Genomic DNA, 123,170 nt, shown 5'->3' with positions numbered 1-123,170 from the left:
TAGGTCATTTTTCACAGTGCATTCTCCAAACTACCACCTTTTGGCAATCGAATTCTGTCGTGTTTTTCTACTTCGCGGCACCGGTTCGAGCCCCCTGGGCCAAAACAAAGCCGAAAGGTTGCAGGCAACGTGTTCGAGAAACCAGTGATGCTCGGCCACTGTTGGCTTGAAAAGCGCGAGTGCTGGATATTGCACTCTAAATACTCTGGGAAGCAGGTGATTTAGGCCACTTTGATCAAGTTGTTGCCATGAAACTGCAGAAGAGAACTTAGTTCGTTTAAAATGATCATAGTTGTTCACTAAGCGACATACCTTACAAATAGACGAGCATTTTACTTGGCAGAAGCTCGCCGCATAGCCAGATGTTCGATGGCCAAGGTGCCATCGCTAGTCCCTGACCCGTTCAAGCGGTTTGTTGTTGTGCGCCCTCGCGCGGGGTTCGACGCAACCTCCTACGCGTGCGCAGCGGCCGGCGCAACAGTTCGACTGCCGCTGTGCACGGGCACGTCGGATGGAACACGCTCGCTGCGGCAGAAAACCATGTTAAGTTAACATTCGGTCTTGGCCACAGCCAGTAATTGCTGGCCAACGCCAAATGAATGTCGAAAACAAATAGTTCAGTACATATGAAATGGGTATTTGTGCATATCTGTGAGGCACGACCTGAACAACAGGTGTGCGAGATGGACGGCGGACATTAATTCGTATATTCCGTTTTATTATCACAATCCAACACAAGAGTTAAACGAGTATTACTACAAGAGCGTTCAGAATAACGAACGCTGGTAATAAAACACATGTTATCTTAAACACAAAGATATTATTTAAGATCAAACAGTGAATATGTATTTACAATACCTTATTTTCTATATCTGCAAGGTATACTGGCTTCGGCTTGTATCGTTTTCCCCGTTTCTTCGCCTTTTGCACTTGACTTTGAGCCTCTACGCGTACTCGTTTCCATAAATGTTGCGTAATTAAGCGCGCAATGCATCCCAATTGGCGTTTCAATTTGAATGCGGCTGAAACGAAGCTACAACGCTATGTGCCGACCTTCGGGGGGAGGCCCCTAGCCAGCAGCCCCAGCCCCCGCCAAGGTCGAGGTCACCGGCCGAAGTCCAAAAATGGTTAGCTCAGTTTCGTTTGGCGCTTTGCGTTCTTTACTTTATATTGGTTTGACCTGCTCTTCACTTTAGACACTTCGGTGTGTGAAGTTCGTGAAGTGTGTTTTCGGGTGTCATCTAGGCAAAGAGCACAATTTGTATTTCTGGGGTCTCGCGAATATGTCTGTACATCTACTGTTTTGCCAAAACCCTCTGAAACTTACTACTACCCATCACACAACGTCGAAGACCCAAGGATCCTTTGGCTTCCTTGTGTTAATTCTGGCCCTTTCTTTGTCGTCATGCTACACTCACCTCAGATATTAAGGAAAAGAAACACGGTTTCAAATATTACAAGGTTGTGTAGATAGATACACATAACCCGAAACAGAAAAGTCAGCAAGTCCAAGTAAAAACGTCAAGAACATCCCCACAAAGGAATAAAACAAAACTCTATAGTCGAGTGCCTCGACTATCAGATACCCGTTACTCAGCTTGAGGGAGAAAAATAAAAATGGAGGTACATAAGCAGCAAAGAGGTATTCTAAAGCGCCACCTACCGGCTATTTTGGTATATGTTAGTGGGCGGCAGACAGTTTTCAGCGTTTTAGCCGTTCGACCATTCTCGTACGGTTTTCAAGAACTCACGCCTTAATTTGTAAAATCCTTCTTCAGAACTTAAACCGATTTGGAAAATATTATGTACACTTTTCACCTATGCTAGTGACCACTGTGCGCGTAGCAAATCATGTTAATCACTCAACGAGTGCCGAAACGCCAAGCAAGTGCAGCGAGGCGTGGCAGGGGCGTTGGGAAAAGGGGCTAGAGAAAAGCGGCGGAGGGGGAGAGGAAAAGCACCGGCCACTGTCTGGATTTCCCCCGTCGAAGCGAGAAAACTAAAGGGGCAGAAGAAAGCGAGTGTTCATTGTTTGGACTTTTGCTTTCGGCGCCTAGGAAAAAGGGAAAGCCACCCCTTAGAATTGGTTCTCCGTTTTTGGCAAGGTGCAAATTTGGGGAGATCATTAATCTGCCAATTACCTTTATGACGCTGGCTGCGGCTCTCCCTCTCAATGCTGCCTGCGAATTCTTATCTGCACTTTGCAAGCCTTTCATTGACAGTTATAATTACTTTAATGATGATTTCAGCCTCAGTTGACTTGCGGTGGGAAATGAGGGGAAATGAGAGGAAAATCGCGTGGAAATTCGAGGGATCGGAAGGGGTTTGGGTGCGTTGCCTTTGCCTTTGTTTGTGAGCGCTTAAAATGCAATTATGCATTTCAGGACGAGAAGTGGCAGCAGGACTTTCGCTGGCTGGTCGAAAATAAATTTAATTGCAATGCGTTGGCAAATCGAATTAAGCAGTGGAAAAAGAACAACAAGTGAGCACCCAAAACAAAAAACCAAAAAAGGAGAAAAACAAAAGCGACGTTTCAGAAACACCAAGCTTCTCCCCTGCGGCCGCGCCATCCAATTGAATATATTAATGCAAATTAACCCATTAATGTCTGCCAATTTCAGGCAGCGGGGACTTAATCCGAAAAGAGGTGGAAGAAACAAACTGACAATTATCCCAAGGGAATGTGCGCTGAGGAAATTAAAGCTGTCCCGGATGCAGCATACAGTTGTATTCCATTTCAGAAAGCTCATTTAAGTGCGGCACATTGAATTTCAGGGATTAGTGACGGCTAAACCCGCGGTTTTTCTTCTATTTTTCCGGGACATAATCCGCTTCCATACAGCTCAGTAATTGGCCTTGCAAATTGAGTTATTTATTATTTAATCCAGTTCGTAGGATGCATCCCTACGTGGACTGCACAGCCCTGGTAAGCAGGGAACGGCAGTCGAAAGTTAACGCCTTTCTCCACCAAAACCCTTGGCCACATGCCTACAATTATTCAATTAGAAAATCACCGCCCACTGGCGCCACCCACAACTTTCGGCCAAGAAAATCCAGAGGCGAGTGTGGCGGGGGAGACACGAGTGGGTGTGGCTGACAACAATGTTGGCAGCTGCATGGAAACTTGGAAAACTTTTTAAGTGACTTCTAATAGCGAATTATGATGCAGCCGGCGGAGGGGGTGGGACAAGGGATAAGGGGCCCGAGGAAAGTGGGGGCTGGAAGGAGGACGGTTTTCAATGCGCTGTGGGCGGTGAAAAGGGGCGGGAAAATAAAGGAGCTGCGGCGAAAAGTTCACGCTTAAAACTTGACAACGATAACTTCATTGAGGAGTGCAAAAAGCGGGGTGGTGGCAAGTGAGGCAAAGGCTGGGCAAAGGCAGGGTAAAGCGGGGATATGGCAGCGCCACACATGCCTAAGCGGCAAAGGGCGCGGAGGGGATGGATATGCACTTGCCTAAGACCGGAAGTGAGAGAGAAATTTTAACAAAGTTAGTTAGTTTCTTCCTTCCTTCCTGACATCCTTCCGGCTCCTCTTGGTTCCGAGATACACTTAAGGAAACCCCACTCAATATAGATAACTACATCGAGCAAGAAATTCGGGAGATTATTATATTTTATCTGTTGCTTTCAAGTAAAATCTTGTCAGATATTATCTGATCTGTTTACTAATTACCTTGCTAATCATGGCCTCCAATTTTGGAAAACCGATCAGTTCCACTTAAACTCCTTTTCTAGTGCACAAGTTTCGATGCGTGGATGTGCGGTCTTATATGATGACACAGTGCACTCTGACGTTGTCATCATCATCAGTGAAGGCATGTCGCCGTCGCCTGCAACCCCTTCTTACGCCCCCGACCCTTTCCTGGCCCCTCCTTCGCAGACCCCAAAAAGTTGCTCGTTTTAATGAATTATGCGTACATTGATAATAATTTCCTGGTTAGCTTCTGCCTCGACTGCCGTGCTCTGGCTGCCTTCGCCAAGAAGTTATGGCTTTTTCGGCAACATAACCTGAAGAGCAACTAGGTCCGCCCACCTGAAAACCTGGGGCGGAGCTGCGTGTTGCTGTCTGCACTAATATAAAAGTTTCGCGCACTTTTAATAAGGCTGCGTTTATGACGAGAGCGCCAGAAACAACAAGAATGAAAAACTGCAAGGATGGGGCGAGGAGTGGGCGGAAAATTCAGTGGGCGGTGGGTGGTATTTTGCGTTTCTTGCATCAACTGCATATGACGACAAGTGTCAAAAAGTCGACAGCAGCGAGAAAAACTTTTTTGGGGCGAAATAAAAAGAGCACGAAAGCTAAAAGGAATCCGAAAGTGGGTAAAACTGCGAGCAAAGCGAAATTAAGGCTTGGCTGCAAATTAAGACAGTGGGAAGTTTATGGAAAGCTGGCCGTAATATAGAGCACAGCATATTTCTTTAGTTGAATTTACAGTGATAAACTGACCATGACTTTGACTAGTTCACTCATCCATAAGTTAAATAATTTGAAAAATGTAAGTAACACATCCTCCTGGGGAAAGTGCTCCCCCTGTTCCTGCCGCCTCTGCGCCTCTGCCGCTCCTGCACTCCTGCCCTGGCAGCCATTGCGCTTCTAATTGAGTTGTTTGCTCTGGTTGTTGCATTTAATCGCATTAAACTTGCCTCAAAGGCCACCGGACGTCGGTGGACAGAGGTCCCTGTACAGTGGAGCCTGCTGCCTGTGGACGGATGTGGTTGACACACACGGAATGCCAATGCCACTTAAAGCCGAGCCCGAAGTGGAGTCAGTCAATGGTATTTTAATAGAGCCTAATGGGCATTTTAATTGCTGGGCAAGGCCGCAAAGTGGGTGGCGCAAGGTGGAGGGATGGGGGTGGCTGCAGAGGGGGGTGGCAATAAAAGTGACACGTTGGAGGAGAGAGTGAGACAGTGAGCCAGGGGCGCAGAGTGAGACAGGGAAGGAGCAAAGACGGGAAGCTAGCTTTATCTTCATGAATATCGCGACACTTTATGAAGGCCCCCGAAACGACATCGGCGATAAAAACAGTGAAACGTGTCCAGCGGAAAAAGGAGAAAATGGTGCGGGCGTGTCACGTATCCGACAGATACGACACAACGGCAGTCAGACAGATAGAGATACACACATAACGTACGCAGCCACATGACTGGGCTCCATTCAGCTCTCATCTTGTGCTTCCATTCGTAGATCCGAGTCTCATTTTGGTAATCTGGGTCGAATGCCTTTCTCTGTCCCATCTTATCCCCCCGCTTTGTCACCTCTTTTGTCCGATCTTCTGTTCTCGTTCTCGAGCGCGCGTTTCTCCTCCGCTCAATCTTAATTGATTGGATTGGGTGACCGCGAGGCGATTAGTAAAAGTTTGACACACTTAACACGCGGTGATTGATGGCTCTGTCCGTGGTAATGCTTGCTAAGAGTCTATATACGGACGTATTCCGGTCCCCTAGCTAAGGCTGGGTTTTATGTTCGAAAAGTGCGCCTAATGTATGGCCGTGGGTCCTGCCTTGGCTCTGCGATCCGTCCTTCAGCCCCGCCCCCTTTTGTTATACAACTTAATAGCCAACAGTGGCTGCAGTTGGGATGTCATCATCGTCACCTTTAACTGCAACTGCAACTGCAAGCGAAAAGCAGCAGAGGCAACGCAAGCTGCCCCATGATCAGCGGCCACTATTGCCCAACAACTGAAGGCAGGGGCGTCGAAAAGGAGAAGCGAAGCAGTTGAGACCTCTTTTAAATTCTACAAGGACAATTTTCGAACCTCCTAGCTATACATTATACAAAAAGAGGCACAAATCTGAGAATACGCGATTTGTATTTTTTAATTTTACAATTTATATGATGAATACGGCTTAAAGAACCAACAAAAGAATATCTATTTGAAAAATATTGGCGTAGACTGACGAAATGAAAAGCCAAGTATCAATTCCTTCTAAGCATCCGATTTCTTGACAGCTGTCCCTACAATTTTCTAAGCACCCGCGTAGATCCCCTGTCGTTTTTCGGTGGCCACCTCTGGCACTCGAAACTGGCACTTCAAAAAAGCACCACCTTACGGTAGCCATCGGTAGCAAAGTGGCGAGTGGCAAGTATGGGTTAAATAAGTGGGACTCCGAAGTCGAGGCTGCGGCGCTGAAGATGATAATGAGGATCCCAGAGTCGAAAGGTGGTTTCGACGGTGACGCAACCTGTTTCCTGATTTCGCCACTGCCTCCGAATTCCCGTCTTCTAACAATGATTTTCGCTTAATTATAGATATTCGCTGTTCAGTGACAAGAAGATTTGTCTTTTTTGCCCTTTTCCCATGATTACATATGCCATTGGCTTCTGCTCAACTCCGAAAGGAAAATGACAAAACCTTCTGGGGGAGGAACAGCGTGCAACTTTGGAGTTCACTTTTGTCGTGGAGTGTTAATGGGAAATTGAAAACCCATTTGCTGATTAATTTCTCTCAAAAAAAGGAAAAAATATAACCCAAAACCAAAACGAAGCAGTAGCACAAGAAAAACATTTACGTAAATGAACTTTTCCTTCTGTTTGAATGCTGCTGCTACTGCTGCTGTTGTTGTTGCGCGCTGCAAAAGTTTTCCATTTTCCGTTTTCAGTTTTCAACCGAGTTCGTTGTTTGTTTGCTGTTTGTCGCTTCGCTTTTGTCGCTTTGCTTGACAAAAAAAGTTAGTAAAATGTTTTTGCATTCGTTCGCTAGTTTTCTAGTTTTATTTATGCCCTCCATTCATCCTGTCACCTCTCTTCCACGGCAAGGACCAGAGCTTACGGCTCTTAAAGCCGCGATGGGATTAGAGGAATTATCGAGGAAGCGCCGAACTGATCCGTCCTGGAAAAGTGGATTTGTTGGAGCCGTTCCCAAACTTACAGCTTATGCCCTATGGCTTATTTCTTTCGTTTTAGGACCAGAGGATCATTTATTTCCTTCATCAGTGGTGATTCAAAACCTAGGTGTTTCAACAGGCAAGCTTTGAAGAAGGTTTTTATTTTTGTTTATTATTCAAATTAAATAATGGTATTTGTATTTTACTTTTAATTTGGGAATATAACTACAGGGCATTTAAAAACTGACAGAAGAACTCGTGGCAACCCTTTGCTCCTCGCTCTGGTGACACAAAACTTTTCTGTCTGCCTAATCAACCGTCGAAATCGGTGGAGGGCCTCCCTATCCATCCTGCCTCTAGAATATGCATTATTCAAGAGGACCTGCAGTTGGAACGGGGATTCCGAATCCGGATTCAGGAGGCAGCTTGCAGGAACGCACGATTCCCACGGATTGGTCTGCCTGTCCGTCAAGCTGTCCGTTTGTCCGTTTGTCCGCCAATCTGTCCGGTTGTCTCTATGTCCCTCTGTCTTCGGCTCTACTTCACTGGGCTTTGCTGCGCCTTGCACCTTCTGTGACAGCGATGTCTCTAAAAACTTGGATTTGTTTTTACCCAAATGTGGAATGTGGAGAAGCAAAGAAGTAAAAAAGAAAGGAATATAGCAACAAATTCGGGAACTTGTACTGTGAATCGTTCGCATATCTGCGAAATGTCCCCATCGCCGTGCTCTCATCCTCTTTATGCAAAATGCAAAAGTTTGGCCAGTAAATCTTTGCAAGTGGCACATAAACTTTGCCAAAGAAACTTTTTTCGCTTCAAAGTTCCCCCAGTGCAGAGATCTAGAAAAAAATGATACAGTGCCAAGAAGTGAACGTGGGGAAGGGGCCGAAGGAAGGCAGAGTGCCAAGGAAAGTTTCACGGAAGGCAAAGAGCATTGCCAAAAGCGGCTCATAGGCCACGAATTGTGATTTATGACCCGGCATTTATGTGGCGGGGGGTGGTGTGAGGGGGATGCGTACCTTAGGTTATCCAGGAGACTTCTTATCAGCGTTCGCTAAACACTCCTGGACAGCAGGGATATCCGCTTCATAATGAGATGTAATGGAGGTTGTCTACGTATGAGTTACTTTCTTGGGTCAAACTTCAGTGTGAAATATTTATTTAAATATTTTTAAAACATGTAACTATAACACGTATATTATTATCTTAAACTTTTAATGCGGTCTATCCATAATAATGGGTCTTCTATCAGATGTCTGTTTAAAACTCAGTAAATGATATTAAGACATCAAACGAACAAATCTGAACATAAGTTTATGCCATCTGATAGTAATTTACAAAGCACATGTGATAATCTGTAATAATTCGAAACGAAAGGGAAATCAACCTTCCGAATTGAGCAATCTGCCCACCGATGGCAATTGGAATTACAGTCGAAATCGCGATGGCTTCTCAGCCCCTTAACCCCTCCTGTCAAACGTTGGCAGCTGCAGTTTTGGCGGCACCTTTCGGGTCCCGAAAATCGGTGTTGTAATTAAGCCAGAGCTAGAGCTCTTGAGCCTCAAGTGGCGACCCGAAGCGCCCAAGTCGTCGGTTGCGCCACCACGTCCGCACCGCTGAGGTGCCACGACTGGCACCTCCAACCACCAAGGTCTGTCGGCTGTCTGTCATTAAGTCGCCCTGTCAGACCCTCGACAAATGAATGAAATGAATGCCCAACTAGTGACGAGCGGCAGTCGAAAAAAGTCTAGCAGGGGTGTCATATGAAGTTTAAAAAACCCCAGCCAAAATATATACTGTTTTTCCCAGTTTTAAGTATCAACATAATATTATCATATCATTTCAAGGTATTTCTACTGCATTTATGGGAACGACAAGAACGACTAAAGGAACATATTTTAGGTTATCTTTGGCAGCTATGGTACGTGTCAAAATTAACAAACACGACCGACAATTAAATTGTCGGAATAGGACATATTAAAACAGGATAGGTCTGCTTAACTAAAAAAAGCCAATTTGGCAGCCCTGGTCAGCAGGGCAAAAGTGCATGGCTCTCATTGGGTTTCAATCTCAATCTCAAATAGGTGACCCCGACACCGACATACAATTGCAAAAGATCATCTTCAGTGTCATCATCATTAAGGTCTACGCACAATCGGCGGGTCGGTTGGTCGTTGGATAAGGCCGAGAGGGGGCTTAGGCTTATCGCCGCTTGCCCATCAGCGGTTTGAACTAATTGTCGAATCCGATTTCAGCTTGCAGCTCTTTTTTCGGTCAAGGAGGGGGAGCAACAGGGTGTTGATGTCAGACCCGATTAGGTCGCGGTCGAAATAATTGCGGAAGGGGGCGCCGGTGGGTTAAGCACTGATTGGGATCTGCTAGTTGAGGCTTCTTGATTTGATTAATCGTTCTGTCTGTCAGTTTGGAAGTCGTCGTTCGTTACTGCGATTGCGGAACGGCCGATTGAAAATTAAATTGGGCTTTATAACTCACCCGATTTGCGCCTCACAGTAATGCATGTTTTTCAAAGGTTCCCAAACGTGTTTAGTAGCAGAAAAGTATATATTTTAAAGCATTGCGTTATCAGATATCTCCCCTTCCTAATGGATATATCCACGGTTGTTATAATTTCAGTCGCATTATTTATAAGTGTGTGGTAAACACCATACTTCTTCCCTTTTCAGATGCACCCTTAGCCCCTGGCTTGCCCTCTTTCCCTGCCCTTTTTATGCCCCAAAATAAAGCATAAATCGCTTTGGCGCTTTCGCATAATTTTCAATATCGCGCCAATAAAAAATCTGCCAAGAGGAATGATGAAAGGGGAAGTGGGGGAGGATTGACAGAAATTACATTGAAAATGGAAAAAATAACTCTGTGTGCGGGACACAACTGCTCCTTTTGGTCCTGCACACACACTACAGATTGCCATTAGCACCTTGCTTACCTGTACTCCCCCGCATATTCTACAGCCCCTTTTTGCTCAGGTGCAAGATTTATGTGCCATGTGTTGAGTTTTTTTTTGTGCGAAAAAGGAGAGCGGGCGGGGTTTTAGGGCCTGGCAATATGCTAAAAATGTGCTTTTGCATTGCAATTTTTTCCCGCTTTTCCAACATTTTCCTCGCTGCATGGCTTATGATCATATTTTCCCCGTTTGCCATTTTTTCTGTTGTTGCTAAAAGCAATCAAAACTTTTTCATTTACAGACTCTGAGGGCATGCAAGGCGGCATTCATTTACCATATATTTTCTAAATACGGTCTCAGTGTTTGGAGTCAAGGTGAAAATGGATTGACATAAACGAAGGTGGCAAACCATTTTCAGTCTAAGGAAATTGATTGAAAAAATTACGAAAGAATTGCAGTAAGAGGCTGAAAAATAAACGACCCAGAAGGCCGAAACCTGGGAGGGTTTTCCACCATCATTTTCACCATCCGTTAAAAATCAATAAACTTATTTCAAAATTCAAAAAGTATACAAAATTCAAAAGTACTGCAAAGAGAAGAAACCTCGAAGACTGATCCTGGATCCCTCTTGAGTTTAATGTTGGCAATCGAACAGAGACCGAGTCTCTTAGTCAAAGCTGTTCAATGATTTCTACACTAAGCCCCTTTGGGGAACATGGCAATTTTTTTGGCCACCCTTTTCTCAATATTTCAACCCCTTAAAATGCATTGTTTTGCTTTTGCTCTTTTGGATACCAGTCTATTTGCAATACATAAACGTGGCTGCGATTTATGCGCCCAGGCCGACAGTTGTGCAACCGCAGAGCACCGCCCCCATAGAGGTGACCCACAATCCCCCCACAATCGGCACCCTTGTCGTAAAGCTGCAGTAGAGCAGCTGCCAAACAAACTTCAAACTCGCAGTATAAACACATAAATCCTGGCCACTGATACACACTGATTCCGTTGCAAGGAGCTTCTCCAATATTCCGCGGTATTGGTTTAGGGGGTCTGTCCAACTTTTGCGTACCGGCAACCAGCAACAACAACTTGGTTAGACGCCTCTGCTCTATTTTTCCCATTTTTACAGTGGCTCCGGTAGGGATAGCATTCCAATTTTAACTTTCCTTTTTCTACCAAAATGGGTTTAAATAAGTTTACCTTTAATAGAAATAAAATATCAACTTAAAAATAAACGTCTTATTATTTGTTTTTACTTTAATGAACTACAATTTGATTACTACTACTTAAAACACAAAATAAAACAAATGTTTTTGTTTTACTAAATCCTACGAGCCAATGGTAAAATGATTGTGTCCCTGCCCCTTTCGAGCACCTGCCCACCCTTCATTTTCGAAAGTACCCGTTCATCAAATTACTGGACCTTCCGTCGCCCGGCAAAAAAAGTTACACCTTTTGGCCATTTTTGGCTGTAACAAAAGTTGAATTATTGCGAGCAAGGAAGGGTCAAAAGGGGGCCAACAGGGATCGGAAGGGGCGCTGCACATGTACTATGGATTCCCCAAACGGCTACGATAAGAAGACAACAAGATGTTTGCACTTAGAAGGCTTAAGGTCGCAATCAGAGAAAAAAGGGTAAGCGCAGTTACAATTCCCCGAAGGGAAAAGAGCGTAGAAAGACCATCGAAGGGGACGTAGGTGCACCCTACACCCATGATTGAGGGCGAATAAATCCAGTTGCTAATGCTGAAAGATGTATGATGAGCCCTGGTAGAGTGGAATGCAGCCAAGTTGCCTTTAGTTCATGAAACGCTTTGGCAAAGTTATCAAATGAAGTGATCACTGGTTTACTCGGTTATAGAGGATGCACGCACTTGAGCTAATGATAAATGGTTCAGCGTGGAATAAGCTTATTTAGCAAACGCAAAAATAAAAGTGGGGATAACCTGACTTTGAAGGTTGGGAGATTGAACGTTAGGCCAGCCCTAAATACAGAGGATTGAACACAGGAAAGAAATATTTATAATCGGTAAATGACAATGATTATAAATATTTCGTGTCTCTATTGCATTGGAGCTTATTCAGGGCTGAATCTGTTACACATAAAATGTAAATCCATATATTAGACCCCACAGATTTCTAACAATGGCCAATCGATCGCCTTGAAAACTATTTGTATCTGATAGACCAGTTTATATAAAAGATTTATTGCGATCTGGGATGGATGTTGTTAACTCTCTTAATCACTTAGCCCCTCTCGGTCTTGTAATACGCCGCAAAACCTATCGAACTCAGGGTTAATGATAGGGTCTCTCCAGCACCTGAAGCCCTTCCCCACTACAACTAAGCCCTCGTCTCGTCTGCCCTGCAGCCCTTGATGGCGCGACTACCATTAGCCAGGCTTAGCCAGGGGTCAAGTTTCCTCCACCCGGTTTCCTAACTTCTCGGCCCTCTTTTACCCCTTACGCTCCTCTTGGGAAAAGCTGCAGCCAGAGACATAATAACTATATCGATGTGCATTTGGTGACTCGTCCACGGGCCCAACCAAACCGAACGTCTGTCGGTGGCAGCACTAAATCAATGTTGGGATTGTGAATCGCTTGACGGGGGAATGGAGTTAGGTTTTGTTGGGCTCGGATTTCCCAAAAGTCACGAGGCACTTTTCCCGGGGGCCAAAGCCAAGTGGCGGATTCGCAATGCAATACCCAACAGAACATCAAACGAAAATGTATACGACGCGCTCTGCTTAGGAGGCTAGCAATGCTGGAAAGTATCAAAAGAGTTTTACCCAATTTCATTTTGCTTCCCACTTTAAACTGGATGTTTTATACCAATCCAGTTGGCAACTCAATGTCACGTCACACGTTGGACGTGTAGAATATTAAAATACAAAGAGTGCAGAATGGGTGTAACATTTTAAATGTAGAATATAAGATAATTAAAGTCCAAATTCATTGAGGTATCGCACGTCGAAATCGGGATACAATAACATTAGTCATAGAACCTAGAAGTGCTGTTTTGGGCTCACATACTGAACCCCATAGGAAATACCGAAAATTCGGACATGAAAATGGTCGAAAATCTTGACCATCGTTTAAAAGTAAAATTTCACTGTAGACTATAAGATAATTAAATTCCAAATTCATAGAGGTATCGCACGTCGAAATCGGGATACAATAACATTAGTTATGGAACCTAGAAGTGCAGTTTTGGGCTCACATACTGAACCCCATGGGAAATACCGAAAATTCGGACATGAAAATGGTCCAAAGTTTTGACCATCGTTTAAAAGTAAAATTTCACTGTAAACTATAAGATAATTCAATTCCAAGTTCATAGAGGTATCGCACGTCGAAATCGGGATACAATAACATTAGTTATGGAACCTAGAAGTGCAGTTTTGGGCTCACATACTGAACCCCATGGGAAATACCGAAAATTCGGACATGAAAATGGTCGAAAATCTTGACCATCGTTTAAAAGTAAAATTTCACTGTAGACTATAAGATAATTAAATTCCAAATTCATAGAGGTATCGCACGTCGAAATCGGGATACAATAACATTAGTTATGGAACCTAGAAGTGCAGTTTTGGGCTCACATACTGAACCCCATGGGAAATACCGAAAATTCGGACATGAAAATGGTCCAAAATTTTGACCATCGTGTAACAGTAATATTTTATTGTAGACTATAAGATAATTAAATTCCAAATTCATAGAGGTATCGCACGTCGAAATCGGGATACAATAACATTAGTTATGGAACCTAGAAGTGCTCCCATAGTGAGCCCCACAGGGAATACGAAAAATTCGGACATGAAAATGGTCCAAAATTTTGATCATCGCTTAAAAGTAATATTTTACTGTAGACTTTAAGATAATTCAATTTCAAATTCATAGAGGTATCGCACGGCGAAATCGGAATACAATAACATTAGTTATGGAACCTAGAACAACAGAATTTAATAACAATTTTATAGAGGAATCACGTACCACGTCTAAATCGGGATAAAATAATATTATTTATGTTATCTAAAAGTGTCGTTTTGTGTTCTCGTTTAGACTCCATTGCAAGAACAATTTTACAAATTTTAAATTATTTTAACGTAAGTGAATACAGTAGAGCCTACAGAAATATCTAAAATTTTACTGTTGAACGTCGAACACGAAATGTAAAATTAAATAAATTAAAGTATCTTTAAAATGGAATAACAGTCTTCTACTGTGGAAAGGTTTAACAACGAATACCTTTCCCAACACTGACGTTTAGATGAAGGAGGAGGGTCTTTGCCAGTGAATAACTCACCCCATCATAACTTTAAATGTTGATTTTCGGTTTTATGGCTTCGCTTTTTGGTCCGCCTGCAACCCGGCAGTATTTACTAATGCTGCAGTGTCGCTGTGTTTCATTGTTGCATGTTGCAAATGGTTAAAGTGTCAAGGGTGCAACTGAAAAGGTCGTGCCCGGGTAAAATTCCGACCGAAAACAACTGAAGCGGTAAAAAGTGGGGCGTTCTGAATCGGGTAATTGGACAACGAAACCATAACCGGTCACTCTGATTTTGCAGTATGATGATGGCGCCGGTTTCAGCTGAAATCAGGGAAATAGAATGGGTTAGGAAATCCATAAGATCAATATTACAAATAATAAATAATGAAAAAAAGTATTAGAATGTAAAGGCTCACTAAAAAAAATGTATGCAGGTTTTACAGAATACATTTAAGTACTTTTATAAATACTTAAACTCTGCAATTAGATGACATCGAACTCCATGTGGAGCATTGGAAAAGGGTCACCTGGTGAAGTCAGCGGGGTGTCAGGGGTCATTTTGCGCTCCCTTAATTCCTTCAGCGCTCACAAAGGCAGAGCAGTCGAAACGGAAATAGAGAAAAAACCCCTACGATTGAAAAGGATCTCCGACCAACCCAGTCCCAGTCCCTCTTTTCGTTCTAGGGCTTATTTAATGCTTCAGTGCTGATGATGATGCACTGTCCCAGAAATAAAGAAAGAGGGGAAGCTGAAAAGGCGAGCAAAGCAAAGGGTCACGTATTTAAAAATGCACATAATTAAAATTTATGAGCGGGCCTTAAATAAAGACCTAGCCCACGAACTGCCCAGCCTCTATTTGCCGCAACAGGGGGAGAATGCAGAACAATCAAATTAAATACCTGTAAAACGTGCAACGGAGTGGGGCAGTTCACTAAGCAGGGGTCTTGAACCGAACTGAACTCAAATGAAATAAAATTGTAATGGCAATTTGCCGGCGAAAAATAAAACAAAATGAAAGGGAAAGAAAGAAAACACTAGGAGAAACCCAAAACGCTGATATGAATAGAAGAGAAATAACTAATTTAACACGGCCACAATGGATGAAAAGGGACGATTACGTTTAAAAATGTATGGACAAGTTTTTGAAAAGAACATTCATACGAAGGTTGTTACTTAAATTAACGAATCCTTCATTTTATTCGACAGACTTGAATATCTGTAGCGAATTTTGGAGTATTCCTTGAGAGCCTTTCATGCATAAGCATAACAATATTGAATGACTTATTTAAACAGTCTCTTTTAAGGGATTTGTTTTCAAGTCAAATGTTTATAATATCTGCTGGACATGCTGGAAAACCTGCTGTTTTAGCCCATTGTACCGAGTCGTCCTGACCATCCTCTTGACTCTCAGCCACCTCCAATTTTCCAGGACATCGCTGCACGCCGCACAAGGTCAAAGTAATTACAAGTAAACAAAGTTAGGGGAACGCCAAGGCTCTTGTTGTCCTCCGCCTGTCGGATGGCACGAAAAAAGGCAGAAAAAGAAACGAAGGAGAAGAAAAACAGTTTGACCAAGGAAAACTCTGAACCAAATGGATGTGGACGGAAAACCTTATTAAGACGTGTATTAAGTGTCGGACAGCTGACAGCCGGAAGGGAAAAGCAAAACGAGAGTGGAAGACGACGGTGCAGGATGGCTATGGATGAAACACCTATTCTGCGGCCTGCTCCCAGAGACCGTCCAGCCACAGTTGCTCCATCAATCGCCTGCCACTCCGATGCTGAATTCAAGCAGGATTTGACTAAGGATCGGATTATCTGGTGATCTACGTCCTTTTGATGGCAATATGCTTCCAATATCTCGGCTTTTTGACGAATACCTAATCTTGCCGCACCCTTTCTTCGGAGTAATCGATGGTATAACCCTCTGGAATCGGTAAGCATTGCAATGGCAAGGCCTAGCGGTAAAACTCCACCTTGAGCTACTCCGCGGACTTGTCCTTTCTTTCCTTCTAGGGATGACGGATGATTATAAAGTTTATATTGCATATGATTTTAGTTTCTTATGTATCTTACCTCTTGTTCCTTGACAAAGAAGCTCTTGAACCACTGCAACACGACCTCCATCAATGAAGAAGTGTAGATGGCAAATTGTGTATTCTACTCGAATATGATGGTATCCTAAGCCCCTCAGGGTCCTTCTATCACTCGGTAGTTTCGATGCTGTCAGGCCAATGGAACCGGCCTCCAGCAGGCGGCACCAGACAATACTGCTGCGCAGATCCTTCAGAGAAGGAAAGTCGCTCTCAATGAGGGCATTCATCTAGTTCACCAGGTTGCTGAGCTCAGTAGGCGGGCGTGCCGACCTCAGCAAAGGGTTCATTTCTGAGGAGAAAAAGATGGTAACTTCGCGGCCCACAGGTAATTTTAACGATACGCTTTATTAATATTAGTACTTGTTTGTTTTCTATTGTTATATTTTGAACAGGAGTTGATAATTTTGTTTAAGTGAACTGTTCTGAGTACTTTAACGATTTAATGCATATAGACTTGAAACCACAGGAAAGCTGAAAAACCAGGCCCGCTTTTAAAGGAACTCTTTTGAATAAAATGCGAACTCGAAGCAATTAATGATTGGGGTCCAATCAAAAAGGCGTAAGCTCAGAGAAGAGTGGTGTAAGGACTTTCAATGTAAAGGAAAATAATCAGCGATGGAGGGGCCAGCTGTCATCCCGTTTGCGGCAGGGATCCGTGATCAATCGAGGAGAATTTTCCATTTCCCGCCCATTGCCCCCGCTCCTGCCATAAATAACTTGAGCTTTAAGCATTATAAACCGCATCTGCATCTGCATTGGGACAATTTCGTCTGAGACCTGCCATTGCATTTCATTGCATTTTTAAGCCTGCGAAATCACTTAAATTGTCTACCTTCTTTTTTTGGTTAATTTCGTATGGCTTTTTTGTCCGTTGTTCGTTGGCTCTCGGCGAAAATAAACTTCGAATCAATTTATGCATACGAGTGAGTTTTGCAGTGCGGAAATTTTTTGCAGTTGCCACTGCCGCAAGTTGAGCCATTTCCAGTGCCAGAGAAATGGAGATAAATGGAGAAAGGAGCGGGTGTAGGTGGCAAAAAACGGGGAAACTGCAAACAATGGAATGCATTGAAAATTGAAAATCAATGAACTGTTATAATAACTTGCCGCAGAGTCAGAAGCGAGCATCCCACACATATCTATCCGCTGCACATATATATTCATATGTGGTGCACAAGCACTGAATGCATTACCAGCCATAAGCAGGATTCAACTGTAGCAACTCCACAGAACAAAACTAAAAAGAACTGCATTTATTTTAGCCCTAAGTACCTGTAATTGTTAATTTGTATATCACCTAGAGTTTCTATTTATGTATATATTTGTGCCGGAAGTATGGACCGTTTAGTATCGGGGTTCTCTCAAATCTTAATTCTGGCGGAATGAAGTGTATATTATTGAAATTTAATCGATTGTTTTGTAGATCTAGCTTAAACCAAATATTAAGTTGTGAACTCGCCTTCCAGGACATTGTTCCTCGATTTTCTCCGCCTGTAAAATGTCCTTCCCTTGAAAACCCGTGCAATTCAGGTCCTGCGCTCGAGCAACTCGTGCGTGCGGTTCTCTCTCTTCATTAAACATATGTAACGCGCTGGGTTAACAATTGGGTAGGAAGGCAAAAGGTGGAAGGATGTGGATGTGGACGACAACGAGGACCGGGAGGAGTGGGTGAGGATCTGGGACAACGTCAACTTCGAGTCGGATGCAGCGATTAAAAATTAAATGCCTTCGTATTAACAAACAAGCAGTCTGCCATTGCCGACATTCGTCGTTTCAATTTTTGTTTTTTGGGGCAGGAACCAAAAACCAAAAAGAAAAGGGGAGACAACAGAAATGAAAATGTGTAAAAAACTGAGCAGCCACACGGACAATGGCGATGGCGATGGAGTTGGAGAATGATTCTGGCGGGACGGCGGAGAGTGGGACTGGAAATCCTTTGGTGCATGTAAAATGCATGAATCGCTGGGCGCCACGTGTGAAATTTATGCACATATGTTGACAGCATTTAAGGGGCAGGGCGACATCAGGGAGAGCGGCTTGAGTGGTTCTACTCACGCTGCTCCTCGGTTTTTTTTTTCCTTTTTGGTTTTCAACCGAAATTCTGGCCGAGATTTTTCTCCTCGGGCAGGTGAATATTTTTCCAAAATTATTTCCTTTTTGTTTAACCATCTTAAAGTAAAAAACGGAGGACCTACGAAAAAGAAATACAAAAAGAGACTGCCCATTAGGTACACTTCTAAACTTCCTACATGTTTAAAGGCTTTTGCCAGACTTCAGTTTACAACTTGGAGCTCACCAAGATTCTTACCAAAGCAATTAATTAGCCAACGTCATACGATCACCCTGACCCAAAGGGCCTGCCAAGTGCTCGACCATTGAACGATGACTGGACTTTTGGTGCTCATTAGTCCGATCCTCCGCAGAAATGAACACTCACTGACAGCCAGCTAAACAGCCACAAAAGCCAAATAATAATGAATAATCAAGCAGTCGAGGACAGATGACTATGTGGGTCAATAGAAAATGTGGCCAGCATTTTCCCCGCCCATTGCTGATTGCCATGGGCAGCTTGCTGCTTTTTTCGAGCCACTCAGGGATGGGAGATGGATGGATAGATAGACGATGTTGTCATCATCGTTTCCACTTAACAAGCATTTCATTAGCCTAATTCCGATGGCTCCTCGTATGTTGATTGTTTGGACAGTGGCACAAGGAGCCGTGCTCCCTGAATCCCCATTTTCCACCTCCCCTGATTGATGTTTGCTTTTTGGGAGCGGGGGAATAAATTTCCTCGGCCGTCACATGCGGCGGTTGGGTGATATTAATGAATCCACTTTGGCAGGACCGAAAATGAGATCAATGCTTTTTGGACAGAGTTTATGCGTTGATTCTCTGTGGCATGGGCAGTGCGTAGCTGCAGCTTTAGAGAGGGTGTTGTTCAAAAGCAATGTTCCTGTCCTTGGTGGCGTATGAGTAATTACATGAATGATGGAATGTCGCAAAATTCCGAGGACTATAAAGCAATCTGCTTTACTCCACTTTTCCTTCCTTGCTTAACGCCTGTGCTGATTTGGCAATCGAAAACTGTTAGCCCATCGAAGTGGTAACAAGTAAGACCCAGTTTCATTAACTCGCACAGGGGACTTTTGGCATTTCATCTGTCTCAATTAGCGGTACCGATTTGCCCATCCAACAGTCTGCTAATTGGCTTCCCTCGGTTGGAAATACTGGGCTTTAACCTATGGTAGATACTACTACACTTCAGTCCTTTATTTTGATTAATGCCTTGGCTTCACTTAGTTAATAAGCTTAAAGTATACTCCAGTCAAAGTTAACTTTTTTTCAGAAAAATAAAAATAAATCTTGTAATATATTCAAGGGCATTCGGGACTTCGGCATCTCGGAAAAGCGCTTTGACTCTTATTGCCAATTGCAATCGCTTTGAATCAATCACGAACGATTGCCTGGAATCAGGTTCAGAAGTGAGTGGAAGGTATTCCTCCTCACCTGGTTGAAATCCCAGGTGGGAAAGCTGCCTCGGCAGGATCCTTTGTATTCTGCTTTGCATTTCCTGTGGCAAAGTCTGCGGTCAGCTGTCCCTCTTGCATACAAATGTGCACCCCTGTCCCCTTCATTTCCCATTTTCCATTTTCCGCCTGCTGCAGATGGCTCGCTTCCTTGTTCGCGCAAATAAAATGCAAACAATGCTTGTTTCATTTGCGTAATAAAATATTTATACAGGTATTTAGTTTGCCACAAAGCAGCAGCGAAAAATTAAGCGAGGCACCACAAAAAAAAGGCCAGAAAAAAGAAAGGTGAAATGGGGGAGCACAGTTGGCCAAAATTTAAGTCAGGTTCCTTTAATGAGCCCCCACTAGGCGCTGTAAAAAAAGTAGAAAAAGCAGATCGAAAAACGGAGAACAAAAAACGTCTAGACGCCATTTCTCAGTGGGGTTTTCCCACCGGTTTCCCCATTTCTTCTTTTCTCCACTTTTTCCTTCCTCCCACCTCCAGAACCTGTTAGATAAATCTGCTCGCGTATTTTAGCAGCGATTTGCCATAGCTCATACAGAGAGATAGATGGAGAAACAAAGGAAAACTGAGAGACCCGGAACAAGAGAGCAAGAGAAATTGCCTTCATTTATCATGCGGTGGGTCAGCCAACCAGATACCCTGTGAAGTCGGATAGGAAACACAGAAGTATGCCACATTAAAGTATTCTAACCGTTTATAAAAAGGTTTCAGCTGAATGTGAGATAAGCAAATACCTTGGAGGGTTAAGTTAAGCTGAAAAAACTATGGTGTATCTCAACTAATCGGTATCCGTCAGTCGAATCCCTGCCAGTGTGCAACAAAGACAATTGGCAGCTGACACTTTGCGGTTTATTGGCTGCAACTGACCACAGAATTTAGTGCACGGACACTCCGGCCAAACTTGGGAGGCACACATTTGCTATTACTTACCATTAGCTTTTTGCCGTAGATATATTCAAAGAGCACCCAACCAAATTAAGTGTGAAGCCTGAAAAACTAATCAAAATACATTGCTGTCCCATTAAAACATGTAAATTTATTGTTAATGCAATTGAAAAGCAAACTGTTCACAATAAAATTGTTATTGGGCATAAGTACTTTGAGGGCACATAAATCCCTTTAGTTTCATCTCTCCAGGTATTGTGAATCACTTAAAATCTGCAACAATTATAGTGACTTTATTTTACCATGACTTTCAAAAGGAAATTTCTTCTTTAGAACTAAAAATCCAGCCTTGATTTAACTTCAAAATCATTCCATCAGTTTAGGTCCGGCAATTTCCGGTCTGACTTAACCTTTTTTTATGCAACTTTTCACCCTCCTGAATCCCCTGAATGCCACACTCCCAATTTTCTCCACAAATTTTCCCTTTTTAAGTTGCTCACGTTGCGGTTGCATCTGCGACGTGCTTTATCGCAGTCAGACGCTAATTAATCTGCAACGCCGGCTCATTGCATTGTTGTGGCTGCTGGATCTTCGTGACCCCCAACCTCCAAACTCTGACCCCCGCCGCTTAACCATTATAACCATCTCTATCCGCTGGAACCCCAAGAGATCTAGCCCGTTTGACACGATTTCTCGCCCAGTGAAACGGAAATTCTTTGGCCAAAAAGTGAGTTATTGCAAAATGAGATGGGCGCTTAACTGGCTAAACGTAAACAAAAATCCTAACTAGCCGTGGCACACAAAAAGCGCATTTTAATGTGCGGTCAAACAGTCAGGCAATGTCTAAATTCGAAATGTCAGCGTTGTCAACTGCGAACAACGAACACTGAATGCTGAACAAAAACACAAACACAACCAACCACATCTGTTGTTGACAACAATTAGAGTTGCACACACAAATAATACATAATAATAATTACGAAAAGCTTTCAACTACTTTGTCATTCGCCGCATTTGGGCATTTTCCTACTGAAAACGCAATACAATCAGTTGAATTTCTGAATGATTTGTAGCTCCGCGGCCAATTCTGAAGCCGCATCGCCATGACCCGAGACCCTGGTTCCGCGAATTGAACTCCAATCCGCGGGCAAGTCAAGAAGGCTTTTTGCGGCATGAATAGGCTCAAACTACATATATATGTAATATCTGTGCTTGTGTGGCCCAAAGGGCCCGAAGTCAGCGACAGATACATATAAGTAGAGATACAGCCACACTTGGCGAATCGTGACTGGGCAAAGCTATTCGGAATTCACCTTGACCCACCAACTAATGAGGGATCTGTTTTTAGTGGCCACAACTTCTAAATGGATTTGATGAGGCAGCGAATTCGGTTGGCAAATCAAAAGACACTAATCTGAAAATAACATTAGGGAAAAACAATCAAGTGGTGACTAATGCTTTTCACCAGGGAGGTGAAAGGGGTTTTTAGAAATTAAAATAGCCGTACTTCTTTAGACTTAGTTGTTGGTTAAGACTTGGATATAGAACATTTATTGGGATTATAAAAAATTCTATTTTAGCTCTTATAGTTTCCGAGATCTCAGCGTTCATACGGACGGACGGACGGACAGACAGACGGACATGGCTAGTGATCCTATACTTTATGGGGTCGGAAAGGCTTCCTTTTACTTGTTACATACTTTCTTTTGACGAATTTAGTATACTCTTTTACTCTACGAGTAACGGGTATAAAAATCTAGCAAACGGTTAGATAAACATTTATACTTTAGTTAAGGCTACCAAGAGATACCCATAACCTAAGAACACACTAAATTCACAAGGGGAATTCAACTGAGATAAAGCATTTCGTCTCCGAAGTTCCGACCGAATTAAAGCTTAAGGAAACGGAGGATATCTGAGCTATGCAGCTAAACACGAAAAATTGTCAACGCGAATTACTGGCACATTTTCGCGAAAGGGGAAATGGTGGTGCAAAAAAATGCAAGACAAAAATATGGGAGCATTGATAGTAATTGTGAGCAGCATGCACAATTGCAGCTTCTCGCTGGCAGCTTACGAGAAACGAGACGCGTAATAAATCCATAATCCAAGGCGACAATTTGAATCATTGCGCTGTAAATGCGTTGCGCTTCCCGGGGGTGGTGCTAGGGTGGTCATGGGATGGTAATAGGTCGCTTCCAGGGCGGAGCTGTGGGTTCAGGGGTCACAGCTGCAGGCATTCGAGCAGCAATGGCAAGACAAGACAGTTGCAGGGATGCCACTCCTTTGCTCGGCTGCTTCCTTGCTGGCCTTTGTTTTATTGCATTTCACTTTGTCTGGCTTTGGCTCGAAAGCTCGACGCCAAACCCATTTTCGTTCTTCGCCCTCCGCCCCTCTCGTCCCTCGGAAAATTGCATTTTATGCTCCTTCGCCCCCTCACGAGCTCCCCACCCAGCACTCGCACCACCCCGCCTGAGAAAACCCTCTGTGTGTTTGTCTTTGCCTTAGCAGTTAAAATAATCATAATAAAAACAAAATCCAAGCGCACAAGCGAGCTGAAATCCCCAAGAAGAAATGTCAACATTTGCCAGCCAAGTGCACTTGCTTCAGCTCCAGCTCAGCTCCAGCTTCAACTTCAACTTCAATTCCAGCTTCGGCAGAGAAGGGAGTGGAAGACTGTCTCCCGGGACTCGTCTGTCGGCTTAGTTGCCAGTTATCTTGATCACAGCTAAACAATCGATTTAATTTGAACTTAATAGAGTCCTGGCCTGAACGAAGCGCCCGCAGGTCAGACAGAATGGAGACGTGGGTGCAAATTACTCAAAGTACCCTGGACATTCCCTCGATTAAAGTCAGGAGAGACGAGCACTGATGATTACAGACAAGGTTACCCTCACTCTGCTTTTATAATAGGGTGTTTATATTCTTGATAACATTCATACAGCTTCCCCAGAATAACTTCCTGGAACGATCACATTAATGAAAAGTATGAGAAACAATTCATATTTCAAAGGTCCTGTTTGTATGCAGGACTGAAAATTATTTCAGATCATAACTTCTGTGCAAAGGGAAAACAAAATGTGCCTGTGCGGCAGTGCCTCTCCCAAAGTACCCATGATCCAATTAGGTATCGTGTTTTCCTGTGCTGCATGTTTCTGCAATGCATGCTTTCGATCTCGGCCTGCGGAGATTGACGGGACAACACTAATGAGGTGCCTTGGGCTTGATCCAATATGCACTGGATTATTGGGAGCCACATTTACATATCGAATGTTAGCCGTGCGCCTCGTGCGTGGCCGCATTTAATTAATGCAGCTACAAATTCGTTGCAACAATTTGGCAAACACATTTCCTCCTGCTGTTTGGCCGGCGTATTTCCCGTTTCCCGTCCCTATAAGTGGGGGCCAACGACTGATTGACATATCGTGCAATTGGCCATTGAACCCCCGACCGACCAGAGGTAATCACACCAGCGATATGACTTATTCAGGGCCCAGAGCCCAGTAGGCAGTGTCCAGTACTAGGAGCCCGGGACCCACACACAATGTTCCGGCATTAGCCATGGCCGTATAATTAGCACAATTTCGGGCCAGCGGAGAGCCCCTACACTGAGAAAAGGTCAATGACTACACATCATTTCTAGAACAGCCAATGGCATTATATATTATTCAAAGAAAAGAAAAATTTACTTGGGACTAGCGAAAACCTAACAATGGAAGCGTCGACTGGGATTGTCTATCACTCCATATCCCAAACATCTCAAAATTCCAGTCGGGGTGCTGCTTTTCTGCCTCTGTATGTGGCCTGGGGACCCGCTCGAGTATTTCCATATGACATGTTCGCCTCTCGTGCGGATCCGGAACATAAATGTCCTGTCTTGTCCTGGAAAAGCGGGGAGAAAAGAGAGGGTGGCTGGGTGCCTTTATGGATTATGGATTGTGTATCGGAACAAGTGTCAGAAGGGGGCACCTATTTGTCCTGGGCCGACAAAACGAGGGGCCTGTTTTCAGTTGGATGGCCTGTGCTGAGGATAGGGGCCCTTTAACTCGAGCGATTTCTGGTTTCTTGTGCGCTTCCTATCGATATTCGAATTAACCCTTAAACTAAGGAGCCTTTTTCCCAAAAACTTAATAAATCAAACTGCACTTCTGTGCATTTGTTCACCTACGAAATCCCCCATGAGGGCTCAGATTGAGATCATCCGGGACTTAAGATGAGTTGGAACTCTGGCGTGCTTTTCATCCTCGCAGGCTTGCCGTACCTTAACAGCTTTAAGGACCAAAGGAGCGTTGGCTAAAGCTCTCGGTAACCTCTTGCCAGAGCTCCCTGATATCTTCTGGATTTCTTTCGGCTGTGTGCGTGTGCTAACCAAAATCAAGCCACAGCCGACTATTTTGCATACGCAAATAAAAGTAAATAAATTGAAATTCGTCAGCGCCTTGCTTCCTTTTCCCCAATGTATGTATACGTATATATGTTCGTATTTTCTCCTGTGCATACAACACGCATGTAAATCGACGCTTTACAACACAAATGCCACCTGTGGGGCGGCCCTCTTGGGGCCCTGTAGTTTGGGGTAGTTGGCAGCTTAAAGGTAAATTTGCTTTCCTATCTTTTTCGGGGCGGATTGGAGGGGTTTATTGGCTGCACCGGGTCGTATGCAACGTTCGTAAGTCAACTTTTTTGGCATCGCATCCAACTAAACTGGTTTAAATGTCGGGTATTGATGGAGACTTGTGTCAAAGTAAATACTTGAACATCAAGTGAATTTTTCCCGTAGCTTTGCATGATATATGTAGTTTGCATATGTGTAGTTTCTTCGAATTGGCTGCCTAAAAGAGTGCTGCGCAAAAATATTTTACTGACGTTAACTTGTTTTATATTTACTGTTAATTCACTTGAATCAAGAAACCGAGAGTACGCAATAGTCAGGCACGCTTTTCTACACTTTTCTTTATGGAGAAGAGGAGTGCCGTAGACTTTTTGGCAATTGTTATCCGTAAAATGTGCGGCACGGTTCCCCGGCTCTTTTCACTCAGCATATTTACAGATTTTGCGTTTTCTTTTATTGCCAATTCCATTGTTAAACATCGAGCTCATCCGCTAATCCCCTCAGCCGTGTTCCGCCCACTTCGAGACCGTGTGCCAAATCGATTTCCGTGCTGCTTAAAGGAAAGTGCTTTCTCTTTCCCATCCTCTTTCCCACATCCATTCTCGTTCCCCAATTTTTCCTCTAATGAGTACCCACTACAGTTGGTGGCCATAAAAAATCGTTAAAGTGTTTAATCAATGGCTGCACCCTTGGCACAATGGAACGAAATTAAGTGCCATAAATCAATGGCGAAATATAGGTGAGCTCACTTTTATGGCCTGTACACGGAAAGAGCACCTGGTCCTTGACCTTTTAATGTCAAGTCACCACAACCAGAACCCCAATATTTTGTAAGTAGAAAGGCTACTCGACAAAAGGCCAGCGATCAAAGGCTCGCAAAGAGAGCTCAGGGAGAAATTAGGAGACACGAAAATAGTTACAAGGGGCAGAAAATACATTGAACACACAAAACCCAATCGGATGGAAGTATAGTGGCCAAGAGCAGCAACAACGGAATAGGAGCTCACTGCCAGGGGAATTCGCATTCCTCCACCATTATTTGGTTGCCCCCCTTTTAGCCACCCAAAGCAGTCACAATAAAATGCCAACTGCCAATAAATGTCAATAAATCAAACAATTGAGCGCGGCCAGAATGTGACAGCGTGCGCCAAATAAGTCCAATGTCCAGATGTCCAACTCCCATGTCCCATGTCCCATGTCCAATGTGGCCCCCAACAAAAAGCTGGCAGCCCACATCTGAATGCTCCAGTGGTGAGCAGAGCAGCCAGCGAATTACACAAGGAAGAACATCAAGTAGACCGACTGCCACTGTGAGATCGAGACACAATGTTGCAAGTTCTTCGATTTCGCAGTGAACCGGTCCTGGGTGAAAGGAGATGGAAGGGAACATATAGATAATATGTGGAATAAATACATTTCCACTGCTCAAGAAGAAGTTCTTCAATGCTCTTGAATTATCCCCTTTAGGGGACCTTCACCATCTCAATTTCAAGTTCTCACGATTTTCAATGGTCTAATAAAAATAAATAGTTAAAGATAAATAGAATAACACTTAATTAAGATGATTTTTTTGATGTGGTGTCGTCTGGAAAAAGACCTCCATTATTACAAAATTTGGATTCTATTAATTAAAATGTTCGCGAAGTATTCTTTACTGTATATATTTTGCAAGAGGTGCAAATTGCTTTAAGCATCTGCATGTATTTCTCCGCATCGTAGGGGAAACTTTGAAATGTACATGTCCGAACTTTAAACCTTATACGGATTTCCCTTTGAAATGCAATATTTCCAGCTGTAGTACTAAGCACTTGAATTTTTAAACCTTGTACGGTTTTTCTATAAGGACACGATGTTTTATGTAAGCAAGGTAAGACCCCAAACAAAATAAAAATGAGCCCAGCCTTGTCATGGCATCAATACTCCATTATATTTCTTCGCTTTATGAGAGCAACGTTAAAATTTATGTATGTATGTACAACGTGCACAAGGTAGACTGACTGCAGATTTGGCATCCGATCGACATCTGAAAGACGGATAGTGGATGGGTCCGAACGGAGTGTTAGTGCCTTGACAGACGGTTTCGTGTGTTCCTTCTGTTCGTGAAAAAATACCGAAAACAACTTAAATAGACCGCATGGGTCTGATGCTGGCTGCGCTGTTCGCTGCTCGATTTTTGATTTCAGGCTGCGATTCTTGTGTAATCAGGTACTGTTACTGTAGGGTAAATATTGACTTGACAGTGGATCCCTGCTTGACCATGGTGTCCTTGTGCAGTTGGTACTGCAGCACATAAGCGCTGTCCATGCGCAGACCTTCGCGCAGCTTGCGTCCGATTTCCAGAACAGCTTCTTCCTTCCCCCCGTCAGCGGTCCAAATCGAGATCTTGTTGGTCTTGCCACGAATGTTCACCACGGCGCCGCACAGTTCCGCGGCGTTGTCACAGGCCTCGCCGATCAGACAGAGCAGGGAGTCCATCCAGAAGTTGTCCAGGTCCGTCTTGGTGGTTTTGTTCAGGCTGATGACCCAGCGCCCTCCGTGGACATTGGCCTCATCCTCCCACATCGGACGAATACCCTTCTTGAAGAAGCAGTAGTCACTGCCTATCTTCAGCTCAGACGGCGGCTTGATGTGGGAGAACAGGCTCCAAAAGTTCTCCACGGTGTCGATGCTGGTAACCTCGTGCAGCATTTCCTCCCAGCTCTTGGTGCGATCGTTCTCCAGGTACCACAGAGTCCAGCAATTGTGGAGCGGATGTTGCGGCTCTTCGGGCTCCTGCGACTCGGGCTCCTGGGATTCGGGCTCTTGGGATTCGGGCTCCTGGAATTCGGGCTCCTGGGATTCGTTCTCCTCGGTCTCGAACGCCAGCTCCTCCCCGCTGACATCGCTCGGGGGCTCCATGTGCTCAGTGGAATCGGCGCGCAGTAGATCGGGAAAAGTGGACACCTTAACCGCATCCTTATCAACCTGAACATTTGCAATCGGCTGGGAAACAAATCGAGAAACTTCTTCGTCCAGTGGGCATGCGACTTCATAAATCCTGGGATCTATAATTCTATCCTTAAGCCTCTGCTGTGACAGTTTTTTTTCGACCTTCAGCTCTAACCTCTTTTGTGCGGTGAGCTTCTCCTGAGACTTCTTCTCCGAAATCTTACCGGTCGACTTTTTTCCCAAAATCGAATCGGCCGACTTATTTTCCGAAATACTATCGGTCGACTTCTTCTCTGAGATGTTTTCAGCCGACTTCTCCGAAATGGTTTTGGCTGAAATCTCTGAAATCTTATCCGCCTGCACTTTCTTTTCAGAAATCTTTTCCGGCCACTTCTTTTCCTGCACAACATGCTTTCGCTCCTGAACTTTCTTCTGTTCCTGCCCTTTCCTCTGATTCTGCCCTTTCTTCTGTTCCGACCCCTTTTCTCTGTCTTGGGCTTTCCCTTTCTGTTGGGCCATCCCTTTTTCTTGGGCCCTATTCTTCTCTTGGGCCTTGTCTTTGTCTTGGGCCTTACCTTTCTCTGGAGCCTTAGCATTCTCTTGGACCTTCACTTTTTCTGGGGCCTTCTTTTCAGGGACCTTCTCTTTCTCTTGGGTCTTCTCCTTCTCCTTCTCTTGGATCTTCTCCTTCTCTTGGGTCTTCCCTTTCTCCTGCCCCTTTGCTTTCTCCTGGACCTCCTTCTCCTTTGGATTAGCTTCCCTAGCTGGATTTTTCTTGGCAGTGGAATTTATGTGGCTTGCACTGCTCTTGCTGTTCTGACTCGGAGTGCGAAGCACATTCTTCTGATTCTTCTTGCCCTTCTTGTTCTTGTTCTTCCCCTGCTTCGGTGGCTCTGGCGGAGTCAACCTGCTCGGACCACTCTTGGCGTCCAGAATCTTCGCTGCTGTAGCTTGTGCAGTTGGCTGAGAAATTTCAGCGGGTTGAGCACCCTCACCTGAATCTGCTCCCTTCTGGGCGGACTGTGTGGGGATGTCATCGTTGCTGGAGCAGCTTTTGAACACGTTTTTCGGATTGGCAAAGTTCTTCATCTTGTGAAAATTGTTTGGAAACATGGCAGCTTAACTGGGGTCGGGAATACCTACGGAGTTAGATGGAAAGCAAGTGTGGTTAGCAACGGGGCACTTACTTCTACTCTACTCTAGTGTTTCGGATTTTGCAAAACCTCCACTGAGCTCGTGTTGTATTCCTGGCAAAGGCAAACCCTTTATGTATACAGCTCAAAGGAACTCACTCGAACATTAAACTCGACGGCAACTGTGTGTCGTTTTTTATCTAGATTTGATAACGAATCAACAAACTACAGTCCAGAGCAACTCTGGTACTCAGCCCCAACGAAATGCATTCTCCACTTACAACTAATGAGACAATCACGCGAGAATTCCCCCACTCGCACCGCAAGAAGGTGGACATGGATCCTTTGACCGGAAGTTTCCGCTTTGGAGGGGCGAAAGGAAAAGAAACGTGGTGTACAGAAGCTGCAAAGTTTAGAAACAAATATTTACACCCTCCAGTTGATTCGGGTGGGGGCGACACCAGAAAAAAGAGGAAAAACTCGGGCGTAGAGTAACACAGCACGCATTTCTTATTAGCCCGCAGTTGGCAAGAGAGTTTTCTCCGTTCGTTGAAGACATATTACGGTTCGACCAACCGGAAGCACAACCCGAAACGAAACCAAAAATTGGGTGCCAAAAGGGGAGGCGCCCATCGGCACCGAAAGGGCATATACGTGTGTAGAAATACTGCAAATCATAGGGAAAACGCAACATCTCTCCACTCACATCTCATGCCTTAAACTTATGAACAGAAATCCCAGTACATATAGGCCACTTAGTGTACCCCAGAACTTTACTAAAAGCTACATTTTTGTTTGCTCGTGCCCAATGTTATTGGGCCGAAGGGAAAAACCAAACCCGAGCAAGAGAGCAAACATTCATTTGGCTCTGGCTGTCATAAGTATAAATGGGGCCAAAAGGCAGGGCACTCGATTCCAATCGAGTCGCTCGAATGAATGAATGAAAAATATCACAGTGGGGGAGCTGGAATCAGAATCAAAAACGGGGCAAATACTTGAGCGGGCCTGGACCTTTGACAGGCGTTTGGCCAAGGAATTTATGGCCATGTTCTTTGACCCGATTTTGGCTTAATGGAAAATCTGTGTGTTGGCCGATCCAGGTCCAGATTCCGCCCGCAAACACCTAACTCTTGGCGAGGGATGGGAACTATATACTATATGGGGTGAACCCGCTATAACAAATGTTAGTAGAAGAAAAGAAGCAGATTGTGCCAGATTTGCTTTTTAAAAGGCGCTCAGCGATCTCATCCTCCACATTTTCAAATGCTCTTTTAACTTAAAAGACGGTCCAGGGGGAGGAAGGGGAGGCGAAGGCAAAAGTGAAACAGTACAAGAAGCGAAAGTGCACAGAGAAAAAGGGTACGCCTCTGAGTCCTGTTTATAGTGAAGTCTTTATAAAATTATCAAGTTTAGACCGGCGGCCGGCACGTTAGTAATCTTTAAGCCGTTCTACGCTGTTCGAGTGCCGGCAGATGCCGAGCAGAGCTGCTCCCTTTGCCTGCCGCTGTCGTAAATACAGTTTGTGCCTAAGCTTGATTGTGGGCTGAAATACTTGAACGATTTACGATGATTTTCGTAATTACTTTGATTACTCTCAGTGCATTTAAGCTATTTCGCCCTTGCTAGCTCTTGGCTTAGAGAAACGCATTGCAATTTTTTACTTCGCCCGGCTCCCATCACCCGATTTGATGTAAATATTGTATTAGACGCGCCAAAGTGTTGAGTAAATTTATTGGCAGCACATAAATCCGGGGACTCGCCCTCAATGGGCTGTCGTCTGTTGAAAAATGAAATGTTCTATAGGTAACTAAGTGCACATTCCCCGAAAAGTGCCATTCATTCGGTTGAGAGTTGAAAGCCGAAGGTTTCTGCACTGCTCTTTTCCTACTTCCTGTGTGACCTATGACCTGTGCGCTTTCGTCGCCGGTCGAAATGTTCAAATGTTGGCTGCCCGAAAAGCTGATGGAAATGCAAAAATGTTGTTTCCAGCTCTTTCTCTCGCACTCCCTCCTCGGCTGCTATGCCAATTTTAATTAACAAAAACATGGCCAGCTCCCTGTTGCGTTGTGTGTGTTTTGTTTAGCTCGTTTTGCTTTGTTTTGTTTTGTTTGACTAGTTTGGACTTTGTTCCTCTGTATTCTTGCATTTCGGTTGAACAGATGGGCAGCGGTGAAAACAAGTGGGTGGGGCTTGGCCCCCAACTTCCTCCGATCCGCTCAATCGTGTGGCCCAACTTTGTGCATACTTTCGGGGGTTCCCTGAAATCGGCGGAGGCCAATGGGGTTAAAGCGATCGGCTGTCACGACCGAAAGCAGGAGGGGTAGAGCGTGGCCGAAAGAGAGGGGAGATGCCCATGCTTTACTTAAATTTCTAACTTGTAAAATCCCTGACAGGCGACAAAATGCATTATCACTTACTCAGAGCACTGCACTTATCCGAGTATCGCGTTATAGAACAAAATGTTTGCCAACAAAGAAATCTTAAGGGATTCTGTACAAAATTTGAATATAACACAATTGTTCTGAGTACGAAATCGTTGCAAATGTCAAGGCTTACTAGGAACTGGTACGGATAGGCGATAAAACTGAAGTAAACAGCTGGAATTTAATATGTCTTCATATGTCTCATTACTTGGCACTCCAAGGTCGATTGCCTTGAACTTACCACTGCGACTGCATTTTCGGTGAGTCGTGTGACGCAGCGCCATTGCCTGTCGTTTCCGGTTCCGGTTTGCTTCCGCTTGGGTTCTGGCCATTCTCCTTGTTCCTTTGTTTGCCGTTGAACCTCCCTTGGATCGGGTGCTGAAAAGTTTTGCTTAATCCCACTTCCAGCGACACTACTGCCCGCTTCTGGATTAGCGTTAAAATATTTAATTTAAAAATCGCACCAGACGAACTGGGTGCTTTTGTTTTCCTAGTCGCTCACATAATTTGCATGCCAACAACACTTTGGCCTGTTTGCTCATATCATTAATTCGCCATTTGGCCAAATAATAATGAATATTTGCATCTTGTGTCGCTTTTTGCCCTGTTCAGTGCGTGTTTTTTGCACATATTTGTTCATGGCTGCCCATTCACAGTCACATTCGAATGTTTTGCGTTTTGTGTTCTTGTGCAATGCAATTAATTAGAAGTGGATAAATGGTGCATGAGTGTGTGTGCAGTTTCAGAGCGCAAATTAAATTAAATTCTATGTGCATTTTTGCATTTTCGCATTTTCGCTAGGCAAAAGCGCATGGATAGCTTTGAAAGTCACTCGAAGCTGAAATGCAAACACGGCATTTCGAATTCATCGAGCATTATGAAAATGGATAAACTGAAATGGAACCATAAACGCAGTCGGGGGGCGGCGGGATTATCAATTAAAAATGCTAACTCATGTTAAATATTTAAAGAGTTGCTAACGGCAGCACGCACGTCAAAGGCCGAAAGAAAAAAATTCATCATAAATGCTTTAAATATATTGAGAAGTTAAAACAGAGCTTGACAGAGCCAGGGGATGAAGGCGTGGCAGCCTGCCCACTTCCAGCCCGTCCAACGGTTCGTGGCCAACTGAAGCAAGCCTCCAGGATGTCTTACAACCTGCTCCCTCGAACAACAGAAATGCCAACTTAACAGACGCAAACCAAGAAAGTTAACAGCTGCTGCTGTCAACTTACTTATCAATGGCAAAACAACTAGTTTTTTTATAAAAAATAGACAGACATTTGCATCATTGGAACATACCCGAGAATGACGTGCTTGGAAAGTCAGGAGTTGGCCTTCGTCACAAGACCAACCTCTACAAAAACCAATAAGCAAACAGCCATTTCTATGCAATACCCATTACCCATTTTTTTACCAACCTCTACAAAAACCAATAAGCAAACCGCCATTTCTACCCATGACGCGCAAGTAGTTCTACTTTTCACCTTATTTATTTGCCCAACTGCGTGCTTTGGTCTCACGAAGACTTGCGACACGCCCGCAGAAAAAAGCACGAGAGAATGCTTTGGTCGACGGTCTTGAGTATCAGATACCCATTATTGGGCTAAAGGGAGTGCGAGGATGACGGAGAGTATAAAAAGGTTAAGTGACTGTTCCCGCGATTTTTGAGGAATGGTCCGTTTTAAGCAATGTTTGACATGTTGACGGGTGTTGATAACTAACACCAAATCTTATTTACACTTTTTCAAAACATTAGCATTCTGGCCTGATACTGATCCTCGGCTAGTGATCCTAAACGGAAACATACGAATCTAATGTAACCTTTTTCTCTACGAGTAGCGGGTACACCGGAAAAATGCAACCTATAAAAGTACCAAGTAATAGTAAGTTCCAAGTAATTATAGTCTTAAGTAATAGTAAGGTGCCCAAAAAATATACCACATCAACATTTCGTATGTTACTTGTGTTTTCGTTAAGATGTTGCTAAAAGAAATTTTCAATGTCTTTTAAGTTTTGTGTGTATGTTAGCGACACTTATATATATAACCACAACTTTTATATAAACATAAGCATAAATGCGTAGTTAAACATAAAATAAAATAAAAATTTAAGATTAGGTTAAACAGCTACACCCCTCCTATGTTATATTAGTTTTGTAAACTTTACTAAAACCTTAAGTAAATGAAAAACAACAAAGAACCACAACCTTCTTTTGAGCACAAAGCCGTAATATATTATTTGCTATCTACATTTACACTTTACAGGTGAGCTGTCTATATCTGATATATATATACATTATATAGCTATAATAAATAAAAAAAAAGTAGCAAGCAGATGGCTATTTATAAAGTTCTCTTGTTGGCTTATTCGATTTAATCTTATTCGATTAAAACAAATTTTAGAAGAATTAGGCATACGGATACGAAGAATTAAGGATTCTTTGCCATGCTTTTCAACTGCATCTCCATTTGCAAGAGGAATGTAGCCACGGAAAACGATAGTAACTTGCTATCATCTGCCAGGCTGTCTATAGGACATATCCTTAGTAAATTCACACATTGGAACCCTAGGCTCTACCCACTGCCTCCTTCAATTGCAGTTCATCCAGCCTGCGACGCTTCTCCAGAGTTTCTTCCAGTTGCTGATCGCTGGGCAGGAAACCCAACCTTCGGTACCGCTCCTCCACCCTAGCCTGCAGCTGGGGCTGGAATCTCCAGATACTGGCGTCCACAATGGGATCGATCAGCAGGGACTTGGTATCCGGTTCGCGGTAGTGCTGCATTTGGGCAAACTCAATGGGCACCGACTTGGCGGCGCAGGCGGCCTCCTCGGTGTGGAAGAAGGTGAAGTGGTTGTGCAGTCCAACGGCGAATCGGGTGTCGTGCAGACACTTGGCTGCCGCCCCGCGATTGCAGTGTTCCCTCACCCGCTCCACATGCTGCAGCATGTAGAAGGAGCTGGACAGGTTCTTGTAGACCTTCGGGCGCTCCGGATACCTCGGGTAGTAGACGTTGCGGAAACAGAAGCTCACCCACTCCGTGCAGTCGGCCGGCGTGCGACTCTCGTAGTCCGGCACTATCCGTGCCAGCTTTACCAATTCCGGCCAGGTGGTGTGATTTCCGAGGGGCATTATCACCTCGTCGATATCGAAGACACCCACATAGTCGTACTTGTACATGTTCCGGTAGAAGCAGTCGTTGTACGGTATCATCTCGTTCAGGATTCGATTGAAACCATCCGCCATCATGGCGTAGTGATGAAAATGGGGTGGGACGTGCGGTTCCCCCCTGCCCAGGGACATTTTGCGCAGCTCCACAAAACCGGGACTTGTGACCAGATAGTCCTTGACCACCCTCGTCATATTCGCATGCATCTGCGCGTCATAGAGAACCACTTTCTGGGCGCCCAGCAGGCGCATCAATTCCAACCACTCGATCAAACGCCAGGATTTATCTTCATACGGGAAATCCATAGCCTTTACACATACCACAAATTTGGGATCGGTGGCTGACGCAGACGAAGAGGAGGTGGTGGTGTTCGCCAGGGGTCCTCCCGTACTTTTGGGTTCGTCAACTTCAAACACCACCCTCAGAAGATTTCTTGCCATATCGCATTTTTTGGCTACTAGGGAAACCATCTTAGGCACCTCCCTCTGATACTCTTCCTCCGGAATGGGACAACTTAAGAACGTTGGGTAGTAACGTCGGGGGGCATGGCCAAAGGGCCACATCACCTTGTGCTCCGAAACAGGAACCATCACCGGGTTGGCCCTGCCTTCGAACCAAAATTGGCAGAAGATTTCGGGGTACTTGAAGGCTTGGTCCTGGTGCTGGTTAACCATGGCCAAAAGACGAACCAGTGGAGCCTCCGGCACCGTCTCCCTTTCGTCATAGTAGGCTGCGAATAGGTAGTATGTGAGGTTGCCATTGATGGCCCTCTGCCAATAGGTGTTGTGGAAGTCAATGTTCAGCAGATCCGGGGCAGGTCCACAGGTCACCGGGGGGAAAGCCCGTTTTTCCCTGGCCAGAAGCTCTTCCAGCGGAAACGAGGGCATCTCCTCGCGAATCCACTCCAAACGCTTCTCCAAAGAGGGCTCTAAAATGGAAATGGCCGACTTAGCATCGCAGAGGACAATTGGTGTTGCTATCCCTAGATCGTATTCCCTAAATGAACTAAGAACTGTACAAAACAAATCCTTTTATCCTGCCAGCAGCAGGACTCTACTAGAAAAGGATCCACTCTTACTCTCCCTCCGATCTACCAGCAGCTCATCAAATATATCCACTTGCTGGCGCCTCCGGAATCGAGAAACACCATCGTAACTGTGCAGATATAGGGCCAAAAGAAAGAGCAACTTCAGGAAGATGATCACAAACAGGACACGGAACAGGCGCGTGTAGCTCGTCGACATTTCGGGTCTTGACTGACCCGGAACCGGGCCCCGGATTACAGATATCTGATATCAGAGCCCTAATGCAGGCCGAGAGCCGAAAATAGATCCACGAACAGCCTGCAGACTGTGCTGCGACTTCGACGAAGTCTGTTCTGCAGGTGTGTCGAAATATTTGATAAAGCTGTTTTCTTATTGCGCCGAATCGGAGCAGTGACCTTATGGATAGGAACATGTAAGGCCCCGAGCTGACTAGTGTAAACAGGTGGTAGGGGGAATTTGCGAAATAATAATTTTGATGACAACAAAACCCAGTACACCATCTGTAACCTGGCAAATAATCGAGTGAAGAGGGCCCTTATTGGTACTTTGGTTCGGTTACATCGAAGTTTTTCTGCAATTGCCATATTTGTAAGATACAATTTAAAAGGTCTTGGATTAAGCCAGACGTCGGCCAGATAAAAGCCCCCCAAAAACAGGCGACAGGAACGGAAACCAAAACCGAAACGCAGACAGCAACTGAAACACGAGCAGACACACAAAACCAGCCGAGCGGAATCAGGCGCAAGTTCTAAAAATAACAAACAAGAAGGGGGCGCCTCACGTGTGGCATCGTTGCAAGGATCCGCAGAAAGTTGCCGCAAGGTGTGCAACAGACACCGGGAATGAAAATCCAAGACCGAGCCCAAGCCCAGACCCAAAAACGAATACAACTAAGCGGGGAAGTACTGAGTGCACACGAAAACGCACCTGGGGGCAAATGAATGATGATGATGTTGCCACAACAGCCGCAGGCAAAAGCAGCAGCAGCAGCAGGTTCTTTCACAGAGTCCTGAACAGTGTCAAAAAGTGGCAAGCCGAGGATTAAAATTACAAAACCGTACGTAGTCTTGGTAGCCCTATACGACTACTCTGAAGTTATACATTTTTAGACCACTTCTATGTGATTCCCAAAAATGTATAATCGTTAATGTACCTGTACTGCAACCATTCGATACTGTGTTTCTTTTGAATAATACATACGCCCCACTGTCACCGCTTGGCTCATGTGGGGCAACCTTTCGCTTAAGCAAATTGCCATCCTGAGCAGGGCACGCCTCCACTTTGCCGCCCACCACGCCCAGACCCCGAACCAGACCTCCTGGAGCTTCTTCCTTTGTCTAGAGCTTGCGGCCAGTGAAAGTCGACTGCAACAACTCCGCGTTCGTGTCTCCGCCCTGTTGCATTTCACTTAGAATGCTTTTAACCAAAACATTAAGCAGCTGGTGTCACATTATATCAGTGAGGCGGAGGCGAAGCTTAGTTGTGCTGTGAGTAGCAGCCGCAGCAACATGCAACCAGCAACCAACAACCAGCAGCAACAGAAAATTTATGTTCCGAATTAGCCCCGCCCGAACCGGGTGTGGAACCTCACACCCTTAACATCAGAAATGCTGCGGCTGACTAAAAACAAGCCACTCAGAAGGCCGAAGTTGACTGGGAAGATGATGAGCTAAATTATTTTACGTGGGAAAAGCTCCAAGGAGTAGGTTTACGTAGCTGATTTTTAAATTTAAAATATCTCGATACCGCCCATTTATGCCAATTCTAAGGCTTTACGTTATCAGCACCCCTCTACGCGATTCTCAAAACTCCTAGGTGGTTTGTGGGTACTTTAAACAGCAAAATAGGTATTTACCTAATCGCCTCCTTGCTCCTCACAATTAATAACTATTTGTCCTCCTGTTACAAGTTTGTATTTATTACTCCTTAAAGTACTCCCACGACAAACAAGAACTGTCTTTTGTTTAGCGCAAGTATACACAAATCCCAATTACTTAGAATGCCAACAATGACTTCTCTTTATGTACACACATATGTGGCGTGGCATTAGGCTCTGGGAAAACAAGAACATAGCTCAATCTAACTGCACTAATTGAAAACCGCAAATGGAAATAATAAGGTAATTTAACCGGGCCATGGCAGGAGTAATCTTACTGGCTTTGGTCCATCCACATACAGGAGCAAACAGTCCGTCAGTCAATCAATCATTCGAACTGAAAGGCACTGCCAAACGGACATTCCATCGCAATGCATTTGGTCATTTTGACCTGGCCCCGAACAGCACGACCGTGCCAGCTGAACCTTCATTTACCCTATTTGTTTATTAAAATTAAATTTTGCATAACAAACCACACGAAAAATTGCCTCAGACTTTGTTTTGGCTGTGTTCCTGATTTTACTAGTCTGCTGCCGCCAGGCAATAATTTACTTTTACTTAGGGCAGCAGTTCGGATTTGAATAATTGATGAAGTCGTCCATGAATAGGCCATTCGTGCACTTAAAGCTGATTTACTCGGGTATTGAATTAAAATGCCTGCACACACAGAGTGCATTGACTGGCAAGGCAACTCGACTCGATCCGCCTCGCACTCCATAAATCACGGTCCCCCAGACAGGATGGCACATGCGGACCGAGAGGCCAGGACATACAAAAGTCCGAGGTGCTTGGCCAGCGAGTCAGTAAGGCCAAGGCCACCTGCGGAGTGGGCCACCTTTAAGGACTTATAATACATTATAATACACTGCAAGCAATTATATAGACTATAAGCTAGTTGCTTGATCAATTATTAAAAATTTTAATTGCTTTTCATCTTGAACACAAATACATTTCGTAACACCTAATTAGAATAAGTAACAGGATAGGTAGACGTCTAATTTTCTTTAGCCTCAAACTCAATAAATTAAATTAGGCGTATTCGCCCAGACACGCCTAAGCTGTTATTTTTATGCTGATTAATCTATTTATATGCCTCAAGTGCAGACCTTCAAGTCGGGTTCACCAGACTGAAAGAGTCCCTTGATTCCTCTTGCATTCGCAATAAAGAGCACCCCCCACCTTGACCCCCAACCCCTAGCCCACCTTTATTTTGCACTAATTTATCAGATTTGTGAAGCGTAATTCAAGCCTCAATCTTTTGCTCAAGGGATAGGAGTCGCTGTTTAGGACTTTGGGTCGAGTTCCAAATAAAAGACACGGAACAACGGGCAGTGGAATCTGTGCGTTAGTGTTGTCTAGCTGCAGCAGCATCATCAGCATGATTAATTGATGAAAATCCTTTTTGCCATGCAGGATAATAAATTACAATACCAGGCCCAACGGACGGTCGGCGGACAGGTGGCACGGTGGCCAAAAGTAAGGGGAATCACAGACGTGTAGCATGTGTTGCAAATGGCTAACACAGACAACTTTGATTTAGCACGCAGGAAGGGGTTTGCATATGCATGAGTTCGTCTTGTGTGTGTGTGCTGGCGTCCCTCTCTGCAGTGAATTAAACTCTACGGCGAGAATGAGTTCCGTCGCCGGTTCCCTCGCATTCGTTCCCTGGGCCAGGACGACGATGACGCGCTGCCAGTTTCCCAAATTAGCTTAATTTCATTTAAAAGGATATAGCGCTCAAGCGGAGATTGGTGTGCTACGTTTGATTCCGTGGCAAGGGGCCACAGGTGTGTTGCAGCAGCTAACGAAGAGGAAAGTTAACTGGTTCCGTATGGAATCTGAAATATTTAACTAGTGGGCAACAGGGCAACAGGGAGAGCTATGCATTGGCAAGTATTTACGCTGGATGGCTTTCGTTGAGCCTTTGAGAATCCCGGCGCAAAAGCTGATAAATCTAAGCCTTTCAGGCGCTTCTCATTATCCTTAGGAGCAGAACGACGATCACTCTGCGAAACATAAAAGTAGATACTACTTGCACGAGTTTGCTAGAATTAACAGACTTCAGATCTGGCAAAGGGTATTTAAAGGTCGGAAGGTTCTCTTCCTAATTTGCCACATTCTGTATTTTTGACTGGCTTTTCCACGTCCGTGTGCGGAGGCTGCTGGCCTGTGTGTGTGTTTATAATTCATTAGTTTGCTAAATGTATTTCCTAGCTTAATTGGGTAGTAAAGCACACGGACTAAGCTCATAAAGCAGCCAGCAAGGCAAACAGCCAGCTTTCCTTCCCCAGCGAGTCCTTCACGATGTCTGATTAAGGCAGTCGGAAAGAAAAGCAGCTGGCAAACAGGAAAAAGTGGGCGGAACCATTTACTAGGGTTCTTTGTACTGTGGGTGGCTGTGCAGATGCCAAGCATTGCCAGCCGGATTGGTAGAGGAACAGAATTCAGGTCAGCTCATTTGTTTGGCTTCAAAAGCAGCTCATCCGCCGATGAGTGCAACGTGCCGTACGCTGAACATTCAAAAAATGATTATGAATGTCCATTAGTGCAACTCTTCTGCCTTGTTTGCATTCGATCTGTTAACGTGCTTGCCGTTTCGTATCTGTCCTTTTTCTATCAGTCATTTATGTCTGATATCCATACCCTTATAATGCTTTGCTTACCCTTCTTGTTACAGCTTTTTGTTCGCATTCCCAAAAGTATGCATTACTTTTGTCAATTCTTTCCATCAGCGATTGTCGGGTGGTCTAAGAATACTTTAGGGACTTTTCGCTCGACTATTGGAAATGGTCCATTAACATTCTCGGCTTTTATGAGAACACACATCCAGGTTCTGATTTCGGTGCTTTCTACTTTCTCCTGGTACTTGAAAAATCATGGGATGAGCCGTCGTGCTCCAACGAATATCCACGCTTTAATTTCATTCATGATCTTAATCGCCAAGAGCTTATCGGCGTCATACGTCGCCAGTTTGCTGAACTTTGCCCACTTTGCTCGGGTAATATCGTTATGCGAACCGGTTTTATGTCCGCACTATGATAGTCAAAGTTGGATTGCCCAAGCAGCATTGAAGCAAGTGGGCAATTAAAATTAGTCTAGTCGCAAGCCCGGTCGAAGTTCGCATGGAGAATCTTCTCCAGTTCTCCAGGCTTTTGGTGGGCTTGGGAAGGCGTGGGTTTCGAAACAAGACCATATCGTTGGTGCACTCAATGTGGAATTGAGAAACAAGCCCCTTGCCCAAACAAAAAAGAGAGACGTAAACAAAGAGCCACCTGAAACCGGCGACAACTGACGAGCTAGGAGAATTCCGCAAGCGTAACCATCGATCGAGGAATTGCTTAATCTCGAGCCCCCGATCACCGCCGCTTTGTTCTTAATTTTCAGTCAGCTTGTTGTTGCCGTGCGGTGACAGATGCAGACCCAACTGGAAATTGAAGCAAGTATGCGGAGTTTTCAACTATCCGATACCTGGCATGTGGGTTCTGCGAATTCGTTATGTAATAAAAGACTAAATTAAAACAAAAGAACAACGAATCCAATTTCGAGTTTGTATGCACTGATTTATTAAGTGCACTAAAAAACAGTTAACAAAAATGTTTCTAGGGTAATAACAGAGCCATACACAATACTTGTCTTGCCTGGTATTTGCAGACACTAATGTATAAATAAACCAGGTGCTTTGGGCTGAATTCGGCAAACAACATACCCCACTCTTGCCAAATACCGGGTAAAATCCAAAAGAAACCGAGACCGCCGGCAATTGAGATAGAAGGTACATAAATATTAGCCGCATGTCGATAAGATATACCTACGAGGACGCTAGCTAAACAGCCGTGTATCGAGGCGGCAAATTTTGGCAAATTTACAATTCGGCGACATCGTCTACGGTTCTCGATTCGACCTTAACATCATGATAATGGGTACAGCCGGGGATCGGCCAACCGCCCGCTCAGAAATCATTCACGTTTATCTACGATTTGTAATTGCCGGAAAAGAAATACCGCTTCGGAAAAACTTTGTACTTTGTCCAGAGCCCGAAGTGTGAATGATGTCACTGTCGTTTGATTGAACAAAGCCGAAACGCAATCGCACAGTGATCCCACGTATATACACCAAATGCAGTTTATTCAAACAATTAACTCCATAAATACAATATAGATATGTTTCTTGAGCTTATCCATCGAATTATTTAAAATCGAATAAATCAGGATCTAATTTCAACGCATACTTTAAAAAGGTTTCAGCAGGTTCAGTCACTTCCATTGTGCGCAAGCAAGCCATCTTATATTTAAAGCTTTAAATAGTCACAAATAATTACGTAAGCCATTGCAATGGATTAAATTTGTATAGATTGACTAATCAGCTCGAAATCCATGAAAATATACATATGACTGTTCAGGGAAGCCAGCACGAAGCAAACTTAGTTTACTTACGATAAGATAGCCGCTATCTCGATTGGAAGAGATTAGCTAAGCAAAAGTGAGGTGATACCGAAGTTATTGGGTTCTTTTGTCAATTTTCGACAACTTGCCGCCCACTGTGCGGCGTCATCGCCGCTTGTCTTCGCCTTGCCCTGGAGCTTCGTGCCCGGGAGAAGCCGTTTTCATTCAGTCACGGGCACCACTCAACCACAGTCGGGTCTCTATAGACGGATCGGACGGACACCACTGCACCACCACTGCCACCACATCGACCTTCCCATCCACTGAACACATCTACCATGAACAAGTACGGCATGATGGCCATCTGCCTGCTGGCCGCCTTGGGCGCCCTGCTCCTGGAGGTTAGGGCCAGTCCGGCGGCCACCGGCTCCTCCACCACCAGGCTGGAGCCAAGCCAGCTGGGCGGTCTTACGGCCCAGTTCTTGCCGCCCGAGTATCGCAACACGAACGTCACTACGGGTGAGTACGTGTGGGTGTGACATAACCGCCAGCAAAGCGTATTCAAACCATTTTGGAATGGATTCTATGAAAAAAAAAAAAAGTAGAGCAGCCAATGTATGTTTCTTGCTGTGGTCGAAAGCCAAGTAAATTAAGAATTCTACTTTTTAAGTTCAGTTCTTCGTATTAATTCTTTATCATAAAATTGTCATTGCGTTCTGGTCTTTTGTTATAATATTTTCTCTTTGTAAGCAAATATTTTGCAAACTCATTAAATATAACATTGAGCGTCCACCACAATTAAATCGAATTGGTAATATCAAATAAGTTGAAGGGGTTGTTGAGTAGTAAACTTTTGAGCAGATAAAATATTATTACTTATAAACTTAAAACTCATCGCCCTATGCCCACGCACTTTATTGCGGGCTTTTACTTGCTCTTAAATAAGTGAATTATTCAGTTCCAGTGTGATAAATAACTCGGTGCTCCATGGCTAAGAAGGATATGTTTCTTACAGTCTAGTAGTTCATCTATAACATAGGGATTTTTCACCAGGAGTTCTTCCAGGCTGCATTTCAGCATATAATTTGTCCATCAACTAATCCCTATATCTTCCCTCCCTTTAGAGGACATTAAGCGAATGTACCGCGAGAAGTGCAAGAAGGTAAACGGAGCGGACAACGCGACCTTCTACGACGAGATCGAGAAGGCGGCGACCAAGATGAGCAGCTGCATCAGCGGAGTAGCCAATCTGACCGCCCTGCAGGAGGAGATGGATCTGGCGAAACCTAAGGGCGATTTGGACACCGTGTTCCACAAGTACTGCCTGAAGGCCCCGGAGGCGGAGGCCTGCGTCAAGGAGTTCAATGAGAAGGCCCAGCATTGTTTGACCGCCGACGAGAAGCGCCACCAGGAGACGGTGACCCGTATCGGAGCGGCTCTTCTGCAGTTCGCCTGTTCGCGTGGTGGCGACCAGATGGCCCTCTTCATTGCCGAGCAGGGGCCGGAGTGCCTGGACGCCAACAAGGAGGCCATCAACCACTGCCTTAACCAATCTTTCCACCAGTACATTCCCAAGGATGGCCAAGTTCCGGACCTGATGAGCAGCCCCGAGCTCCTCTTCTCGCCCACCCACTGCGTGGACCTGCAGCGCTTCGAGTCCTGTGTCATCCATCACTTGGAGCAGTGCACAGAGATCACACCCGCCAACATAGTTCAGTCCATTTTTCGCTTTGTGAAGAACGAGACCGACTGTCAGGCTTGGATGGATGCCCGTGCCAACGAGAAGCCCGTCCTGCTGGCGGCCTCCACTAACAACACCGCGGCTGGACTCACCTATTCCGTAGCCGGCCCTCTGTTGGGCGCCACAATGCTCCTGATGCGCCCCTGAACGCCAAAGCTTTTAAGGTCTTTTTTTTTTTGCGATAACAAACGCCTCTGTATATCACTGACTTTTTTTTGTGAGTAGAGTTGGTATTGAGTATCGGTACCATATAATTTAATGTCTCCTAAGGAATTGCTTATAATAAACGAGATTACGACGAACACACCACCTAAATGGAATGCCCGGCGGGCAAGAGCTAACGAAAAGCATATCGGCTGACCAGCCGAATTTAAGTTGATGATTATGATACATGATTTTATGATACATGATAGGGGAGATGTTTAAAACCAAAGAAAAAGGTTTGAAAATAGAAATTGACGAGAGCTCTTCGTATTCGTTTTACAGAACCCCTTACCTTCTTCTATCTATTAAAAAATGTATATTAAAAAGTCTCAAAGTTCATAAATATATTTGGACTTGCAAATATCAAGGGAAGTGATATTAGCGATAAGATATTGTGTAAATACTTGCGAATACTCGAAATTGTCAACAGAGGTGACTAAGTCAGCAGACGCAGTTCCCTGGGACTTTGATCAATGACTGTCAAGCAGATAAGGCCGAAGCTCCAGGCCTTGTCTCTTCTTCAACTGCAGCATAAGCCGCGTCCCGTGGATTGTGGCATACTCTTGGGCTAACTTGTATATCGCAAGGCCCCACTGTTTGAGTGATGCAGCACTACTCAACAGAAACACTAAAACTAGCTCTGATACGAGCAACGATAAGAAGTTTAAAAAAGAAAACAGCAACATAAACGGCGGGCTTATCAAGCGTAATGACTGGGTTTACCCGGCGAAATTGGACAATTCTACGGCCACTGTATCTGGAATATTTTTCACTGCTTCTGCCTTGAAAGGGGCACTATCGTTATCGTAGTATCTGCAATACCATCGATCTTTAATTGCTTTCGCACTGGATATGCCGAATCGTACGTCAGTGCTTGCCGAGTTTCGTTGATAAGCTTCGATTAGGCGGGCTATGTAGCAACCAAAACTCCTATATAACAGAACCGTTTGTTCTGTAGAATAATTATAAAATAATCATTGAAGTTTAAAGAGCGAATGAGCGCGAAGAGATAGGGGACTAATCACCCTTAATTATTTCCTCACTCATATCAGCCAGGTATTCACCCAAGACTATTATAATATATTTCTGTTAAATCACACAAAAAAACCCAAAAATTAGTTGGTGGCCTTTTTCCGGAATGAAATTTAACCGATAAACGACTTTTTCCGCTTGAATGATGGGTGTTAGGTAGTTAAGGTTCCCCTGCTCGAAGGGTGTGGAAAAACTATCGAACCGATTGGGGAGAGAGTGACGCGCGGATGTTACGACTTCAACTCCACTCCCCTGGAGATAAGTTTTGTTTTCCAATTGGCCCACAGTCCGGGAACATTCAATCAGTGCAAATTCCGTTCTTATCGCTGCAGCGGAACCAGGTGAACAACGACTTTCTAAACTTCACATAAATGATGGATGGATGGATAGATCTCCTGCAGTTCTAGTTCTAGTTGAGTATATTTCGCACAAGATAAAAATATAATAAATACAAAAAAAAGTAAATTAAGAGTATAATCGGTTCCTCGATTATCAATTGCCAGATATTTTCAGAGTCGGTTAATGGATAGTTAGTTACCATCAGAAAAATAATTAAATTCTGCCGAATAGATAGTAAGCAATGCCGAAAATAATACAATAAACAATCTTATTAAATTGACCCTGAAACGACCGCAGAGACGCAAAGAACCGAGCGAAGGAGCTACAACCAACCTTAACTAACTTATTCCCAGTTCAGGATACGGGTTGCGGAGGAGCCATCGGGAATTGCTGGAGGGGCTGTTGCTCCAGGTCCTCGCCCTCCTGATCCAGCGCCTCCTCCAGCTGCTCCTCGGGATCGCTGCTTTGGGACAGCACATCGTCCAGATGAAGCCACACATATTCCACAGCGGCGCGCAGTTCGCTTGCGAATCGCCAGACACTGCGGTCTTCCACCAGATCGGTCAGGTTGTACTTGGTGTCTGGCTCCCGGTAGTGCTGCATCTGAGCCACCGTGGTGTCTAGGGTGCGAGGGTTGCAGCCGCCGGGCAGCCACTTGAGGGTGAAGTGGTTGTGCAGCGTCAGCGACAGGCGGGCATTGTGGAAGCACTTGGTGGCCTTGCCCGGCAAGGAGTAGTTCCTCAACCTCTGCGTGTGCTGCAGGACGAACAGCTCGCCGGCGATGGCCTGCTCCTCGTGGTTGCTCAGCTCGGAGAGCACCTTGGTGAAGTACGAGTTGATAAAGCACAGCGCGGGAAAGCGGCCCGCACACGTGCCCCCCTTCTCAACCTCCTGGGCGTGGGCCTTTTGCACCAGCTGATGCCAGTTTCGGTTCTCGCCCAGCGGCATGATCACCTCATCCACATCGACGTTCACCAGATAGTCGTGCCGGTATAGATTTCTGTAGAAGCAATCGTTGTAGGGAATCAGCTCGTTCAGTCGCTTCTCCTGCTTCCTCTGCTGCAGCAGCATGTGCTGGTAGTGCCTCAGCCGGGGCATTCCGTTGGCCAGGGTCAGGGGTCGCAGCTCCAGGTAGCCCGTTCGCTGGTAGTAGTCCAGAACCCTCTGAACCGCCGGATGCACATCGTACATATAGGCATAGATCCGCGAGGCGCCCAGAATGCGCTGCAGCTCGAACCACTCGATCAGGCGCTCCGACAGATCCACATACGGAAAGTCGAAGCCCTTGAGGCAAACGCCAAAGTTCAAGTGTGCTTTGGAGACATTAAGGCTCTTTGTGGTGGCATTTTGGGAGGGTGAGGTCACTACTGGCTGCTCCTGATTGACGTTGACCCTCAGGGAGTTGCTGGCCTTATCGCAGCGCCGCGCAACGAGTGACACCGTTTTGGGCAGTGACCGTAGCGCTGCCGGCGGCAATTCCCTTGGAATCTGGCAACTCAGCAGGTGGGGATAGTTGAGATACCGCTTGCTGCCCCACGCCTTGACCCACACACTCAGGAACTCCGAGACGGGCACGAACACCGGCTCCCGATCGCCCTCGAACCACAGCTGGCAGTGGGTGGGCGGAAACTCGTCTCCGATTTGATTGGCAGTCACCAAAATCCTCACCGTGGGCAGCTTGACCGCCTTCCGCCTGTCAAGGTACGCGGCGTACAGGCGAAAGGTCACGTTAGCGTTGACAAAGGTCTGCCAATAGATGTTGTGTAGCTGCAGGTCCAGGGGATCGGGATAGGGTGCACATGTGGTGTTCTTCCTGTAGCTCATGGGCTTTGCCCAATGGTACCAGAAGCCGTAGTCCACCTCAGGCAGCTCCTGCTCCAGCTGGCGCACCAGCTCCTCTCTGATGGGCTCGTCCAGGTGGTGAACCGGCGGTGGCGTCACCTTCACCATCGCCCCCTCTCCTCCATTCCGCCCCAGGGTAGTGGGATTCAGCTCATCCGAGCGCTGCAGTGCGCCCAGGAGGAGGAGGATCGCGAAGAGGGCCGCCGTTACCAGAACCGTGAGCCGAACGAAGCCAGCTCTTGTTGACATTATGCTCGACTGCGTACTGAGCACTAAAGCACTGGAGTTCTCGGAGTGGATTGCCGGCACCTGTAAACGCAATCTAATCAAAGCGAGAGTGGCTGCGATGATAACCGCCCTCATGCTGAATTATCTATGACCGCGACCAGCCGGGCTTTATCAATTACCCGAATTTAGAAGGCCCAATTCGATCGCATAATAAATATAAATGAATTGGGGTCTTTTCGTTTTCGAGCAACTGATAGTTTGTAAAACGCCGTGCTTAGGGGGATAACATTTTCGTAAACCAAAACGAAAACGATAATAAAAAAAAATAACTTTTCAGGGGATTCAAGGTAAATACATTTGAGTGCAGTATTCTGCCTCGAAAAAATCAAAAAATTTTTTTTTACCATAGTATAGTTATGCAAGTAATATATTGCCTTAGAAATGTTTTTCTTATCTAATTTTCAGAAAATTATTTAAATAAAAAAATATTTAATCTAGATTGTTAGATAATCTAATGTTTAAATGTTAAATCTTATAGCCCTTGAGATTTCTCAACTTATGATATATAACACTTTCCGAGTAGCTTTCCGAGAGCTTTCCGAGTACAACTAAAGTTATTAAATGTAATAGAAGAACACGAAAATACGTTAAAATGCTGACCCAAATCCAACCAAATCCAATCCAATTACATAAGTCATGGAATCCAGACGTGCGGTCTTTGGTTCCCTTATTAGTCCTCTCATTTAAAATACGGAAAAATGGAACATGATAATAGGCTAACATTTTGACCCCCTTTGAAAAGAAAATCCTCAATGTAGAACATTACAAATTCGAACACAAATTCATAGAGGTATTCTACGTACGAATTGGGATCTAATTACAAACTACGAACCAATGAATATACGCCATTTTTAAATTGGGAACCATAACTACAGTTGTGAATTAGACATAGAAGCCTAGTTCCTTAAGCTCTTATTTGGTAACACCTAATCTCTATCCCAAGAACAAAGACATTTCCCCTTTGGGGGGAGCACAATCACATATCTCGGGATTCTACTAATGAAACGATAAAATATGCATGAGGTGAGTGTGGGTCACGAAATACCCCTGTCCTTTAGTCGGAGAAGAAAAACTTGTGAACGCTTAATTTCTGTGCAAATTGTTTTCACCAAACTATGCAACAATGATTCCGGCTTTTTTCCTCCCCTGAGCATCGTAAATGCTTTTGTTTTGTTTCCCTCCCCGCTCGCTATTATTGTCGTATTCCCCACTATTATTTTAACTTTTTGCGTTTCCTTGCGCTGCTGCTGTTATTTTTACAAGTAATTTAAAAATAATTTTATGAGGGGGTGGTGCCGCAGGGCTTTTGGCCGGGTGCGAAGTTTGCTTTATTGACATTGTCACCCCAGTTGAGCTCAGCTCGTGACAATGAACCAACCTGGAGCCCGAGAGCCAGGATGACTACGGACTACAACTACCTCGGCAACGACAGAATAATAAAATTGTGAAACAACTTTTTAATGAGAAACACTTTTTGCACATTGCAGTGGCCAGGGGATTCCCGGTAGTTGGTAGTTGGTAAATTGTTGCCCCAAACGATGATGATAGCCACATAATGATGATGAAGATGGAATAGCTTGCTAATGGCAGTCGGGATAGTTCAGGACAGTGCAGTACATGACGCTCACCTGTTGCTGTGTCACACGCACACAAGCCATAATCCGGAAACTATAAATTATAGCTATGCCTACCTTTTCGCGATCGATTCTCCGGCCGTGGAGTAGAAACTTTCGCCGGTCTATCGGGTCCACACTCAACAATGAACATTTTACGCCGCACTACAGCAAAACTGCAAACTTTCTGCCGTAATTGCCCAGAAAAGTAACACAAATGAAACGCATTGACGCTTAATTACTTTTGCTAAATGGCACGAGCCCGGCAGCCATCCACCATCCACCATCTACCATCCACCATTCTCGATTCTGCATCCCCCGTCCTCGTCTTGAATAAGTCCTTTTCGAGTGGGCGAGGAAAGCAGGAGGGGAAAATGAAAAGGGGTGGTCTAAAGCTCCATCTTCTATTTGGCATGCGGGTGTTTGGGTTCGGTCTCGCTTCTTTCTCGGCAACGCTTTGAAATTTACCAGGGTCCTAGCAATTTACGGCACTCACTAGGTGACGGAACCGCCGGAATTGTTCCTGCAAGTCTTTAATCAATCAAGTTATTCTATTCGTCCGAGTTTAATTAATATCCCCAAAGTTTAAGGAAGTTCAATTCGTTTTCTCGATACTGAAACCATTGTTATTACAGTGAATTTCCAATGGATCACCATAATAATTAGTTTTATAATGCTCCGAAGTATAAGCCTATTGGTTCTTAAAAACATAACCCACTTCTTATCGCCAAATACTAAAGAACTCTTCCACGGGATTGTGATTCAACTAGTTCACCATTTCGTAGGGTAGCTTTGTATTCGAAATCCCAAAACGTATTACCCTGATTGCAATCGTGCAGCGCAGTGAGCATGTGAGGCCTTTAGGGTGCTGCGAGTCGGCACGATTTGACTTTTGTCGACGTCACAATTTGGAGAAGTTTACCCACTTCTGGCGCCGCACAAAACTTGGCCCAAAAAGTTGCCCCGCCACTTGGCAAATGCAAGTTTTTGATTAAAAGCCACCTCCACCTCCACCTCCTGCTCCCAGTTTGGCAGTAGCAGTTCCAGCAGCCAGCAGCCAGCAAAGTTTTATGCCTGGGCTAGAGCCGGAGAAATTGTTAATTGAATGCATTTGGGGTCCTTGCAATGTTTGCCTGTGCGTGATATGGGGCACTTTGCCAAGAGGCAGCAGCAAATGAAGGGGCTGGATGGCTGGGGAATGGTGGGAGTCCGGTGGGGGAAAACGGTGCCCAGGAGCAGCTGCTTCAGTGTGTGAACTGCCTGCCTGGTCCCCCTTAGCCTAAGTGCCGCACAAATGCTTTGCCAACACTTGGCATCGACACCATGGCCTGTCCAACACCGACTGAGAAAGAGAGTGTTCTGCTCAAGCAGTGTTGATCAGGGGTATAGGGGCGATCAGTAGTTATCTAGCAGATAGATTAGATAAATAGGTATCATTAGCTTTCGAAGGCCAAGTGGTTTTCCTTCTATCAAGTTTGACTGCAGTCATGAAGAAGTGTTGCTCCTTAACATGCAAACTTGCAATGCGAATAGAATAACCCTCCCCTCAATCGCCAATGTATCCAGGTGGAAAAGTGGTCGGGTGGCGGTGGAATTAAAAATGCATTGGCCAGCTCGTTTATTGTAGTGCCCTGGCAGGGCTTTGGTTTAGTTTCGTTTAGACAAGCAGCGCACTCGGAGGGTCTGTTGCAGCTGCAAGGATTCCACTCCATTTCAGGAGACACACACTTTTCATTAGCTTGAAGGAAAGGAGGACGGAACGGAGGAGCCCTGCTCAGGTGGGGAATGGAAAGCCCTTAAAGTTAAGCGCCTAAGAGCGGAGCAAAAGTTGCCTTAAAGACTTTGCCAGTCAATAATGACAGAGAAGATGGGATGCCGTTGCCGTTGCCGTTGCCGTTGCCGTTGCCATTGCCGTACCGTGTGCGTTTGGAAATGGAAAAATGGATGCGGATGCGAATCGGGGCTGTGGCTACGCCCACTCAGTGTCTGTGGGCGTGGCAGCTGAATGCGAGGCGAGCAGCCCCCAAAAGCCCGAAAAGAAAAGCAGAAGCAAAAGCAGCTGCAGATTTTCTATAAAAGCCGAGGCTAACGAGATTTGATGAATTGCAAGTCTTTGTGAATGAAGCTACAAGAAAGCTGCAGCATGAATAGCCCCTAGGCACCACTGCCCCTTTTTCCAACCCTCTCCTTGCGCTTTTCCCTCTAAGCCAGGTCCGCATAAAAAAACCCATTAAGTGGTTTAGAGCAGTGAAAAAGCGCACACAACAAGCAACACAGCAAAAGAAAAATGCAGTTGACATGAAAGCCAGCCAACAGGGGGTGGATGAAGGGGGACGAATAGTTGGAGGGTGGTGGGTGTTGGAGACAGACAGTTGAACAACCACGAGGAGCTGAAGATGGAGCAGCAATGCTCACCCAGGAGATGAGATAAGGAACACAGCCGCTGGAGGAGGACAAAGCAGCTTGACGAATTACTTGGCAGCTGCTCCTAGTGAAAACTGCAAGGAATTCGGGGACAAGCCGGGAAAATGCCGGGAAAAGGCGAGGCGCAAGAAATTTAATTTGACCAACATTTTGATGTATCAAGTTCAGTCGGAGCCGAAGATTTATGACTTGCTGACAGAGCCAGCGGAGCAGGAACACCAGGATTGCGACGTCATGTCGTCCGAGAGCCCAGAGGAGCAAGTGCGTCCAGGGCTTATGAGATCATTTACAGCTTAGAGTTGATTCCTTGAAGTATGCCAAAGAAAAAAGCGGACACGATCGGGTTGCATTTCAGGGGGGCGTTAAAAAAAGCAATAACAGCTTTTGTGGCTTTAATTGAATGCGGGTTTTTAAAGTCGTGGAGTGAGATTATGATTATATTTAATACCAGACCTTGGGGCTTTAAATGTTATAGTAGCGTACTGTCGTTCAAGACTTATCTTACTAGGCCTTTAGGCCCGCAGATCTGGAAAAACTTTTGCTTAAGCTCAGCTGAGATCAAGTTAAAACTTCAAAAGCTTGCAGAGCAAAGCTCTCAAAGAAAAATGAAAGTTAGCTGACGGCTATTGAGCGCGTTTCCCATTTCCACTTGCTTCACGTAATCAGCCCACTGGAAATGAGGAAAACAAGGCCTTGACATCGAAGCCAGTTTGACTTGTGGCGATAATTGCCGCGGCGTCTGTGACTCCAACTGTGACGCGGACAGTGACTGTGACTACACAAGGAGAAAAACTATTTTGGAAGTGAATGGAGATTCATAAGTTAATTTGGTTCTTTAAATGTCGTTTAGAGGTGTTTCAAATATGCAGTAGACATCTTTAGAATTAAATAGAAACTCTAGAAATTTCTGTGGCCGCATCGATGAACAGTATTTCCGAAAATATATAATACATATTTGTATATCTAACACCCGTGTTTAAAAACGTACAGAGTTGTAGTGAATAAAACTTCACAAGTCAGTTGGCAACTTCAGATAAGTTTCGGAGCTCAAAAGGCTTTTGAACTGGAAAGGAAGGCTGAGATTGAGATCCCCTCGAGATGGCTCGACTTACGGCTCTGAGCATAGCGGTGGTGCTTCACTCCGTGTTGGGCATCTCGTACTACTACTACTTTCGCGGATCGCCCGGCTCCACTGCCCCTCTTCTGGGCGCCTGGCTCTTCTCGGCCTGCGTGGTGGCGCTGCTCCAGGCCACAAGGATATTCCCCAGTGCCCTGCCCACCGATCACGGGCGCTTTAGGGGCAGGCTTCATCGGGGCAATCAGACATCCTGGGCAGCGTTCCTTCTGGAAACGGGCATCTGTTGCTTGGTGCTCGATGTGACCCTGACCAAGCTGTGGCTCCGCATAGAGTCCCTATGCCAGTGCGCCATTGTGGGCGTCCTCCAGGCCTTGGCTGTCGAGGAGCAGACCTTCCTGGCCTGCGAGTACTGGACCTTGGGCCTGACCACCGGCCTGATCGGCGCCTGCCTGCTGTGGCTCACCCTCTGGGCCACCGCGCTGCCCCGGAAGATCCATTGCGGGCTGCTCGACTGGCGCCGCTCCCTGCATCGCCATTGCTCCTGGATGATCTTCGGACCGCTCGAGCCAGGCACTCCCATTCCACCCCAAATGCAGGAAAGCGCCCAGAGCTTCGCCACCTGAAACGGCAGCTAACAACCCAAGGCCCAGAACAAATTATCAATTGAACTATAACTATACCAAAATTTATGGGTTGGGCAACGCTAAAAGTGTTTTACTGGGCACAGTGATCGATCACAAAGCATAGTGGTGACCCAAAAATACAAAAATAGTTGAATAACTTTGCCAATAAAAATTCGATTTAATAACACCTTAAAAACGGTATATTTTATTCTAAATATCTCTCTAAAGTTGGCCATTTAATCTTTTGTAGATTAAACTTTGGTATTTCTAAGCTAAGGCGGTTTTATGTTGAAAACACCGAAGATATCATTTTTTTTTAATATTTTTTCCCAGATAGTTCCTATGGGAGCTATAAGATATAGTTGTCCGAACCGGCTGGTTCCGACTTATATACTACCTGCAATAGAAAGAAGACTTTTGGGGAAGTCCGATAGCTTGAAAACTGAGAGACAAGTTTGCGTAAAAACGGACCGACAGACGGACGGAAAGACAGACATGGCTAGATCGACTCGTCTAGTGACGCTGATCAAGAATATACTCGAACTTACTTTATGGGGTCGAAAACGTCTCCTTCACTGCGTTGCAAACTTCTGACTGAAAGTATTGTACCCTCTGCAAGGGTATAAAAATTGTTCCATAAAATTATAAAACCACCGTTCCGCCTAATCGAGCCAGTAAAACAAATTGCAAACGGACAACTACCGAGCACTTGTAACTGGTGGCTCGCAAAAGCTGACATCCCCACGAAAAGATGCGGAAACCTGTTTAACCATATCCATGGCCGAATGGCAATGCGGAAGAGGACGAGACGCTGCCTCCGAGCCGAGATCCAGTGGCGACACGCCCCCGAAACCGCAGATTCGGAGTCGGATTCGGAAGACTGGACCCAACGGATGCATCAAAATGAAGCAAGGCAAGTCGATCGAAAACGAAAACGTTAACGACAACGAAGCCAAAGCTGTGATGCGCGATCGATGGCTGTAAACTTGAACTTGAAGCGTGGCCAAAAGCGATGGGCACGGCGGCAACTGGCAACTGGCAACCAGCAACTTGCAACTAGCCAGCAGCAACATGCAACATGCACAAGTAGACACACGCAACAATGCCGCTGAAATGCTTTCAGAGAAGTGCCAGCCAAATGTTGTTGATGTTGTTTGTTGTTTGCTGCTGCTGGCGTGTTTTACTGGCTAAAAGAGCAGTCGCAGCTGCAGCCAGTTGCCAATTCCGTTGCTGCGGCAAATTGGCAGTCAAGCGATATATAAAAGCCAAGCTTGCAATGCAGCCGAGTAATCAAATCGCGTCGCTCGCCAGGAAAAGTGCAAGTGTTTTCCACGCTCCAAAAAAATATTGAAATCGCAGGCGAAAATCAGGCGAGGTGAAAAACCCCTTCCTTTTTTTTCCGTGTTAATACGAGATACAAAAATATGTGTTTGATAAGAGTAAAATATGAAGTGACAGTTATACAGTTCTGGAAATTGTACATACAAGATACTGTATAACTAGATGTTACTTCACGTTTAATAAATTAAAAAGAATAATAATTCACACCAATTCATCTTAATTATTTTTTACACTGAAAACCGTTCATCTTATTTATTTTTTTCACTGAAAACCGCTTATATTTACCATGCTGTGAATGTTTTTCACAGGGTCAAAATACTTTTTGAAGCACAACCTGTTAATTTCACTACTATATTTTCCCGCCACGTGTAGATGCTGTGCCACCGACACATCCACATCCACTGCCACCTCTTCCTGCTGCAGCTCCTTGTGGTACCCTTCCTGCAGGGATCCCCCGTTTCGAGTCCGGAAATATCTAATAAGGGCTCCAAGTCGCCGAACAGCGTGCAGCAGCAGCAGGTGCAGCAGCAACAGCAGCAGGAGGCCCACCTAAATTCGCTAAGTGCCTATGCCAGTGGCTATGACATGGCCCAGAACCAGGTTCAGACGCAGGTCCTGTCGCCCACGGATCCTGCGTTCAAGCCCTCGTACAAGATGCCCGAAATGGAGACCAACTTCACGCCCATGCAAACAGCGGGAACTCCAAGTGTGGCGAGTCTGCCGTCGACTCCCATGCTCATGCAATATTTGCCGGCCCAGTCGATTCAAGATGGTTCCGGAAACACCGTCCAGTACCTCCAGCTAATCCCCACCCGACCGATTATTGTGCCCATTTCGCCGTACCTTTCGGCTGCTGCTGCGGCTGCAGGATCACCGGCCATCTCCGCCGGTGGACAGCCAGACTTTGGCGGACGGACAGCTGCTGTGCTGAGTGCCCTGCCGCCGAACTACGCAGCCCTCCAGGGATACGCCGCCGGGTCCATCAACCCTGCCGCCGCCTACCGCAACACCTACAGGATCAACCGCGAGGCCAAGGACAAGCACTTCTCGCCCTCGTTTTCGCTTAACCTCAACGAGTATCTGCCGGGCTCCTCGCTGGGACTGGCTGGTGGCCATGACGCCGCCGCCAGTGGCCCACATTTGTACCTCAGGGCCAGACCTTAGAATATAAGCTATCTCCAAAGGCTTACCACGTCTTAGCCTTTAGAACTCTTGTTTTTTGCTGTTAACCATACGAATGTCCCGAATAAAGAGCAATACAATACTAGTTTTATGAAAGAAACGTCGAGGAAAGAGTTCAGTTTTACAAATTCCTCTTTTTTTAGAGGCTTATGGCTTTACAAATTACTTTTCTCAGAATTCAACACCCAATAACATTACCTTTATAATGTGAACCTAAAACATCATATAGCATATATGGCAAAACCCTAAATACACTTTGCTTTCCATTTCATTTACATAACTCCACTTTGGCTGAGTCACTGGTGTCGTTCTTCAGCGGGCTTCCACCTTTCGATTTCACACCACCGTAGTCGTAGGTGACCCAACCTAACGAGTCCCACATAAACCCAAATGGAATCCAGACGTTGCCGTATCCAGACAGTTTATTTGCACAGCAACAAAAGGGGGACGGTGAGCAAACAAAAACACCCTCAGATGGAGGAGCTTTGGAGCTACAACTAGAAAAACGAAGGTCGTCTTGGGCAGAATGCAGGGCCTTTGTTTTTGTTTCTCTTTCATTTGCGTGAAAGTGACCGAAGACCCCATTTCACGCCCGACCGGAACAGAGACGGTTGGTATCACATAGTATGTTCATGCCACAGAAACCTTGAGGTTGCGTCACATGCCGCCAGCCCTTTCATCTGTCTACTCCTAATTGTCACACTTATGACAAATTCATTTGGCAGTAACTAGCTCAAAATCGAAACAGAGCTTTTATTGCCTCCTTTCCACGTCGTGGCGTCTCTGTGGATGGGGTAAGTAAAGGGGCTGAGCCCAAAGCATCTTTCACTTGCCGCAGTAAGTGGAGCAAATGCCCAACGGCCTTTCATCTTTTGGCGGCCAAACAGTGACTAGGGGATATACCCTTTGTTTGAAAATTTCTTAATCGCGGAATATATACCATGCAAAATACCTTTGCCAATACTTGGATTTAATATCCAAATACTGAACATTTTAGAAGACCCCAGGCTATATCTCAAAAACCTATTATAGTCGTTCAAAAGAGGTCCATATAATATTTTAGAGCAATTAAATCAGAACCCGATAAGAACCCGATATAAGAATATGAAGAAGTTGAGCTTTAAAATTAGGCACTTTCTACTATGAAATATTTTACAATAATTCTTAATAAGTAATATTCTTAAGAACCTCTAATACTTTTGCAGAGTATATTTTGTTACATTTTTGGAACGAATGCTATTCACCAGCGATGAAGACATAATCCCAGCTTCGTAGTTTGCACTAAAGACTCCGCGATTTTGGACTACCCCTTCTTGAGGGTATTGAACGCAATTCGAGGGGCATTCCATGGCGCACGAGTGCCGCAATTCACTTTCAATCACCGACCATTCCACAAGTCGTCGATGCACTGGCGATGACGATGATATATCCACGATGATGTGGAGGACGCCCCGTGGCGGTGAATCCCTTGTAATGGGATTTAGATGATGGGTCGGACGGCCACTTGCCGCTGAGTTTTGGCTGCGGAAATGAGCGGTTATCGATGCTTGAACTTCGGGCTCGAATTCGTAGCTCGAACTCGATTAATGGACGTGTTTTCCTGTACATGTAGATGACTTACACAGTTGTTCGAAGGGGTGTGCGCTTCACTTGTCCGGAGTTGTTATAACACTTTAAAGCGCGTAAATTAGCCTTTGCTGTTGCTGGGCGGTGCTTGCTTTGTTGTTGCTGATTGAGTTTGAAATGATTTCAATTTGAGTTCCCGAGTGGCTGAGTGGCTGAGTGCCTGAGTGGCTGGGTTGCCGAACTATTTACTTTCCTTTTCAATTAATTGCCGCAGCCCTAAACGGCTCCAGCCGCCTCTGTGCTCCAACCGTCCGTCCATCTATCCTTCGCTCATCTGCATCTCTAGGTGGCCAATGAATGGCACCCACTTGGTTCCGATATGCGAGACTTGAGATCTCAGACTCGGGGTCCGAGATTCGAGACCAGAGGTCTCAGAGAATTAGGCGGCACACTATAAAATGTCGTGTCAGAGCTTCGCGCCACTGCAGTCGCCTCAGCGCTCGTCTAACGCTCGGTTCGGTTTTAGTTTTTGGTGTTTGGTCTTTGGTTTTAGTTCCCATTTTTCGGCTGTCGGACGTGGCTCGAGTTCGGACTTTTGCTTAAATTCTTCTTATTTTTTTGGTGCACCCAAGTGTAATCCGTGCGAACTGGTGAATGTTGTCTGTGCTGGTTCGCTCGAAGGAGTGATCATCGTCGTTCGGCCGGATCAAGGCGGTCAAGCAGCCTCATCATCATCATCTTTGACGCAAGTTATTATCATCATCAGCGGAGGCGACCATAAACGGGGTACTGTAATCATGGTGCGTATGTAACCGACCAGAAAGGAATGACATCTCAAATGGACAAATCGCGAGCAGAAAGATAATGTGATAAAATAGTATATAGTGGTCAAAGGAAAGCTCAAACTAATTAATATACCAACATGCAAAATAATGCTGAAGAAACAGAACAGAGAAAGGCACGCAGAGAAAGAAATGGAGAGAAAGCTTAAGGACCATGCAATATATGATTTACTTAACGATAAAATATGTTGAAAGCACTATGAGAAAGGGATTAAAAGATAGAAAATGCAAAGAAAAGGGAAACACCAATAGTGATATATCGATTATTACATAAGCTCATATTTAGACAGTGAAAACAGAGAAATGTTTGATTGAGTTGTTCGAAAACAAAATATCTCTAATGAGCCCGGCTGATACAATTTCATGGTCTGCCAATTGATTAATGATACAATATGTCACCAGGGGTATTACTTTGGCCGGACAAAAGAGGGAAAGTTGGGTGAGGCGGTCGGTCGGATGAAGCGAGAAGTATTAATATACAAATATGGGCGAGTCAAGTTCCTTTCGTTGGGAAACTAAGGCGGAGAGGCCGTTGAGCTCTTTGATTTGCAACGACTAAGAGAAGAAAAATGACATTGCCCTAGAACCTCGTTAGACTTGAACTGCAATTAGCCGATCTAATCGAAGTTTATTCGCTGGCCCTGTGCACAGTTCGTGTCTTGAGTCTTTTGTTTTGGTTCGATACTTTTCGTTTTTGCACTGTTTTGTCTCACACTCATGTGCTTACACTGTGTGTGGTCACTTTTTGTTTGGCCAATGATTCGAATGAGAGGCTGGCGCAAATTACGCGTGTTAACGATGAGCACTCCATTAGCTTCTGTGGGCCATCAATCAAGCTGCATTTGCATCGCACGTCTTATGTCATCTGACCTGGTTGGAATCATTAGCCGACCGGAGGCCGCCAAAATAGCCAAAATAACTTCGAAGAGCTCTGGAACTGGGGCACGCATGCGCCTCATTGCCTGTAACTAGTTTTGCAGTGTGCAGCATTTGGCTGCCAGTATTTCAACATCCACCGGAATGCTTCTTCGTCGCGTGACAAATGGTCGTAAGTTGCTCGGTCAGAGCTGGCAGTCTCGAATCGAAGATTTTTGTTTTAGAAAGGCCGCTCTGCAAGTGGCTTATCAGTTGGTGCGACCCTCGCCAGCAGGTGCAAAATCGAAGAGAGGACGGAAAGTGAAGGGGTATGGGTGGTAAGGGGATGTCCCACCCACCTGGGCTTGGCCTGCGCCGATTTCACACCGCATTTGTCTCAAACCACAATCTATTGATCTTTCCACTCGAATGCCAAATCAAAACTTGGAGAGTTCCCCTGCCCGCCCTTTTCCAATTTTGAGCCAAATTAAAAGTGGTCAAACTCAATTAAACGCATCAATGGGCGCTGGTGGGCGTGGACTGATCGCTGCTCGGCGAAAGACGCCAAAACTCAGCCTTTCACCAACCAAAAGTAAGAAAGAGACACTAAGACATTAAATCAAGTTGCGAATACACTTGCTGCTAAAATGCTTCAAGGTCAGCTTCAAAGGTGCACAAATTGAAATTAAATGTAGTGGATTGCGTGAAATTAATTACAAGTTGAAAAGATTTATGTATTTTGTGGTTGGCAGTCGACAGAGCATTGCATTAGCATATTAAGTTTAAATACTTGTAATGGAAACACCTCTTAAACAATTATACACTAAAATATAAATTGCCCTGAGTTTATTTCATCTTCACCAATTCACAAAAAAAAACTTTCTTTTACTACAGAATTACATGTCTGCTTTTCTTTCCAAAATATAATTGTAAATATAATATACGATTGGAAAGGTTAAAGTGTGGGAAACATTAACGTCTAAAGCTTTTACTATTTTATAGTTAGAATGCCCTTCTTTTTGTTCACCCATTTAGATCTTGCTTAACCTGCTCCTCCTGTCCATCGTCGTGGTAACTGGCGTCCACGGGGTCCTCTCACCACCTCCTGGCTACGATGACGACACCTCACCACTGCCACTTCGCTTAGAGGACTTGGAGCGGGAACAGGAACTTCACCAGCACCTGGATCTCAATCGACCGCCACTTCTGCCCAATCACTACGAGTGGCGACCTGATGTGGCCGCCAGTTTGCCGCCCAGCTACATCCAAGATGCCGCCCAGAGGGAGCAGGAGCTCGAGCGGCTGCAGCGGCTGGAGGAGCTGCGCCAACTTCAGCGCCAGCATCAGCAGCTCAGTTCGGGTTACGCCTTTCCCGCCCACCTGCCGGGTGTGCTGTACGTGTAAGTGTTGACTTGATTTCGGGGAGGGCTTTAAGCCAACTCTGGTGGTCTGAAACAAGCTCTGGAAAAGCTCAAGCTTTAGCTGGGACTCAATAAAAGTTTGGTCGCTATAAGCGGTGAGGTAAAAGGCTAAGACGCCAAAACTCAAAGCTCATAGCTTTTAAGTCGTAGAAATAACTTTATATAACCGAAAACTAAAAAGGCCAACTGGTTGTCTTTGTGATTAAAACATTCAAGTAATAGTTTGGGCATAATTAACATTCTGTATTTTTCGGAAAGCCAAAAACCGTAAAAAACTTAGAAAATTTCGGTGTTTTTTCCTCGTGTGTTTTTGAGAACTCCCGTTCTTGAAACAAGAAGAAAGTACGCTCGACTTTGTTGAACTCGAGAGTGATTCGTTCTCCCAACTCAAAAATATTTATTCCCAAAAAAAAGTGCATAAAAGCAATAACAGTGACTTGACTTTTCAGATTAACAATTTTCGCTTAAAGAGTTTATGTATGCAAGTTCAGTAGACTCAAGTTTGTCCTTATAAAAAATACTTGACGCATTGAAAGTCTACTTAAGCACTTAAATAAATACATAGAAATTCACATTTAACCAACAGGAGCACAGCACTGATACAACAAACACTAACGTATCTGCTAATCAATAACAATGTTCACTTAAACCTCAACCGCAGATCAGGACTGTTAACCCTTTAATGGCCCACTGATTGAGGGCTATTGGGCCGTTGATTGACGTGCAAATTGCCCCCTAGGGGTTAGGGAACAAGAAATGGAAATGCTAATCGTGTGGGCGATTGAAAGGAGCTGTGATTTGGCCAAAAACGATCGTTTTAAGCCAATTTGGGCTGGTTAAATTAGTTGGTTAGTGGCTGAAAGTGTTGAAATGGCAGCATTTCACTTACAATGGCATCGGCTTCCGACAAATAGAGCAAACGATTGCGGTAATTTCAAAAGATTAAACCGTTGGTTAATCAGCTTCTTTTACTGAATTTCAGTGGACCCACGTCAGCCACGCCCGCTCCCACGGCCTCGGCGACCACAACGGCAGTGCCCTCCTCTTCAGCACGGTTCACAAAGCCCATGGTTCCCTACGATTTGGACTTGGGCATTCAATATGTGACCAATAATGCGTTGCCCCTGCCAGTACCTCGCCCCCAAGGACAACCTCCTTTTATATACGGATTCACCCAGGGCAACAGACCCACTAGCAGCCATCTGGTGGTTCAACCTCTGGTGGTTCAGCAGTCCAAGCAGTTCGCCTACGCTCCCGCATCGCCACCACAGCGACACTATGCGAATGGACCTCGAATTCCACTTCCATACCCGCCGAGTTTTGTGAGCATTACTACCCGAAGGCCCGGATCGGGGAGGACCAGACCATTCCGGCCATCGCAGCCAGACCCCACGCCCGACTTGTTTGCCGGACGATCTTCGAAGTCGCTGCTGGACTCTTATATCCCCAGCTGGGAGGTTCTTCGCCTGGTCAGGGAACGCAGTACCCCGCACCAGCACCAAGGAGGATTCTCTCCCGTCCAGAGGCAGACGCTCGCTTACCCAGCTCCGGCGCATTTGCGACTCTATAAGCGAGATTCCCAGGAGAACCGAGGTACCAGAATCGTGAAGAAGTCGCTGGGACAGCCGGGAAAACTCAAGGAAAACTAAAGCACGTGGCTTTCTATCTCGGGGCTAGCGTAGCGATTTTAGTTTTTTGTTTTTAGAATACCTACAAATACGAATATTTATTGCAGCGAACATGGAATCTGTTTTACTTGGAAGGGGGTCGTCAACTATACTTATCTTTACTGTAGAGCACTAAAGATTATAGGTTAAGACTCAGCACTTTTCACAATGCTTCTGATTTGAAAATGATGTCTTCTTGCTTTTTAAGACCACATGTTCTTGAAAACGCTACCTAATTTAGCAGATTTATTAAAAAAACACCTTTAGTTGCGATTTTGTTAGTTTGAATACTGAGCCTGAAGTCAAAACTAACTTAAAAGCGTTGATGTTTATGATGGCTCGAGGAAGCATGGCTGGTTATGGGTTCAAGGAGTAATAAACAACGAAGAGGTGAGCCTCGTGACTTGTGGCTCCCAAAAGGAGTTGATTCCCACTGCCCCTTAAGCCGATCGGTAGGTGATCACATAACACCAACTGCAGCATGAACCATGCAGCATCTTCAGCTCTCCTTTAAAGCCAGGCCAGGCCAGGCCATCGCGGGCCAAAGCGCCGCCAAAGCCAATCGAATCAAATGCGCAATATGTGACTTTGTCAATGAGCCGGTTGAGCCCCAGAGCCACCGATTCCAGCGATTCCGTCGATTCCTTGGACTCCAATTCGGAATCGGACTTGGACGCTCCGCTTGATGCTTTGCTCACGTAATCGCGGCCATAAACCAAACAGCCAGCAATAACAAACAATTACGGGGCAATGCCACTCGGAGTGGCCACAAAATTATGATTTGTGTGGCAGTGTGCCGAGGTGCAGAGATGCGGCTTCGAAACCCAGCAGACAGAAGACTGGAAGACGGACAGGTGGAGATTTATGCAAGTAGGAAGCGAAGATGCTGCAGTTGCGAGTTGCAAGTTTTAAGATTCGAGTTGTGGCAGTTGTTTGCGTTGCCGTTTCGTTTCGTTTCGTTTCGATTCGGCCATCTCATGGCTGTTAATGATGCAGCCAGTGGCACAAAATTGCTGCATTGTTTGTCACCCATTAAATATGCAGACGCCAGACGTGAGGATGATGATGGTGATGAGCACCCTGCCCTGTTTTTAAGGGTGTGTTGGCAAATGCATTTCCTGACTGCCGTTGATTCCGGTGATGACGTGCACCACACTGAGCAAAAACTCATTAAAATTACACTTCGCAAATCCCCGTCTTCATCTGACCATAGATTGTATGAACAGAGGTCGATCCATTTTCCCTGATACAAGTTCTGTAACTTAATGATATTCGATCTAAGGGACTTTGAAATCTACGAAAAACTTGGCTAGCTACCTTCCTGTGGGGTCAAGTCTCACGTAGATCCGATCGTAAATCTGCATTCGAAGGGGTCATTCAAAAAGGTTCGCCCTTTGTGCTGCGACAATGCCCACGGTCAGCATCCGTAGGCCTCTGTCTCTAGCTGGGTCATGCCCAGCACAATAAATAAAAACAATAATAATAATAATGCCGCTCTATGACGGCTGACTAAGTGACATTGTTGCACCTTTGGACAATGAGCTAAGGTTGAGGTTTTGGCTTTGGACGCTCGATTGTGCAATGTTTGCTCAGCCGCGGCTTCGATTCGCTTCGGTCATTGTTGGCATCGAAATGGGAATCGGCATCGAACTTGGGCGGAATAGAGTGGGCTGGGAAGCCAAGAGTAAGGAGGAGCACAAAGAGAGTCGAGCTCGCGAGCTTATCGATGCACGCCCATCAAGGCAAGCCTGGAAAAAAGGCAAACTTGGAGATGAGTTGTAGGTGGTTCGAACTGGTGTTACCCCGAATGCCACTACTTCATTCATCTCCATAACTTTAATCTGTCTATTGAACAGGAAAATTTGTAGTTACACTAGGATGATATGACATGATTATTTTGATAAAAATCCCTAATTATCAATTTAACATCATTTGGTGGTAATTTATGTAAATAGCCATTAATCCTGAGAACTTCAAAAAGTTTTAATTTTATATCTGGGCAGTTGCTTAAAGCCTCACCTCGAGCCCGATCAGAAATTCTAGTTTCTATCCCCGGCGGTTCATCACTTTAGTTTCGGAGATTGTCGACGACCCTGAAATGCCCAAAGCTCCACAGCCAAGGGTATCAGGGCGAAAACACTTTCGACACTGCAACCACGTGAATGCGAATGAAGTTTTAGGTTTTTAGTTTACAGCAGTGTTCAGTTATCTGCGGCTTTTTATCGTTATCTCGCTTCGCTTAGTGTCGTGTCTGGTGTCTATTGACAAAACGGATTACCAAATCCCACCAGCGACGAGCCAAGCAACAAATCCCCACTCTGGTTATGCCATTTCTCCTTTAGCGCTGGCCCAATCCCCATCCAAAACCAAAAGGCAACTCCAAATCCCAGGCCAAACCCAAGCGAAGACAACTTAATGCGCCAATTAAAGTGCCACTACTCGCGGACCTCTGGCACTCTCTTTTTTTCTCATCTGGATGCTTCGCAATTGTTTTCATGCTAATTTCCGTTTCTGTTTCGATTGGTGTCTGGCTTTGTGCGGGGCACAGAAATACAGAAAAATATTATAATGAACCAAAAACGCATTCACTCAAAATGAAAGGCCCCGGAATCAGACCTTAGTCAAGTCAAGTCCATCCAGGCTTTTGTCACAAGCTCGAGTTACGCCAATGTTTTTATGACTTTGAACTTGAACTGGAAAAGCGGAGACAAAGGCGCCGCTCTTTTGTCCCCAAAGAAATTGGAAAGGTCTACAAGCTTCCCTCTATCTTTGGGTGGATGGGTATAGGTTGGGCCCTTTGTGAAAGGTTGCTCTCCCATGGCGAGGCAAGGTCGTTCATGTGATTCTCAGCATAGGGAATGTGGCTTAGGAAATATCTGGATAGCAAGCGAAACAATTCAGAAAAGGTATAGAATGTGGGTTCGATAATAACTCGCATAGCACATCATTTTGCATTGCACTGACCTCTAAAGGAGTATACGGTGTATATATTCCGTACGAAAAAATGCTAAAATTAAAATTCTATAGTTTTCTTGAATAATATATAATGAAATTCATACACGTTTAGCCAAAACAGACGAACTTAAAATCGTGCAAGGTTTCTTACATGAGTGAAGACCCTATTTTTACAGAAATACTTTAAAAAAAACATTATAAATTCGGAAACTAGCTATTGAACCCAATTCGCCAATTCCGCAACGCTTTTTCACTGCCTTTCCTCTTTTTACCTGCCAGGTATCTAAAGCACTTTGTTTACAGTTGGGGCAATCCCAGGCAACCTACACCTTCAGTCGCTCAACGATACAGATACAGATACAGATATACGGGTATGTGTAGAGACGTGCGGTGTCATTGGTGCTGAACTTCGGTCCGACTGGCTTCTTTTTCCCCGTCCCACGAACCGCCATCCACGATCCACCTTCGCCTTTGGCTTTAGCTGTAGCTGTAGCTGTAGCTGTAGCTTTAAAATTCAGCTTCAACTCCAACTCCGGAGCCGATATTCCAGCTTGATGCAACCCGAAGACCAAGTGGTTGCTGCTGTGGCTGCGATATAAAAACCGCAAGCATTGCCAGCGCCATCCGCAGTAAGAGGCGCGACTTTTGAACGCTAGCATCGCTCCGAATCTGAATCTGAATCCTCAACCAAAACCATATAGAAAACTAAGCCCGGGTCCGTTGGGTCGTGTCGTGTTACCCATAACATCAGAAAAACATCCATTTTTTTATCTGTGGTGCCGCTGATACGCAAGAATTTTCCGAAGTGCATATCCATATCATCAAAAGCGGATTGTGTGAAAAAGTCGCTGCGAAAGCGCATTGTTACCCGAACTCGCCATGAGACTAGCACTGATACTGGTAAGACCGACCGAGAGATTATACAATCTCCTTCAGAAAACCCGGAAATCAGACCCACCCACCAATCGAATTGTGCAATTTGTCCGGAGTAAAAGCTATTCGGCGGCTGACAAATTAATTTGCATTCATGCGGTGCAGTGGCAGCCAAGCCGGCTTGGTCAGCTGGTAGTTGGTGGTTCGAAAGTGGTTGCGGTTCAACCAACTCGACCACGCGGAGGATGCAATGAACTCCCACCGCCCGGAACATGATTTATCGCAATCTTGACCTCTTCGCCGACCACTGACTACCGACTTACTGCCCTTCTGACACTGCCCTTGTCCGGTCTGTGTCCGCATATCCATGTCCCTCGTCATCTTGTCCATCAATTAACGCGCTGAGGGAGCTGTCTGTCTTAGGTTGGCTAATCGTCCACTAATTGGACGCTAAGTTCCACGGTAGAATGCCAGCCGATTGGTCAAGTGGCCCCTAGAAATCCGTTTACGCAAAGCGGACACGGAGCGAAAACGGAGTGAGATTAATTGTTATTAGATACATTCCAAAGACTTGAATACGTTGAGTTAGAGCTTTCTCACGTTTTACAGCATCTATATTACTGCATTGCTCAAGAATTTCTTATATTTGATATTTGATATTACAATCTTTTAAGAAAAACAATTAAAAAAGTAAATAAAAAAAAAGTATTCACAAAAATTATGAAACTCAGTTAGTAAGCTTTTTGTCTCGTTTCGAGCTCTTTAAACATAAATACTTAGATTTCAACAGTTGTTGGTATGTTGATATTAATTACAATATCTCGGGTATAATTAAATTATAATGATATTTGTATGAAAATATTAGGGACAACTAGTAATATTTATTTTTAACCAATTATTAAAAATACAACTTTTAATTAACCCTCAAAAAGCAGATAAATTTACAAAATTTCACTTTGAAGCACAGAGCAGCGAATTCGCCAATTTTATATTTGCCTCTACCAGTGGTATTTTCCCAGTGCTGGAAAATCTCGAGCGGCGTAAACAGAACTCGTTTTCTGCAGTCGCCGCTTGTGTGGTTACATAAAGTTATTACACTCCATCGGAAGGGGAACGGGCAGAGGGACCGCTCAGCCACTGGCAGGATAATCTGTAGTTGTCTAATTTACATTTTATTGTTGGCTTGGCTCTGATGTTGCTGCTGCTGCTGGGGATGGGATGATGCAACAACGAAAGCGAAACAATAACCAAGACACCACACCACAAAAACTGAACAAAATCCGAGTCCGACTAATTTGCACGCGTTGCGTGACGATCGTTTGCCCCGACTTGCTGGTGCTTGTAGTTTTTAGTTAGTAGTGAGTGGATTGTGATTTGCAATGTCGGAATGGGATGGGGGAGTCTCATCCCTGCCACGGGAACAACTCACCCACAGAGCAGGCACGCAGGCACCCGGTTCGATTCGATTCTTTTTCCAGACAAGTGAAAGGCGACTCCGGAGCTCCGATGCAATTAAATTAAATTATTACAGCAAATAATTGGCAAAGATAAATCAATGCGAAAGACAGATCTAACGAGTCGCTGTTGCTCCTTCTGTTGGGGAGCTCGGCAGCTTGGGAGCCCGGGATCTTATATAAAGCTCTTTGCTTTCTGCTCTTCGGCTCCCACAGCTCAGACTCAGGCCAGCGCTTGACAAAAATGCACAGCTGTTTTGTGGCAAGTCTGCCAAAAAGCGAAAAGTCTTCCTGCTTAACGGCTAAATAAAACTGCTACATAACTACAACGACGAACGACTATTAAAATGACTTGACACACTGTCCCAGTTTCGGGTAAAATATACTTACACCATACTCACACCTACCCGGCGACTGGCTGGCGAGCTAATGGAGTGACGAATTGCAATTAAAACTTAACCAGCAGCCAGATGGACAACCGGGAGGGGCGATGTCTTCAATTGCATATCAGTGCAAATCAGTTGTATCAGCTGTAGCCCATGAAAAGGCAGATGTTCTGCCTTGTTGCCACTTTAATGGTCACTCATTTGCTATTACGTTTAGTGTGCAGGTTCCGTTTTACTAATCACCAGTCTGACATTTAAGAGTTATGGTCAGCAGAAGCAATTACCGAGAAGCCCACACTTAACTGGTTTGATTAGCATATTCTCGGACTAATTACACATAATGCGCGTGTATCAACAGCAGTTATCGACCGTAACCCATAATCGTCACCCAGATAATCGATAAAAATTGAGTCATTAGACTATCTGTCACTATCTGCGAATCAAAAGACCAAAGACATGAACTACGGACTAGCGCTGAAATCGAAAGACTCAAGACACGAACTCGGCAGCACCGAGATTCAATTACAACACCAGTTCGCTTGATGAAATGTCAAATGTGAAACCTCTTCTCAGCGTGCGTTGTACGTTGGCTTGGTTTAACGATCGATATTGAGAGCGAAATCGAGACGGTGGATGGCAGATGGTGGATGGCCCACAGCTCCAAATCCCCCTTTGTCTCCCTTCATTGTCTTCGCCCCGAAACCTTGAGCCCAAACCGAAACAAAAACCGCCGTTTTGCACAATACGAGTTGGGTTCGCAGCTAACAAAACATTGGATAAATTGCAACAATGAACTTGATGGCTAATCCAAACGGCCGGAGTGCGTGATAAATCAAGAACTATCCATTTCCTTTCTGTTAAACTATAGACATTTTATTTTCAACTAAAAGCCTACAAAACCTGTTTTTTTCATTTTCAGGGCACTCTTTGTGCTTTCCTGTGCCTGGCCAGCGGCTTGAGCCAGTCGGAGGCCAGTGGATCAAAGGGGAATGGGTTTCCCAAGAAGGTAACCACGCTGAAAAAGCGGCCGACCAAAACGCCCACCACAGCACCCATCTCCACCAGCCGAACCACTCTGAAGCCCAGCAAGCCCCGTGTGAAGATTGTTAAGTCCGCGGTCACCCGAAGCACCACCAAAGCACCGGCCTTGGCCGACACATTTGGCAATCTGCCCGCTGATGACCTGGAGTTCATCAAGGAGCTGGACAAACAGTTTAGGCTCCACGGAGACAAGATCAAGATCAAGGTGGAGAGAGACAATTCCACGAGCAGCGGTGGCAAGAACAGCAAGCGCACCATCGAGGGCGATTTGGGGTAATGGACCACCAAAAATCTTTTAAAACGTATTATCCTTATTCGAATTTTCTGTCTTATAGGTACGGCTACTCGCATCCTGGTTATGATTACACGCCCCCCAAGTTCATGTTCTATCCGTACTCGCAGCACGATATCCCCTCGGGCTTTGCCCACCCGCAGCCATTGCCGGAGGAGCAGGAGCCGGAGCCGAAGCAGGTGGAGCCGCAACAGCCGGTGGTGCACCACCACAGCCACAACCACGAGCAGGTGACCAGCGTGACCATCGAGCCCTCGTACTCCTACGAGCTGAAGCCCCAGACGAGCTATGAGACCCAGCCCCAGCACACGGCTCCCGAGCAGCCTCAGATCGATCTGCCCCAGGAGGAGGTGGAGGGTGGTGCTCATGCCTCTGCCGGCTACCAGGAGCCGGTCATCGTGTTGCGCATTCCCGGGCCCGCCAAGTACGCCGCCCACCTGCAGACCCTTCTCCAGCAGTATCTCGAGATCAGGGCGGCACAGTACCTCAGCTTGCTCCAGGAGGCGGAGCAGCAGCAACAGCAACAGCACCAGCACCAGCAGCAGCAGCAACATGCAGATCCCCCGCAGCAATATGGGCCACCAGAACCGGCCACGTACCACCAGGAAGTGAGCTATGCCCACCAACTGGCACCCACCCCGGCGGCCGTGCAATATGCACCCATTGACGATGTCTACCAGAGCTACAAGGGTCGCCACCAGCAGCAGTTGCAGCTGCAGCAGCAGCAGTACGAGCCGCAGCAGTACGAGCCGCAGCAGTACGAGCCGCAGCAGTACTACGCGCCCATGGACTACCAGCAGCCCACTCAGTTCTACTACGCCCAGCCAAAGTCTCATTTGCAGCAGCAACCTCAGCTCTACCTAATAGCAATGACCCATGCGGAACCGGAAGCGGAACCGCAGCAGAATCAGCATATCCACCAACAGCAACAGCAACAGCAACAGCACCATCATCATCAGCAGCAACAGCAACATCAGCAGCCGATCTACGTGCCAGAATCAGATCCACCCACAGCTTCTGGTGCTCCGGAACAGGAGGCGGAACCGGAGCACAACCTGCCCATTACGGAGAACAACCCGCGACCCACACACACCAAGGTCATCTTTAACCCCTATCCTTACCAGCAGCAACATGAGCAGTATCAGCAACAGCAGGCTGACATCGAGGAGCAACAGGCAGAGGGGGAAAGGCCGTTCAACTACCATGCCCATTCCCTCAAGATGCGCCAGGAAAAGAGGGCGGCCAAGCCGGAGCCTGTGGCTGGGGATGGGGGTTCAGGATCGGGGTCGGGCACTGGTGACCACAGACTGCAACAGATTAGGGAGTATGTGAGGGAGAAGCTGGGCGCTGAAATGGGTTCGGCCGTGGAATACAAGACGACGCAGCTGCTCGAGGGCTGAGGTGCGGATCCGTGTCCGCCGGGGGATGGGAGATTCGCTTGAAAGTACATTCTGCCTGGATGAATTTAGCAAAAATCTTGTGTCAAAATTTATGACGATTGAATATTGGTTATCGCAAGGCCCGCCAACATCATTTTAAATGTGTCTGAAGGTTATCCATAGAATTTCTACGTACTTCTAGGCACCTCTATAAGCGATTTCGAACCACTGACGAGTTCTGTAGGACAATTACTTATTTAAAGAACTTTGAAGTATGCCCTACAAACATTTAAAGCGTTAAAAGATATTGAATGAATTCTACTTGGGTCCAAATACTTTTTAAAATAGTACTGCATACTTTTAGGAGACTCAAACCTGGTTTATGAAAGTCTTTAGAGATTTGAAAAGTATGCTTGCCTTTTGGAACCCGAAAGCCAATCCAGCAAGAAAGTAAACTTGAAGTGAGTGCCATCCTCCCAATTAACTCGTATTGCTAACACACTTTTTGGTTGCTCCTTGTGCCTGAAATCCGTTCATTAGTATTTATTCCAAGCTAGGGGAGTAGGAAGATCCCGAGGGTGATCCTCCAGCTCCACGACCACCACTCATTCCAAACCTATCCACGATCCACAACTGGAAGGCCAAGGCATACTTTTGGGCGAAACTCGTTGGGGGTCCAAAGGTGTGCTTACTTTCTCCCCTTTTCTTCGTGGAGAGGTGCGGGTCCGGGGATTCCCTCCACACATTCGCTTTTCATTATTTTGTACGACGTTTTTTTTATGTTGTTTATATGTTGTTAACCAAGAAAATGTGCTGATCATGTGTGCAATATTTAGTCTGTAATAAAACGTGCTTCTTGAATTTACTTATATGTACTCGTATCTTTGTATTAAAAACGAAACTATGTTGAAAAAAAACCAAACCAAGAGCCTTTTTATTTTATTCGTAGTTGATCGACTCACGGAAGTCACGCACGAAACCCATAAAAATAGCATCGATACTCGCGTAACATCAGTATTAAGAGCTCAATTATTTCGCTATGAGCGTTACAAAATATTTTTGGAAAAGCTAAAGGACCGAATTGATGGCTGACATGCAAGCGAAAAGGCTATAAATTCAGGTGGGAAATCCCTGAGGAATTTGGCGCCGAAGGGGAAGTAACACTGGAGAGTTCCATGCTTAATATAAATTTTTGATTTCATTTAGCGAATAATCTGTAGAATCTGTTCATTTGTATCTGCGAAGTGGTCCATGAAATTAGGTTCGGAAAGCTTGTGGGATTGATCTTATAATATCCTCTTATATGTGTTGAAGGAAAACCAAAAGTTATATTTTTAAACACTTAAACGAGGAGAAATTTAAATTCTGCCCGTAAGTTACTTATGCAGGCACCCATGGCATTGTTTCGACGTAAGTCCCATTAACTTGTTCCCCCTGTTGCGTCCACTGCTCCAGTGATCTAATGCAACTCGCTGCAATTTGCCACCACACCCAGCGATGGCCAGCATTTTCACATGGCAGTCTCTTCCTTTTTGCCACATCGCTCGCTTGCCACACGGCGTCGTTTTTTACGTAAAGATCCGAGATACTGCGGCCAAACAATTAGCATAATCAGCTGCCGCAATGGCTGGTAAATTGTGCCAATTTCTTTAATTTTGAAATGCGGCAGCGTCTGTCGACTTTCCACTCGAATTAAAAAGTGGTCGGCGACTTCCGCACTTTCTGGGAGATTCGCATTTCCACTCGCAGTTCGCAGTTCGCAATTCGCATTCCCACTGCCATTTGCATGATCCTCCAATCGGGATGTGATCTCTTTGCCGTCCGTTTCTACGAGGAGCCCTGCCCGAAATCATTTTGCAGAGGAAATGAAATCGAAAGTGCGCCTCCTATCGTTTGCCATTGCTGTCACGGTTTTCCATCTCTGGGAAGTCTGCCAAGTTTCTTTCAGCCAACTTAATCCAAGTACGTCGGACTCTTCCCCGTCCGGAATCTTATCAATCACCCCACATTTCCATTTTTGCAGTGTTCGAATAAAAGTACCCGGTGAAAACTGTCTGCTTTATGATCTAAACTATTAGTTGGCCCCAACAATGGACCCATAAAACACCAGCTGTAACTGAAACAGCTCCGGCGGCAATGAATTAATAACTTTAGCGCTGGGCGGTGAGAAGGGGGTCTGTAGCAGCCCGATCTACAAACATAACATTTTCCAGCATTGTCGAAGCGTTGCAGCTGCCACAGTGAAGCAAAAGCAGATGGAATTTTAATGAAAATAGGTAACAAAAGTAACTTGGGCATGTTAGAGGGTTAAGAAGGAGCTTAGTCTTTTCCGGCTGATACATTACATCAGGAATTCTGAAATAAAGAACTTTATACTTGTAGAACTGACAAAATAACGCGGGTTTCAACCAGTTATTATGCCTGCATAGAATAATTTATCGTTTCGAACCACTGTGCCGGCATAGCTGTTTCTTTGGTGGCTGGTAGTGTATTTGGTGGGGTTTCTGTAGTTTCTGCAGTTTTTGGCCACATGACGGAGCATGGATATATAGCAAAATCGCTCTGGCAATCGCATTCGGCTGATGGCAAGGTTGTTGATCTTCTCATATGAACACATGTATGTGGATGGGGCCGAAACGCTTTGCCAGCTCTGTTTTGCTTTTGTTTTGGCCGCTGAAAAATTGTTTCGGTTTTATTACGGCTATTATCGTTAGTGTTAAGTGTGGCAAGTGTTTCAGTATCAGTTTCAGTTTGGTTTTTCGCTCCTCCTGCAGAATATTAAAATATAAATCATACGCCCTGTGGGCCAGCCAAAAGCCAATAGCCAATAGCCAATTGAAAATAAATCCACGGCCAGCAGCAGCAGCACGTAAGGGAAATTAATCGAATGGCCAGTCGCATTGGCAAGTCATTCCAGGGGATACTCCCACTTATCACTGGACCTGTTTATCGAAATTGAAATCTACTATGTTGGTTTTCGGCAAATAGAAACTTTTCGGAGCTCTGGCAAAATCATCATAAATCAGCAAACACTTTTATTTTCCTTTGTCTTGGCTCCTTGTTAATTACTATGCACTGAGTCAGTGACCATGAAGCCAACCACCGACTGGAGAGCTGCTACACCGCCAAAACCACCGATCTCATCTCTGGCCATGGTTTCCACTTTTCGGCCTTTAACGGGAATACTCCAAAACTGCACATCGGAGTGGTCGAGATCGGATCTCATGGGATCTTGTCTTGTGAGTTCTTCAGTTCTTAATAGTAGATCTTAAAAATATGTGAAATTTAGAAGGTGTCGATAAAACTTGTAATCCCCTAAATCTAACTTTATAAAATCCTTTCTATACTATTCGAGACCATTTTTATAATAATCAACCAAGCAAATATACTTTCAAACAAAACCAAAGTCCTTGGGCTAGGAAAACTGCCTTGGACGTGCCCGATTATTGCTTACTATACATTCATAGCTCCGCATTCCAATTGGCAACCCCTTACATGCCAATCCGATCCGATCGAATCCGATCCAATCACCCGTCGGATTCTCCTCCTGCTTTCCGGGCTACAAGTGGAGTGGGTTAATCACTGCTCCCCGTTGTCCATTATTTGTCGTTTAGCCCAATAAATGCCTTTGGTGGCAAGGATTTTAAAAGTCAAACACGGGTATTACTCCTCTATACTACGGGTGTTACACCTCTATGCTCGCCGGCAAACATTTCATTGAACTGCTCGTAGTTTGTGGTATCGGGTTTGTTTGGCTTAGCTTATGGCTTAATTGGCCATCAAAGTGGCAGCTGAAACGGAGACGGCGGCCGAAGCTGAAGCCAAGACACTAAAAACCGAAGACTGCAAGCGAGAAACCAGTTGTCCCGTTTTCCCCTCTCTTTCCCGCAGCCCAATGGCCATCTCTGTCGCACCCTATCGCGTTTATAATGGGCGAACTTATCACGCATACGCCGAGTTGTGCGTCGATGGCTTATTACGATTCGAATTGTCATCGAAAGTGAAGCGATCTTTCCCCTTCTCCCTCCCTCTCTCTCTCTCCATTGCACTTGCACTTTTCTCGCTTTTCTTTGGCGCGCACATTCGCATAAATTTTCCGCTGCAGCGGTCCGCATCATTATAAAAGCCTCGCCTCGCCAGCTGGCCGCCAACAATCCCAGCTGAGACTCCGGCGCGCCACGATGTCAGCGCCACGACCACGCTCCCACCACCTGCATCGCCATCATAATCAGGAGCACCACCCGATCCATACGATCCGAAGGGGCCACCGGAACCACCCCCTTCAAATGGGACCGAGCATCCTCAGCCGGCTGCAGTGGTGCCTCTGCCTGCTGATCGTCGTAAGTATGCCATCCGCTCACGCCCAAGGACTGGGACCCAGCGAAACCACAAGGAGTATTTTTTTTAGTGGCCAGTGATCCAAAGTGAAGTGAACATTTATAAGCAATTCCGAGGAGACCCGTCCAAAGAACGAAACATTCCCAAGGATATTTAACTTTCTTACTAAGGTTCACCAATAATTATCACCAACCATAAGTGTAGAGGAGCGAAATAACTATAGATAATTAAATACCTGATGGGAATAACATGTTCTCCGGAGATTCTATAATATTCTTTCATATAAATGCCTTCTTAAAAACAACCGTATATACATAGCTCCCTCGAAAGAAAAGATTTTTTGCACACTCCACGTTTTTAAAGTAATAAATGCGAAATTTCAATATTCGTTGGCTCCCAAATAGTCAAACATCCATTGCCCAAATTATAATCAGCCAAAAATTCTGTAAATAATGTGGCCTCTTAAATATTGACTATAGACTATTGTCTGTATCACAAGTCAAATTCCTCGGAAACACAAATTCGTTTTCCCAATATGATATTAATATTTCCAATCACTGCAATCACATACCTAAAACAGTATGTATTAACTTTCTAATAGTACACTTTATTAGAGTTTAAAGTTTTTGGTCAGAACTTAGTTCACTGAGAAAATGGTAAAAATAAAATTGAACCCGAAGTATATGCCAAAAAATATTGAAAGGTAGTACAATTCAGAACGCGTTGTATATTATTCCCAAAGGAAACGACGACTGTTGAAATCCAGCTTCCCGTAAGATTTTTGACAGAAGCTCCCAGGATCCATTGCCATTACCTTCAACAAGATCCACTTTGCGATCGGCCATTGCGTGCTGAAAGTATTCATGCCGATGTTTCATTGCCCTCTCTTCTGGCCAACTGGCCATTGAACTTGGCCAACTGAGAGCCAACTCAATCACACAGAAAATGAGCTGTCAGCCGCCGTCTTCTGCTCCTCCTTCTCTCTCTTTCGGTCTCTCGAAAGCGAAAGTGAATTGGCAGAGTTTAATTAGTTTAATTGCGAGGCGGGCACAACCAAATGGACCCAAAACGAAGTGGCCAAGTGGAGTCATGAGCGTAATTAGCATCAGTTGACAAGCCACTCCTTCTTACATCCAAAAGATATATAAATATACGAATATAATTTGTTCTCCTTACAGATGTCCACGTTCTGTAGTGCCGTTTCAGTGACCGCTGGCACATCGGGCCACGGTCGCCGTCGATCGGGAGGACCTGGAGCAGGCGCATCCTCAGTGGAGGACACTGGTGAGAAGACCATTCCCGATCAGTTGGCCTTGGCAGCCAGTCGTCGAGGGTCTGATGAACGTGGTTACCCCAGACGTGGATCGGTGATACACAGCAGATCTAAGGAGGCGCCCAGCAAAGGTGATATAACTTTCGATCATATTTATTCACATAGCAGAACTTCATCTTAGATCAATTGGTTTTTCTTGGGCTGGCAGAAAAATATTATATTTTATTTCAAATCTGTCCTTGGGACAATCACTAAATTGCATCATTAGCATTGACCCTCCACTGTCAACTAACGAATTCAACAAAAGGTTTTCTGTTATTCGCTTGAATTATGCTTGAATACAAATAAATTATGAAAGTGCCCAAGAGTATGCAACAAATCACAAATGGCAGTTTGCAGTTAACCAAAAAAATACTCCTATTTATCCCCCAGATTACAGCTACGGCCAGGTGGAACTTAATCTCGTGCGCCCGGAGCAGGATTCGCAACCGAAACTTATTCTGAGCACCACGACCGCAGCATCCGGATCGGGAGCCGCCGTCAATCTCGAGGATTCCCAATCGGCAGCTGAGTACGTGGCCAATGCCATCAAGTTGGCCTACAAACAGCCGGTGCAGATTCCGCTGAAGAATCCTAGCCAAATTCAGAATCAAAACGAGAATCCTAATCAGAACCACATCCAGGCGCATAGGGATCTGCAGGTATCGACCCAGAGGAGTTACCAGGAGCCGAGGAGGGACAGGGATAGGGAACTCGTGGAACTGCAAATGCAGAAGGAACTGCAAATGCAGAAGGAACTGCAGCAGCAGGCATTGATCCTGGCTTCGGGACCCTCGTCGTCATCTTCCTCGGGATTGGGATCGGGCTCCTCCTCCGTCTCTTCACCACCCTCGCCCGCGTTAGCACCTGCTCCTGTCTACGAAAAGGAACCCGTCACACGGAGCTACGAACTCTACCAACCCTCCACCGAGGGGGAATCCCATGCCCAGGGCCAGGACCAAGACATCGAACGCCACTACCGTCCCAAGTATAACCACAACTACAACAGCTACAACGCCCCCTATCAGCCAACGCAAGTCTACAGAAATCTCGAAGCCGAGGCGGAGGAAAAGGTCCGCGTTTCGGCCTCCACGGAAATTCCAAAATCGGAGATAATGAAGCAAATTGAAAAGAGCGTAATCAAGTACATGAAAGAGTTGGAGGCAGAGGGCAAGATCCTGAGTACTCCCCAAGAGTCGGCCACGGCTCCGCCACCTCCGCCGCCGCCCCCGATCACCAAGACCTACTACAAGTCGCAGCCACTGCTTTCATCCGGTATTCGTTCCGGATCCATTGCCTCCTCGCACTCCGAGGAGAAGCGCTACAGCAGCAGTACAGTGAGGCCCAAGTACACGGCACCACCGCCGACGAAGCAACAGCAGCTGCACCACCACCAGCACCAGGTGCACCACTTACAGCAGCAGCAGCAGCAGCAGCAACAGCAGGTGCACCACACCCACCAAATTGCGGGCAAGTTGAGGAGCTCCTCCTCGTTGACCAATTCCAAACCAATTCAGCACTTTCAGTCCGAAACGGAAACCGCCTATCAGGCACCCGACCTACCCGTCGACGAACTGAGTCCCAATGTGGAGTTCATTTACAAAATCAAGACCCGGGCGCCCCTGCAAACGGCCACGGTGAAGACCGTCTCCAAGCCCTACACTCTGCCCCTGAAGAGTGCCGAGCACTTTGACCATGGTGCGGCTCTGAAAAATATCGAAGAATTCGATCTATCTCACGTAGTACCCACTCCAGATCGTGTGGAACGAGAACGGGAGCGGGAGCGGGAACGGGAGCGAGAGCGCGAACGGGAACGCGACTCCCGGGAGGATCAGGAAAGGCTTACCAACTCGGGTAAGCCCCACAAGTTGTACTTCAATTCGGAGATCTACCACGACATCAATGCCCTGCCCTACAAAAGCAAAGAGGCCGCTCTGCAGGAGTATCGCCACAAGCTCAAGGCAACCGGTTCGTCGGGGGAACTGCATCCGGATTACAAGGGCTACTCCTCCGGATACTTTGCCGAACCGGAGGCGGACGTGGAAAATGAGTCCAAGCTGATCCTGAACGAAGAGGGTTATCCCTACCACTATGTGCTCAAGAAGGAAACCCTGCTGGATGACCATGATCCCTGGTTGGAGCAGCAGCCTCTACGCCTGACCCACGGCCACGCCCACCAGCACGCCCATGGCCACGGCCACAATAGCAACAGCAAACATCCCAGTCTGGAATACGACAGCTACAGTCCGAAATTCAATAACAATCCCGAGGGCTATGGCTATCAGCACACCTACAAGGTCAGAGGTCAGGCGGGCGGAGGCGGCGGGGGTTCGGGAGGCGTGGCCGTTTCAGGGGGCGCCGCAGGGGCGGCGGCTGGGAAGCGCGGCAAACGTGGGGGCGGTGTCCATCCCAGACAAGAAGCGATTAAGAAGCAACTGCGTGCGTCGGAGGTCAAGGATTTGGAAGCCAGTTTGGCGCTGAGACCACCTCCCAAATAGTTATCCCTCGATTTTTCGGTTACACACCAATTTCCTCCACCCTCGTAGCTGATTTTATGCCAGAGTTTCGTGCTTGGTTGATTGTATATGCTATTTTTTTTTTAGAATCTAAGATTAAGTATGACTATTTATTGTATGGCCAACTGCTGAACGAGTAGCCAACTAGAGAAGCGATAACAAATGCGCAATAAACGAATTAATAAAATAATGAAAAAAGGACAAATGTGATTTTCTAAAACACCTGCGAGAAGTTGGTAAGAACTGTGCCTACTTCTTTTCTGATAAATCATCCATTGATAGGCTTAAAGTAATCTCAATTTACAACAAAGACAATCAGAGAGTAAGTGAACTTCGATTGTCTCTAATCGAAAAAGTCGAAGAAGTAATCGATTGAAAATTTAAAAGTGCTGCCCATGCGACATTCCTTTTACATTTCTTTTTTGTTCGACCATTTGTTTTGCTTGGCGCTTCGCTCTCATTAAAAACCGGGGGATACGATTGTGTGCGTGTGGTATAATTAAATATTTTTGCGCCCAATATGAGGCGGCCGCCCACAACACCCAAAATCCAAACTGATTGAAGTAGTCAAAGCTTCAGCCTCGGGTTGTGTAAGTCAAAGTAAAAGTGCCGCCGCCTCTGATTTGCATTTCAAACACCAACTAAATACAAGTAGATCCGCTGCTTTTGGGTTCTGGTCTTAGTTTTAGTTTTATATAGGAACACTAGATATACGAGCGCGAATCTGTTGTAAATGGCACAAAAGAGTGTCAAATGTGTGGTTACGTGAGAATTTGGCGATTTATCGCCGGCCCAGTGGCAACTTTGTATCTATTTTTTGTGGCTCAAATTCGGCCCCCGCTCACGCACAGATTTTTATTCAAGATCATACTGTTTGCACAGCGTCGGCCGTCGGTGGGTATAAAAAGTATTTTCACTGGTTGTAGCCAGTCATTGCTCACTCAGCACTCAAGCCCCGAAATCATCCGCAAAAATGAAGCTCAAAGCTGTCAGCGTGAGTTCCCTAAATCCTTTTCGGTTTCCCCCGTGCTAATTGAATATTTTTTCGGTGCAGATCCTCTTGCTCTTCGCACTCTTGGGTGTTTCCTGCATCCAGGCCGTTGTGGTCGGCCCCCAACAGTTGCACAACAACAACAAGAACGGCTATCGCTATAACGGTCCCGCCCACAAGTATCTGCCATCGGAGGAGCCGCACTCGCAAGGCAGCAACTCGGATTCGGACTCGGAATCGGGCCACGGTCATCGTCAGCAGGGCTTCAATGGTCCGAATAGCTCACAGTACTACGAGGGACAGCAGCAACATGGCCAGGAACAGCAGCAACATGGCCAGGAGCAGCACCAACATGGTCAAGGACAGCAGCAATATCTCCCGGGACAGCAACAACATCGCCCTCAGCAGGAGGAGGAGGACTCTTGGCAATCGGTTTTCTCCCCGCAGCAGCACCACCATGGCTTGGGAAACAACCAGCCACATCATCAGGGTCCTGGACACCAGGCATATAGTGAGGGCTTGGGCCATGAGCAACATCGCCAACAGGCTTCCAAACAGGGCTACCAGGGCTACCAGGGCTACCAGGGCCATCAGCTCAACGAACACTCTTACGAATCACCCCACCAGCAACATCAGCAGCAGCGAAAGGAGTCCTGGAGCTCAATTCAAGGCCAGCAGTCAGAGCTATATGCACCCCAGGGAGGCGAGTCCTGGCAATCTTCGCAGGGTCATAGCTTCCAGCCACAACAACACCAACAATACAGTCAACAGCAACACCAGCAGCTCCAGCAGCATCACAATCGCTATGATCAACAGCAGCTGCCTCTGCGCGGTGACCTGTGGCAGCCCATCCGTGAACTTGACCTCGAGAAACTCCCCTCGGCCGAGGCCCAGGCCAATAGCCACAAGACGATCGCTGCTCCCGGACGAGATGTAAAACTAGTGCCGAGTTACACGCTTTCCAGCGATTTTGAGCACGATCGGTTCATTGGATTGGATGCCCAGGACACTCGTCTGCTAACCCAATCTCTGCCAGATGCCTACCGGAAGCAGCTTTTCTCCTCGCCCTCGGGTCCCTCCTCTGTGGGGCAGCGACAGCATGAGCAGCAGCTGGGTGGATACCAAGCTTTTGGTGGTTCCCAAGAAGGTGCCATTGGTGCTTCCCACGGAGGTTACCTCGGAGGTTCCCGTGGTGGGTCCTCCCCCAACTTTCTGCAAATGCAGTCCCACTCGTACCAGCTGCCTTCCACCCACAGCACACTCAGGGAATGGCCACAGGACGAGCAGCAGCAGCAGCATGGATCTCAGCAGAAGGCCACCGGCAATCGTCAGTACTCGGCTAGTGCCTATGCCGTCTCCCCACCTTATCTGCACTCCTCTGAGCCCTCCCAGCCGTCCAAAAACAGCTTGACCCATCCTAGCCGTGAGTTCCAGCCGCCCTACTACTAATTCCATTTCCATTCCATGGTGGAACCTCCACCTTAAAATCCTGGACCCTCTTCTCAAACACCCTATTCAACATTCGCCTTTCTCAGGAAAAGCATTTGGCCCGAAAAGCGAAACTATTTTTATAAGAACTGTATAGATGAATACATTTTCAATTTTTTTTATTTAATAAAGAATGCATTGATGAACATAACGTTTTGGTAGTTCATTTGGAAATAACTATTTTCTAACTGGCAGATTCGGGCTTTGCAATTTGCAGCACCCAAAGAACCAAACTACGAATGAAACTACATTTGTACAATCCGATACTCACCATTGTTACTTTTTGTATCTATAGCAATCAGAGTGGGTTGCTGGCGCTCAAGTGATATCATCCCAAATGGGAAGCAGCCACGACCTTCGCAGACGGCCAAAAGCGAGCGTGGCTAATTTGATTACGATTTTCGCAGATAATTACGAGAATTTTGTAATTTTCTCATACTTGAGTTGCTGCTTGTTTATGCGGATGTGGCTGCTGGCGAATTAGACGCCAACAAATTAGAGACGACTTGGACTCGGATTCGGAGTCGGTGTTCTCGAGCTGCTTCCGCCGACCAAGTGAAGGTAAAACAAACAGACACCGCACCTTAAAGCCCCCACAGCAACATCGCTCAGCGGCTGCAACAGTGCAACTTTCATTGCAGCAGGAAGCCAGAAGCAATAGGTAAATATTGCATTCACAGGCCGATCCGATCCGATCCGATCCGATCAGTGCTCTCTTTTTGGCACACCATTTGCTAGGTTCATGCTTCGGTTTCAATCAAGTCGAGTCGCAGAAATTGAAATGTTGCCATCGTGCGAAAGCGATGAATGGGCAGCAGCAGCGCCAAAAACTGGCAGCAGCTACGCCAACTGTCTATTTCTGAGGGCAAGCTGGTATGCGCGATTGTAGTACGGCATCACTTTCATTTTCAGTGGGCAAATTGCTATACGGAAGTCGGGAATTGCGCAAATGAAGTGTATTTAAAAACCGAAAAGGAGCTGGTCGAGTACCAATGAGTAACAATTAAGTTGAGAATCTCGTGAAGTCACTCTTGAGTCCCAGGCCAAACCACAAGTACCGCCTTCCTGAAGGGAACATATGACTACACAGAAAAAAGGGGGCATTAACATTTTCCTCTGCTGGTACTAAAGCAGAAATCACAAAAATGCCATACGTATTATTTTTCCGTGCAGCTGACAGCTAATATGGGAAACTCCTCGAGTGGAAAATGCTTCGTTCGAAGGGCGACGAAGATCAAAAGTCCCCGGCTTAGTTACATGGCTTGTTGATCGCACAAAGTACGACGGCGTCAGCAGCGGCAATTTTCGAGCCTGCAGCATTGCAACATCGTTTTCGCAATAGCCGCCAGCCAAAACATCATTTAATCAGAATGAGGTTTAATGAAAATTTTAGTTTTAATCAAATTGGGCGTGTTTTGATGCTGGGCAATTGGGGTGGTGCGCTGCGATGGAGGGCAACTGGATGCCCGGTTGCGCAACCAAGAGGCAGAGATGGAAGTGGAAGGGATCGCTTACAGCGGAACCACAGATATCGAATGACTGTGGGCCTTTTTCATATATATGCCCGAGGTGTCAGGGCCACTCCAAGCATTTGCGAAAGACATTTACCTTGGGCAGCATGTTCAGGGTTGTTCAACTGCACATCCTGATCCTGGTCAGCTCCCTGGCATTGATGAGCGCACAGCAGCAGCCGCAGAGGGTTCCAATCCATACCCCATGGCTCTACTCGATGCCCTGGCGTCCATTGATCCTGCCCACAGCGAGCCCTTTGCCGCCTCTGGCGGGTATTGCTCAACTGAGTCCTGGTTACACGGGTCCCCAGACGTTCCCTCTAGTTCCTCAGGATCAACAGCAGCAGCAGCAACAAAATCAGCTAAACACCATCCCGCAGCAGCAGCAATATCAGCCACCAAACCAACAGCCATATCAGCCCGTACTGGTGGGATTATTCACTCCTCAGCTGCAGACCCATCCCTTGGCAGCTCCTCCACAGGCTGGACACTTTGGCCTGCCCTTCAGGCCATCCCCCTTTGCCGGTTACACGGATGACGAAAATGGTGATTCGGTTCAGGGGCAGGAAAACCGCGTCCCAGAACAACAGCCGCAGCAGCAACTGGAGGAACCCCCCTTCCATGCCCGTTCCTATAGTAAGCCAGTGCAGGAGCAGCCAGCGGGTGCTGGAGGATTCGGAGGAGGTGGCTCACTAGGCTATCTATATTTCTCCCCTAGTAATGCTTACAATCTCGTAAGAGGTCAGGCCAGGTAAAGATAACTAAGATCGAACACAAGAATACATTTTTTTTTTGTCAAAACATGAGTAAGAACAGGTCTACCCGAATCTTTTAACTAATAACTATACAGTTCGTACAGCTTTCCTAATCTCTAGACAAGGTAATTAGACTGCTAAGTAATTAAACGTATTTAAAAAAGAGAAAATTTAGGTAGTTAATTCATATATAATCTTGTAGTTTTAAACGCATTGCTAGAATGCATTTTTTTTCATTTATGACAAATAAATAAACTACCCACACATCATTTAAATCAGATCTCGATTCTTGTTTCCTCAGCTCTCTGACCAAGTGGCGAGGGTCTGCACTCCCATTCACTCTCTGGGGGTCTGGGACCCACTCAAAATCCCAGTACAAGTACAAGAGCAAACCGAAGTCCCAGGTTCAGTTCCCATGCCAAATTCAAATTCAAGTCCATGTCGGGCTTGGGTAATGTAGTGCCGGCGCTGATGACTCGCCCCCTCTTTAAGACCGCGTCTTTAAAGGCGGCGCCTTTTACCATGGGCGGATTGGGTTTTCGGATCTCTGGCAATTTGTTGCCACTTTCAAATGCCTCAATTACGGCAGTCTCGTCTCGTCTCGCACAAGTCGCAAATCGGCGAAATTATAACTCGATCGACGTGGCAGGTGTGACCTTGCCTGACGGGTTGCGCAACTGTCTGAGGGGCCTGCGCGGGTGCAAGGCAATTACCTCAACTAAGAGCTCTGCGGTGGCACACGACTGTTGGCAAGAGAAGCGAACACAGAGCGCAACAAGTCGCTTTGGCTGCCGCAGATCAAGATACATGATAAATACATAATAAATACAATACAATAGCCTTAGAAAATATTAATAGTTTTCAGTGGGCACACCCATAACAACGATCATCAGATTTACAAATGTAAGCTAATCCTTTGGGCCCTAGCTGTCTAACCCTGTCTAGCCCTAGCTGGGTGTTATCACAGCCCAATGCATTACATCTCAGCAAACACTTGGCAGAGAACTTCGCTTGAGGGTCGCCTGCTGACCACCTACTGGTGGGCCCAAGCCATGGGCAAAGTACGCCAGCGAGGTGCACATCATTCATCGCTCAGGGACGTCATCTGCAGGCAGATACATCGCCTGGGTTTCGGGCCAAGTCCATAAGTTAGCCCTGGGGCTGCTGGTCGGGCGGTGAGGCGAGGGGGAGGGGTTCAAGGGGGCACCAACACACGACTCCGAGCTGTTGCCCAACCATCATCATCCACCGCGGAGCCCAAATTAAGATCCCGAACGGTGGCAAAACAAATCGCTTTTCGAATCACAAGAAATCGCGCAGCTGAGAAAACAGCAACAATTGCAAGAGGGTGGAGGGGAAAGCGGAGGGAAAGGGGCGTGCTGTGAATTAAATGCAATTTACGCATAAACCAAGGTGATTTCTGGGTACAGCCGAAGGGGAGGGGAAGGGGGAAAGCAAAGCAACGGTAACTTGGGAAAACACACAAAACAGCGGTAACAAGGCAGGGCCCACATGGAAAGGCGAGGGGGCGTGGTCGCGCAGACATGTGATATTAAAAAGTGTCACTTGAACTTGAGTGGCTGCCAGGTCGCCAAGCTCGCACAGTGAACTCAACTCAGCAAAAATTGAATTTAAAGCGCACATTAGTACACATACTAACACTGTGTTCTGGTGTTCTGTGTGGTTAGCGCTTTAATAAATATGCAAATCAAGGTGTGTACTCACTTTTTCCTGTGCGGGCTCTGCGGCTCTTTCAAAAATGGCTCTTTTACCGTTTTCCGTTCACCTCTTCCTCTTCCTTGAGCAGCTAAGCAAGCTTGAGATCCGTTATGTTCCGCAGGTCCCTTTCGTCTTCCTCTTTTTCGCTGGAAAAAGGCCGGGGAAAGCGAGCGAGTTGTGAAAAGCACTTTCCTCCTTATCCCAACACAAAACTATTTAATAAACTTTTGTTATCACTTTCCGACGCAGGGCTCCCTTCTCCGCACTTCTGCGACTCCTTCAAATTCGATTTGGGCAGTGCGCCTGTGATCGACTGAAGCTGAATGACAAGTGACGCTTCTTCTTTCGCAACTGGAGAGAACAAGAGAGCGTGGGTACAGTTACAGTTTGAGAACATTTGAAACAGTGGGTGGGAAGAGGCGGCTGGCACATACTTAAGCCAGAATCAGATCAGAACCAGACCAGAATCACCAAGAACGGGCTTGAAATTAGTAGAAACCGATCAACTTTTTCCATTAGAAGGATAAAAATATTACGAAACTAGTATGCTATTTTGAATTTTATTGGGAGTCAGTGGGAGCCCTAGTTCGTTGCCCATGGATTTGGCCCCACTGTGCGGCCGACGAGAGTGAGAGTGAAAGAGTAAAAGGTTGCCGACGTCGGCGTCGGCGTCGGCGACACACAAAGCGAAACCGAATACCGTTGCTTTTCGCGTGCGTGTGCGTGAGAGCGGGAGAGCGTGCGAGAGAGGAGTAGCGAAAATGGCCAAAAGCGAAGAAGGCAAATCCGAGTGCTTCGGAGTGGCGGGCACTCAAAAAGTATAAAAGGGTCGCCCTCACAGAGGTCGCCAACACAGCGCCAACGGCAGAGACTCGACTCGCGGCTCCGCTTCCTGTACAGCGACTCCAACGCGAGCGACCCGATCCAAGGATATCCGATAAACCGATAAACCGATAAACCTTTTTTTTCCGTGATTCGTTGTTGTGCTTGATCATGAAACTCGCCGGAGTACCCCTAGCTGGCGCTCTGCTAAGCTGCTGCTTCTTCTTGCTGGCAGCTGGCTCTTCTTCTTCGGTGCCTGCTGCTCCTTCCCCAGTGCCGGCTTCCGCTTCCGCTCCAGCCCCCGCTGCCGCTGCCGCTGCATCTTCCTCCAAGCCAAAGAGAGATGCGGGCTTGAGTTTCGGCGGAATACCTAGTTACCACGGCCCCTCCCACAAATACCTACCGCCCGCCTATGAGAACCACCTACATTTTGGCAGCTTCCATGGAAGTGCCTTGGGCTCCGCTGGCTCCGCTGGCTACTCCGATTACTCCAGTCACCTGAAGGGGGAGAGCAGTTACGGCCATCATTACGGAAGCCACGCCGGAAGCCACGGTTACGCCGCCTCCAGTGGCCACGGAAGACCCCATCATTATAGCACCGGCGGAAGTCCCAAAATCGAAACCTATATCGTCCAGACAAGCGGATCTTCGAGTTCCGGCCACAACTATCACGGTCAGAGGCACGGAATAGGTCACGGAATCAGTCATGGAATTGGTCACGGAATCAGTCACGGGCCCACCCATGTATCCGGCTCCGGACTGGGCTACAAATATGCAGCGCCCTCAACTGGCGGCTACCTGAGTCTTCTGGGAAACAACCACAAGACCAGCACCTATGTGGTGGCTGCCCCCGAGTACTCCTCCAGCAGCAGTCACGGGGAAGGCAGTCACGGAGTTGGCTTCGGATCGGGTCCGGTTCACAGACCGAGCTACAGTGGCCACTTACCCAGTCACGGCTATGGCGGCGGCTTTGGCCATGCCATCAGCCACCAGATCAGCCACGAGTCAGCCAGCCACGGACCCAGCCACAGCTTGGATCACAGCCTGGAGCATGCGTTGGAACACGGACTCGGCCACGCCCTAGGACTCTCGGGTCACTCGTCTGGAGGGCAGTTTGCTCAGCACCCGTTGCCTCAGCCGGCAGAGGAGCACACCGGCTACTCGTACGATGCACCCGCCTCGCCCTTTGCCAAGGGAGTGCCCCTGAGCAGCTATGGTGTGCCGCTCATCCCCGGCTACGATCACCAGGAGTCACTGCAGGAGCCGGTGCAGGTGCAGGTCCTCGAGCAGGAGCAGAAGGCAGACCGGGAGCAGGAGAGGGAGACGCCGGTCTATGCCCTGGGCCACAAGGGATTGGGCCACTTCACCTACACGGCCAGCAAGCCGCAGGCTCTGCACACCGACGTCCTCAGCTCCGGCCACTCGGGCGCATCGGGCCACGACCTCGATCTCTCCAAGACTCCCTTCAAGCCCAGCGCGTTTTTGGGGGCCAAGCACGAGTCCGTGTCCAATTCCATCTCCGGCTACGACTACGCCACGCCAAGTTCCCCGTTTCTACAGGCTTCTTCGTCGCCGGGCTACGACTACCCTGCGCCGGCGCAGCTCTACGGACCACCAGGTCACTCCGGGGACTCGGCCACGCCCATATTTGAGCCGGAGGCCACGTACCTGCCGCCCGCCAGCAGCTACGGCCCACCGGCCACGTCCTCCCATGGCTACCACTAAGTTATTAAACTAGTTTTAAGGTCTAGAGTCTCCTGTATTTTTTTACCCCTATCTATTCGGTACTGTAAGCCACGCTCGACCAATAAAAGTAAGAACTTCAAAACAGAACGTCTTTGAAGGGTAAAGGTTGTTGGCAATTTCGGAGGATACTCTTGTAGATCTCCCAAAAGAAAGTAATGCTAGAAAGCCCTTAGGTGCACTCAATTTTAGGTGATGCCAAATCAAATTGATTTCATTTTAAAAGCGAAATGGAACTTTCTCAGAAACTCTTTCCCTACAAGTCTGATGTATTTCAGGCTATTGAAATGCGGGACACGTCGCAGATTTTGGCAGTTTTCTCTCTCTGATTTGTGGCAACGGATTTTTTCGATTTCGGATTTCGCTTAAAAATTGTGATTCGCATTTGATGCGTGAAACTATATCAAACTACAGGGGGCCGGGGTAAGGCGTTGTGGGTCGAACAAAACGCCGTTGGCATGGCAATGAGTCAAAGTCTGAAAAATCTTAAACCTTAAAGCGATTTATACTTTTGAATTCCGCTTGGCTTGAACAGGCTAAAATGTTGGGCTCATTTGAAAGAAGTATCTGAAATCAAAATCGGGATTCAATAACCCCAATTATGGATTATAGAAGTGTAGTTTTTGGTTCCCTTTTTGAAAGCCTTAGGAAATGCGGAATAATCGAACATAAGAATGCTAAAATTTGAACTTATTTTAAAGAAATGCTCAAATGAAGAATATTCAAAAAATTAACCACAATTTCAAAGAGGTATTCCACGTCTAAATCGAGATACAGTAACATAAGTTATGGAATCTAGAAGTGCTCCCATGTTGAGCACCATAGTACATACGAAAAAATCGTACATGAAAATGGTCCAAAATTTTGACCATCGTTTAAGCGAAATATTTTAATGGAAAATATAAGAAAATTCAACCGCAATTTCGAAGAGGTATCCCACGTCTGAATCGAGATACAATAACATAAGTTATGGAATCTAGAAGTGCAGTTTTGGGCTCCCATGCTGAGCTCCTTAGGAAATACGAATAAATCGGACATAAAAATGTCCGAAATTTTGACCATCGTTTAAGCCAAATATTTTAATGGAAAATATAAGAATATTCAATCACAATTTCAAAGAGGTATCCCACGTCTGAATCGAGATACAATAACTAAAGTTATGGAATCTAGAAGTGCAGTTTTGGGCTCCCATGCTGAGCTCCTTAGGAAATACGAATAAATCGGACATGAAAATGGTCCAAAATTTTGACCATCGTGTAAGCCAAATATTTTAATGGAAAATATAAGAATATTCAATCACAATTTCAAAGAGGTATCCCACGTCTGAATCGAGATACAATAACTAAAGTTATGGAATCTAGAAGTGCAGTTTTGGGCTCCCATGCTGAGCTCCTTAGGAAATACGAATAAATCGGACATGAAAATGGTCCGAAATTTTGACCATCGTTTAAGCCAAATATTTTAATGGAAAATATAAGAATATTCAATCACAATTTCAAAGAGGTATCCCACGTCTGAATCGAGATACAATAACTAAAGTTATGGAATCTAGAAGTGCAGTTTTGGGCTCCCATGCTGAGCTCCTTAGGAAATACGAATAAATCGGACATGAAAATGGTCCAAAATTTTGACCATCGTGTAAGCCAAATATTTTAATGGAAAATATAAGAATATTCAATCACAATTTCAAAGAGGTATCCCACGTCTGAATCGAGATACAATAACTAAAGTTATGGAATCTAGAAGTGCAGTTTTGGGCTCCCATGCTGAGCTCCTTAGGAAATACGAATAAATCGGACATGAAAATGGTCCGAAATTTTGACCATCGTTTAAGCCAAATATTTTAATGGAAAATATAAGAATATTCAATCACAATTTCAAAGAGGTATCCCACGTCTGAATCGAGATACAATAACTAAAGTTATGGAATCTAGAAGTGCAGTTTTGGGCTCCCATGCTGAGCTCCTTAGGAAATACGAATAAATCGGACATGAAAATGGTCCGAAATTTTGACCATCGTTTAAGCCAAATATTTTAATGGAAAATATAAGAATATTCAATCACAATTTCAAAGAGGTATCCCACGTCTGAATCGAGATACAATAACTAAAGTTATGGAATCTAGAAGTGCAGTTTTGGGCTCCCATGCTGAGCTCCTTAGGAAATACGAATAAATCGGACATGAAAATGGTCCAAAATTTTGACCATCGTGTAAGCCAAATATTTTAATGGAAAATATAAGAATATTCAATCACAATTTCAAAGAGGTATCCCACGTCTGAATCGAGATACAATAACTAAAGTTATGGAATCTAGAAGTGCAGTTTTGGGCTCCCATGCTGAGCTCCTTAGGAAATACGAATAAATCGGACATGAAAATGGTCCGAAATTTTGACCATCGTTTAAGCCAAATATTTTAATGGAAAATATAAGAATATTCAATCACAATTTCAAAGAGGTATCCCACGTCTGAATCGAGATACAATAACTAAAGTTATGGAATCTAGAAGTGCAGTTTTGGGCTCCCATGCTGAGCTCCTTAGGAAATACGAATAAATCGGACATGAAAATGGTCCGAAATTTTGACCATCGTTTAAGCCAAATATTTTAATGGAAAATATAAGAATATTCAATCACAATTTCAAAGAGGTATCCCACGTCTGAATCGAGATACAATAACTAAAGTTATGGAATCTAGAAGTGCAGTTTTGGGCTCCCATGCTGAGCTCCTTAGGAAATACGAATAAATCGGACATGAAAATGGTCCGAAATTTTGACCATCGTTTAAGCCAAATATTTTAATGGAAAATATAAGAATATTCAATCACAATTTCAAAGAGGTATCCCACGTCTGAATCGAGATACAATAACTAAAGTTATGGAATCTAGAAGTGCAGTTTTGGGCTCCCATGCTGAGCTCCTTAGGAAATACGAATAAATCGGACATAAAAATGTCCGAAATTTTGACCATCGTTTAAGCCAAATATTTTAATGGAAAATATAAGAATATTCAATCACAATTTCAAAGAGGTATCCCACGTCTGAATCGAGATACAATAACTAAAGTTATGGAATCTAGAAGTGCAGTTTTGGGCTCCCATGCTGAGCTCCTTAGGAAATACGAATAAATCGGACATGAAAATGGTCCAAAATTTTGACCATCGTGTAAGCCAAATATTTTAATGGAAAATATAAGAATATTCAATCACAATTTCAAAGAGGTATCCCACGTCTGAATCGAGATACAATAACTAAAGTTATGGAATCTAGAAGTGCAGTTTTGGGCTCCCATGCTGAGCTCCTTAGGAAATACGAATAAATCGGACATGAAAATGGTCCGAAATTTTGACCATCGTTTAAGCCAAATATTTTAATGGAAAATATAAGAATATTCAATCACAATTTCAAAGAGGTATCCCACGTCTGAATCGAGATACAATAACTAAAGTTATGGAATCTAGAAGTGCAGTTTTGGGCTCCCATGCTGAGCTCCTTAGGAAATACGAATAAATCGGACATGAAAATGGTCCGAAATTTTGACCATCGTTTAAGCCAAATATTTTAATGGAAAATATAAGAAAATTCAACCGCAATTTCGAAGAGGTATCCCACGTCTGAATCGAGATACAATAACATAAGTTATGGAATCTAGAAGTGCAGTTTTGGGCTCCCATGCTGAGCTCCTTAGGAAATACGAATAAATCGGAGATGGACATGGTCCAAAATTTTGACCATCGTTTAAGTCAAATATTTTGAAGCAAAATATGAGAAAATGCTATCCCGAATTCGTAGAGGTATCCCACGTCTGAATCGAGATACAATAACTAAAGTTATGGAATCTAGAAGTGCAGTTTTGGGCTCCCATGCTGAGCTCATTAGGAAATACGAATAAATCGGACATAAAAATAATCCAAAATTTTGACCACCGCTTAAGCCAAATATTTTAATGGAAAATATGAGAAAAATCAACCACAATTTCAAAGAGGTATCCCACGTCTGAATCGAGATACAATAACTAAAGTTATGGAATCTAGAAGTGCAGTTTTGGGCTCCCATACTGGACCTCAAAGGAAATGGGGAAAAAGGTGTACATAAAAATGGTCCAACGTTTTGTCCATTTTTTAAAATAAACGTTTTTATGTAGAATATATAAAAATTCAAGGACAATTTTAAAGAGGTATCCTACGTCAAAATCGGAATTCATTAACCCAAGTTAAGGTATAATGAAGTGCAGTTTTGGCTTTTCAAAATATCAAAGAAACAACAATGGAACAATTACAAATGAAAAGTTTTAAACTTAAGAAGCCACAGAACTGTTTCGAAAAAGGGTAACTGGTTTTCAAAGTACCACTCCATCGAAAGTGGGTGAGCCCCCCTCACTTAGCAGAAATGTGACCAAGTGTATTCCCCCGAAACAGCACTCCGTCCGCATAGTCCACTTGTTGATCTCCCAGCTACACCATTCACCTCCGGGTGATGGATGGTCAACGCACTGCCCGCCTCGTATTAATCATAGCTTTAACTTCATCCCATTTCCCATTCCAATCTCCGTTGCGCAATCTTTGCGATTTAACCAGCCAACCAGTTTGGGCATTTGATCCTTAAGTCGCTGACCTACATCAAAGAAATCAAGACGCAGCGCAACGTAACGAAAGTGAAAGGATGACAGCTTGATGGGCTCTGATCGGATTAGTGGATCATGATCACACCAGGAGACCGGATCTCTTCCTGTCGAGCGACTTGACCGACGCCCAGAGGTGAACTTGACTGTCTAATTGAATCTCACGTCGTTGCGGAGCGGTCAGAACTCGCCCAACCTCAATCGAATTCATTGCATTGTGCTTATTTATGCGGCTCTATGGGAATTGTTTTTACACATCTATGAATAGGCGCGAAATTTCGTCATTATGAAGAGAGAAACAAACAAGTTGAATGGAGAAGCCAGGCTAATCGGCAATTCAAGAGTTGCCGTGTCTTAAGACACGTTGATGGAACATAATTTAAATAATATAGTTTAAACTATTTCATCCAACGTGTGTTATACGTATGAGCTTCGAACTCATCTCAAGTATGTATCACAGCCCCGCCGAAGCTCAAGAAACACTCGAGCTGTGGTTGAGGCAATCCCCCTAATATTTTCAGGCAGGGTCAGGGCTTATGTAAGACCCTCCCCTCCGGGCAGTCTTCTTTCTTTCTTGGAAGCCTAACTGTGTCGACAAGTTCATTCAGGCACAACAATTGAAAGCCGAACAACAGCCATAAATTAGATAATTTTCGTACGACAGTTAACAAAGGGTCAAAATGTGACCGGTATGCAACAATGCGGGGAGCGGGAAGACTTATGACGGATTTGGCCATTGGTTACCGGTAATCGATGATCGATCTGTCAAACTGCGGAATCAAGTGCAAAAAGGGGGTGAATTAGCCCACTCATCAGCGGCGGAATGAGCCATAAAACAGGTGTTAAATAATTTCATTTCGACCTTATTGTTGTAACCCGTTAATAGCCTCCCCTTTAATGTTATCCCCCTTTTGACGTGGTTATTTATGGGCTTCACGCCTGATTTTTGTTAATTTTCAACCACTCCATGGGCTGGGAGGGGGAGGGGGAGGGGACAGGTGAGACCACACATTTCATTTCGCATTTTTTATTAAAGTGCAACGCAGCAGCGACATTCACTTTTCATTCGTTTCTTTTTTGTTTTGATTTTGACCCACGCTTTCGGTTCATGTTTTACATGCGGTTTGTTTTGCTGCTACTTTATCAGTTGAAAATCTTAACTTTAAGTCCAGCCTTTCATTTATCGCGTTTTAAAGTAATCTAAGGCTTAGTTAAATCAAACTTTTGTATTCTTCACTCTGTCTTCATAACATTAATTTTCAGTGGTTTCTACATTATGACTTCGTAATATCTCCAGTAATCCTAACTTCAGTTCAAGTTTGATTCATTCTTTAACAAAATGTTTGATCTCAACCTCTTATTTTCTCTATATGTATGTTATACCTAAATATTCGATACAAACTAACCTGATCAGATCTTACATTTTTGACTATGCACCTTAATTGACATTGGCGCGATGCCCTCGTGAATAATGGGGATGTGATCAGACAACTCCTCTTCGTCCTCTGTAATCCGCTGATCTCCCTGCGAGTCCCCCAGTTCTTCTGGGAGGACAGGGTCCTCCCCTTCTGGCCATTGAAACGCATCCGCCTCCTCTTCCTGCAACCACTCCACATCCGCAGGACAGGCAGCGTTCTTTCCCGGATCCCCGGCATCGGGTCTGTAGGCAAGGGCCGGACTGAACTGGGGTTTCTGCCGGACAATTGGCTCGTTCAGGTGACCTGTCTCTGAACAATGGCGAATCAACTGGCTGCGGCGCATATAGTCTGCCCCGCAGACGCAGCAGGCATACGCCTTACAAATACTGTGCACAAAGAGGTGAACATCCCGGTTCTCGGCGCGTCCGAAGAGCTTACCACAAATGCGACAAGCGTAGTTCTTCTCAGAGCCGTGGGAAGACAGGTGCTTCCTGTAGTTGACGGGATGACTGAAACTGGCGCTGCAGGTATCGCAAACAAAGTTCCGCTCCTTGCGGTGCACCGACTTCACATGCTGGTTCCGTTCCCGCTTCTGCTGGAAACGCCGCTCGCAGCCCGGTTCCGGGCAGGAGTGCAGGTACTCCTTCCGGTGGGTGTTCCGCACGTGGCAGTCCCGGTTGCTGCGCTGTACAAAGCGAGCCGGGCACTCCGGGCACGGGTAGTTTCGCTCGCTGTTGTGGGCATTCACGTGGTCCACGAGGGCGTTGCGCCTCTGGAAGACCTTTCCACAGGCCTCGCAGGTCAGCTCCGAGCCGGACTTCGCCTGCTCCCGCTTAAGCCGGTGAACGGGGCGATGGGCGGCCAGTTCCCTCTTGCTGAAGAACACCTCCGGGCAGTGTCTGCAGATGAAGGAGGCGAGTCCTGTCGAGGCAACGGAAGCACGGGTCGTGAGATGAACCTAAAGGGAGCAAGCTAGCTTACCGCCTAGGCAGTTCGCGCTCTGCAGGTTCCGCTCCTCGAGCTCCTGTTCTTCCCGCTCCAGGGCCAACTCCTCGTCGTAGAGCTCCGGTCTGAGCAGCATGTGTGCCGCGTCCTTCTCATCGCCCTCGTCTTCCCCTTCCCCTTTCCCAACCATGAACCTTTGCAACCGGCTTCCACCGTGCTCCATCGTGCTTCGCTCCGTGTACTCCGTGGGAACCGCCAGAGAAGGAAAATCCAGTAATAAAATTTGTTTATCCTAAATTTCCCCCAAGTTCCGGATGTTTTGATTGTTTTTGTTACGTTATTTGTGTTTGACGTAAGCACCGTAAGCAACGTAGTAACTGTAAGGCGTCGCAGTTTCCAGTATTTTTGCAAACGTACAGAAAATACGCTAGCGCCTGGCCATGATGGGCAGCACTGTTGAGCTGCCGACGACCGTTGAAATTTGAATTTTGCATTGAACTACTTTTCGACGGGATTCGGTAAATAAAAGGCCTGCCCTATGTATTTTAATCAATTGTTATGCAATTTATTTATACGCTATGTAAATATAATTTGTTCACAACTGTTATATAATTATTTCCATTTTCGGGTTTCCTTTCTTATAATGTTTTTTGTTTTGATTTTAAAGCGGCTGCTTTCAACAATGGTTTCGATTCCGACTCGACCGATCTGCACTCCACGTAGCTTACGCATTCAGGAGGCCTGCGCGAGAGGCTCGTCTTGCTCGTGCTTGGGCTTTTCTTGTATAATTGCAATTCGGTTTAGCTACATCTACTGGGTGTCGTTTTTAGATTTTCCTCTTGCCTTGATGGTACTTGAGTTCTTGTTTGCTTTAGAAATGTTAACAAATTTACAGACTTATATTGTTATTACAATAATTGTGTATTTTATATATATTTTAGTTGGTTTATTTATATATGTATAGATGCATTATATAATATGCACTGAAATGTGTCAACAGGATGGGGGACGCTCTACGCGATTCACTGTGGGATTTGAGGGCGGGAAATGGGAAATGGCATTTTAAGGGGAAAACCAGAAGTATCATCTTGCCTTAACCTTACGTAAAAACTGATTTCTCTAAAATTCGTCTTACTTTCTCGTGTACAATATACGATTGGAATATGTGGCTGCTGGCTCTTCCTCTACATCTCTAATATCATTGCAATAGATGGTGTTCTGCGTCAGTTAAAATACGAAAAGTGCGGCAGTGTTCCCTTCTGCAATGGCTAGACGTGGAAACACTTTTGTTTGGTTTTTTCGGTGTTACACACGTTTCGTGTTTAATTGCGTTTGATTTAATATTATTTAATAATTTCCGTTTGTTTCAGAATTTAAATACTATAAGTAAATACCTGCCCGCCTGCCTTCGTTTAACTGTTTTGGTATTCTTGCGCCTTGCTTTCGCATTTCGGATTTTAAAATCTATTTTGGCCTTATCGCTTAGTCGAGTCTACGCTACACTACGCTACATACGAAACACTGAAACATTTTGCTGTTCGAATTTCGAATAAAAAAATTGTAAAATAATTGCAAACATCGCACGCACACACAAACAGTCACGCAGACAACACTACTTAGTCCATAGAATTACATAGATCGGTCGTATATATACAGGACAGGAGAACAGGACCTGCAACAGTTTTCCTTTATTCCTTAGAGTGCTCTAACGTTTTCTTCAACCTACTTTCCCCTCGAGTGTTAACTTTTGCTAATACATATATTTTCCTGTGCAAACTACAATGGAAACGTGGGTGGGGGTGGCATGTTCAGAGCGAGACCGCGAGATACACAGAACAAGAGAGCGAAAGAGACGGAGGATTGGCGAGTGTGTGTTGTGTGTGCGTTTTGCAATTTTTCAACATAGTTGAATTGTTTTACTCATAGTTTTATTTGCATCTGCACAGCAGAGAGAATAAATGTGAGTTCTTATTTGTTGCTTGCCTTATTTTCCCTCAGTTGCAGTTTTCAAAGTTGATGCTTGTGTGCCCAGCTGTGGTCAAAATAATAGTGTGGCCTTAGTGCACCATGACACAAAAAAAGAAGACAAGGAGTTTAAATTGCTTTGAACTTGAGGCTTGTAAAATTCGATTCAACTAGTAGAACTAGAATTACTCTTTTAGTTGACTTATAAACATAAAATAATATATATTTATAGATCTAAACTGTAGCCCTTTGAAAACATTGTCAGAACATAAATAAATTATAAGTTACATAATTTACATTTTATTAAATTTTTCGAATTTCTAATGGCACTACAATTAATTTGCCCACAACTGTTCGCATGTACGTTGGTTGTGTCTCTTGTATTTTGTGTAGTATAATTATGTTAATTTTTATAAAACGTGTTTGTGTGTGTTTGCCGCTGTGCCAACAACTTTTGCGAGTTGCTCTTTTACTTTGTGTGTAATGGTCTGCTTTCTGTGTTTGGGTAATTGCAATTCGTTAAGTATGTATAATTATATATATATATTCATGTATATATTACTTGTATATAAAAAGAGCATTTCGTTTAATTAAACGCCCAACGAGGGTTCCTTCATGTTTGTCTCCTTTTAAATGCAGTTATTGACCTGAACATTGTTTGTGGTTGTTGTCGATTAGTTAATATTCCTTATGCTTGCTCTTTAATAAGTATGTTTGTATTTAATGTATGTTTATGTATATATGTTTCATTGTTTATCATTTTGCTTTGCTGAATTCATTTTAAAATGGTTGAACAACTTGGTATGGCTTCTTTTCGATTTAATCTTTCCCTTTTCGTATTGCGTGAGTTAAGATTTTTTTTTTTTCATTTTCTTGTCGTCGTTTGCTTGTTTAAAATGTTGAACATTAAATTTATATTATGTAGTTTTGTTTTGTGAAATGTTTATCGCTTAGGTTGTTTCTTGTGTTTTTTGTCTTGTGCTTTGTTGTTGTTGCTGCTGGTTTTCCTTACTTTGTTTTCCTTTAGATTTCTGACGTCACAAAAATTTTACGTACGTGTCGCTGTGGTTGTTGTTGTTGGTTCTCGCAACGGATTCTCACACAAAAAAAGCTGCTTAATTCGCTAATGCAAAAAAAAATCGTAATAAATAAACAAAAACACACACGCTCCTTCTGAAAATGATAATTTCCATTACAACGGAAAAGCAAGATACAGAGATGCAATTTGATCCTCGAGAGTATTGAAAATAAAACTTATTTTGCTCGAGAGCTCCTAGAGATCGTTCATAAACTGTCTCCTCGCTTTTCCCTCGTTGTAGGTAATATTTTTTGGGTTCGAGGCTTACAGACTGTCGTAAATAAATAGTTTTGCACTTAAAACTAAATTCCACTTAACTTAGGCATTTAAAATATACATGTATGAATAGTGGTCACAAAAAAGTATTCGTTATGGTTAACCGTAGTTATCTACTATATATGTAACAATAGGCAACAACACAGAGCAGATAACTGTTGTGGGCTCGATGGCCTTATGCACAGCAGCGGTCAAAATAATAACACCTTGGGCGTTGAAATCTATTTAAAAGATCTATACAAAAAACGAAACTCGGTACGTTAAATATTGCTTATGATAAATGGCACATAAATAATGCCAAGTGTATCATTATTGCATTTTTGTCAACCAAAAATATAATAAGTTAAATGTATACAAAACAGAGGTTGGGGATTACAAGACTATTACACGACAACTATTATTTTGACCGCTGCCCTGGACACTTCAGCACCTTCTAAGCAGCTTTCTCAGTTTGAATCAATCAGAAGAGGTCGGTTTTTACAATACATATACGTGTGTGTGTGATCGTTTCATGGCCGGTGTGCGTGTCCGCACGTGTGTGAAAGATACAGGGCGCTGATAGACAGGGGCAAAGATAGAGATAGAGTATACGCGATTTAAGCTAAACATAAAAACAGGCTGGGGTGTCCGAATTACGCTCCAACACGATGGTGCCGCTCCGTTTTCTATTTCCTATTTGCTTCCTCAATTCCTGGGGTTCACCTCCCTGTAATCGCTGTAGAATCCGCCACGTTCGCTTTCCATTTACCCCTCAACGCGTCCGCCGCCGGGAGCTGCTGTTTCTGCTGTCCTGGCGCGGATTGGACAATTCTTATGACGTCTCTAAAAATCATACCTTAAAGGTCTTCTCACGGCGTTCCCGCTGTTGTTGTTGTTGCTGCTGCTGCTGATCCCGCTGATGGTGATCCCGCTGGTGGCTGCTGCTCCTGTGGCCAGCAGTTCCATTGGCCGGCTGCAGCATGGAGCTCATGGAGCCGGCACTGCAGAGCGCTGTGGAGTTGACCTCCTCGCAGGCGTAGCTGGCAATGCGGTGATCGCTGCGCGACCGCTCGCGATCGTGGCTGCGGTGGTGATCCTGGCTGACAGGTCCTGCTCCTCCTCCTCCATTTCTTTTGCTTGGAGCCGCCTGCTGCTGCGACCTCCGGTTGCCCAAACGCTTCAGTTCGTAGTCCCTGGCATCGGCGACATCAAATGTGGCCGCCCTTTGCTGACTTTGCTTGCCATGCTTGGATCCATTGCTAGCAGGTGCTCCCCCTCCGGTTGGGCCGCCTCCCGCTTGCATTTCGTAGGCCTGCGGATAGTACTCATCGTACTCGTGCTCCTCGCACAGGTTGGCATTGCAGGGTGCCTGCGGCTCCCGCTCGAGGTTCCGCTCCCTCTCCCGCTGGCGATGCTTTTTGGGTGGCAGGGGGATAGGCGCCTGGTTCTGCGATTGCGTCTGGTTTTGGGTGTGGCTCTGAGTTTGTGTGGCCGCCGCCGCGTGCAGCGATGTGGATGAGGCGCCTCGGCGCACAACATCCACACCGCCGCCGCAGCAGGCGCACTCCTACAACTCCGTCACCGAGTACAGATCGCTGTGGTTGCTAATGGCAGATCCTCCTCCGGTGGCTCCAGCGCTGCCAGCTGCTCCCCGTTCTCCTCGCTTCAAGGATCTATAGAACAGGGCCTGCTGTTGCTGCTGCTGTTGCTCCAGCATCAACTGCTGCTGCTGTTTTGAGGAGAAGTTGTTGTTGTGCTGCCGCTGGTAGAAAGCCTGTTGTTGCTGCTGATGGTAGCTGCTGTCGTAGGAGTGTTGCTTTTTCATGTTGCTGCTGGTAATCAGGTGGCTGGGATACTGTTGTTGTTGATCTATATAGCTGCGGGCATTGTCCAAGGTCTCCGCCCGCCGCGGACGCTCCCGTTCGCGCTCTCTTTCTCGCTCCTGCTGCTGCTGTTGTTGCTGCTGCTGCTGTTGTCGTAGGCTGGCCGACTTCGGCGGCAAGGTCTGCATGTGATTGGCATTGCTGCTGTCGACGGCTCCACCTCTATTGCTGTTTTTGTGGCGGTTCTTGGGTGGCAACGTCGGCGGCTGTTGTGGCGAGGAGATGGCCGCCGGTTGCAACTTCTGGGTTTGGGGACGCTGCAGCGAGCGGTACTGCCCCAAGCTGGCGGCACACAGCGGCTGAGCGGAGATCTTTGACTGTTGCTGATTGGTGGGGATCTCGGGCAGCGGCTGGTTAACGATGGAGGCGGGATTAAGCGAGCGCTGCTGCACACGTGGTGCGGCTGTGGGCAACACCTCACTGCTCTCGATGCTGTAGACAGCCGACGGCGGTAGTATGTGGGTGGTGGGTGGATGCAGCTCCCTCTGTTGCTGCTGCTGCAGCTCCCGCTCCCTCTGCTGCTGAAGGGCCAGCAACTGCTGTTGCTGCTGCTGCTGCAGGGCCAACAGTTGCTGCTGTTGCTGCTGCTCCTTGGCATACGAGCTGCCCACGCCCGTGGTGCCTGGAATTTCCGTAAAAGTATTGACTATCTTTGGTTTGGGCGGAGGCGGAGGTGCCGGTTGCGGCGGAGCAGGAGGTACCATCTGCTGTTGCTGTTGTTGCTGCTGCTGTTGTTGGAGTTGCAGCTGCTGCTGCTGGAGTTGCTGTTGCTGCTGCAGCTGCTGCTGCTGCTGCTGCAAGTGTTGTTGTTGCTGCTGCTGTTGCTGGATGAGGAACTCCTGTGGAATGCAGTCCGGCTGCTGGCAGTAATCCTTTGAAACGGTAGATATCGATGGTGTTTTGGCGCTCCTCAAGTTCGGCGAATGGACAGCTGGGGCGGCGGCGGGCAACGGTGCGGCATTGACGGCGGATACGCCCTTAAGCGAGCCACCGTAGCGACCTACATGCCGCAAGGTGGCGCACTTATTGGACGTGCCGGCGACGGACATGATGTTAAGATTATTGTTCTGACCCCTGACCGCCTTGGGACCAATGCTTATGTACTTGGGATCAAAGCGATTGAAGCTGTTGTTGGTAACATCTCGGGGATCGCGATCGTCCGCAAGGTCGCCGTCCAGTCCGTTGCCCGTGGAGCGACAAATGCCCGCATTGGAGGTCTGGACAGAGAGCACCGAGCGGATGGAACTGCCCGTGGAGCGCGGCAAGGTGGCCGATGCAAAGATGTTCTTCAGTGTGCTCTGGCTCTGACTCTGACTCTGGTTCTGATTGATGAGGCTGCTCTGCTGCTGCTGGAGCTGCAAATGCTGCTGCTGTGCTTGCTGTGTGTTGCTGCTACTGCCTGCATGGGAGCTGCAGGCAAGCGAATCTCAGTAGAAGTCATTCGACTCGAGCGTCTTACACTGCTTGCTGAGCGTGGCGTACTTTCCGTTGTTCGGTCCTGGCAGATACGTCGCCGATTGCTGGTGGTGCGATGGCAGGCGGCCCAGCGTGTGGTGGCCTGACCTGGAAAGCAAAGTGCCGGGATTAGTGAAGTGCCCACCTGAGTTGGAGTAGGGGTGATTTTTTTGGATTAAGTTAGCCTTTCTACCGGATGAATCTAACGATTGCCCAGAGAGTGGTGATAGAAAAAGACTTTTTGGTGGAAACTGTGAGAAAAGTCTAAAATGGTAGTTCTAAATCGCTTGAATGTTCAGGAATTTCATATTTCTTTCCTCAAGTATCCCAAAAAAATTAGTATTTTAAATTGTCTTAGTGGAGTTATTTTTGGGATGACTTTGCTGCAGTAAACTTTTTTTTTCGATTTCTATCTGTGAGGTTGATTAGTAAGGCATGTGTGTGGGTTTTAGTTTTTTGGTTACAGTAGGGTCTGTGCTGGTTGTCTTGTGTTCATTTGTAGAGCTCATTGTCGGTGTTTGCATGCAGGTGCAGCACAACGAAAGGAGCAACGAAACACTTATAAATAATTGAAAGAAAATCAAACGAAAACCACAACGATAAACAAACACGTCTAATGAAGCCTCAGCTAGAAGCAAACTCAAAAAACAGTATAGTTGATAAATTCGACTATTAGGAACCCGCCACTCATAATATAGTTTTTTGTTAATGCCATATTGAAAATAAAGCACAACTTTGAAGAGATGTTGTTTGATTTCTGGTTTTAAGACTATATACTATATATATATATATATATATATATATATATATATATACTTTTAAGACTACTATACAAAACAATTATATTTTTAATAAAAATCCTCTGTGAATTCTGTGAAAGCCTCAATACTTCAAAATACAAAATAGTTGACTTTAAAACGGCAAAGAAAAAACCAAAGTCGTGAGCAGCGAGTTCCTAACAGAAACCAGGACAAACGTATGTGGGAGAAGGATTCAGGTTTCTGGGGCGTTTTGGGAAGATCAACAAATCAAATGAAATCAAAGATCATGCCTTGTGCCATGCACCAAATCGTAGCCGGGCGGCGGCGACGGCGATCGCTGACCGCTGCTGGCCACGCTCACCGCCGCTGCCACCGCCCCCGCCGCGGAGTTAGTTCTATGCTGTGTGTTGTTGCTGTAGTGGCTGTTGCTGTGGTTGTAGTGGTGGTGGTTGCTGTACAGGTTGTTGTGGTGTTGGTGGCTGTTGTTGTAACCGGTGGTGCCGTTGTTGTGGTTGTTGTAAGTGGCGGTGGATGAGGTGTGGCTTGATTGAGATGAAGGTGATGCCAACCCTTGTCTCAGGCCGGCCGTTCCATTGCGGTAGTGTCCGACGCCGTTGTGTCCATTGGCACCCGCGTGGCTTCCTCCGGCCCCTCCGCCGCCTCCAGATCCCGCTAGGTTGCCCGATCCGCCGCCCAAGCCGCCAGCAGCCGCCTGCTGGTGATGCAGCAGCGTCCTGTTGATCGTCCCCGTGTTTGGCGGTGCGGTGGGCGAGATGCTGGCGCTTGGCGCATTCGAGGCGGGGAACAGCGGCGCCGTCTCCGATTTGTCGGCATCCAGCGTTGGCCTTTAGATACAAATATGTCAAATTAAAAGAGCCTTCTAATCGGAAGAAGACCACTCGAGTCGTACCGCTTGGTCAGATAGATCCAGGCGTGCGAGTCGGCGTACACCAGGATGGTCAGCAGGAAGGAGGTGAGCAGGCCCGCCACCATCATCAGACTGAGTCCCAGCAGCCCGCCGCCGCAGAGTCCGCGGAGTGCCTCCTCGTAGTGCATGTCGATGGAACGCCGGTCCAGAGTGGCCGACAACGTCGTCAGGTTGCGCAGCGTGGTCTCCAGATCATTGTCCATGACATTCAGAGTGCGCTGGATGTCGATGTGCGGATAGGTTTCCTGGCTCATCCTGCAGGAAAGACAAGGCAATAAAGGGGGAATTTATTAGCTAATTGCATATTAATAATCGGTTTTATAAAAATTACATGATTCGGGTTCTAACAAAGGTATATATTTTATAAAGATGCTCTTTACTGTGTGCATCGGACGATTAAGTCATGAAACTCCGTGAGAAATCAATAAAATCTTAAGCAACTGAAATGAGCTGATTTTGATCGATTTTATAAACATTCAATTAATACATTTACTCCATTTACTTTCAATGATGGACTTCTTTTGTATATGTGCATAATATGTGTTGACTGCGCTCCAAAAATTCGTGTAAACAAACTCTTAAAATAAACGGTATGCCAGATTTTCCCCATTGATTTATTACCGGTGAAGTATTCTGAGGCAATCTATCACCCGCTTCCACTCACCGCTGCATTTGCTCCACACTTTCCCTAGCCCGATCCACCAGATCCCGGGACTCGTTGAGGCGCAAAATAAACCTATTGCGCGGCGTGCCGCAGTTCAAGAAGTCAACGTATGGACTCCGCTGGGAATAGACAGATTAGGCGAGCAGCAATTAGTATTGGCATGTCAACGTGGAGACCACGGGAATACTCCACTCACCATGCCCACCTGACGACACATGTAGTCGTGCGGTCGCATGCAGAAATCCCCGGCAGCCACACTGGAGGCCAGGTAAACGCCCGCCAGCAGCCAGCAGATGATGATGCAGAACAGCCCCGAAACGCTGAAGAAGATCAGGGTGCAGCGGGACCGCCTGGCCACGCCAATCACCAGAACCGTACAGAGCAGCAGAAGCACCGTGAGGAAGGCCAGAGTAGCTGGCCAACGGATGGATTCATAGAACTCCCCGAGCTGCAGGAGGTTGAAGGGTTAGTAGCTGGTATTCACCATCTCAGAAGGCCTCAACTCACCTGCAGCAATCCCATCAGCGAGGTATCGTTCTCGGTGCCCTTGGCCTTCATGAAGTAGTGCACCATGCTGTCCAGCGAGGCCACCGCCCGCGATGTGTTCTCCGTGACCAGGCGCGACGTCTCGATGAGCAGCATGACCACCGTCTGGTTGTACTGCGGCTTCTCCACCAGCTGCTCCACTTTGTGTCCGGCCATCCGCGTCTCCAGGTCGTGCTTGATGCTCTCTGTCTGAAAATTGGAAGAGGAATTATTGGGAAAGGTTAGCAAAGTGAAGTCAATAAATATAAGTCTATAAATATAAGAACTTATGAAATCCATATTCCTGTCAGCATAACGTTTTAGTGTACTCGGTTATCTATTTAATAAGGGGACAACATATTTGGTATTTGTCTTGTAAAAGTAGATAGCGACAGATAATGTGCCAGTAATCCCAAATATATAAAATAAATAACACAAATATTTACAATCATACATTTTAATTTTTTAACGATTTCATATTTACAAAATTGTATTAAACGGTTACGACTAAGTTCCATTTTTTATTTGCACATGCAACTCCAGTTCAACCCCCAAAAAGGTAAAAGAAGCAGTTCAAAAGTTAACGGCCAAATAGGACGGGAATATGGGGGCTGAAGGATGTTCCGCCATCACTTTGCGTCGTCCTTTTCCTTACCCCCTTCAGTCTAGAACAAAGGTCTCCAAAAGAAAGAGGAAAAATAGTTTCTATCGTAATACTTTTGCTTCCGCACTTGGTTTGGGGTTGGGGCAGGTTTTTGGGGCAGGGGTGGTTACTCCTCGGGTTCAAGGGATTGCTTCACACACGCACACCGCCGGCCACGCCCCCTCCGTTCGCAGCCCTACCCTTCGGCCACCGTCCTTTGTGCCAGGGATAATTAATAGCGTTTTACTCAAGAGTCGAGCAATGCCAGCCATCTGCTTGCCTCTTTCTCTGGGAAGATCCCAGCTACGTCGTCGTCGTAGTCTACCTTTGATGCTGCTGGCTGACTCACCTCCCTGGCCAAGCCCCATTTCACCCAATCCCCCAGCCCAGCCCCAGCCCCAGCCCCAGTCCCGACCCCCTAACCTTTTGGCTTATCGGCTCGTTTGCCCCGACCACTCCCTGTCTGTGTGTGCTGACAAAGTTTATGAATAGCACAAGCACTAGCACGAGCTCAAGCACAAGGAAAGGCAAGAGCTTTGGCCAGGACAGGAGGAGGAAACTTCCCCAGTCCCTACTCCACCTCCCAGTCAGCCCCATTACCCATAACACCCATCACACCCCCTTTCCCACGTGGCCACGTAACTGTCAACACAGCAGCCAGTTTTTAGGTTGATTATAATGAACAAGAAGGAGTCGAGCCGAATGGGAGGCCGCCGCGCACGGAGTAGGAATGCGGGAATATAGGCTGAACGGGTTCAGCAGGAGCACCCGTTTATGGAAGCCAAGAACTAGGTAGAGCTTGATGGAGAGGAGGGGCACTGGGTAACTAAGCCCAGTTAATGATCCCACTTCAGACTTCTCTCGCGCACCGAAAACATCGGAAAGACCTAAGAAGCTCATATAAAAACCAATCTTTTTACGTAAAAGCGAGAAACATCTCCTAACCGTTTCGCATTATTGCAGTTCCCTGGCCAAACTTGGTACCCTTATTAATGTTCACTAATTAATGAATATACATAATAACCAAATGACACAAGCCAGCTCTTTTGTGGCTTTAGAGTGTGCAACAAGACCTACCTGTCGTTTCAGGGTAAGCACCAGACCCTCGACGTTCTTTCCGGATCCAAAGGCCTGCAGCAGGCCATTGTGGAAGTCATCGTTGCCGTACAAGCCTGCAAATGGAAATGCCAAACGGAGATGTTAGCCAGGGATGCTATCAGTCAGAGATGCGGGGAGACTCGGCTGACATTGTGACTAAGACGATGCAGATACGGCGTTTCTAGGTCACCGAGATCTCGGGGATCCATGGATCAGAGATCAGAAAGACCATTGCCGGGCAGGTCAGTGATGTAACGCGAGACGCGCGCCGCGCGCCGCGACACGCATTTCGCATTCCGGATTCAATTAAGAGCTCTGTGCGCAGCTCTGCGGCTAATTAAATTATTATTTCATCGTTTGTGGAGCCGCCGCCGACGTCGTCGAATGACGCATGGTCCTCCAGTTTTGGCTCCACTTCTTCGCCGCGACTTTGCATACGTGACCAGCCGCTGGGCTCCGCTCCATTGGCGATAAGTCGCGTTTGGCTAATTGCCAATTGCCCACCGACAGCCAACAATCGACCACCGCCAGCACGCGATTCGGCCGCAAAGGGAGGTATGCAAACGTGCCTTGGCAAATGCAACGGGGACAGCCAATTCGATCCGCGCAGCGGTTCAACGCCCTACTCCGTGGCGATTCGGCGAACCAGGACTCAGTACTCAGAGCTCGGCACTCACCTAATCCGATGGCAGCACAGGTCATCAGCGTGATTATGACCAGGGAGCAGCTCTGGCACCGCTGGGCGCTCGGCTTCCTCAGGCGACGATCGCAGCACCTGGTCAACAGGTAGAGCAGCAGGCCCAGCAGCGAGACGATCAGCAGACCGGCGGGAATGGACGCCAGGATGCCCAGACTCTGTGGAATATTGAGATAAGACTGTGATTAGATGACGGTCGAGGAACACACGCAGAAGCGCAAGTGCGATAAGCAAATCAAACAATAATTGCCGACTGCCGAAAGATTCGGTATCCATATCCACTCCGCTGGAACATCAACGTTATATCTACCTTACTTTAAACCATTTACAGTAGCTAATTCACCAAAAAAAATCTTTGATAACTATTATATTTGGGCAATTAATTACACCATATGCATGTTTGTTTAAATTTAAATTTGCGGGACCACAGTGCTGAGTTCGATTGAATTATTTATTTCACATGAAGGTGAAATCTCCTGAGGGAGCATGAGTTAAGAGAAGAGTGGCCCAAGTAAGAGCCTTGCAATTGACTGGCAGATATGTATTAACCTGTCCTGTCCAGTAAATCTACCAAACCCTGTTAATCTGATAGTTCACAGCATAAATGCAAATGCAGGGATACATATATGAATATATATAAATCGCCAGTAAAACCACGTCAACTCTGCTTTGTGGCATTTGAAAGCCCCTGGGTTGATTCACCCAACAGGCCTTAATAAGAAACTATTTACATGAGCCCGTTAGTAGTTAGCCTGTTGACAGACACTCTTGAAACCCTGTGTATTTAATATCAGGTTCAGAGAATTTAACATTTTCAGGGCTCTTTGCGCTGGACACTGGCGAAACTTTTAATTGAATAACTTGCAACTCGATGCCTTTGTTGTTGGCCCTGCAATTTGTTGTTAGTTGGCTTCATGGCCGAGTGTCCTCAGCAAAGATAATTTCTTTTTGGCTCGGCTCCGTGTCCGAAATAAAATTCAATTCAATTGAATTGGCCTGGCCAACGTGGAAGGACAGAGGACCCGACCCTTCTTGGCCACTTTCGACCGAAAGTGCCTTGGCTCGGCGGCGGTAATTTACTGGCTGTCATTAAAAAACACGTTATGTACTGTGAGCTTCGAATTACCAGACCAGGATATTGGATATTCCTGGATATGTGGCACGGAGAATGATCCCCCACACGGCACACTCGATTCGATGAATGGCAAATGAGTCAGACCACTTGAGACGTCCATTCCAGTCAAGTTGAGTAGAGTCGAGTTCCAGTTTCGGGTGCACGATTTCAGACTTCATTCAGTGGCTAAATGGGGATACTTCAGAGGCCTCGAGTGGGGCGATAAAAACTAAGAAGCAAGTGCGCAAATCCCATTCAAAGACTCCAAGTAGCTTCATTTAAATGCTATCTTGGAGAGCTTTAAGTTCAAGTAGGGCTTGCATGGGTTTCCAAACCTTTTATCCAGGTTTGGAATAGTTTCGTTTAATTAACTTTAAGGCCAAGCCTTGTTTTCGATAATATCCTCTTGATATGTGCCTTAGTAAAAGTTCCCCTCTTAACTTTTTACAGCCCTTCAAGACGCTTCCTTCAGCCGGATCCCCAAGGAAAGCTGAATAATCAATGTAAGCATCACATAACACCCATAATTGAACTAGTTCGAGGCAATTTGCAGCCATTCCCAGCTGTCAATCAGCGTTCAATCGGAATCGGAATTGGAACCGACACACCAGCCATACATCCACACAGACGTGGCACATCCTCTGAGGAGCACTCCTCGCCTCGCTTCTCCTCTGACTCGCATTTATTATTTATTGCACTTGTGCCATGTAAATAATCATTAAAACTAGTTACAGTTGCCGTCGTTGTCGGAGTCTTTGTGCCCAGCACACTTGTCCTCGCAGTTGAATGACACTTGAGAAGTGGCCCACTCCCCTTTCGCCGCCTTTCTCTTTCATCGCACGCAGAAAAAGGGTGGCCGGTCGGTTATTAGAGGTAATTATTCCCCCACGGTGATTTAAATAAGAGCTCAGTCCTTGTGTCAGTTTTGATATTTAATACCATTTAAACTTTTTTCTAGTTGTGTTTAACGAGCCTTGCTTTTTCCTTTGTGAGTCCGAGCCCCTCCCGGGCATGCAGTCCACAAAATGAAGCGAAAATGCTCCTTCTAACAAGCGAGAAACTACCCCGAACCCAGAGTCAGCCCCATTTAACCCCACTGTTCAACTTCAACCCCGCTAGGGCACCCTTCGCCAATGCGGCGCTAAAAATGGCAAAAACTACGCGCTGCCGCCGATGCTGTTCAAATTGAATTAAATCAAAGCAAATTGCCAACAACAAATAACCTTGAAGCTCTTCAAGTACCCCTGTGAGCCCAGTCCGCATCCTCGATTTAATTGAGTATTTCCCTAGTATTTGCGAGTGTGTATCCATGGGAAGTGTGAAAACTGCCACGAAAGAGGTAGAAATCGAGCGAGTTACGGGGGTTTGACGGGGGCTAATTGGAAACTATAGCACGACAGATTCCCATGGATGTGTGTACCTCGTACACACATTCGTGTGTAAATATGACCGGGATGCAAACATCCCAACAATTAACACTGGGAAGAGCAAGGCAATCATGTGAAGTATGTCAGCGACGAAAGATATAACACAAATATCTATTGGGCTTAAGGCAACCTCAAAGTAACGCTTTAAAGTGGTTCAGGTCCGATTTCAAAACTGCGGTCCGATAAAAAGCTTTAGTGTCAACAGCAGTGGGGCTCAGGCAATACAACAAATTAACTGTTTGAAAGGATTCCCACAACGTTAAGGAAAAACCTTAAGCAAACAATATATATTTTTTCCATTAATGGATCAATAAAGAGGGGATATGATTCAGAAAATTCGAAAAACAGTGTCTGGTGACCATATCTGAAATAGCTCGCAGGGCAAAGAATGTAATGATAAGATCCGATGAGAACACAAAAATGACTCAAACAACGGCAAACCACTCCAATGTTTTCTTGGATTATTTTTAAAAACTCTTGAAGACTTCATAAGATAGTTATAAAATATACCTCATTCTTCTTTTCCTCAGAAAAAATAATCCTTTACATTAGACTTAATTACGATCAATTGCTTTTCCTTGTGAATGGATTGTTTAGTTTATATGCATTTGCTTTTATATCGAAGGGATTTTCACTGTACACAATACAGTTTTTTTGGGGAATGATCTAAGAAGCCAAAGAAAATACATATGTTGTTATATTTCCCTCTTTGTTTTTCCTGGCTGCGATCGAGTTTTCTCTTCGCGTGGGTGGGACTAGTTTCGGTCTCTCACTCCCCGCAGAACGTCTGATGGTGGAAAACCAGTTTTCGAATCCTATCCCAACTCCACTCCGCCCCACATCCTGCCCCCTGCGATGCACAGAAAGGCCCTCGGCCAGAGAAGACAACAGTTATAATGAATGCACAAATACGAAGCGATGTTGCTGGGGAGCCCGGCGAGAAGAAAGGGTCGTTTCCGCTTTGTCACTTCGTTATGGTTCTACGTGCCCTTCCCTTCTTTTTCCCCTCCCGTTCCACATGCATCGCCCATTTGCAGTACCACAGCACCAGATTGGGTGGAAAACATCGGGAGGCGATAAGCAGGGGCCGTCGGGCATGGAAACCCAAGATTGCCGGAGGACCAGTCAAGGTTAGCTCGCTTCAGAGATAAGGAACATGCAAGTGATCCCTGGTTTCGAGCGTTCCATTGGGTTCTCAGAAGTAAGCAAAACGACGTATGAGATCGACGCTGGCTGGCTTGGTTTCAAAGAATGCGTTTTCCAATATTGCATTTTTACATTACCAATATTACATTTTTTCAAGTGCAGCACAGGAAGCCAGCCCGACACAGGCCAAACATAAAACCCACAACCAGAATCAAGAATGGGAATTGCCTGGAGTTCAGCCGGTTCGGTTGTGCCTCTCAGTCCCCCTGAACAAATACGAAAAGTATTGAATAGAGCCCGGTAGTATGGGGGAAGATTCGGTGGCCGGTCGGAGCAGGGGTGTCCGCCGCCGCAGTCGACGTGGCATAATTTCGTATGCTAATGCAGCAGTGTTCCGTGATGAATTTCCAATGTGGAGTGGGCACGGGGCAACCCGATCGGAGGCTCCACTGGAAATCCAATTACGACCAGCTGAGCTCGGGCTCATTAGCCGGACCAAGTGAGGGGTGAGGGGGATCAGTCGCACTCCGAGTAATACATTTGGAGTTTAAGCACATGGCCTTGTGGCCAAGAAACACGAGCGGCCCACGCAAAACTTTCACACTACAGAAGTAAAGCGAAAGAAAGGGGGCCCAAGAGTCACCGATCAGAACGCGAAGCCACAAAGGAGAAGTTCAAGTCGAATCAAGTGGATCTCTGTGAAGATGCGGCGAAGGTGGGTCGACATATCTGTGCATATAAGACACTGAGGAGGGCTACGACCCGTGCAAATGTAAAGAAAAACTTATGCTATTTCGGCACTAAACAAAGCAAACATATGGAGGTATGGATAAGAATGTTGCAAAAGCGATGTCATAGTGGAATCGATGCCGTCAGATGGAATCGCCCATGATCTCAGCTTCCTGTGCATCATGCATCATCTAAGAAGCTTGAGAATTCGAGATGACAAATCAAATGTTAAACACTTTTAAACTTGTTTAGTTACCATTTAGTTTTACATTTATAAACCCATTCTCTATTCCCATATCCACGACACGCGTGGGGGAAACTACTTCGAAATAATATTCCGAGCCCGAAAACGAACCCATTTCGACTTGGGTGGTCCCGAACTTTTCGATGAATCTCTCGGCCAGCATCTCGAGCTTCTTCGATGGACAAACAAAGCCATGCCGGGCCACAAGCAAATAAACAGCGGAAGAGAAGAAGAGCAGAGAGAAGCCACTGCAGTTTCGGGGACAACAGTCCATTCCGGCAGCTCGGGCCCTGCCAGTTAATCTAAGTCCCATGCAGCTCCAAGTGCAGCAACTTTATGACGAGTCATAAAAGAGGGAAGAAGAAACAAGCGGAAGATGCAGATACAAAACAATCTGAAAAGTGGGCACACACATCTGGCTAATGTGAGGGCAGCTGTCTGTCAGCCAGCCTCGAAGTGGGAACCAGATCGGAATCGGTATGGGAATGGGAGTGGGAGTGGGAATGGGAATCGCAGTCTGAATCCGAATCTGAGTCAGCCCGGTCCTTCCTCGGCGCCCCCTTGTTGTTCCGCCAGCAGACGCAAAACTATCGGGTGGAGCAGACAGCAGAAGGAAGAACGCGGAGGTCGGGGGACCAGTGCCCACCCCCGCTGAAGGAACAGACAGATGGCAGTTGCCCCAGCCCGCAACGAAAGTCCCGGGCGTCGTGAAAGTGTTGACGACGGCACAAAAGGTTGACAATCCGCCCGAGATATTCGAAGTGCATATACGTATAAGCAATATGCATGAAATGCAAGCTATATATAGAACAATGTCTGAGCAAAACCCCTCTGAGCGGATGGGGCCGTCGTGAAAACAGCAGAGAGGAAAGATTGGGAAAGCCTTTTTCATTTGCAAATGGAAAAGTTGAGAGCTTGGGCTAAACCTCTGCAATTGAGATCACTTTTGAGGACTCCATCCTCACACAAAGGCAACCGCTGTGGCGCACAAATTTGGAGAATTGGGAATAAACGCCCCGGCTTGCGACCTGTATTTATCCAGCGTACAAAAGTTCTGAATGAGAACATTTCTCAAACTGTATTTATTAGTCGAATGAACAAGCCTTCGTCACAAAATTCGACCCCTTTCCTCGTTAAGTTTTTTTTAATTTTTAATAGAGCAACAATTATAGGACTATAAATAATGGGATAAGACAGTTCTAAAGCGGTTTGAAACCGCACATAGAACCTACTCCAGTTCAAATCATCCCATCCATTTGCGTTCTCCCATTTCAAGTCCCAGGCTGTTAATTTTAGCCCAACCTGCGGATTCATCTGGCCAATGCGGGTCCCTCGCCCGAGAGTGCCCTCCCTGCTGCGAGGGCACCCGCACTGCCGTAGATATGCGTACGGGCCCATACAGGGAGGGGTTGGGCCTGTCCGTTGTCATTGTCCACGTCCGCCACTAGTTGAAGGTTGAATTGATCATAGCCAGCGTCAGCGGTATAATCAATGCAGCGAGTGCCGTGCTAGCCTGACAGCTGCGGTGGATTGGATTGGATCCGATTGGATTCGAGGGGACGGGATGGGTTTCCGGGTGAGTAGATGGCTAGCCTCGATTAAGACTAGCTGGCGCTGTGGCTGAAGGACTCTCTGCACTCGAGCGTTATCGCATCCCAACGTAATCCAAAGTGATGTAAGTTCCCCACTCCCCCGTTCCTAATCCCCGCTTTTCGCCGGCTAAAGCTGAGAGCCAGACCCCGAGAACACGAAGCCGTGCCCACCAATTAGCCAACCATTGCGGTCTTACACTCGGAGAAAACGTGACGGAAAACTAGCCGCATTAGATTTGTTGTGCCGCAAAAGTATAGGAAACATCTCAGCAAAGAAGATTATTAGGGATTGGTAAACGTCCATTTAAGATCTATTTTCCGCTTGCAAGCCCTTTGACATTCAAGGAACATGTTTGAGTGCCCACTGAATGCAAATTTCTGGGATTTTTTCAAGTGTCTCGTTGACTTTTGCTGACGCGCGTAAAAATTACGTCCCAGGTCCGGGCCCCTCCTCCTGCTGCTCTTCCTCCCCCCACCACCCATGGCAATCGGGGGAAGCTATAGTGCAGCCTGACCTACATCCACGTCCACACTCACGTCCAACTGCATCAACACAAATCCGAAAAGAAAAACCGAAGCCATGGCTTTGCTGGCTGACCTGAATTTTCGCACGCACACAGATTTCGCGCTGGAAGCCGGCATGTCGCAGCATCAGGAAAATGGGAGAACCGAGAAGAGAAGTCTGCTAATTCTAATCAAATTTTCCCGCTGGGATTTTAGCCATGATTGCGCGGGTGGGTTCGGGGAAGCCCGAGAAAAGGAGCTCGCAATTTGCATATGTTGATTGGGAAGCCGGTTAAGGGGCGACCTCCTGCCCGCCCCCTCGGAGAAGGTATGTGTGTGCAGCGGCAGAGATGCGAGGGGATAAGGACGATGATGATCGGCTGGTCAGGCCCAAAACAAAGGACAAAGGCAGCCGCAAAGGGAGCCGCCAGGGAAGCCGGAAGTGTGCAGCTGCTGCTCACCCCCTCCGCGCTACGTGCCGACTGCCACCCCGCCCCTGCCTGGCCAGAGCCGTCACATGGAGCGCACATGGCGGGAACAAAGTGGAACCGAACTGGCTGCAAAGGACCTCTCACAGGAGAGCCGACCAGCAGTCGCGTCCTCTCCCGCAAGAGGAAGAGCGCCCAGCCAGGGACTGCACGGCGGAACACGTGGAAGCGGAACGACCAGAGGCGGGGCAACAGGAGCAGAGGAAGAGCCGTGGAAACTGGCATTTACCCACGCGTTTTTCTCGCCCGCGGGCTCCTGGTGTGTCCCAGCAATTGCAAGCGGAACAAGCCCCGCGGGCAGGTAAGCAGCCCGGCGGAAGGGAGACAATGCGGAGGAAGAGCCCAGGGAGGGAACAAAGGACCCAAAACACGCACTGATGTTCCAAAATAGCAGCGAACTCGAACGCAGAACTCGAATTTCGAGTGGGGACGCTCTGCTCTGCTCAAGTGGTGCTTCGGAACGGGATTGGTGTCGCTTGGAATGCGCCCATTACACACGAGTGTCGCCGTACTACACGGTCCCCCGGCCCCTCGGATCTCGGATGGAGGTGCTCCGACGTTGCTTGCACTACGAGGTGGTCTGGGACTCGTTCGAGATCAGCCCGTGATACATTGGGGCTCACTCTTCCACGTGACCGCCTGGCCTCCTCAGTTGGGTCCAACGGCGCTGAGTGCCCCACGCATGACTCGTTGGGCGCTCCTACTTCCCATTTCCCGCTCCCTAGCCCAGATGGCTTTGCCCCCTGAGGCACTGCACGGAAGGGCAAAGATAGCCCGAGTTCGAGTCCCTACGAGTCCTAGGCTACGGCTTTCAGAGCTCCAGTCCCACATCTGAATTTGTACCTGGTGTTGTGTGACCATTCCAGGGCCAAGGGACTAAATCACACATGTGTTGCTGGGGAACTTAAGTTCCCCCTCAAAAACCGATTCATTTCCGTCAAAAAGATCTGATACTAAGTATCTGCTTCGGTAAGCGGCAGTCAGATAGATCTGGCTGGGGTGCGTGGGAGTGGGGTGCTACTCACCTCGAGGTAAACATCGCTGTCCGGATTGAAGGTGTCGTTAACGCGACGGAATGTGTAATTCACGTGCGGAATCGAGTGCAGGATTTTGACGAGGATGCTCGGCTGCTCCATTTTTGGTGCCGTACGGTTGGGCCTCAGTTGCTGTTGGCGTCGCCTTTGTTGTTGCCAGTGCCGTTGCAGTGGTAGTTGTGCGGCTGCCTCGGGGAACACACACACATGCACACTGGCGGTGCCACAAAGGAATGCGAGTCCTCTCTGTGTTGTTGCTGTTGCTCCTCTCGGTGTGTTGATGCTGTTTCTGAGGGAGGGTTCTCTTGGTGGGAGGCTTTGTTTCTCTCAGTGTGGTATTGTGTCTGTCAGTGGGTGAGCGTGCGTGCGTGTGTGTGTGTGTGTCTGCCAGCGAAGGACGTCGCTGCTTTTGACGTCACGAAACGCCGCCGCTGCAAGCGAGAGAACAAGAACTGTTAGAAAGAGAGCGAGACGGTGTGTGTGTGCGGGGGAGAGTCCTGGCCTGGCGAAAAACCGAGGAACAGCAACAACAACGCATGCTCTCACTCCCTCTCTCTCTCTCTTCGTTTTTAGCGCGTCCTGTCCGTTGCTCTAAATTTTCACTTTCACTTTTCACACACCCAAAAAAATATAAGAAAAATCCTAAATCCAAGAGTGCGCACAACGTAAACTTGATTAGTTAAAACAATACAACAATTTCGTTGTTACTACTAGACGATTAGGTCGCACGCCCTGCTGCCAGCACACTTCAACCACTAGCTCATAGTATCTATTTGCCAGATTATTTCTGCTAGCTGAGCCAATTTGTAGTTGAGACTCTTCTCGTTATCACACCGCGACCGGGGTTTACTATATTATGCTGCCGAAAGTCGGGCGTTCAGGGCGTAGTTTCATTTACCGATTCGTTTCGAGCCGCGACCCGTTTCGTTTCCGGTACGTTCCGTTTCGCAACCTCCTCCCTGCTTCCTCTTCTTCCGCAACTTCAGCCGTCTGAGGGGCCAGGAACTGTATCAGAACATCATCCTTATAGACGGGGCTTCCCTGCAGCAAGCCAAATATAATCCGAGATTATGATGTATATTTTCTGCCCGGCAGCTGCGGCAACCTATGTTTTCGAGCTAAAACCTATACGAGATTTTAATTATTCGGCTCGTCTCCTCGATGGCGACCGACGCGCGGTTGAAAGTGCAATAACAAAGAGAGCAGGGTTCGCGGTTGCTTAAATAGACTTTTTGGCGGAGAGCAGAGAGAGGGAGCAATCGAGAGAGTGAGCGGAGAGAGAGCTCAGTGGGGTCTATTCAGCTATTTTTCCGCCAAATTTTGGGTTTTCCGAGGGACTTACTAAACATTGCTGGCACTTAGCCTTTGATAAATCTTAAGTTTGTTATATTTTAAATCCAAAAGTTTATCAAAGAAAATCGTATTAGAAAGTACATATAATTTGAGTTAGAAGACGGCATCTGCTCGGTGCTTGCTTTATTAAGTCTCATTTACAACTTATAAATCTGTAATGTCGATTTAAAATCTTGCTGTAGTGATAACCTAGCCATTTTCTGCTTTTAGGAACTGGCAACACTGCCAATAGACCTGCGCGACGCTCTCCGCTCAGAGAGAGGATGCATGGCCACGAGACGATGACGCCTCTGGATACCCTGCAAATACCCTAGCATTACCAATAGCTTGGATGCAAGGTCTATGGGCACGTCGCCTGGCACGGGTAATGAAATAGCTGCCTGAAACTGGGCAAACATATTTGTGGTTTTGGAAGCAGCACTTTCAGATGCATTGTCTCTTAGGCCCCACCGTCGGGTGGAAGGGTACCCGCTCGCTTGCGTGCTCCACGACTTGGAGACTTGGATAATGGGAGTTGAGAATGGAGTGGGGCTCGAGCACGAGCACACAACTCCACGAAGAACAGGGACTGGCGGGGGTGAGCCAATGGACAGTTGCAGAGTAGCTATAGTCCAAGAAGTAAACAAGAAGAGGGAACGGCCATCGATAGCGATAGCGATAACGATAGCCCATCTACTAGCTCCCCTTCAGCAGCTCCAACTCCCAAAGTGCAAGTGCAAGCGGGCTTGGGGTTTTCAGCTCTTTCCGCTGACTTCTCATTTTAAATGTGTGCCAGTTGTCTTCCCCTTGTCCGTGTTTTTTTCTGTATTTTATCAAAGTCAAGCAAAACGAGTTTGCCCGCAGGCGGAGGTGAAGACAATGGCGACAGCAACTAACAAGAATAACCACTAAATGGCGGGGCGGCTTCGGAGGGGGTGGTGCCTTAGATATACCCATTCATCGCTTATCCAGTTTTACGCTAGAACTAAGTAATGATGCCATAATAAACTGATTAGAGTGTGTTGGTAAGCTAGGCAGTAGTGGGGTGGCGTAAAGCAAAACGCGACTTAAAACGTATTCTAAGCTACAAGAATGCTCCTAAGTTTAGGTAAATTTATGTAATTTCAACCTCAGGTCGCCGTAATTCGAGACTTCACGAATTCCCCGACTGGCGACGGCGACGTTGCCCGTTTTTATCGTCGTGGAAATATGATTATTAATAATAAATATTTGTTCAAAAGCGGCAACCCGTGTTTGTTGTTGCCCTTTCGGCTTCTTTTTTGTTGCATTCGACGATAAAAGCCAAACGCACATACACACCGCCACGCTTATCAACATCCGCACATGTGTGGGGTGTAAATAAGAAGCCTGCAGAGCTAAAATCGAAGAAACTCCACTCACTGGTGGCTGACCAAACCCGAACTCGCTTTAACTTTAAACATTTGATCCATGTAAAAAACAAACAAACACAAAACTGCATACAGAGAAAAACGTACTTCACTCTCACACACAGGCAAACGGTTCTGTACCCACTCCTTTGTGCACCTTTTCACGACTTCAAAGGCCTCGAACAGCTCCGTTTCTTTAGTCCCCGATCCACCGCACAAATCGGTTTGGTTTTACATGTTAACTTAGCAATAACTTCTGGGCCTTAAAAACGTTAAAACACGGAAAAACTCCGATTTCTGGAGATGGCACAGGACCCGATAAGTACTCGATAGCTCATCGGTGCTGCCAGACGTGCGATGGCAATCGAATACTTCCTAGTTGCAGCCCTGGCGTGGTAGTGTTCCCCGCTAAGCGGCGATTGATTTCGAAATTTGTTTGTTACTACGTAGGATGTATTACTTTAAAAATATTAAACATTTGCAATGAGTGCATAAATTAAATATTTAAATTTGATGTTAATACTAAAAGGAATCTTTCATTTCGTAAATAGGAAAGTAAAATTCGAATAAATTCATGACTCTTAGCCAATCCTAGGACTTTACCATTTCTGCGGCAAAGTAATAATACAAAAGCCTTGACTTTCGCCAAGGAATCAAACCTAAGTCAAGGTAACTTAGGAATAGGGCCAACAATTGAATACCTCTTCACGATAGGCTCTTAAAAATAGAACAAGTGCAACAAAGGAATAGCTCCTCAGGATCGGCTCTTAAAAAATCTGACAGTTCGCGCCTGAACTGCTCCGAAGCCTCCTTTTCCGGGGCCCGCCTCCACAATGTGGCGGGAAATCCACTCGGGGAGTTTTCCCCGGATCCGGGCGTTCGTGAAGCGCTCATCCAGCAGATAGACACAGGCGTAGTCCCTGATGTGGCGCACTGCCCTTCCAATGCACTGGTTGACCGCCTTTATGCAGAGATTCTCGTAGAACTCGTTGCCAGAGCCGGGACCCAGCTTCTCGTCCAGGTGCCGCATCCGCTGCTGCAGCTCCGGCGACTGGCGGTTGGGATACGGCAGACCGACCACCAGAACGGCTCGGCCAAGATCGTCGGCAAAGTTCAGACCCTCGGAGAGCTTTCCCCCGACGACACTCAGCAGCAGGGCGCCCCCTGAGCTGGGCGCCTTTATGGCCTGGGCGTACTTCTCCAGGAGCTGTTCCGCCGATCCGGAGACCTCCCGGAAAACGCTCTTCTTGCGGCTAATACTCTGAAGAGCGCCGCACTGCTCCAGATGCTGGTAAACCTTGTCCAGGTACTCGTAGGACGGCAGAAAGCAAACCACTCCTCCTGGCACCACTTGGCAGAGGTTTTGCAGCACCATTGAAAGCTCCTGGAGCTGGCGGGAAGTCATCAGTTAGGCAGGGAATATTGGAGTGCGATGAGGAAAAGACCCACCATTTCCGGACTCGCCCTCTGGCCGAATTTAAAGCACAAGGGCGCACCCTTTGGACCATGGGACACCACAAAGGGAAGGACCGCGTCGTCGGGCACTACGTGGCTGTAGAAACGCTCGACCAGACGGTCCTGGCAGCCGGCAAACAGCTGCTCCTTCAGCTCCTGCGTGGGTTGCATGGTTCCACCAGCTATCACGATCTGCGGAGCATTAAAAGGGGCTAAAATGACAATTTAACAATTTAACATTGGCTTGAGGGCTCACCGCTCTTGCTTCCCTAACGACATCGGCAAATTGCTCGGCGGGATCGAGAAGTAAGTACTTCAGAGTACCAGCTTGAGAATCTAGCAAAACCCGGCCATCCTCTGCATTGCTGGTGAGGGTTTCCAGGAACGCCAGCAGTGGTCTAATGGGCGAGGGAGTTACTTCCACGACTGTCCTCTCTACCGGTCTCTCTCCTTTGCCCGCGCCTTCCTCCAGCTTCCTCTTCATCTGCTTTGGCTGCTCCTTTTGCTTCTGCTCGCTGGCCAATCGCTGGAGGATCAAACTCCTCGCCGACGACATGGGAGGCTGGTTCTCGCTGGGCCGCGGCTCCCTCTGCAACTTGGCCGCATGCCCCTGGACCTTTCTCGCTAATCGAGTGCGCGCGCAGAAGTCCAGCAGCTCACACAGGTCGATGTTGAAGAAGTCGCCCTCGGCGGTCAGCTCATAGGTGCGCAGCATCCTCGAGCTGTTGGGGCAGCAGGGATCGCTGATTTTGAGCAGCCGGCGAACTATGAAGATGAGCTGGTTGATCTTCAAGAGGTTCTTGGTGCTTAGGCGCTTTTGAAACTGCTCCTTGTAGCCAGAGATCTCCACGCCGGCGCGCTCCAATTGTTGCCGGCTGATTTCGGCACCATGAAGCTGGGCCAAGCTGTCCAAGAGGTTGTGAGCCTCGTCGACTATGACGATGGAGCCCTTGAGATTGATGCCCAGCTGGCTGCGGGCGGATCTCTGCAGCAGCAGCTGATAGGGAAGCAGGATGAGTTCGGCCTGGTCCAGGGCGGATCTGGAGGCGTAGTAGGAGCAGGCACCACAGGCGGCTCCCTCGCTGGCCAGCTCCTCGATGTCCAGTGGCTCGCTTAAAGCCAAGTCCCTCAGGGACTCTACCAGAGAAGCCGCTTTGAACGGGCACCTGCTGTTGGCCCCTCCGGAAAGGCGACTCTTTTTGCTAGGATTGGGCCGCGATTTCGTGGTAGCCATCTCCAGGCATCGCTCGTTTATCAGGCCCACTTGCTTGAGGCTGCGCACCTGGGGGTTCCCGCACAGCTGCTGGCGGGAGCCGAGGGAGATGCACCTCACCGACTGGCCATGGGGGGTCTTGCGGAGCTCGGCCACGATCTGCGCCAGTTGTGAGTGGGTGCGGCTGCAGAAGAATATCTGCACTGGGCGATAGCGGGCCTCAGTGTCCTCCTGGGGTCCGTCCGCGGTTTGGTGCTCTGCATCCGAGTCAGAGTCGGAGTTGGGTTCCAGGTCCTTTTCGATGTCCTCTTGCTTGGCGGGTTGCTGCCTCCTTTGCCTTTTATGCGTCTTAGCGCGCTTCCTGAGCTCCGCCAGCTGCTGCTCCTGATGGTCCAGCAGCTCCTGCAAGTGCTGCAGCTTCCGCAGCTCCTCCCGCTGCAGCCTGGACTTCCCCTGGCTCTCCAGCCAGTCCCTTGCCTGCGCACCTTCCTCCTCCAGCCTGGCCAGCTCCTGCTTCACTTCGCGAATCCTGCCCGTCATTTCCGAGCGCACAAGCTCCTCGTGCCTCGCCAGCCAGGTGAGTGAGCCGCAGATGAGGGTCAGGGACTTGCCCGTGCCGGTGGGACTTTCGAAGATGCCAACCTGCCGCCTCTCGAGCACCTGGAAGAGCTCCTGCATCAGCTGCTCCTGGATGGCGTAGGGCGTGTATGGAAACCCAAACTCCTGGGCGGAGGGCGTGGCCAGCGGCTGCTGCGGCGAGTACTGTGCCATTTTCCGGCATTTCCGGGGAAAGTGCGGGAAAGCCGGGAAAAAGCCAGGACAAACCGACGCGCCAAAAACGGTGGTCAGCAGAGACGGGAGCGGCGGAGGTGGAACAACACCGATAAATCGATGCCTAATCGGAGAGGAAGATATTATCGGTTTTATTTTCACAAAATACCAACGGTCACGCTGCACAAGGGGTGGTTGTTGTCTGGGCTTGCAAAGCGCGGCTTGGCCAACTGGCCGCCAGAGGTCGCTGCCGCACCTGCTGTTCCCACTATTACCGTTGGCCGTGTGGGCGTTGCCTTTCGAGCTGCAGTCCACAATTGCGGTCCACAATTTCAAAATGTCAGTCCCAGGCCACGCCCACCTCCCCACCCCCGCCCGCTGCGCTGCTTCTGCACCGTTTCATCTTCCTTCCCTTTCGTGGCTGCGCTGCATTCGCTCCTCCCTTCGTCTGCTCCTTCCTGCTCCTCCCGCCTTGCACGAGTGTGCGTGTGTGTGGGAGTGTGCGTGCTTGTTTGTTTGTTTGTGCTTCGTTTGTCGTATAAGTGATGAGTCAATTAACCCAACATTCCTTTCCTGGAGGCCACATATTGCTTTAATTAAACAGACAAACAAAATTGCAGCAGCAACAACACAGTATCGCACTACTTTCGCCACCGTTTTGCGCCCGCCCCCCACTCGTGCCCGCCCCTCCCACAAACGGTGACTTTTGCCAAATAAATATTTGCATTTATTTCCACACAAAGCTCTCGCACACACACGCGCAGCACACGCACACAGCACACGCACACATGCAACCTTGAAACAGAGGCAGGAAGAAGCGGCGTCCTGGGCTCTTAATTAAACTTTAATTACTTGTAATTAATAAAGTTGATTGATTTGCCGGCCATAAAATAAACGCACTTTGTTTGTACTTTTTGGCGTTGGCTCTCTGCGTGTTTGCCCCTCCTCTCCTTGTTGGGGCGATTTTTATTGGTTCTGGCTGCCCTTGCATTTAACAGAGAGAGAGACGTAGGTAAATATTATTTAGAACTAAGCCATGTTATTCGTCTTGAAACAATCAATCAACTTGAAATCAAGCAATCCTTTCACCCGGAGGTCTAGACATCTATTCACAGCCTTGCAGTCCGATTCCCCGAGCACTCTTCCAGATAAGCCTCTCCCTTCGGCAATTAAAGTCCCCTGAGCCGGAATCATTCCCTGGATCTCCATGTACATAACTATTCCGATGTTTCGTAGGAGCCCCTAGAACCCCCATTCGGTTGCCAAGGTGGCCCCCGAAAGCATGCAGCAAATGTGCTTATTAGCTAGGACTTTTTCAACAATCTCAGGGATTAATTCGCTGAAAACAGGAAGGACCTCCTCGCAAGCTTCACATTCGCCGACCAGAAGTGGATTAATTGAGTTTTGTGCGGATTACTGCAGGGGAATTCATCGAGATAGTGTTTGAGAGGCCGTTGCAACCCAGTGAAGGGGTGTATATACAAGTATTTAACGACAATACACAAGCTATAAAATGACAATGGTTCTCTTTAAGAATAAAAACTGTATGATACCATCCCACAGATGTCTTGTGCTCGGTATCAATGCGCAAAGGCTTTCCATTGGGGTAATTTGAGTCAAATATTTGGACTTTAGGGGCTCACCTTCGGCAATACTGCCCATTCGCACCCAGACAAATTGCCGACTCGGGGACACTCATTATCCTCCGTCCGCAAACACTTAGCAGCGACCAGGATGATGATGATTGGATGGATATGAATGCAGATATGGATACGGGTGGACAATGCGGAGTGCTGGCCGCAACATATGCAGACGGAGGGAGATTTGGGTTGGAAGTGGCTAAAGATGTAGGGATGCGTAGGGTCCTGGCCTGGAGAGGCATGCAAATTGCCTGGCCAAATGCAATTGAAGGGAAGCGAAACAAAGGCCGCAGACACAAGCAGAAATAGAAACAGAAGCCGAGAGATTCTGCCACTGCACAGAGCAAAAATTGACAATGGAGGTTGAACAATGGGCCAGAACTGAAAACAAATTTTGCATGCAAAATGCAACAAACAAAAATAGCATTTCCAAAACAG

General features: G+C 46.4%; 15 protein-coding genes across 17 annotated transcripts; 9 read left to right on the top strand and 6 right to left on the bottom strand.

Moving 5' to 3' along the window:
• Window positions 1-27,030: 27,030 nt before the first annotated feature.
• On the bottom strand, window positions 27,031-31,733 carry LOC108024098 (golgin subfamily A member 6-like protein 6). 2 transcript variants are annotated; one of them, XM_017093873.3, is made up of 2 exons: window positions 31,607-31,733; window positions 27,031-29,195 (listed from the first exon to the last, which is right to left on the bottom strand). In XM_017093873.3, exon 2 carries the CDS (start codon window positions 29,167-29,169, stop codon window positions 27,340-27,342), a length of 1,830 nt encoding a protein of 609 aa, XP_016949362.1. In that variant the 5' UTR covers window positions 29,170-29,195; window positions 31,607-31,733; the 3' UTR covers window positions 27,031-27,339. The 2 variants fall into 2 exon arrangements, with proteins under 2 accessions (XP_016949362.1, XP_050741883.1); XM_050885926.1 differs by lacking the exon at window positions 31,607-31,733 and adding an exon at window positions 29,244-29,353 and having other exon boundaries at window positions 27,031-29,179.
• A 2,102-nt stretch (window positions 31,734-33,835) lies between these two features.
• On the bottom strand, window positions 33,836-36,026 carry LOC108024084 (uncharacterized). Its single transcript, XM_017093858.3, has 2 exons — window positions 35,861-36,026; window positions 33,836-35,710 (listed from the first exon to the last, which is right to left on the bottom strand). Exons 1-2 carry the CDS (start codon window positions 36,024-36,026, stop codon window positions 34,182-34,184), a joined length of 1,695 nt encoding a protein of 564 aa, XP_016949347.1. The 3' UTR covers window positions 33,836-34,181.
• Window positions 36,027-42,308: 6,282 nt separating this feature from the next.
• LOC108024262 (27 kDa hemolymph protein) lies at window positions 42,309-44,129 on the top strand. The gene is made up of 2 exons (XM_017094148.3): window positions 42,309-42,605; window positions 43,211-44,129. The coding sequence occupies exons 1-2, from the start codon at window positions 42,425-42,427 to the stop codon at window positions 43,972-43,974; spliced, it is 945 nt and encodes a 314-aa protein (XP_016949637.1). The 5' UTR covers window positions 42,309-42,424; the 3' UTR covers window positions 43,975-44,129.
• Window positions 44,130-45,570: 1,441 nt separating this feature from the next.
• Window positions 45,571-47,493, bottom strand: LOC108024105 (uncharacterized). Its single transcript, XM_017093883.2, has one exon. It carries the CDS (start codon window positions 47,491-47,493, stop codon window positions 45,757-45,759), a length of 1,737 nt encoding a protein of 578 aa, XP_016949372.1. The 3' UTR covers window positions 45,571-45,756.
• Window positions 47,494-52,552: 5,059 nt separating this feature from the next.
• LOC108024117 (uncharacterized) lies at window positions 52,553-53,473 on the top strand. Its single transcript, XM_017093897.3, has one exon. It carries the CDS (start codon window positions 52,668-52,670, stop codon window positions 53,268-53,270), a length of 603 nt encoding a protein of 200 aa, XP_016949386.1. The 5' UTR covers window positions 52,553-52,667; the 3' UTR covers window positions 53,271-53,473.
• Window positions 53,474-54,575: 1,102 nt separating this feature from the next.
• Window positions 54,576-55,848, top strand: LOC108024085 (uncharacterized). The gene is made up of 2 exons (XM_017093859.2): window positions 54,576-54,645; window positions 54,984-55,848. The coding sequence occupies exon 2, from the start codon at window positions 54,984-54,986 to the stop codon at window positions 55,773-55,775; it is 792 nt and encodes a 263-aa protein (XP_016949348.1). The 5' UTR covers window positions 54,576-54,645; the 3' UTR covers window positions 55,776-55,848.
• A 2,008-nt stretch (window positions 55,849-57,856) lies between these two features.
• On the top strand, window positions 57,857-62,216 carry LOC108024104 (uncharacterized). The gene is made up of 3 exons (XM_017093882.3): window positions 57,857-58,159; window positions 60,092-60,456; window positions 61,460-62,216. The coding sequence occupies exons 1-3, from the start codon at window positions 58,157-58,159 to the stop codon at window positions 62,124-62,126; spliced, it is 1,035 nt and encodes a 344-aa protein (XP_016949371.1). The 5' UTR covers window positions 57,857-58,156; the 3' UTR covers window positions 62,127-62,216.
• Window positions 62,217-65,737: 3,521 nt separating this feature from the next.
• LOC108024258 (activating signal cointegrator 1 complex subunit 2 homolog) lies at window positions 65,738-71,393 on the top strand. The gene is made up of 3 exons (XM_017094145.3): window positions 65,738-65,999; window positions 68,732-69,126; window positions 69,189-71,393. Exons 1-3 carry the CDS (start codon window positions 65,979-65,981, stop codon window positions 70,543-70,545), a joined length of 1,773 nt encoding a protein of 590 aa, XP_016949634.1. The 5' UTR covers window positions 65,738-65,978; the 3' UTR covers window positions 70,546-71,393.
• Window positions 71,394-75,513: 4,120 nt separating this feature from the next.
• Window positions 75,514-78,834, top strand: LOC108024257 (bromodomain-containing protein DDB_G0280777). Of its 2 annotated transcripts, XM_050885919.1 has the most exons (3): window positions 75,514-75,634; window positions 76,041-76,266; window positions 76,568-78,834. In XM_050885919.1, the coding sequence occupies exons 2-3, from the start codon at window positions 76,041-76,043 to the stop codon at window positions 78,670-78,672; spliced, it is 2,331 nt and encodes a 776-aa protein (XP_050741876.1). In that variant the 5' UTR covers window positions 75,514-75,634; the 3' UTR covers window positions 78,673-78,834. The 2 variants fall into 2 exon arrangements, with proteins under 2 accessions (XP_050741876.1, XP_050741877.1); XM_050885920.1 differs by lacking the exons at window positions 75,514-75,634; window positions 76,041-76,266 and adding an exon at window positions 76,391-76,502.
• Window positions 78,835-79,578: 744 nt separating this feature from the next.
• LOC108024101 (GATA zinc finger domain-containing protein 10) lies at window positions 79,579-81,320 on the top strand. Its single transcript, XM_017093877.3, has 2 exons — window positions 79,579-79,684; window positions 79,745-81,320. Exons 1-2 carry the CDS (start codon window positions 79,664-79,666, stop codon window positions 81,128-81,130), a joined length of 1,407 nt encoding a protein of 468 aa, XP_016949366.1. The 5' UTR covers window positions 79,579-79,663; the 3' UTR covers window positions 81,131-81,320.
• A 1,467-nt stretch (window positions 81,321-82,787) lies between these two features.
• LOC108024086 (uncharacterized) lies at window positions 82,788-83,435 on the top strand. Its single transcript, XM_017093860.1, has one exon. The coding sequence runs from the start codon at window positions 82,788-82,790 to the stop codon at window positions 83,433-83,435; it is 648 nt and encodes a 215-aa protein (XP_016949349.1).
• Window positions 83,436-86,019: 2,584 nt separating this feature from the next.
• LOC108024106 (hornerin) lies at window positions 86,020-87,798 on the top strand. The gene has a single exon (XM_017093884.3). The coding sequence runs from the start codon at window positions 86,148-86,150 to the stop codon at window positions 87,699-87,701; it is 1,554 nt and encodes a 517-aa protein (XP_016949373.1). The 5' UTR covers window positions 86,020-86,147; the 3' UTR covers window positions 87,702-87,798.
• A 5,553-nt stretch (window positions 87,799-93,351) lies between these two features.
• Window positions 93,352-95,049, bottom strand: LOC108024266 (gastrula zinc finger protein XlCGF8.2DB). The gene is made up of 2 exons (XM_017094153.3): window positions 94,740-95,049; window positions 93,352-94,679 (listed from the first exon to the last, which is right to left on the bottom strand). The coding sequence occupies exons 1-2, from the start codon at window positions 94,924-94,926 to the stop codon at window positions 93,751-93,753; spliced, it is 1,116 nt and encodes a 371-aa protein (XP_016949642.1). The 5' UTR covers window positions 94,927-95,049; the 3' UTR covers window positions 93,352-93,750.
• A 195-nt stretch (window positions 95,050-95,244) lies between these two features.
• On the bottom strand, window positions 95,245-117,980 carry LOC108024172 (uncharacterized). Its single transcript, XM_050885912.1, is given in 10 exon segments — window positions 95,245-101,447; window positions 102,391-102,945; window positions 103,011-103,283; window positions 103,693-103,811; window positions 103,889-104,140; window positions 104,200-104,427; window positions 105,938-106,032; window positions 106,636-106,813; window positions 114,925-115,364; window positions 117,762-117,980. Coding segments are annotated over 9 exon segments (4,407 nt in total). The 5' UTR covers window positions 115,036-115,364; window positions 117,762-117,980; the 3' UTR covers window positions 95,245-98,851.
• A 104-nt stretch (window positions 117,981-118,084) lies between these two features.
• Window positions 118,085-121,184, bottom strand: LOC108024235 (ATP-dependent DNA helicase DDX11). Its single transcript, XM_017094107.3, has 3 exons — window positions 119,365-121,184; window positions 119,103-119,300; window positions 118,085-119,043 (listed from the first exon to the last, which is right to left on the bottom strand). The coding sequence occupies exons 1-3, from the start codon at window positions 121,090-121,092 to the stop codon at window positions 118,408-118,410; spliced, it is 2,562 nt and encodes an 853-aa protein (XP_016949596.1). The 5' UTR covers window positions 121,093-121,184; the 3' UTR covers window positions 118,085-118,407.
• Window positions 121,185-123,170: the final 1,986 nt, after the last annotated feature.

Source organism: Drosophila biarmipes, chromosome X (assembly GCF_025231255.1).
Source record: "Drosophila biarmipes strain raj3 chromosome X, RU_DBia_V1.1, whole genome shotgun sequence".
In the NCBI taxonomy this organism is placed as follows: domain Eukaryota; kingdom Metazoa; phylum Arthropoda; class Insecta; order Diptera; family Drosophilidae; genus Drosophila; species Drosophila biarmipes.
Note: the sequence above shows the minus strand (reverse complement) of the source record. Positions and strands in the feature narration are given on the sequence as shown.

Bases quoted from the DNA above. Each gene is read 5' to 3' on its own strand.
- LOC108024098 (XM_017093873.3), bottom strand. From the start codon at position 29,169: ATGTTTCCAAACAATTTTCACAAGATGAAGAACTTTGCCAATCCGAAA.
- LOC108024084 (XM_017093858.3), bottom strand. From the start codon at position 36,026: ATGTCGACGAGCTACACGCGCCTGTTCCGTGTCCTGTTTGTGATCATC. The intron at 35,711-35,860 runs GTAAGAGTGGAT...TTTCCATTTTAG, and splicing joins GCTGGTAGATCGGAGGGAGA to AGCCCTCTTTGGAGAAGCGT.
- LOC108024262 (XM_017094148.3), top strand. From the start codon at position 42,425: ATGAACAAGTACGGCATGATGGCCATCTGCCTGCTGGCCGCCTTGGGC. The intron at 42,606-43,210 runs GTGAGTACGTGT...CCCTCCCTTTAG, and splicing joins CAACACGAACGTCACTACGG to AGGACATTAAGCGAATGTAC.
- LOC108024105 (XM_017093883.2), bottom strand. From the start codon at position 47,493: ATGTCAACAAGAGCTGGCTTCGTTCGGCTCACGGTTCTGGTAACGGCG.
- LOC108024117 (XM_017093897.3), top strand. From the start codon at position 52,668: ATGGCTCGACTTACGGCTCTGAGCATAGCGGTGGTGCTTCACTCCGTG.
- LOC108024085 (XM_017093859.2), top strand. From the start codon at position 54,984: ATGCTGTGCCACCGACACATCCACATCCACTGCCACCTCTTCCTGCTG.
- LOC108024104 (XM_017093882.3), top strand. The intron at 60,457-61,459 runs GTAAGTGTTGAC...ACTGAATTTCAG, and splicing joins CTGCCGGGTGTGCTGTACGT to TGGACCCACGTCAGCCACGC.
- LOC108024258 (XM_017094145.3), top strand. From the start codon at position 65,979: ATGAGACTAGCACTGATACTG. The intron at 66,000-68,731 runs GTAAGACCGACC...TTTCATTTTCAG, and splicing joins TGAGACTAGCACTGATACTG to GGCACTCTTTGTGCTTTCCT. The intron at 69,127-69,188 runs GTAATGGACCAC...TCTGTCTTATAG, and splicing joins ACCATCGAGGGCGATTTGGG to GTACGGCTACTCGCATCCTG.
- LOC108024257 (XM_050885919.1), top strand. From the start codon at position 76,041: ATGTCCACGTTCTGTAGTGCCGTTTCAGTGACCGCTGGCACATCGGGC. The intron at 76,267-76,567 runs GTGATATAACTT...TTTATCCCCCAG, and splicing joins TAAGGAGGCGCCCAGCAAAG to ATTACAGCTACGGCCAGGTG.
- LOC108024101 (XM_017093877.3), top strand. From the start codon at position 79,664: ATGAAGCTCAAAGCTGTCAGC. The intron at 79,685-79,744 runs GTGAGTTCCCTA...TTTTCGGTGCAG, and splicing joins TGAAGCTCAAAGCTGTCAGC to ATCCTCTTGCTCTTCGCACT.
- LOC108024086 (XM_017093860.1), top strand. From the start codon at position 82,788: ATGTTCAGGGTTGTTCAACTGCACATCCTGATCCTGGTCAGCTCCCTG.
- LOC108024106 (XM_017093884.3), top strand. From the start codon at position 86,148: ATGAAACTCGCCGGAGTACCCCTAGCTGGCGCTCTGCTAAGCTGCTGC.
- LOC108024266 (XM_017094153.3), bottom strand. From the start codon at position 94,926: ATGGAGCACGGTGGAAGCCGGTTGCAAAGGTTCATGGTTGGGAAAGGG. The intron at 94,680-94,739 runs GTAAGCTAGCTT...TTGCCTCGACAG, and splicing joins GAGCGCGAACTGCCTAGGCG to GACTCGCCTCCTTCATCTGC.
- LOC108024235 (XM_017094107.3), bottom strand. From the start codon at position 121,092: ATGGCACAGTACTCGCCGCAGCAGCCGCTGGCCACGCCCTCCGCCCAG. The intron at 119,301-119,364 runs GTGAGCCCTCAA...AATGCTCCGCAG, and splicing joins TCGTTAGGGAAGCAAGAGCG to ATCGTGATAGCTGGTGGAAC. The intron at 119,044-119,102 runs GTGGGTCTTTTC...ACTTCCCGCCAG, and splicing joins AGAGGGCGAGTCCGGAAATG to CTCCAGGAGCTTTCAATGGT.